Raw genomic sequence first — 144,179 nt, 5'->3', positions numbered from 1 at the left:
AGCTGTGTATTGACGCGCGGCGGCATTAAAACTAATTGAGGTGTAGTTGCACCGTTGACCACCAGGTGTCATCTGTGAGCATCCTTGAGATCAAGTGTTGAATGTGACACAATAGGGCGCGCCGGGAAGAAAACAAAAGGTAATTACGGCAGCTAAATAGGCCCCAATATAGCGTTAAAATAAAATAAAAATGTAGGCTATCATGCAAAAAGTAGCCTGTAATGTTAATTTAATTTCGGACCGTCTGAATATGTTTTATTTATAGAGAGCGAGGCGAACCAACAGCAAGCAGAGAAAGAGAAATGGAGATCTGAGAGTTTCTTCATTGCCCAACCGTGACAGCAGCGAGAAAAAGGGAGCTGGATATATCATTTTTCAAAATGATTTACATGGACTGCGGGCGCTATTAGAAAAGGGTGATGGATTTGTCTTGTCAGCTGACATTTGGACAAATAGGAGAGGGCACAGCTTCCTGGGCATCGTGGCCAGTTTCATTGACGGGACGTTCAAGGGGCACACCGTTCTGTTAGGCTGTGATCACATACAGGGTCCCCATACCGCTGATCGCATTTACCAAAAGTATGAAAGAATTGGAACGTGCAACGACGTGTTTATTCGTGTCATATGCGGGGCAGGTGTTGAAACAGAGATTGTGGCAGCAGTCGGCCCCGCTACACGCGTGAGAGTGGAGGGTGAAGAAGACGAGTCAGGTGCTGGTGGAAAGATAACCAGGCACGGCTTCCACTCATGGCCGGCTTGGCAGGGAAATATTTGTGTATTTGTGCCACCAGTGTACCATCCGAGCGTGTGTTCAGCACAGCAGGGATTGTTGCAATGCCACTCCGAAGCAAATTATTGCCCGAAAAGGTAAAGCTGTTGGTATTCTTGGCCAGAAACCTGTAATGGTAAAACGAAGCAAAAAGGCTAATGGCTAAAGGCCTATAGCCTTTAACCAAGCCCAAAATGTTTAATTTCGAATTCCTTTAAGTTTATAAGATCGTGTGGTGGGCTTGTGTTGTTTAAATCCCTGAAGTTCGTTAATACAAGCTTAATTCATTTAAGATAATTGCATAATTCGTTTTGTATTTATTTTACACAGCAATATCTACTGGTTAATTTTACCAGGCTAATTTATTTTAATTTTTGTGTGTGAAATGATGAAGGTTTTCCCAATGTCCCACTGGGTTGTGTTTTTGCAAATAAAGTGTTGTACGGAAACAAGCTTGTTTCTTTTATTTCTGTTTATTATAGTAACATTTTTATTTGTCTTATATGGCTATTATTAGGAGGGGGGGGTTGATTAAATTTTATGAAGTCGTTGCGGTGCTGTTTGGCTGCCCGGCCTGGCACTGCTGCGAATGCGCATTCACAAACATGTCATGTCACGGAGTCAGGCGCGACATAAACTGCAGGCTAGTAGGCTGCTCAGTTAAAAACAACAATAAATATGCTGGTCGGTTACTTATTTTATTTAGCCTTCTATATTTTAGAAGCATATTTTTATGTTTACATTTTCTCAGTTTCTGGGATAGTCGGACAAGTGAACATGAAGGAAGAGTAGAGACTTATGGAACCCTGACTGAAGACGTTTGTTTATTCATGTAGCCTAATTAAAAACATTTTCAATGATAGCCTGAGGTGTCTGACTGCTGAATGTAGCCTATTAAAGGCCTTTGGCCTAACTGCAAAGTGCAAACTCAGCAAGCAACAATAAATTAAACAAATAGCCTATAGCAGCATTATTGGGCACCTAAGTAAATACATGCACTGTCTGGCATGCCTAGAATGTCTCTAGAACGTGAAATTAAATAACTTGAAAACTAATAAATGAAGAATCACTTGTAAAAAATTTTTTTAATAAAGTGGCTGGCTGCTCGGTTCTGCCCGTTTTCGTTTAGCATTTATTTGCGTCGGGACTTCACTGCATTGAACTGCTCCGCTGCATGTGCAAAGTTGAAGGCCTCCAAACCCTTTCCACAACTTGCGATCTGCATCAGCCTTGTGACTTCTGCAGGGACACTGGAGACTGGAATTGGGGGAGGGGGACGGAAACAAGCTTGTTTCTTTTATTTCTGTTTATTATAGTAACATTTTTATTTGTCTTATATGGCTATTATTAGGAGGGGGGGGGTTGATTAAATTTTATGAAGTCGTTGCGGTGCTGTTTGGCTGCCCGGCCTGGCACTGCTGCGAATGCGCATTCACAAACATGTCATGTCACGGAGTCAGGCGCGACATAAACTGCAGGCTAGTAGGCTGCTCAGTTAAAAACAACAATAAATATGCTGGTCGGTTACTTATTTTATTTAGCCTTCTATATTTTAGAAGCATATTTTTATGTTTACATTTTCTCAGTTTCTGGGATAGTCGGACAAGTGAACATGAAGGAAGAGTAGAGACTTATGGAACCCTGACTGAAGACGTTTGTTTATTCATGTAGCCTAATTAAAAACATTTTCAATGATAGCCTGAGGTGTCTGACTGCTGAATGTAGCCTATTAAAGGCCTTTGGCCTAACTGCAAAGTGCAAACTCAGCAAGCAACAATAAATTAAACAAATAGCCTATAGCAGCATTATTGGGCACCTAAGTAAATACATGCACTGTCTGGCATGCCTAGAATGTCTCTAGAACGTGAAATTAAATAACTTGAAAACTAATAAATGAAGAATCACTTGTAAAAAAATTTTTTAATAAAGTGGCTGGCTGCTCGGTTCTGCCCGTTTTCGTTTAGCATTTATTTGCGTCGGGACTTCACTGCATTGAACTGCTCCGCTGCATGTGCAAAGTTGAAGGCCTCCAAACCCTTTCCACAACTTGCGATCTGCATCAGCCTTGTGACTTCTGCGGGTGGAATGTTTCACCCCTATTAGACCCTACCTGTCTATTGTCTCATGTGGCCAACCTATTGAAATGTAAATAAAGGAACGGGGGCAGTCCCGAGAATAGGCCTACAGTAGCCTATATTACAATAGGCTATATATAAAATCTGTGGCTTTCAAGGCTGGTGTGAAAGAGCCTACATAACCAGAGTAGGCCTATATTGTTTGATAAAAATATGTTTTCAGACAATGGGCACGGCGCGCGCGCGCGCACACATACACACACACACACACACACACACACACACACACACACACACACACACACACACACACTGCTCCCCTACGAGAACCGCAGGCTCTGCGCACGCTGTGCCTGCTGAGCGACATGACGGGCGGCCAGCGTGGCCGAGAACCAGATGACAAATAAATAAAGTAGCTACTCTCACCTCTTGATTAAGGTGTAGGCTATGGGAGTTATTTATTTTATTTATAAAGGATACATGTACAAAGGATACATGTACAAAGGATACTGTTGGCAGAGTACATGAAACATTCCACCCCCCATCGCAAGTGATTTTATTCTGCATGTAGAATATTCAGCAGGAATGCACAAATGTCACACAAAGGAATAATAATAATAATAATGATGACGTGATAAGATCATTCATTTTAGCACCGCGCGCTCCGCTCTCTTCAATGAGGAAATGGAAATCCAGACCTTGTAGAAAAGTGTCGATTTTCGGGGTTAGGGTTGAAAGTAATTCTCTCTCTTTTCAGAGGCACACAATTACTCACATAAGACCATACATTTAATAGTTAATTTAATAGTTAGTTTGTGGATTTGGTTTCCAGGGACTTTAATCATCAAGGGGAGACAAAACACGATTGATTTCGTAGGCTGAGAGCGAGAGCCTCCCTGCTTGCTGCATATACTGTACTGTAGGTAGTTGTGCACTGCCGCCCCCTAGTGTCCCACTTTGATACCACATACTAACGGCAAACAGAATTAACGCCGCGTTGCGGTAAAAGACGCTTATTGATCCGTCTACCACTGTATGTATACAGGTAAGAGCGCGTGTGTGCGCGGGCAACAACAACACAAACAATGAAAACATTTTACACACAACCATACATTCAATGACTGATTAGTCATTGACTGAATGGTTATTTACATAACAAACAAAAAATGCATCAATCAATAAATAAAAAGATAGAGACCAGCTGATATAATAAATCAAAGACCTACCTAGGGTTTAAAAACTGCGACCATACAGGAGACAAAAGAAAAAAAATAAAAGGTTAGGAACCCATTTGGGAGCCAACCAGCCATTTTTTCAAGGCAAGCTTAAAAGAGAACCTGGAATTAAGGGTCTTTATACTCTAAGGGAGTTTGATCCATAAAATAGCTGCTGAGTAAGAAAAGGTACATTTACCCTTTAAAGTTTTAAATTTGGGGGGAACAATGTTGGAGGTGCTTCCTCTTGTGGAGTAGCCATGTACCTCACTGACTTTACAAAAGTAGTCAGAGAGGTAGCGAGGAGCCTCCCGTTTAAAAATCCTGAAAACCATGCATCAAATAAGAATGTTGAAGAAAGTAGCTGAAAAACTAAAAGTAACAGTCAGTAAATAAACACAATATGTGATTTAAGTAGTAACAGCATAATTTTATTACAAAACTATTTTAATAATGTATTGTTTTACAATTTCATTGGGCTACTGGTAATGCAAAGAATAGAAAACTGGAGTAGGCTGAGGCCTGACTATAGGGTGTGTCCAGGGGTGCAATCAATACTCACCATACATTAAGTTACAGCAACCTAAACACACTCATACTGCAAACAGGTGAACCAATCATGTGTCCCGGTGTCTTTAACCACAGTGAAGGGTCCTCACCCGGAATTACTAGCATCCCCGCCTTCCCTGCCTCGCAGATGACTGGCACTCAGCTCCACTAAATCAAAGACAGAAAAAGAACGACAAACAAGATTAAACCAAATAATTAGACAAGTTATAGCAGTAGGTGGAGACCTACAAAAGAGACATTATTGTCATTATAGTCATCCACCTGAATACAAAATACTGTCTATTTCAAAGTGTTTACTCAAGGCCTACTCACCACTGTTAGTAATGAGTCTACGAGTAGCCTATGAAGATATGGACAGGGGTCACCAGCAAGGAAGCTAAAAGTTAAACATTTGAAGACCACAATATAGCTTCTTTCCCAAAGTATCTGCCTACATACCTCCAATCAGGGCACATGAGGAGCAAGAGGGAGAACAAACAGTCATACAACAGCAAAACAGACAGGAGCACCCACAGGGGGTTAGCCATCTGAACAAAACAATGTAGCACTCTAGGACCCAATTTGTCAGCCTGAACAGGGCAAATGGCAGCAGTGAGAGGGAAAACAATGCTCATGGATGTCGTATATACTCAGAGCCTAGGTGATTGGTGAGAGGAGTCAGGCCTGGGGCTGCGTTCGCCAACACTACACCTGTTAGTAGGGAAGCATTCCACACATGTGCAAAGTCAACCATACTTTCTGATCATTTCTAAGTGCTTAAGGATAAGGATGGGATCATGTCTATGTTCCCCGGGTTCTATGTTCCCCGGGTTCTATATTCCCCGTTTTTCACTAACCCTAAACCTAACCTCCCCCAGACCCTAACCCAAAACCTAACCTCTCCCAGGGAACATAGAAAGGGTTCTATGTTCCCCGGTCCCACAAAAACGGGGAACATAGGACCCGGGGAACATAGGACCCCAGGAACATAGGGATGACCCCATAAGGATGTGGAGTGGATGGATGAGGGCTGTATGTGTCCAACTCACAATAAAAAGTCATTTGAATGAAAGACTGATTTGACCAACAAGTCACACACTCGCACCAGGAATTGAACCTGAATCTTCCACCAGGATGGACGTGTTACTATTACACCACAAGAGTTGCACATGCATGCCTTGGAGGTGATCAGTCGGGATTGTGTGCAATTGTGTAATAGACCCTCCTCACGGGTGCCATTTTGCGTCGAAAAGGCAATGTAAACACAGGTGCAAGCAAAACACTAATGAGGGTTTCCAACTTCCATGATTGGAATTTGGAAACCCTCATTAGTGTTTTGCTTGTGTCACAGGGTGATGTATGGGTGTGTGGCAGAAAGGTGGGTGCCATGGTTAACCTGGGGGTGGCACTGTTTGTAGGGGGAGTTTCTCTATTTCGCGGGACTTTCTAAATTATTCTGGGCAAAATGGCTGTGATTAGCGGACGGGGCTCTGTGGTTGGTTCCCTCAATTACCCCCGATTGTTGATTAGGAGATGCAGAGCTGGTGTGCGACACACAGAGTCGGAGAGAGAGCCGTGCTGGACATGGAGGACTGACGTGCCAGAGTCGAGAGGAGGAATGGCGGAGCTGGGGAGCAGTGTTCAGCCCTGCCTGCGGTTTAGGTAAGATTGGTGGGAGCGGCTTCGGCTGGGATGGCCAAGCTACCTCCTCTCCCTCGCGTACCTGAGGTCGCACCGTGGCTGATGCACGGGTGAGAGGGAGAGGGGGTGAAGGCCCCGGAAGTCGCTCCACCATGAACTGTGAGCCGCAGGTGGGGTGAGGGCTCCTCAGTCTCTTTGTGTTTCAGCTGCCATTCCTCCTCCAGACGAACCAAGAGACAGAGAGTCAGTGTGCGGCAGAGTCAGTGTGCGGCAGAATCAGTGTGTCAGCTGTGCCTGGGACGGACGCGAGAACAGACACGAGGAGCCAGAGCTTGTGGCAGCGGGAGAGCCAGAGCCGACCTGAGACCTGAGCGCGAGCCGACCTGAGCCTGGAAGTGTGGGAGTAGCCGGAGGAACGCTGCGACCCTATCTCGCACGAGCTGCGAGGGAGAGAGAACAGGAGCGACAGCGGGAGACACGCCGTGGGAAAGCGGAGGGGTGGAGGTGCGCTTCCCCCCTCCTTCAGTTAAGTCCCGCTCCATTTTTATTGTTTTATCTTTGATTGTGACCAGCTCCGTGCACAGACGACGCGGGTCTGCCCGCAAGCCTAACCCCAGACATTGACAGTAACAAGAACGCTCAGTGGAACTACTATAGCTTACTACGACACGGAACGAGGAGGAGCCCTTAAGGCGTGTCGTGCACATTACGTTCGAGTGATTTACATGCAATAGACGTATTGCATTTGTTTTGCAGTGAATTGGGTTGCAGTGCATTTATCCACTATTTAACTTGGCTCATCCAAAATACCAGTCCTAGTGAGTTATCCTACCATTTCTGAACTGTCATTTATCTGGGGAATTAAGCATTAAGCCCTGCTCTGCTTTATACCCTCATCGTCAGCTGGAGACGTCAGGAGAGGACGGGGAACCGGACGAGAGGGAGACAACACAGTTGCTCGGGATTAACAGAGGCTGGACGTTGTCCCACGGAGACTGGACTCTTTTAAATAGGCACATTTTTCTCTTTTTATATTTTAGTAATAAAACCCATTTGTTCCAATGTTCCATTCTTGTCTGTGTATGCTGTTTGGGCCAGCACCACTCCCCAGTAGAATCCGCTCTTATTCACAGTCACGCACACACCCGTGACACTTGCACCTGTGTTTATTCTGCCTTTTCGACACAAAATGCCCCCCGTGAAAAGGGTCTATTGAGGTGAGTGAGGTGAAGGCAGGGTACCGTTCAGTAGGAGGTGTGGAGGATTGTGGGAGATTGAGTCCTTGGGTAACTTTTCTACAATGACAGATGTAAATATACCTCTGTCTAAATTTAGGAAGGGAGGTGACTGTGCCAGTAGTATTCAACGTGACCTTTCAGTTGCTTCGCCTTAGGCTCCAGGCTCCATAGCCCAACCCACAAAACACTACATCCAGGCTTGTTAGGATCTGTGTGTGTGTAACTCACCTGGTAATGCAGAGCACCACCAAATGCAGATGATGTCCATCGGCAGCGCCCTGACGATGGAGGCGATGAGAACGTAGCGCAGTTTGCCAGAGCCTGGTGCCATCACACTGGAGGACCACTGAAACCCCAGGGACAGCTTTGCCATACACTGTGAAAATGTCCACCTCACGAAACAGACAGTGAGACAGACAGACAAACAGACAGGCTAGTTACACTACTACCATTTCATGATACAACCAGCATGAGCAGATGACTTACAACTTAATGACTTACTTGGTTCTCAAACCGTCATGTCAAGCACCCGGACATAAATTAGACCACAGTCCCCCATTTGATAAGATTTTGTCCCCGGGGCCCCTGGGATTATATGTTTTATTAGAGAAACTGTATGAAACCCATGACCAAAATAGCCATACATTCTGTCATTGTGTTATATGGATGGAATTACTGAAAAAAAAATTAATACTTGCTGCGGACCCCTTGGAACCCCCTCAAGGACCCCTGGGGGTCCCCAGACCCCACTTTGAGAACCACACTGAGTAACATCTTGCCAAAGTGACTTCATATAGCTAGCTAGCTTCTGTAAACATCACAACATAAATATACAATTTTAGCTTATGTCACAGTAAATGACATTGATAGTGATCTCAGAATGTTGGCGTTGGCAAGCTAGTCGCTATATATACAACACCAGACCAGACACAGCTGAGAAGTTACTTATCTTGTGTTAACAATCACCCAATCGTCACCATGGCCATGACGTCATGACGTCATGCACGACGCTACAGCAGTGATTGGTTGTACGCCGCGTTGCATGTAGGGAGATTCCATTTTGTCAAATCCCGCGGATTTGGAAAGAAGTATTCTCTGCTCCCGCTTGGAAGACAAGGCTACAGCAGTAGAGGTAAGGAATTAGCCTAGTGTTCTCTTTTGTTCAGTTCTGTTTAAATAAGGAATAGATAAAGCATATTAATCAAAAACATGTGTCGTTTTTGTACACGATTTCAACCTGCTGTGTTAATTCGCGCGTTAGCGGCTGCATTATCTTATGCTATATGAGGCTATTACTAAGACAGCATCTGGCTTACAGGCTAAGGCCCTGTGTCCACCTAGCTTCTTTTCATCAGCTCCAGCGTCTATTTTCAATTGTTTCCAATGGGGGGAGAGCGTAGTGTTGCAGCGTTAAGCGGTAAAGTCAGCCCCCATGCAGCGTGAGTGTTGTGCTTACTGCTTTTAATAGCGTAGCCTACCTGTGTTGTTAGCTTGCTAGCTGTCAGCTATCAAGCTGAACTAATTTTACTTGCAGACTGCTTCCTTGTATATTGTGCGCTGGGATCAGCGTTCCCCAGCGCACTCCCAGCTTTTAACGTCGGAAAAAGAAGCTAGGTGGACACAGGGCCTAACATGAGCTAACTTGCTTTTGTTTAATGTTGAGTTCGCTAGGCCACGTTCAAGCAAGTCAAGCTTCAATCAGCTGCTAAGCTAACGTTATCGTTGTGAATATTTAGGCTACTTGTGTTTTTCTGCTTTCAAAATCAATGCCTGCTAACGTTACACGCGACGCAGCTACACGTTTCTCTGCCATGTGCCATCACACTGGGCATCAACACTAGCGGGAGACTTTATCCCATGCACACTCCCGCAAATAAGTAATGTTACGAGCAAGCTACATCTTAGACGGAGAGAGAGAACACCCATGATCGCTAACAGCGAGCTATGCTAATAACTAGCTAGCCATGTAAACAGCTAGCCGTGTGATTAGTGAGGACGTCAGTAAAATGGGTAATGAACCACACAGTGGGTAATGCCCCGCTGTGATGAAGAATATAGCGAGATTAACAAGGTTGATACCAAAACACTGTCGCAGGCAGCTGCCATCAGCAGCACTGATGCTAGCTTGATCTCCAAATCCAAAGCCATCGGCTTTGACTGGTGGTTGATGGTTGACTGGCTTCAAACAGTCATGTTAGACTAGCGATAAAAACAATACGCCTTCCAGTCGGATTTTCAAAATAAAATGATTCTGAACACGTGGAAAGCACTCAACATGAATTAAAAGCGTTGTGTTTTTGTAGTTCCATCTTTCTCTGTGTGTGTGTGTGTGTGCGTGTGTGTGTGTGTGCGTGCCTGATGAGGGGGGAGAGATTGACACAGCATGGCGCACGTGAGGCACAAGAGCCCTGCATGTTGTAGTATCAGTGACGCAACAGTTGAGCCTTTTGAGACATGCTTGTGTGATAGGGGTTATAAACATAACTGAAGTGAATCTCTAATTATTATAGGGTTTCAAACATGCGTTTTCATTTAATTGTACTTTACTTTAGGGAAATCTAATAATACTGGACTGGTAGTGTGATGCTCATCATGAATAATCATCCCTTTGATTCCTTCCCAGCTAGGTAACTCCTGTGATCATCCTTGGTAAGATAATTTCCTGAAATAGCCTCGAGCTGTTATCTTAATTGTGCATGTTGCTATTTTATTTTTTATTTTATTTAACCTTTAACCAGGTAAGTCATTAAGAAGTAAGAACAAATTCTTATTTACAACAGCGACGTGGCAGAAGGCACAGCCTTTTGAGGGATGGGGGTAGGGGATAAAATAAATACAAAGTTACTTACAACCAGTGGCGTGCCTGACCAAGTTGGTGCCCTAGGCAAGATTTTTGCTGGTGCCAAGTAGCTTTTTCAGTAGCTAAGCTATTTATAGACCCAAGTAGCTTGTAGCTTCCCGCAAAAGCTACAAGCTACTCGCCAGAGAAAATCCATGAGCAAAGCACGCAGTGGAGATTTCTGCTGGGGTTTGGATTAAACAGGAGGAGACATTGCATGTCAAGTGTGCCTGTGTAGCCAATAAAGCACTTCCAGTTCCATTATGACAGACAACAAGTGCCTATTTGTTTGGTGGAAAGTTGTTCTTTGACATGAAGTTGATTCAATGTGAGAAAAAAAGTAGCTTTGATGTAGCAAGCTGCTTTTGCCATGTTGCTCGTAGCTTAGCTTGCTACATTTCTCTGGGGATAGCTTCAATGTAGTTTAGCTATATTTAATCGAGAGTAACTGATAGCTTAGCTTACTACATTTTCCAAGTAGCTTGCCCATCACTGCCTATTATCATACAAACGTATTTGTAATTTTTTTTTTTTTTTTTTTTTTTTACCCTCTCTGGCGCCCCTAACGGCTCAAGCGCCCCTAGCATTTGCCTAGTTCGCCTAATGGACGGCACGCCACTGCTTACAACAAATGAAAACAAGTTAAAACACAGTTAAAAACATAGCAGACAGACAGAGCTAATAAAACAAAAACAGTCGGAGCAGACAGGCAGGGGATAAGAGCTAGTCCAGGAAGCAGTGCCTGTGTGTGTATATATATGTATGTATATATATACACACATATATACACACAGCCTCTGTCAGTCTGCCACAGTTCCAGCTTCGGCCTCTGCCTGCCGTCTCCAGTTTGATAGTGTCATTGTCCTTCAAGGTACCCAATGTTAAGTCTCATAACTTGTCTGCTTTGGTTCTGGGGTGCTCCCTACCAATTTTGTTTTGGTGACCTTTCATGCTTGACCTTTTTCCGCTGCAGCCACCGCCTCCATCCAGCCTCTGTCAGTCTGCCACAGTTCCAGCTTCGGCCTCTGCCTGCCGTCTCCAGTTTGATAGTGTCATTGTCCTTCAAGGTACCCAATGTTAAGTCTCATAACTTGTCTGCTTTGGTTCCGGGGTGCTCCCTACCAATTTTGTTTTGGTGACCTTTCATGCTTGACCTTTTTTCGCTGCAGCCACCGCCTCCATCCAGCCTCTGTCAGTCTGCCACAGTTCCAGCTTCAGCCTCTGCCTGCCGTCTCCAGTTTGATAGTGTCATTGTCCTTCAAGGTACCCAATGTTAAGTCTCATAACTTGTCTGCTTTGGTTCCGGGGTGCTCCCTACCAATTTTGTTTTGGTGACCTTTCATGCTTGACATTTTTTCGCTGCAGCCACCGCCTCCACTCAGCCTCTGTCAGTCTGCCACAGTTCCAGCTTCAGCCTCTGCCTGCCGTCTCCAGTTTGATAGTGTCATTGTCCTTCAAGGTACCCAATGTTAAGTCTCATAACTTGTCTGCTTTGGTTCTGGGGTGCTCCCTACCAATTTTGTTTTGGTGACCTTTCATGCTTGACCTTTTTCCGCTGCAGCCACCGCCTCCATCCAGCCTCTGTCAGTCTGCCACAGTTCCAGCTTCAGCCTCTGCCTGCCGTCTCCAGTTTGATAGTGTCATTGTCCTTCAAGGTACCCAATGTTAAGTCTCATAACTTGTCTGCTTTGGTTCCGGGGTGCTCCCTACCAATTTTGTTTTGGTGACCTTTCATGCTTGACCTTTTTTCGCTGCAGCCACCGCCTCCATCCAGCCTCTGTCAGTCTGCCACAGTTCCAGCTTCAGCCTCTGCCTGCCGTCTCCAGTTTGATAGTGTCATTGTCCTTCAAGGTACCCAATGTTAAGTCTCATAACTTGTCTGCTTTGGTTCTGGGGTGCTCCCTACCAATTTTGTTTTGGTGACCTTTCATGCTTGACCTTTTTCCGCTGCAGCCACCGCCTCCATCCAGCCTCTGTCAGTCTGCCACAGTTCCAGCTTCAGCCTCTGCCTGCCGTCTCCAGTTTGATAGTGTCATTGTCCTTCAAGGTACCCAATGTTAAGTCTCATAACTTGTCTGCTTTGGTTCTGGGGTGCTCCCTACCAATTTTGTTTTGGTGACCTTTCATGCTTGACCTTTTTTCGCTGCAGCCACCGCCTCCATCCAGCCTCTGTCAGTCTGCCACAGTTCCAGCTTCAGCCTCTGCCTGCCGTCTCCAGTTTGATAGTGTCATTGTCCTTCAAGGTACCCAATGTTAAGTCTCATAACTTGTCTGCTTTGGTTCCGGGGTGCTCCCTACCAATTGTGTTTTGGTGACCTTTCATGCTTGACCTTTTTTCGCTGCAGCCACCGCCTCCATCCAGCCTCTGTCAGTCTGCCACAGTTCCAGCTTCAGCCTCTGCCTGCCGTCTCCAGTTTGATAGTGTCATTGTCCTTCAAGGTACCCAATGTTAAGTCTCATAACTTGTCTGCTTTGGTTCTGGGGTGCTCCCTACCAATTTTGTTTTGGTGACCTTTCATGCTTGACCTTTTTCCGCTGCAGCCACCGCCTCCATCCAGCCTCTGTCAGTCTGCCACAGTTCCAGCTTCAGCCTCTGCCTACAGCCTCTGCCTGCAGTCTCCAGTTTGCCGCAGTCTCAGCCTCTACCTGTACTTCAAGGTATTGTCTTAACCAAATGCAGCACCCTCACCGGTCTTGTGCCCCCTACTCCTTTAACACTCAAGATAATTGTGTTGCAGTGAATTTCCATTGATCGTGAAGATATCGTCACATGAGAATGAATATCACCCAGACTCATGAGTGACTTGAAAAAGAGGAGGAACTTTGCTCACTAGCAAGTCACAGTCCTAATTGATTTCCAGTTTTGTTTATAATTCCCATTTGCCACAAGGGGGAGCCCACACCTTTCCAGGCAATTGTCATCGACATGGCTGAAGCTGTCTCAGCTTGACCGCTGTGTCCTTGAACTAAAAAAGTTAAATCAGAAATCAAAATGATGATGTCGTCAGTGATGTCATCCTTCCTGGTGCCAATAGGGCAGACAAGGCAGCATAGCGGCAGAGCTGCGTATGCGGTGCGCAGTGGGCGAGCTGCAGGGCGGGCGAGGAATCGTTGCTAGTTTACAAAGTGTAGGGTAAAGTTATTCTAGTATGTTTAGTGCTATATTGAGTTTTATTTTAATTGATCATATCGTTCATTTCGAATAATTAGGACGGGATCAACGTGAAATTAAATGTTCATATGGTCCCCACCCCCCCCCCCCCCCCCGTATTTTCCAGATGGACAAGAAGGGTTACAAGAGACGATGGCGAAAAAGAAAACGAGACATTGAACAGCTTCTCCAAGATTCTGACAGTGATGAGAATCTCATGGGGATTGACAGTGACAATGTGTCTGATTCTCCAAATAGTTTCAACAGTGACAACATGCCTGCCACTCCAAATAGCTTCCACAGTGACATGCCTGGGACTCCAAATCGTTTCAACAGTGCCTGGGACTCCAAATAGTTTGTACATTTTGGACTGCAGCACTGAAGTGGACCAAGACTCTACCGATGACCGACTAAATGATGAAGCTGCAGATAATGTGAATCTTGAAGAGGACTTAAAACAATGGGCCATCAAAAATGGAGAGACACACAGATCTTTGAAAGAATTATTGGCCATATTAAGGAAGCAGGGGCATCTGTTGCCTATTGATCCAAGGACACTCCTTTCTACACCACAAAATAAAGCATCTGAGGCTAAATGTGGCGGGCAGTACATGTACTACGCCTTAGAAAAGGGGATCCGCCGCTTTTTAAGTCGCACCGAGAGTAATGTCTTACACCTCAGTGTAAACATTGATGGCCTCCCGCTTTTCAAAAGTAGTGGTATCGAATTCTGGCCAATACTAGCGAAGTTGAACCATTTTGATCCATTTATTGTAGCTATGTTTAGTGGAAAACGTAAGCCTCGTCCCCTTGAGGAGTATCTTCATGATTTTTTGACTGAGTACAAACATCTCAAAGACACTGGGATAATTTATGAAGGCCAGACTTACACAGTCCATATTGAAGCTCTCATCTGTGATGCGCCAGCAAGGGCATATCTCAAATGTATTAAGGGTCATACTGCCTATGAGAGTTGTGAGAGATGTATAATCAGAGGTGCTCGTGTCGAGGAGACAATCGTTTTCAATAAACCGGTATGCACTTCTCGAACAGACGAAGTTTTCAGTAGAGTGGAGTACAGCACCCACCAAAACGGTATCAGCCCCTTCATTGCGTCAGGAATTCCTTGTGTCAGCTCATTCATATTAGATTACATGCATATGGTAAGCTTGGGAGTAGTCCGACGACTGTTAAGATTTTTGACTAGTCGTGGCCCAAGATTTTGTCGTTTATCTGTCAGGCAAAGGCAAGAAATAACCCAAAAACTGACGTCGCTGAGAGGGAAGATGCCAAGTGAATTTGCTCGGCAACCCCGGGGTTTAGATGAAGTGGATAGGTGGAAGGCCACCGAACTACGGCAGTTTTTGTTATACACAGGACCTGTGGTACTAAAAACTGTGTTGTCCCCTGGAAGATACAAACATTTCCTGTCCTTGACTGTGGCCATGTCGATCCTGCTGGAGTCAGATGAGAGGACTCGGAATGGTTATCTCCAATTTGCCAATGAACTACTGAAACATTTTGTCAAGTGCTGTGCTCATCTCTATGGCCAAACCTTTGCTGTGTACAATGTACATGGACTACTCCATCTTCATGAAGATGTCAGGCACTTCAACTGTTCGTTAAATGACATTTCCGCTTTTCCTTTTGAGAACTACCTGCAAAAAATCAAGAAGTATGTGAGGAGTGGGAGAAGCCCCCTGGAACAGGTCACTAGGCGTTTGGCAGAAATGGAACATGCAGAAGTGGACGAGTGCAAAACACAGCCTAAAGTGTTTGTTTCTGTCAAAGAAAGAGACCGTTGTTTTCTCTTGAGAGATGAGAGCTTTGCTTTCATTCGGGCAAAGAATGCAGACGGCACTTTGATGTGTGAAATTCTGCACCAGCGCCACACTTCACCATTATTTGAACAACCATGCAGCTCCAAACTCCTAAATATCGTATGCACAGGTAATGTGCAGGGCCGAATGGAAAGAGGACTACTGCGTGAAAAGGATCTCTTCCGCAAGGTGGCCTGCCTCCCGCAAGAAACTGGTGGTTATGTCCTCATACCCCTTCGCCATGGTGTGGAACACCACTTGTAAAGGTTTAATTTAACTCTAAACTCTCTTCATTAACTAATTACCATCTTAACCTGCACAGTAACATCTTAACCTGCACATTAAACTGCACGGTAACATATTGACCTGCACACTAACATCTTGACCTGCTCAGTAACATGTTAATGATTGCAATGAAAAATATTTCATAATAATGTCATAGGTAATTATTGTAGAAATGTGTTTGTGTGTAGCCTAATTGGTAGAACAAGGTGATATCAATAATGGTCTTGGGTTTGATTCCTAGGGACCGTACAAATAGGGGTGGGTGTCACCACTGATTTCCCAATGCGATTCCCACACACTGTCCCGAATCAATTTACGTTAACATTCGATATTTCAGTTACAATACCAATTTGGCTTGGATATTAGAGATTCTCAAAGAACTGTTCCTGTAAATTGTACAACGAACCCTCTAACCTGGTGTATTGTTAAAAATATATATATTTACACATGGAGACGAAATCTCGTAACAGGGTTAAAACTGCATGCATCCACGGGAAAAAGCATTATATTAAAATATCGATATTGGGATTTATGAATAGAGCAGATTTGATTAAATATCAATTGGATATTCTTTTTCTTTAACGCAGGCTAGCACATGATACAAATCTCCAGCACTACAAACTGCTGTGGATAAATTAAAATGTCAAACCTGAAAGTAACATATACTGTCCTTTCCAGATCATGTATGCCAAGGCTGTGTGGGTGGAGAATGGAAAAGAGACAGAGGGTACAGTTCCCGAAAATTGGATAGACCAAAAGAAGAAAATCGTGCGATGGCCAAATTCAAAGAATGTAAAGGTACTAGAAGCAGCTTTCAAGAAGAAGCAGAACCCCGAGGATGACTGGATGACCTTCCAGTTTATCAAAATAAAAACAAGATCAGGTAGGTTTTGATTAATGAATGGTTTCATTCCTCAGCAAAAAAATAAAAATATGCTGGGTCAAATGGTTTTTACAGTTGAAATATGTTAATTCTAGCTGAGGAAAAAGAATGCGATGACTACAATCAGACCAGCCAAGCCGAGTCCAGCCAAGGAGATGATGACATGGACGAGGTGGTTACGAAGAGGAAAAGAAAACGTAACCTAAAATTGGATGATTATGTTGTTGGTATGTTTTATCAATTAATTTAGGAATCTGAAATTGTATTTATTGGGGAGAAACTGGGCCTGAACATGTTTTATATCACATTTTGAATTGCACTCTTAAAAGATTCTGAGGAGGAGGAGCAGGAGAGCATGGACCCCTTTCCCCCTCCACCATCAAAAGTAAAGCCTCCTTGTGAGTATTGATCACAATTTAATAAATATAGTAATTAATTATTTAATATACACAGGTTGAAAGTAGCTACAGGGTCATTTAAATGTTTCAGGCTCTGAAAATCCTCGCTTATCCATCCCAGTGGAACATGGTGGCCTGGCTAGGGAAATTATCACACCAAGTGAGTATTTGTCACATTAAACCAGTCACCTGTTAGTTTGTGATAGGTGTTAGTGATGTTAAATCTAAGAACATGCTTTGTGTGTTTTTCAGTCTCTACACATGACGGTGATGGCTCCAGGTCCAGAGATGGCTCCAGGTCCAGACATGGCTCCAGGTCCAGAGATGGCTCCAGGCACAAAGATGGCTCCAGGCACAGAGATGGCTCCAGGTCCAGAGATGGCTCCAGGTCCAGAGATGGCTCCAGGCACAAAGATGGCTCTAGGCACAGAGATGGCTCCAGGTCCAGAGATGGCTCCAGATCCAGAGATGGCTCCAGGCACAAAGATGGCTCCAGGCACAGAGATGGCTCCAGGTCCAGAGATGGCTCCAGGTCCAGAGATGGCTCCAGGTCCAGAGATGGCTCCAGGTCCATTGTCAGCCCCAGGTTCAGCGTTGGCTCCAGGCACTCCAGGCCCAGTGTCAGCCCCAGGTTCAGTGATTGCTCCAGTGTCAGTCCCAGGGTCAGGCCCAGCCCCAGCGGTGGCTCCAGGCCCAGTGTCAGTCCCAGGGTCAGGCCCAGCCCCAGCGGTGGCTCCAGGCCCAGTGTCAGTCCCAGGTTCAGCCCCGGGTCCAGCGGTGGCTCCAGGCCCAGTGTCAGTCCCAGGTTCAGCCCCAGCCCCAGCGGTGGCTCCAGGCCCAGTGTCAGTCCCAGGGTCAGGCCCAGCCCCAGCGGTGGCTCCAGGCCCAGTGTCAGTCCCAGGTTCAGCCCCAGGTCCAGCGGTGGCTCCAGGCCCAGTGTCAGTCCCAGGTTCAGCCCCAGCCCCAGCGGTGGCTCCAGGCCCAGTGTCAGTCCCAGGGTCAGGCCCAGTCCCAGCGGTGGCTCCAGGCACAGACTCAGCCCCAGGTCCAGCGGTGACTCCAGGCCCACAGATGGCTCCAGGCACAGTGTCAGCCCCAGGTTCAGCGGTGGCTCCAGGCCCACAGATGGCTCTAGGCACAGTGTCAGCACCAGGTTAAACAGTCCCAGTGTCAACCCCTGGCAAAACAGGGACAGTGGTGGCAGGCAAAACAACAGCTCCAGGGACAGTGGTGGATCCAGGCAAAACAACAGCTCCAGGGGCGGGGACAGTGTCAGGCTGAGGCATGGTGAGTTGTTCAAAGCCTGCTTCAAGTATCCATCAAAACGCTTTGCAATTCAATGATTAGTTCTGACCCACTGTAATTGTGATATTGTCATTTAAGTGAAGTAATGTCTTTAAAAAAAAGTTTATTTTTAAATATTTGTCATGCAGAAATTACATGTTCTAACCGGCTGAGCAAACACATTTTTTGAACGTGGAATCTTTTGGATTAGTTTTTATGACCTCAACCTAAGTGTATGCAAACTTCTGACAACTGCGTCTTGGGGCCCAAATCTGTTCTCTCTCAGAAATGTCACTTGGTAATTTCCTGAACACTTTTGTTTTACATGTACTACAGATGCAGGGTCTCAGAGGGCACCAGCCGGATTCCCAATGCCCGAAGCAAGTAAGTGCTAAAGTGTTTCAAATTGAGCTGTCAAACCATTAATTGTTTCAATTGCTGAATTTAGATAATTAAAGGGATACTGCAATATCTTTCCTTTCACTGTATATGGGGATGTAGTAGTTGTTGATGAATGCAGGTCAAACTGGGGGATGCGTACCCCTTGGGCAGTGGTTCCCAAATGGTGTGCTGTGAGGCAAGGCCAGGTGTGCCGTGGGATTTTGTGACAACCTGCCTAACTAAAAGGGGACTCAACCAGCTATAGACTTATTATGAAACATCTAAAATGATGTCACTAGTTAAGTAAATACATTTGTGAAGTAAATAAAAAACATTTCCAGATTATTTTTCATGATATGAATACAGGTGTGCCTTGGGCACAAAAGGTTTGTGCCCTAGAGTTATGGTTAGGTCAGGTGACCCCTAAAAGACGTGTCACTCCTAGAAGCGAATGCAGTATTCTGCACCGCTTAAGAAAATATATTTGTATTTATTCCAGATATGTCTGTCGGCAGGCCAACTGCGCTAACATTAGCAATTAACGTTGTGCTACTTAGTTAGGCCAGTTTTGGTCTTAGTAAAATACAGAACTTACACTCAGTCGAACATCCTCAATGACTATTACAGAAAGTCATCACTATCAACATTTGTGTTCTTTTTTATTTCAGAATTTCAGAAAAGAGTCTTGGAGAAATTGTTTGACATGCACACGGACATCAAAAACCTTTGCCGAAGTGCGCCTGCCCTTTCAGCCACCCATGTGGAGAGGTTGGACACCATGGAGGACTTCCAGAGAGAGGAGCTACACCTTGAGGACAGCAACACTTTTAATAACCTGGTAGGATTAACAAGAGTCTGAAAGTAATAACAGTAGTGCCCTTGTTCCAAATGTTTTCGGTTAATGGATAAATGCATTGCTCCAGTGCACTCATGGGGAACGAGCGTATATAGGCCTACTGGAGTATAGCATTGAAGAAGGACATTTTTAAAGCCCCCCTAAAGTAAAAAATCAGTTTTTCTTCTTGTTAGATGTTTGAGCTTCACTGTGCAGAATGATGTCTGTGCAGAGTTTGACACTAGAAGGCTGTTTCCACAATCGTCTGCTGAAAGTGGAACGTTTATCAGAGCTAACTGAAAAGGCCCGGGTTTTCCAAAAGTATCTTAGTACTAAGAAGCTTCTTAGACCCCTCCCGTGGAGCCTTAAGAAGGGTCTAAGAAGCTTCTTAGCGCTAAGAAGCTTTTGGGAAACCCAGCCAAGGCCGTTTTCAACAGGCAAGATTCGTGACATCACGAATCCTGGAGCCAATCCCTGTCCAGTATTCAGCAGTTAACACATTTTTAATCGGTCAGGAACCCTTGTCGTCACTTTGTAATGAGTGAGAATGTGTTGAAAAGCATGTGTTGTATGCTGTGATTGGCTAGTTATGTTCTAGAATCTAGATAACCCTGATTGGTTGCTTTGGATTTTTAAATGAAAAAGAGGGAGGGGAAGCCATTTTAAGGATTTTAACAAGATAATTAATAATAAAGAATAATAATTCATTTATTTTATAAAGTGCTTTTCAATTACCCTAAGATGCTGACACAGTATGAGTACATAGAAAACAAGATAACAACAGGCAACAGATACAAGTAACTCACGTTGATTAGGGATATATGGAAACAGAGGGGAAGGAGGGAGTGTGTGGGAGGGACAGTGGCCAGACAGAAGAGAGGGAGGTGTAAAATGTGGGTGGCGAGGTAGGAAGAGGTGGTTAAGGGTAGGGGAGGTTGTAAGCTTGGGATAACAGGTAGGTTTGGAGTCGGGATTTAAAGAGCATGTTGCAGGTTAATGTTGCAGAGAAGAGGGGGGCGTGTAATCGGCCAAAGGGAAGATTAGTGGGGGTGGGGGTGGAGGAGTTGGTGATGGAGGCAGTAGCTATTGATTTGGGAGATTTTGTTAGTGGAGGAAGGCATTGCTGAGATCAGGGGAGCAAAGTGTGGTGTTGTCCGGGGGATTGGATTTCTTTCTTGACAGTAGAGAAGAGGGTGCGGAGGGGTTTTAACTTTTTTGTGGGGAAAAACCATCAGACACAAATTATTATTCAAAGTATTTTATACACATCTTGAAGCATGACTTTAGGGGGTCTTTAATATTCTGAAAATTGTTTTTTAATGGACCTTTTCCAGGTGCTGCAACTTGCCCGAATTGGAGGGAAGGATCTAAAGGACTGTGTCCACAAAGTCCTTGACCGGTATGTTTCATGAACTGTTTTCAATAATCTCTCTCTCATACACACACACACACACACACACACACACACACACACACACACACACACACACACACACAGAGACATCTGCATTCTCTCTCATCAGACATCTGACCACTGTGTTTTAATTGAGTTAAAGCTGCTGTGATATTTTTGGTTAAAATAAGTGTAAAACAGCTCGACATTCTGACAGCTATCACTAATATAAATTATTTGGTCAATGACATGGATCTCTCAGTCCCTCCGCCCCGCAGCAAAACTGATTTTTTTCTGGGAGCCTCCCCACCTTATCCAATCAGGAGACAGAACTCTACAAAGTGGCGGTCCTCTGTGCGTGTTCACAGGCCGAAAGCCAATGCTGTAGGGGGGGACTGCTAACTGCAGTGCTGAAAATGCCACCGGAACTATGCAAAATGAGGAAATCACTTACAGCAGCTTTAAATGTGGAAACGGGTCAGAATTTCATACAGTGTGGCTTGACTTGTCATCTGCTTGCCCGGCCTGAACAATGTCTTTACATAGAGCAGTGATTTGGACTTGCTTGCTTGATTCTCACATTAACTTTAGACTTGCTTGAGACTTAAAGGTTGAAACTTGCTTGTGACTTGCATATGTGTGACTTACTCCCACCTCTGTGTAAATCACATTTATTTTTCTTCAGGCTCTTCAATAATTCCCTCATGGCCAACTTCAATATGAAGGGGAAAGGGAAAAAAGAGAAGATGGGTCTGGAGACCACCAACCATTACAGAGCACTAAAAGGTAAGCCCATATTTCACGTTGCATAGGGGAAGAAAACTGTTACCTTTTTTATGTTATACAGGGGGAGCAATGGTCTCTTTTTCAAGAGTACCCTGTTCACATTCTTACACACATTCACACCTGGAAGCTGACCAGCAACCACAGTCTGATCTGCTGGCCACTGATCAGCTGCACTGGAGCGGTCAGAGTTAAGGGCCTTGCTCAAGGTCACCTCAGTGGTGGTAATGAGGGAGGGGCAAGTGCTGCTTTTCACTTTACCCACTCTTTTGGTATTGAACCTACAACCTTCTTGTCACAAGCTTGCTTCCTACCTTTAGGCCACCACTGCCCACAGAGATGAAAATGAAAACACACTTGATGTAGTTTTTAGGGTTTGTTTTTATTATTTGAACTTCTGCTTTCTTCCAAGTAGATAACAGCGATACCTATTTCAACCCAGAGGCCAGAGCACAAGAGAATTAGACTAAAATTGCACATTCATAATTTTTGTCTTTTTCAACTCTTGCAGCTGCTGTACTGAAATGGAATAAGGATGCAACGGAGGAGGTTATCCGCCAACATGCTGCAGAGCACCTCAAACATGCACCAGCCAGAAAGGGAGGTCATTCATAGGAGGTTTTTGCTTTTTTCTTCTTTTTTTTTTTTTTATAAACTTTAGTTCCAAGGCCAGCAGTAAACAAACTGTAGCATCTTTTCATTTTGTTTTAACAGTAACAGTTTTGTCATAACAGTATTTTACAAATTCCCTAGTTACTGAATGGGCTGCACAAGATGTTTTGTGCAAGTGAAGTGAAGTGAAGTAGCATTGTTCAAAAGCTACCTAAGTACAGTAGTCCACACATCCAGTTAAGGTGGACCGTAAGTAGACTGCAACAAACAGTTCAGTTTGTCAAGTGCATGCAACTATGACATGACTTTATGAAAGTTGTTGGTCTGTCAACTTGACAATGTTGCTGCAATAAAATGGTTGAAGTCAGATGTACAGACTGGAAAATTGTTCTTATATAAACCAGATGTTGACAAAGTTTTCCTTTGGGGACATCATTTGCAGTTGAAAAAGTAGGAAATCGCAATATATCGATATGTATATATGTGTATATCAGAGGAGGTTTTTCCAGTGAGGCATAGGAGGATGGTCCTCCTCTATTAGATTGGGGATTTTATATAAAAAAAAAATATATTAAAAAAATATATTTTTTATTTTTATTTTTATATTTTTCATTTTTCATATTTTTTTTTATAATAAAATATCAATCAAATGTGTTTTTTCTTATGTGCAGACGCTCATTTTTTCATTCATTATATAGCTCCATGCAGAAGAGTCACTCTGGCCCTGGTCCCAGCATGGGGGAGGGGATTAAAAAAACACCCGCCCTGTGAGCTTGATTTATTTGGTAATTTATCTAATGAAAAAATAAGATTGGTTGAAAAAGACTTGCAATTCACAGAAAACAGTGGAGTGATGTGTTTTCCAACGAATCAGATTGAGCTACAGTTACTGTAGGAGGGAGCTCTCCCTTAGCCCGTGAAACCAGGTGAAACCCTAATTGGTTGTTGTTTGATTGATAGATTGCTTGACATTGATTGACATTCTGTATTGTCCAATGCTGAATAGCCTACGTCTGAAAATCTTGTTGAATCCAGAGCTCTGGTTGAATCTAGCTCCGTTGTCAGTAGGAACTAGGAAATGATGACCACGCTGACAACCTGACACATTCATAGATAGATTTACAGACAGTAGTAGCACCTATACTTTCCCCTTTCCCTGTTTTTTATTATCAAACAGTAAGTTAGCTCACAAGCCGTTGCATGAGCGCCCGAACGCGATTTTCTGCAACAAGTTTAGAGACTGCAGCGGGGTACACGGAGGCTCCCGAGGTCGCAAACACTGGGATACTGCTGCAACCTCATCGGCTGCACGGCGCACCGACTACAGACAGCTGTGACAGCATTGGATATGCAAGTACCGGTAAGTCAATTAAATTTGAGTTATCCAGGTCTTCTACTAAATTCAGCGTCCACCAAGCAGCGCTATTATATTGTTTTATGCTGAATAGCCCGCCATTTCCTAATACAATGGCGAAACGCAACGAAACATGCAATTTGCATGTTTAATTGCATGTTGTTCCACCATGTTTCGTTCCGCGCTGCCAAATTCAATGGAATGAAACAAAACTTGTAGCCTATGTTGGACATAGTGAAGTGTTTTTGATTGATTTGTTCATCCATCAAACCTTTTACTGACCGACTAACTGTAGCCTTAATATCTTACTTTATTTTGAGGTGCAAACATTGCTCAGCCAGAAATTATTCCCACTTCAACTCTCTTTCTCCTGGGTGCACCTAACGTTAAAATGCACCAGAGGACATCCATCTTATTTGTCCTCAATCTGCATTGAAAATGTGTGAAAATTCACCTTCTTGCAACAGTTGTAGTCTAAGCTAGTGGTTTTCAAAGTGGGTTACCCAGCAAAAAGGGGGGATTAATCTATTTTCACTATAATTCCATCCATAAGTAACACAATCACAGAATGTACGACTATTTTGGTCATCGGTTTCATATAATGTCTGATAAAACATCTAGCAAAACTCTTGATGGGGGACCCTGGAACAAAATCTTATCTATATGGGGGTGCGTGGTGTAATTTGTGTTACTGTAGTTTAGGGCTCCTTAACATGAGCAAGTTCAATAAACACTGGCCTGGGCTACATCTTCTGCCATAAAAGTTATTGCAGTTGAGGAATCTGTCAAGCCAGCACCCAAGTTTTAGGATTGTGTGATTGAATTAAACTGAAATTAAGTTTGATGTTGCCTGTTACAGTGTAGATGGTAAAGCGGTCTGTAGCCTAATAATTTCTATTGATCTGGTTTCCTTGAAGGAGAGTGCTGCTGCTATTGAGGGGGTGAGGCAGCATCAGGTCGTGGCCGGGGAGCGCATAGACCACTCTGCTCACACAGGACAAGATGGGCTGCACAACATGGCAGCTGCTCAGGTGAGTCAAAGCTCCCAAATTGTTTGCCATCAGAACGAGAGCCCCCGGATCCCATATGTGTGCCATGCATTATTAACCCCAATTATTGATTACATTTTTTTAAAACAAATTATTCTTTCTTTATACGAGTGTGAAGTAATGATGACATCAGCTCTATTTAACAAGGAGTTTATTTCACAGGATTAATAAGGCTTTACATTTATGACATTTTCAAACCAAAACTTTATTATACAGTAAACCACATTGATGTGTGGAAGCACTAGTGTCGTTAAGTGGCCTGTTACAGTGTAGATGGTAAAGCAGTCTGTAGCCTAATCATTTCTATTGATCTTGTTTCTTTGAAGGAGAGGCATGGACGCAGACACAGAGAGTGGGATGGCGAAGAAAACCTTGTGGATTTTGTGTTGTCACAGCCTTTCTACAGTTTGGATCATGCAACAAAGTTGAGGATCAAGACTGCAGGGCGACCAACTCCACAGATAACTATGAAAAAAACAATTGAAGTTTTTTTTAACTTCACAACAAAAACATTCTAAATTGAACCCCAGCTCACTTCCTGTTGCAGTGTTTGCTATCGACAGAAAATAAATGTGTCTGAGCTTAGATTTTGGATATCATAATACCATGATATAACGGCAGAAGTGTTGTCTTTTCCTGGGTTTAAAAGCTGCATTATTACAGTAGTAAAGTGATGTACAATTGTGATGTAATTTTCTGACTGTTCTATTATTTGCTTTTACCCACTTAGTCATTATGTCCACATTACTGATGATTATTGATCAAAAATCTCATTGTGTAAAAAATATTTTCTGAAAGCACCAATATTGTTCTCCCAGGCCTATAGTAAAGACATCAGGCTTAGTGGTGTTAGATTGTCAATCCCGTAGCAGAAAGATCACAGGTTTGATTCTTTCACCAGCTATGTATTCCACTGACTTGTCTTTGACTCAGACACTGAACCCTGACTGCTCACTCACTTTCCGTCAGTCTCTGGATGAGAGTTTGTTTTGTATGTTGTTAAAACTGCAAATAAAATATATATAAAAAAGTGGGGAAGTGGAGTAATCCTAATGCTAATTTAAAATGAGATATTCCTTTAAATCTGTCTTCAAACTGCAAAAGAGAAAAAAAAAACACCCAAATTTTTTTCGGGCGCCGCACTGCCGTCCTCCCCTGTTCCCAAGCTCACCAGCCGCCACTGGTGTATATTAATGTTATTACTATTACTGTTGTCTGTCCTGGATTATGACGTTCAAATAAATGTAAGTGATAATTAAATAGTTTGAGAAATTGTTATTTGTAAGTAAGGCCAACTTTGTATAGATTGTCTTGTATAGCAGTATACATGTGGAGGTCTAAAAGGTGTCGTCTAAAAAGACGTCACGTTACAAGACGTCCAAAAATAACCACATTTGAACTTATTTTTAAACTTTTATAAAGAGGTATTCAGGACGTCAACAACAGACGTTGACAAGGCGTCATAAAAAGACGTCCATTCTGGCTCCTCAGTAGACATATTTTAGACGTCTGACAAAGACGTTCTGAAGACATCCTTTGCACGTATCTTCTGAACGTCTTTAGGACGTCCAACAAAGACGTTCAGAAGACGTTGTTCAGAAGACATCCTCTGGACATCAAACATTGGACGTTAATAAGACGTCGCTCAGAAGACATCCTCTGAACGTCTAATATTAGACGTTCAGAAGAAGTAATTCTGATGACATCCTATGGATGTCAAACTTTGGAGGTTCAGAAGACGTCATGAAAAGACGTCATAAAAACTTCCAGTCTGGCTCCTCGGTGGAGCTCTTTGGGACGTCCAAATATTACGTTCATATGACGTTCTTTGGACGTATTCTTGCTCAGTGGGACAGCAGCTGCATTGGCTCCGACCATGTCAGAGCGGCTTCAGCTCCCTCCTCCCTTTGTGTCAATGCTAACTAGCTAGCAAGCTAACGGCAGAAAGCTACACGCTAGCTCGTTGCTGCGTGATTTCTATTCGCACATAGGTTACGCAATAACCACGCCCTGTGCCTGCCTACGCAGCAGTCAAGCACCGGGATTGGCCAGGAGCAAGTCTTTTGTGAAAAACTGTAAAACCAATTTTTGAGGGGTTAAACTACTTGGAGTCATTATAAATGGAGTCATTATAAATGATGACGTATGGGAAAGTCAATGTAATAATAGTTACATAGTGTTGAAGGGGACTCTTGTTGTATTGTGTGGTTAATTGAAAACTAATTATGTTTGTCTCTGCATAGGAGGGGCTGCATCCTTCAATGGGGGATTCATGTCCCTGCTTCTGACAGGGGAAGGCACCAGGACTGCTGCCTACATACTGTAACTGGACCCATTTGCAGGGGCTTAGCCTACTGTATGTGTTTGGTTTAGTTCAGTTTTGTCTTGTCTTGTCAAGTTTTGAATAGTGATCTGTTTATTAACTCATTGAGTGCCAGCCACTTTTGGAAAACGGATGCTCAGTGCCAGCCCTTTCAGAGCGTTTTCAGTGATATCTCGAGGCCCACAGAATATTGTGTGATATTACGATGTAAACAGCGAAGACGCCCAAAGAATAGAAGAGACTCTCTTCTATCATCAGCAAAAAAAAGTTTATTGATATCATTTTCCGTTCTTTAGTTATCAGCCGGAGAAGATAGGTTGATTTCAGCAAAAACAGACGTTTCAAATTAGAAGCTGAGATAATGAGCCTTTTGTGAAATGAAGCATTTCAAGCACATCACTGACTCTGAAGCTAATATTTTCTGATGTAGTGACACCTCAAAAATAATTTCCTTCAATAAAAGAGCGAAAACAAAGGAATTTTGATGGCAAAATAATATTTTTTAGCTGCAACCAGCAGCGCTGGCCTTCTTGCTGGTCTTGATTTACTGCTGGTGGGCATCAGATATTCTAGCTTGTGTTTTGCCAATCTGTCCATCAAGCCTGCTGTCTGGGTCGGTACGTGTTGTATGGTGCCCTGCGTGCCCCACCCCCCTCAACTGCAAACTCCTCAGTGGGAGTGTCTCTGGTGGCTCTCTGCTGCACGTTTGCTCTGCATGTTTCAAAGTGCGTTACACCCAGCTCTATTTTCACATCGTTCCGCCGTTTTTGTTCGCCGGCTCCCAGCGCTTCCAACTGAGAATGATTTGGCTTTTCAGAAAGACGCTGGTGTCGGGTGCTCCTTTTCTGGCAACTAATCATGTGGATGGGCTATTGCAGCGGAGACGGAGGGGCTCAATTGTGGCAGCAGATTGGCTGCTGTTCACAGGCACAGCTAACGTTACAGCATTTCCGTTTCCCCACACGGCTTCTTCTACTCTTTTTGCTCATCTTTCTCTAATCCGGAGAGCACTGTCGCCACCTAATGGGTCCGTAAAATAGCTTCTACACCTTCAAAATCCCCCATACTTTTAGAGGAGATGCATCAGGCTTTGATCCACGTCCCACCGCCAAAAAACGCATTTGCCGTCTTTAGACGTCATTGGCACTCTACGTTACTATTTGAATTGACGTCGTTCGACGTCATTGGCACTCAATGAGTTAAGGACAATAAAACCTTTTCGAGTCGTTTGTTGGGGAAAGCCATAACAAAACTGCCTAGAGATCCATTGTGGGGGGTGAAAGAGAGGACAAGGCAGGAGAGAGAGAGAGGACAGGGAGAGAGAGGCAGGAGAGAGAAGAGAGAGGACAAGGCAGGAGAGAGAGAGGACAGGGAGAGAGAGGCAGGAGAGAGAGGACAAGGCAGGAGAGAGAGGACAGGGAGAGGCAGGAGAGAGAAGAGAGAGGACAAGGCAGGAGAGAGAGAGGTCAGGGAGAGAGAGGACAAGGCAGGAGAGAGAGAGGACAGGGAGAGAGAGAGGACAAGGCAGGAGAGAGAGAGGACAGGGAGAGAGAGGACAAGGCAGGAGAGAGAGGGCAAGGCAGGAGAGAGAGGACAAGGCAGGAGAGAGAGAGGACAGGGAGAGAGAGGACAAGGCAGGAGAGAGAGAGGACAGGGAGAGAGAGGACAAGGCAGGAGAGAGGACTTCAATGCAGGAGAGAGAAGAGAGAGGACAAGGCAGGCGAGAGAGAGGACAAGGCAGGAGAGAGAGAGGACAAGGCAGGAGAGAGAGGACAAGGCAGGAGAGAGAGGACAATGCAGGAGAGAAAGGACAAGGCAGGAGAGAGAGAGGACAAGACAGGAGAGAGGACTTCAAGGCAGGAGAGAGAAGAGAGAGGACAAGGCAAGAGAGAGGACAAGGCAGGAGAGAGAGAGGACAGGCAGGAGAGAGAAGAGAGAGGACAAGGCAAGAGGGAGAGAGGACAGGCAGGAGAGAGAAGAGAGAGGACAAGGCAAGAGAGAGAGAGGACAGGCAGGAGAGAGAAGAGAGAGGACAAGGCAGGAGAGAGAGAGGACAGGCAGGAGAGAGAGAGGACAGGGAGAGAGAGGACAAAACTCCACCCCACTCCCACTGTCTGACCTCCCCTCCCCCACGTCCTTCCTTCTAACTCCCTCTTGTCTCCCTTCCCGTCCTCCAACAAAATTCCCTCCTCTGCCATCTATCTATGTATCTCCCGGCCTCCTTCCTCTCACCCTGTTCGCACTCAACCACTCTACTACCATCTCTGCAGGGACTGACCGCAGAGGAGAGAGGAGAGCAGGCACAGTCCCTGCAGAGATGGTGAGAGTGGTTCAGTGAGAACACGGTGAAGGAGGGAGGCCGGGAGATGGCAGGGAGGGGTGGAGGGTGAAGGAAGGAGGCCAGGAGATGGAGGATGAGGGGGGGGGGCGGGGGGGGGGGGGGGGGGAGACGACTTCAAATCCCCTGCAGGAATCGAACCTGCACTTCTCCGATGTATGCGGTTGTTAAGGTGACCGCCTTAACCCCTAGACCAGTGGTTCCCAACCTTTTTACACCAAGTACCACCTGAGAAAGTAGTTGGCTCTCCAAGTACCACCATATGACCGACGTTAAAATACAGTCTATTCAGCTATGCACAGTTCACGCAGGAGGCAAATTTATTCCAACCTGCAGCCTATGTGCAACCTGCAGCAGCTGCACTTGTGCTGGGTTGACTGCTGTCTTCACCTCCTTGTGCTTCATCGTTGCTGCTCTCCTCTACTACAGCTCTTTTACGATTCCCTCCCGTTTTGATCCACTTCCTCGTCTTTGTTCACCACTTGTGTAACCATGCGGGGCGGGCAGGTAATTGTGCATGCGCAACAGGTATAGTGTCCGTCAGAAACAAATATTTGTTTCTAAATCTCAAGACAACAAAATAAACCTCAATTTCAATGATCACAAGTTTATTTTCATTCATAGTATTATTTTGATAGATAAACATGTTTTACAATTGATTTTAAAGTTGGGTATATTTCATAATTTAAACATTGGGATTCCAGGGATCAAGTACAACCAGCAGGGGGGGGGGGGCGCAAGTACCACCTACCTTGAGAAACACTGCCAATAATATTAATAATAATTATTATTATTTCACTTTCACATGTTTGAAAACTACTACTAATGACCACCATGGATTTTGCACAATTTTTTTTTTTTTTTTTTTTTTTTTTTCACAGAGCCTTCCAAGTACCACCAGCAGGGGGCGCAAGTACCACCTACGGTACGCGTACCATAGGTTGGGAACCACTGCCCTAGACCATCAGCCTAGGTAACTTACAATGGATCTCTAGGCAGTTTTGTTATGGCTTTCCCAATGAAAGGCTTGAAAAGGTTTTAGTGTCCGTACCGGGATTCAAACCACAAACCTTTGGGTTGGAAGGCATGGTCTTTCACCACTGGACTACAACCCAGCTCAAACACACAGAACATGCAGCAAGTCAAATAGATGTGGTTAAGATGAGGGGTTTCTTAACCACGACCATACCCTAACCCAATTGATATGGTGGAGGTGGTTGTTGTTGGGGATGGGGGGGGGGGGGGGGGGGTAATTATATATTTTTAATATTTTGTTTTCAATTATTAATATTATTATTTTCACATTTACTAATCATTAACCACTCTATTCAGGAATTGACCGACTAATCAGCAACTATCTAATGATTAATTAATATATTCACGAACTGACATGTATTAATCATTAAAGAAACAGTTAACTACTCTGAGTCTGCACTGAGTGCTCATAAGTGTCAAAATAGAAAACCAGATTCAAACATAGGCAGAATGGTTCCAGGTCCATGTTTATCACCAGGCCGTTATTGAAAATAAGAATTTGTTCTTAATTAACTTGCCTGTTTAAATAAAGGTTGATGATGATACCAGAATGTTAGCACAACAATACAAAACTCACAGCAACAAGTAGACCAGTGGTTTATTGATAGTATTCTGTGACATCACCACACAGACATCTTGGTCTGATTGTAATCAATTAACAGGTGATTACAATCTAATTACACACACAGCCAATGAGCTGTGTGTAGTGTAAAGTGCCATATTGGTGGGAAATGCATGTGACATCATGGGAATACTATGAATAGACAAGTCCAAGTGAATCAGTTGTTATTAAGCTTTATATGAGGCGGACGAGTCTGTTGTGGCCTTCACCTTGTCAGTCTCACGTGAGCATGGGCGCCTGGCCAATCCCGGCGCTTGACTGCTGAGTAGGCGGGCACAGGGCGTGGTTGTTGCGTAACCTATGTGCGAATAGAAATCATGCCTCGTTGCTACACGCTGAAAATGGCAAGTTGGATTGTTGGAAACTATTTTCCAAGGGCACCGACGCTAAGCTCCGCCCATCGCAATTCCACAATGGAGACCTGCGCCGCCAGACTCCTCACGGATGCTGACCAGCGAGACTAAGCTGTGTGTAATGGCTCTGGCTCACTGTATATAGGCCTAAAAGTCCCTCTATGATGTTACCAGTATCAAATCTGTGCACATGGTTTACTAATCCATGGATTAGTAAACCATGTGGACAGATTTGTAAATTGTAATAAAACTGTGCACACTAGTTTACCATATTGTTTTTGTACCAGCTGCGACCCCTGGGGGGCTCCACAGTTCTCCTTATTGCACTATGTTTATAGGTTAATAATGCTGCTGTGTTGAATATTCACTCACTCAGCGCAGAAATTGCCAAAGGACTAGTTTGATAGAGAAATAGTGAAATAACTGTTGTGATGGTGCAGTGTGCCCCCCCCCCGTATCTCTCTTTTTTCACCATACATGAGTTTGCATCCCTGAATCAAATCTCCAGCTCTTGTGTGTCTCTCATTCACTCATTATTTTAATGCTGCTGTACTGTTTATATTTTCTAACATATATATTGTTTTACATAGTAATAAATAATAATATAATATAATATGTCATTTTGTTATGCCTTTCGTTCCACCAGTGGAGGTAGTAACAGCGCTGAATCAACGTCTGTCTGAAAAGGTGTGAGCCAACGAGCCAGGAAGCATCTCATTCATAAAAAAAGAAACAAACTCTGAGATTCACATTACTACCAGAAATAAGAATCAGAATCACTTTTATTGCCACAATATGCAAGATCACATAGGAGGAATTTGTCTTAGTGTCAGTATGCAGTGTAGATTACATAGGAGGAATTTGTTTTAGTGTCAGTATGCATTGTAGATTACATAGGAGGAATTTGTCTTAGTGTCATTATGCAGTGTAGATTACATAGGAGGAATTTGTCTTAGTGTCATTATGCAGCATAGATTACATAGGAGGAATTTGTCTTAGTGTCAGTATGCAGTGTAGATTACATAGGAGGAATTTGTCTTAGTGTCATTATGCAGCATAGATTACATAGGAGGAATTTGTCTTAGTGTCAGTATGCAGTGTAGATCACATAGGAGGAATTTGTCTTAGTGTCAGTATGCAGTGTAGATTACATAGGAGGAAGTTGTGTTCGTGTCAGTATGCAGTGTAGATCACATAGGAATTTGTCTTAGTGTCAGTATGCAGTGTAGATTACATAGGAGGAATTTGTCTTAGTGTCAGTATGCAGTGTAGATTACATAGGAGGAATTTGTCTTAGTGTCAGTATGCAGTGTAGATCACATAGGAGGAATTTGTCTTAGTGTCAGTATGCAGTGTAGATTACATAGGAGGAATTTGTCTTAGTGTCAGTATGCAGTGTAGATTACATAGGAGGAATTTGTCTTAGTGTCATTATGCAGTGTAGATTACATAGGAGGAATTTGTCTTAGTGTCATTATGCAGCATAGATTACATAGGAGGAATTTGTCTTAGTGTCAGTATGCAGTGTAGATTACATAGGAGGAAGTTGTCTTAGTGTCAGTATGCAGTGTAGATCACATAGGAGGAATTTGTCTTAGTGTCAGTATGCAGTGTAGATTACATAGGAGGAAGTTGTGTTCGTGTCAGTATGCAGTGTAGATCACATAGGAATTTGCAGCATAGATTACATAGGAGGAATTGTTCTTAGTGTCAGTATGCAGTAGTGCTGCAACTATCGATTATTTTAGTAATCGAGTATTCTACCGAATAATCCATCGATTAATCGAGTAATCGGATAAGAACCCTTTTTTGTGTTTTCAAAGGCTTATCGTAAATATACACCAAAAAATAAGATAAATCTCTTCAAATAAACAACTACATTAGTTTCTTTCTTAGAAAAAACAACATTTTTATTTTTAAATTGCATAGAACTGGCAGTGGCACCATTCATCTTTTCAACCTGACGTTTGAGTTCTTCCAGTGTACAGCAACCGTTAAATAATATGAATGAATGGCTTACTAGCTGGTTTACATCCTTCATTTACCTTACAGCTGCATGACACACACACTCTTTCTCTCTCACACACACTCACTCTCTCTTTCTCTCTCACACACCAACAGGCTAGTGTGATCACACACACACACACACACACACACACACACAAAACGCTGTTAAATTAGCCGCTAACGTTAATGTTAGGTTGAGCTTTATATTTCTCACAGAAAACGGTCCAAACTTCTCAGAGAGAGCAGTCGGTATTCACTAAAGCCTTAATATCTCAGGCTCTGTAGTACATAGAAACATAAAATAAAAAGCATTTGAGAGCTTAACCCTTTGGCTTTTCGTATTATATTTGCTCTAATGTTAATTAAAAAAAAAAAAAAAAAAAAGATTCTAATGCATTTTAAGAAATGTTAATAAAGATTACGGCAAATGTAACCCTTCCAAATAAAAAGCCACAGGTTTAAGCTGTCAAATGCTTTTTATTTCATGTTGATAGCTACTATACAGGCTGAGGAAATACGTTCTGTTGAACCCTTGACAATTACTGCAGCAACGTTAGCGTTAACGCTAACGTTAACGTTAGCGATCTCTGTTTTGCAGTCGTTGTGAAGACAGTGAAAAGCCCCGTTATCTAACAACTACAACGGCAGTGAAACAACTTATCCAGCTAACGCTAGCTAATTAAATAACGTTACCTGATGTTGTAGTCGATGCCTCTCTCAACTACAGCTGAGGAGGTGCTGCTAACGTGCTGCGGTGCGCTGCCTGCTTCATTCACCCTCAGCCTATCTAGTAATACGTTACAGTCTTCAGCATTTAGCTACTGTAAATATATCTTGTGTTTGACCATGCTTCCTCAAGTTTGAGGTGTTTCCCTGGCCAGCTTTGCAATTCACATCACAAATGTTGCAACCAGTGTTGTCTGAATCTATCTTGGGAAAGTGTAGCCACATTTTCGGGTGGTCCCGTTTGTTGATGTTTCAGGTAGAGTGACGGACTGACGTAACGCGCTCTCACGTGTTGCCTTAAGGTTCCGTCGGAATTTCTATTTTACCCACTCTCTTCTATTACTCAGATGCGTGTCGAGGCGAATCATTTTGACCTCGATCATTTTAATTACTCGAGTTATTCGAGGTACTCGAGGAATTGTGACAGCCCTAGTATGCAGCATAGATTACATAGGAGGAATTGTTCTTAGTGTCAGTATGCAGCGTAGATTACATAGGAGGAATTGTTCTTAGTGTCAGTATGCAGTGCAGATTACATAGGAGGAATTTGTCTTAGTGTCAGTATGCAGTGTAGATCACATAGGAGGAATTTGTCTTAGTGTCAGTACGCAGTGTAGATTACATAGGAGGAATTGTTCTAGTGTCAGTATGCAGTGTAGATTACATAGGAGGAATTTGTCTTAGTGTCAGTATGCAGTGTAGATTACATAGGAGGAATTTGTCTTAGTGTCAGTATGCAGTGTAGATTACATAGGAGGAATTTGTCTTAGTGTCATTATGCAGTGTAGATCACATAGGAGGAATTTGTCTTAGTGTCAGTATGCAGCATAGATCACATAGGAGGAATTTGTCTTAGTGTCAGTATGCAGTGTAGATCACATAGGAGGAATTTGTCTTAGTGTCATTATGCAGCATAGATCACATAGGAGGAATTTGGAGGAATTTGTCTTAGGCCATGTCCACACGGAGACGAGTTTATGTGTATCCGCTAAAGTTTTTTGTCGTATAGACATTTCGTCCAGATGGAACCGCGTTCTGGGACTATACGTTCTGGGAGTATACGTTCTGGGAGTATACGCAAATTTTTCAAACCGGGTCCCAGAGTGATTAAATCTGAAGACGCCACCCTTGCATTTCCATGTTTACAACCCATACGCATCTTTCCTGAACCGATGACGCCATAGCCCCACCTCTCTCCACCAGCAACAATAACAATCATGGCAGTAGCGTTCGTGCTACAGCAGCTACTGAGCCTGTTGCGGATCTTGCAGCAAAATATAATGCTCCTCTATTACCACCGTCAGCAACAAGTGGAGGACACGGAGAACAGCGTGTACAACATCCTCAGGGCTCCACAGCTGAGCTGACTCTTCCCATCCACCCCTCCCCTCCCTTCATCGGATATTTCCCAGAAGGCTTAGCGGTGGCTAAGTCTTTACAATAACACAAACAAAATCAGGCTTAACGTGTTAGATATAAATATTATTTATTTTTAATACAACATGCAATTGTAGCGAAAATCATCTAATAGCGTTCATTAAATATTGAATATTTAATGTACAGATCTCTCCTCTCCAGAGGTCACAGGAATTGACCTCTGGCTGCGCCTTGCATCTGGGGGGAGCCAAAAAGGGCCCATGGCGCCAGCCTGTCTGGAAATACCAAAGGAGTGATTTCTAACTGCTGACAGTGTGTTTCGTCAATGTCCGTTCTGTCCGGTTGGCGGAGATTTAGTTCGCAGGTCACATGGACGGGACCCCGGACAGGACTCTTGAAGCAAAACAGTCATGCCCAGGCACTGAGTCTGGAAGCAGACAGTTTAGGAACTTGTGTACTGTACGCGCAACTCATGGAGTGTTTGGTATCAATATTCTCCAAATCGCAACCCCCATTGATCTATATAAATCGTGGGTATGTTTAATAATGCTTTGTAAATGTACAACACTGTCCCATCTTCCTCCTTAAACCAAAGGTCATCGAATGGAAGTGGGGGGTCAAAGGCTATAAACCACTTCACATTCCTTTTTAAGAAGAGCCAGTAGACATTCACTGTCGTGGTCTTTTTGTGTGTGGCCAAAATGGAATTAACAAACCTCACGATTCTATACTTTGTCAAGTTAATTAGTATTACATACTTCTTGAGTAGGAATGTATATGTATAGTGTGTTAATGTGTGTGTGACAATCATTTAATTTGTTACCGTAGATCTAACAGTGTTGACATGTTATCGAATCTAGGGTAACTCTTTTTAATTCACCCAAGATAAGTGATTTAATTAACCCGTGGTTTCATTAGATATGTTTGTGTTACGTACACGTATACAAGATTTGGTAAAGATATGTGTTCCAGAAATAGTTTTGGTTTATTCCTTAAATATAAAGATACACCACACATGTTTGATTTCAAAATAATCAGAATAATGTGTGTGATGTAATTCTGAAAGTATCATGGCCATGAAGTCATTTGATGAGATGTTCTAAGCATGTGATAAGTTTTAAGGGAAAGAGGTAGATGGCTTTCTCGCCGCCAGCCCCTGGATAAACAGTCGTAAATCTTTTGTGGGCCATCCAGTGTAACAAGACCAATGTCTATAATATCTATCTATCTATGTAGTTATCTATTTACCTCTCTCTTTTCCATCTATATTTTGTCTTTATCACACCAAGAGTGATGTCAAGAAATATAAATATGCTTGTAAGAGAAGTACATAGTTTAGTTGAGTTCTAAACCCATACCCTTATCTGAATGCAATGGAAGGCAGGGCCATGCCCCTTTCTCCTGACAGGAGGAGGTAAAAACTGTGGCTGGCTGCGCTCTAACAGACTTGGGCAGACGAAAGAAGAACTTTGGCACAACAACAAGGACTTTTTAGAACAGGCAGAGCCCTCTGCATTCAAGATGTAGTCCTATACTTTTAGGCCTCAAAAGATGCCATGCTTTTGAAGGCCATTGCAGCTTTCACCACACCAAATGGTGATTGTCTCATATAATTCTGCCACCAACAAAGATTATCACGTGGCCCTATTGAGGAATGGACCGCTGCTTGAGAACACTGTACTGAGCAGGCCGTCTTCCCACAAATAGGCACGCTGACTTTTAAGGATGGTTTTTCAGTTCCAGACGCTATAGTTTTCCAAGAGTGGAAACAGATTTCAAGGAAAACCTGGCTCTCATCGAACTAAATATAGTGAGATTAGATACCTTTTGTTGCTTTATTTTTGATAGGTGAAGCTTAAATCATTTTTGATGATCCCTTTTATAATTGCCATTACTAAAGGGCGATCCCCCTTTTTCAACGGGATGAGATCCTCTAACCAAGAGGATCATTAAAAGACAATTGAACCAACAGCCAGCCGGCCTCTGGGACCCCCTCGTCTGCCTGTCCAAGAGCAGACATGCCGCCCGTCGTCGCCATGACAACCCAGGCCGCACCAGGCCAGAGAGAGGAGTCCGCCGGCTTGATCAGCCTCCCCACATCAGGCAAAGTGACCACACGTCTTTCTGCTTATTGTGAGAGTGCTGTGAAGATAGAGTAACTTAGAATACTCACCTATTGAATTAGAATATGTATTTAATTAGGTTAGGTTTAAACTAGGCTTTCTTTGAATACCTTATTTCCTTTCTTTCACTTTCCTCCTACTTCCTCCTTACCTCTCAATCGAACAAGGTGTTATGCATAATACTGTGATTTCACTATTTGGTGGATTAAATAAACGCATTCTGTTTTGAAGTTAAAACTTGTTCTTTGCTTGTTATAATAATATCAGTCGATTAAAGATCTCCCTTCCTTTAGAACTGATTCTGATTCCCTGTGACCTACGGCAGGAGTAATATAGATTACTTATTAAAGTAATATAAATTACTTATTAAAGTAATATAAATTACTGATCAACGTGGTGGTGCTCCGGGGTTTTGATATTAACTTATTGAATCAATAGTGATATCAAAATCCATATTTCTATCTAAATTCCTTACACAATTCTGGAATATTTTAATATTGGACAAAATGAAATGAAATGAAATGTAAACCCTGAGTGTAACCGACATACTCGGGTTGCCCTATGCCCTCGCAAATACAACGTGAATAGGGAAGTGAGAGGTTTGACGACCACACGCTCTCGTGTCCACTCCAACAAGACTTTAGCTTACTTGACGCCACTTTTTCAATAAAAACACATTTATGCCATGAGTTTATATAATGTATATTTATGTTGCATCATTTACCCTGTACTGTGATGTGCAGGAGCGTCACAATACGCTGGGATGTGTTTGCAACATATTGTAGCGTTGATTAGGGCTGGGCGATATGGCCTCTAAAGAATATTGCGATGTTTTTTGGCTATATACACGATATATATCTCGATATTTTTGAAATCTCTCATAAATGCTCAATTTAACCCTTCAGGGTTCATACACATTTTGACCAATGGATTTCCATGACTTTTCCATAAGTTCTTAACCTGTATTTTATGCACACCTGGGGTAAAAAAGAAGTCAAGTCAAGTCAAGTCAAGTTTATTTATATAGCCCTAATTCACAAGCATGTCTCAGAGGGCTTCACAGAAAGTATGTCTAGCTGATTCTAGCTAACACACAGTAACAAGAATATACAGAATAAAGATAACATTTGAACATTTGAAGAAAGCAGGAGAGTGGAGGAGGGAGGGAGAGGGAGGAGGGAGGAGAGGGGGGAGGTGGGGAGAAAATAGGAAATGTGGAGGAGGAGAGAACAGAGGAGGATAGATGAGGGTGCAGGGGAGGGAGAGCCAGGGTAGGGGTAGGGTCTAGGGTTGGGGGAGGGGAGGGAGTAGGATACGGGCCCGGATTAGGGCGAGGGTGGGGAGAAATGGGAAATGTGGAGGAGGAGAGAACAGAGAAGGAGAGGGTGCAGGGGAGGGAGAGCAGGGGGAATGTGAGAGGGAGGAGAGGGCAGAGAGGAGGAGAGAACAGAGAAGGAGAGGTGGGAGGGCGCAGGGGAAGGAGAGCAGTGGGAATGTGAGAGAGGGGAGAGGACAGAGAGGAGGAGAGAACAGAGAAGGAGAGGTGGAAGGGTACAGGGGAGGTAGAGTAGAGGTAGGGTCTAGGGTGGAGGGAGGGAGTAGGATACGGGCCCGGATTAGGGCGAGGGTGGGGAGAAAATGGGAAATGTGGAGGAGGAGAGAACAGAGAAGGAGAGGTGGGAGGGTGCAGGGGAAGGAGAGCAGGGGGAATGTGAGAGAGGGGGGAGGACAGAGAGTAGAGGTGCAGGGGAAGGAGAGCAGGGGAAGGAGAGCAGGGGGAATGTGAGAGAGGGGGGAGGACAGAGAGTAGAGGTAGGGTCTAGGGTGGAGGGAGGGAGTAGGATACGGGCCCGGATTAGGGCGAGGGTGGGGGGAAAATGGGAAATGTGGAGGAGGAGAGAACAGAGAAGGAGAGGTGGGAGGGTGCAGGGGAAGGAGAGCAGGGGGAATGTGAGAGAGGGGGGAGGACAGAGAGGCAGAGAAGGAGAGGTGGGAGGGTGCAGGGGAAGGAGAGCAGGGGGAATGTGAGAGAAGGGAGAGCAGGAAGTGGCAGGGATTCAGGAAAATAGGGGAGAAGAGGAGAAGGAGCAGAGGGGGGGAGAATGAGGAGAGAGCAGGAGAAGGGAGGGGGGGCGGTGGGATGTGGGGGAGGAAAGAGCATGGAAAGAGAGGAGAACAAGAAGGGGGAAGAAGGGAAGAAGCGGGGGAAGGGGGAAAGAGAGGGGGGGGGGAGAAGATCAGACAACTGACTACTCTAAGCATTAACCAGAGCTAACTGGGACATAGTATCTAGCTAATCTACAGCCTAATCTGGCCTATCCTACCCTGCTCTAGTCTGATTTTAGCCTGAACACTAACAGGTCAGCCTTAGGCTGTAGCTAATCTATCGCCTACCTAAGCTGTTCTAAACCAACCGGCAGCCCTCGACCAGTGATGAAGAGCACCGATGCCCCCCGACCCGGCCCCCGCCCACATATGGCGTGGGAGGGAAGGCCAGGCCGGGACACAGCGGCACCCCCTCACCCCCAGTGAACGCAAGAAAACCTTTCCACCATATGGATCGCCGCATGGATTGCCCCAGTGACTTGGCTGAGGAGGAACCTTGTGAGGTCGTTGTGCTAGGGGCCAATTGCTGCGGCCCGGGCGGACCCAGCCCCCACGCGACCCGCCCCCCCAGCCCCCAGCCACCAGCATAGTGACTGAGAGCGTGAGAGCAGGCCACGCGGGGGACGGGCCCACCCAGGCCACAGCAGCGGACCCCCATCTGGGGACTCCCCTCCGAGACAGGCCGAGAGATGCCGGGCTAAACCATGCACAGAGTTTCCGATAATGAAACTCTGTGAATGGTTTATTATGGAAATAAAATGTACAAGAGAACAGAAAATTGAAAATGTAAAAAAGAGTCCAACAGAAGGGATATAAAAATGTAATTTTTAAATTATCCTAAGATCAGGGAAGGGAGTTGAAAATCTAAAAAGTAGAGTCCAAAAAGAAATAGAAAATGCAGTCTTTAAGTGTTCGTAGGTTTAGAGAATACTAGTTAATTAGCTAGGTGACAAAAAGGGGTAACAAGATTGGGAGTTCCATGAGGATGATCTGAGGAATCCATGAGTCCGCGTTGGTGACATGGATTAAGAGGGGAGGGGAGGATAGGAGTCGGAGGTGATGATTAAGAGGAGGGGAGGATAGGAGTTGGAGGTGATGATGAGGCGGCGGGGGGGGGGGGCTGGGGGGGCGCCCCCCCCTTCCCTTAGGCAAGCAGGTGACCAGGATGATGAGGATAGGGGTCGGTGATGGTGATGAGCCCGGGGTGTCAGACAGTAGAAGGAGTAGTGGGTAGATGGCCTAGAGTGACGACAGGTGGCTAGGGCGATGACGGCCGGACCTAGGGCTGCAGCGGTGGGGTGTACGTCAGGCCAATGAAGGACACCTGAGGGGGAGAGAGAGAAGAGAGCGGGGGAATCTGCGCAGAGGTGGAACTAACTCTATAGACAGCAATAAAATTAGGTCAAATCAAAATTTATTAGGATTATTTAGGATGACTAATATTATACTGCTAATTCAGGTCTAGGTAGTCTAGGTCTAAGTTTATACTGATACTGCTGGCTTGAGATAGCCCGCTCAGCAGTTCAGGACTAAGTTTATTCACCAGCTATTTGATTTTATATCTGAGCTACTGGGTCGGCTGATGCCATATTATTAAATTAGGTCAAGTCTAAGTTTATACTGATACTGCTGGCTTGAGATAGCCCGCTCAGCAGTTCAGGACTAAGTTTATTCATCAGCTATTTGATATTATATCCGAGCTACTGGGCGATAATATGGCTGATGCCATATTATTAAATTAGGTCAAGTCTAAGTTTATATTGATACTGCTGGCTTGTGATAGCCCGCTCAGCAGTTCAGGACTAAGTTTATTCACCAGCTATTTGAATTTATATCTGAGCTATTGGATCGGCTGATGCCATATTATTAAATTAAATTAGGTCAAGTCTAAGTTTATACTGATACTGAATAAGTGTCGATGAATATCATCAAATAATACTGATAAGAAGAAGAAAGAAAGGGCAGATAGTGAGCAAAGATGATTTAATATTCCATAGCTCTGACCTAAGCAAATCTGACATCACTATTGTGATATAATATGATTGTTTTAGTAAAGTGTATCACTCAATAGTCAATACAAAAAATAATGGCTTATATATAACCGAAAGCCTAGCTGCTTAGTCTGCAGATAAAACATAAAAAATTTAATTTAGACTTCTATTGGCATGACGGCAACATAAGCTGTGAATTTTGCATTGGGGCCAGTTCTATAGTGAGGCATGGAAAGCCTCACTATACGCCATCATATCTGTGTCGTTTCACTTTTGACTGAAAAATGATGCCTCTAGTTCTAGTCTAGATTAAAGAAAATACACGTATGTGATGTTCACTTGCGCATTCGTTTTCCTTAATAGATCATGACTGCCCCGCAGCTAGCTAGCTACGTTAGCTTGCATGTAACGTTAGCGTTAGTTCCTTTTGGAGACACAAACCCTGGACGTTTCATTTTGAGTAGGCTAATGCATGAGGTTCTCTATGGTTTACGCCAGCTCTGGGAGTATGAAATGCTTTAAATGCGGGGGTTTTGGTCACAAGAAGCTTGTGGAGCGCTGCCCTGCAACTAGGTAGCCTAACCAGCTAGGTAACGTTAGCCCCGTTAGTCATCATCACAACAGCTAACGTTAACACCAAAACAAATCCGCTGCCTCCTCCCCATGTTTGGTTTAGCGTAACGCCAGCTCAGACTTTCCCCTAATCTCAGAAACCTTGCGGGACATGTATTGCAAATTGCAATAGTGGTTGTTTTGTTATAATTTGAAACTGTCAACAGCCACACTGCGGGCGGCCATGTTTCGCCAGTCTATGGTGCGGACGCGTGATTTCGAATCGCACATAGGTTAAGGACGGGTGTGTCTGACGCGGTTTGACGCGTTTGACGTATCCATGTGATTCCCCCTCCCTTTTGAGTGTGACATGAGCTCTCCCTTGAGAGGGAGAGCTGACAAGAGGAAACGTGAAGCGAGTCATGCCGGCGGCTTAAGTTATAAACAATGCGTGACAATACTCGAATGTTCGCGATATAGTCATTTCTACATCTCACGTGGCACAAGCCGCGATACATCGAGTATATTCGATATATCGCCCAACACAACACGCAAGAGGCTTCTCACTTTTACCGCTCTTTATTTAACTAACCACAACAAAACAGTAACTCAGCACTTTACAGCCGACTTCCCCCTCAACAACAGCAGAGCAAACCCACCACCACAAGACAAACAGGAAGTCCCACTTTAGAGTGCAGCCGTCGCTACACTGCCCCCATCAGTCCCACTTTGAGAGTGCAGCCCGTCGCTACAATATGTCTAAAGATCATGGAAGTGGATGATATCAGGAACGTCACCGATAGTTAACATTCTATATTGTAGGCTATAGGGAGACCATCAGCGCTGCTGAACAGCTCTGCATTTGCCTGTATAGGTTTAATCATTTTATTCATCGACATGGCAAACCTCCCCGCAAAGCCAAGGGTTTAAGCTGCTCGCTACAGTGAGATACACATTATAGACTGTGCACCCCTAGCGGTTGAATGCCATTATTGACGAGATTGTCTTATTCTCTGTTTTTGGTGTACTTTGTGGCAGCGTTACAGCGCTACTTACCGGCCTGGCATATACACTACAGCGGCTTCAGTGGTATTCAGTGGTTTCATGTGGATACACACATTTCTTGAAACGTTTCCGTGTTTATGGTAAACTTTTCTTAGACAAAATTTTTTTTTGCTTCCGTCTCCGTGTGGACATGGCCTTAGTGTCAGTGTGGTGGCTTCTTAACAAACATTAGTTAAATTAGCCACTTGCCTTTGACGAGGTTGTGGGTTCTGACTCGCATCCAAACAATTAGGTACAGAGGTCCTTGTTAAAGTTGCTTCAAATCATATTTATTAGCTGTCCAGGCGTGCAGCAAAACATTCATAAATGTACTATTTCCAAACAAAAAATGATCACAAAGAACTTGCTATTTTGCGGTCAAAAAACTGTACCGCTCCCCGTCTCACCATCAGCACACCTGTCTGTCCAACACACCTGCAATCACTTCACATATTGGCTTAGCTGTCTGCAATACATTTGAAAGGACAGCAGGGGGAGATCCTTTTATGGCTCCCCAATTCATTGGCCATTAGAGCCAATAGTAAATAAACCAAATCAGACATTAGACTTTAGACAAATAATTCAAACCCAATAGAACAATGAATCATAATCATCAAACAAGAATAATATAATAATTTGAATAATTAAATAGAGAAATTGGAAACTGGCTCTAACAGTCAGTATGCAGTGTAGATCACATAGGAGGAATTTGTCTTAGTGTCAGTATGCAGCGTAGTCTCTCTCCCTCTTTCTCTCTCTCTCTTCATCTCTCTCTCCCTCTTTCTCTCCCTCTCTCTCTCTCTCTCCCTCTCTTTCTAGCTCTCTTTTTTGTGTGATCAAATCTTTTCTTTTATTATCACTTGTCTTGAAACAGGTAACAATGAAAAAACAGTCAATAGACAACAATGTATAACATTCTGTTCATTAAGTAAAAGAAAACATTGAAGGTCACAAAAGGAAGGAAAAACAACCACAACGAAAAAAAGACAAACAAACAAACCCTCAAATTAAACTGAGATTAAAACAAAACCGCCCCCCCCCCTATAAGGCAATCATTCTCAAAGGCCTTTGAGATTCAAAGCAAGTGTTTTCCAACTAACCCTGGCTGTAGATTGTTGTAAGTTCACTATATCTAAATACATTATTGACTGGTTTGCACCATGTACCCAGGCTGTAAGTTCACTATATCTAAATACATTATTGACTGGTTTGCATCATGTACCCAGGCTGTAAGTTCACTATATCTAAATACATTATTGACTGGTTTGCACCATGTACCCAGGCTGTAAGTTCACTATATCTAAATACATTATTGACTGGTTTGCACCATGTACCCAGGCTGTAAGTTCACTATATCTAAATACATTATTGACTGGTTTGCACCATGTACCCAGGCTGTAAGTTCACTATATCTAAATACATGATTGACTGGTTTGCACCATGTACCCAGGCTGTAAGTTCACTATATCTAAATACATTATTGACTGGTTTGCACCATGTACCCAGGCTGTAAGTTCACTATATCTATTAGAAGCCAGGCTCTGCAGCTCAGACAGTGAGGAGCTTTCCATCACGTAGCAATCACTTTCTTCACAGCTGTAAACCAGGCTAATCTCTTTCTATCTCTCTTTCTCTCTCTCCCTCTTTCTATCTATCTTTCACTCTCTCTCTCTCCCCTCTTTCTATCTCTCTTTCTCTCTCTCCCTCTTTCTATCTTTCACTCTCTCTCTCCCCTCTTTCTCTCTTTCACTCTCTCTCCCTCTTTCTATCTCTTTCACTCTCTCTCTCCCCTCTTTCTATCTGTCTCTCACTCTCTCTCCCCTCTTTCTCTCTTTCACTCTCTCTCCCTCTCTCTCTCTCCCCTCCAAGCCTCAGGGAGAGGCTCTCTATTGGTGTCAGCTGAGACTGGGGGCAGGGAGGAGGAGAGGGGGAGAGTCTGGGGATGTTTGGGGAGTTGGAGGGGAGGGTCCACCTGTAGGCGGCAGTAACCAAGGTCAGGAACATCAGGGCTCTCCAGGAGGTCAGGGAGCATCAGTGGCAGGAGATGCTGGGTGAGCAGAGCATGGCAGGCTTTAGATGGAGGCTGCTTTATAAGAGGTCAGGGGACCTACAGTGGAGGATCCTGCATGGGGCCCATAGCAACGAACACACGGGTGACTAAGATGGACTTGAGTGTGGGGGTGGGATGTCCTTTTTGTCATCTGCCTGAATCTGGGTTGTGACATCATGTTGTTTGGATGTATGGCTATGTGCTGGGTTGTGACATCATGTTGGATGGATGTATGGCTATGTGCTGGGTTGTGACATCATGTTGTTTGGATGTATGGCTATGTGCTGGGTTGTGACATCATGTTGGATGGATGTATGGCTATGTGCTGGGTTGTGACATCATGTTGTTTGGATGTATGGCTATGTGCTGGGTTGTGACATCAGGTTGGATGGATGTATGGCTATGTGCTGGGTTGTGACATCATGTTGTTTGGATGTATGGCTATGTGCTGTGTTGTGACATCATGTTGTTTGGATGTATGGCTATGTGCTGGGTTGTGACATCATGTTGGATGGATGTATGGCTATGTGCTGGGTTGTGACATCATGTTGGATGGATGTATGGCTCTGTGCTGGGTTGTGACATCATGTTGGATGGATGTATGGCTATGTGCTGGGTTGTGACATCATGTTGGATGGATGTATGGCTATGTGCTGGGTTGTGACATCATGTTTGTATGACTGTGCGGGGTGGAAAGTGATGTTGTTAAAAAGGGTCTAAGACTGCAATAGTTGCGTGCCTCCTATGTGACGTGCGGAGGGATATAAGAAAAAGTAGTCCCGCTTGCAGATAGTGTGGGGAGTTGCGAGTTCAAGTTTGTTTGAAGTTCAGTCGAGACCGGATAATTGAATAGCTGAAAGTACCGCAGCTTATCGTGTGTTTGGCAACTTATTGTGGGAATTGTGCGTCTATGACTACAGTGAGTATTTTCCTGTGTTTATTATCGTTGAATGTTTAGTTTGATAGATAATTTGCAAGAGAGTGTCGCCAGTCGGCACTCTTTGAAGTGGTAATTAACACATTGAGTGCCACAGCGCTTCAGTAAAATTGTCTGCAGCCTGTGCCAGATTCACTTCCATTCAGTTGAAAACAGCTATAGAATTTTTTCTATTATGGCTATATTGACGGGGCTGGACTTTAATGAAACATTGAACACTCCTGCTTCTTCCAAAGAATTTTTTTTGTTTCTAGACAGTTCCATTATGAAATGGCAGCCTCTGAAAAAAGTGCACTTTCAAGGTTTTCTGTCGTTTTTTTTTACTTTCCAAGATATAGTCACTTTTATGAATACCTTTTGCACTCTAATTTCGAGCACATTCACTGACTGTGGCTGGTGTTTTCTGATGTGGTGGCGTAGTGTGGTTTCTGTGCAGCCCCTCTCCCCCCCCCCCCCCCCCCTCTCCACCTCTGAGCTGCGGGCTCCTCCCACACGCACAGAGTTTGTTTTCTCGACTCCGTTTTTGCCCCGGACAGATCCCAGCGCGCATCAAGGAAATGATGCGCGCTGGCAAACGCGACTGAACGAAAAGGCTTGGCCGTTCGGCTTCAGATGCTGGCTTTCTGGCAGGAAATCGTGTGGAGATAGATAGAAGCATAAGAGCTCAGTTGTGAGCGTGGATGCAGCCGAGCCCACTCTCCGCTGCAGACAGAGCAATCTGTACCGGCTCTGGCTGAAGCATGCATCGGTTTCCTCTTTGATCACGGCTTTCTCCGCTTTCTCCTGCACAAAGTAAAGGATCTGAGGTGGGTGGCGCAGCTTCCGTGACGATGTTTAAGGTGGCGCCGTGTGATCCCTTGAAGGGATTCATGCTCACTGGCTAGGTACGACCTTAAACAGCAGAATTATGGAATAATATGAATTATGATTTTAGGACGTCCACAGACGTCCTTGGCACTCCTCGTTACTTTTTTTTACGACGTGCACAGACGTCCTTGGCACTCAATGTGTTAAGACAGCATGAATGTCGGTGTAATATAAGACGCTTGGGGGGACGGGCAATCGCCCTACAGTAATTGTCTGTTGAGAGTGGTGCATTTAGATAAATAGGCAATTCAGTGTGCATTGATGATGTGTGGCGTTTCTATCATTTGGGGAGAGTTACTTATTTTATTTCCAGTATGTATGCGCTAGCAATGATGCGCCCAATTATGATCACGTGACTACACGTGCAAATGCATGCTTTCACCCCGTGGGCAGTAATCTGACAGCATGCCGGTGAATGGAAGGTGACTTGGGGATATTAATATGTTACCCCTACAGTGATGGCAATGGATCTGTGTTTATGTTATTTTGGGGTTAAAGCTGGGATATTAAAGGGCATGTATGTCATATTTGATATTTATATAATATGCCACTTTACTGTTATGGTTAATGTTATCATAAGATATTACTATGTCAGTGTATTGTGGTAATGTTGATAGGCCTACTAATGTATTAGTATAATACAGTACTTATTATTTTATAGCCTACTTATTTCTATATTTGTATTCTGTTTATTTACAGAAACCACGTTTTCCACGTCCATAGAAGTGTCATTAACACCGGTATAAATAGAGGAATAAAGGATAATTCAACCTCAGCAAAGACTTTTATTGAGACCCCTCTTCCACACCCACACCAGAGTTCTGATCGGACTCTCCACAGCTATTCGGCCTATCCTACCACCACAGAGGTTTTACTATTTTTCAGATGTCATGTGCAGTGTATTGTGGCCCTCTTTCCCTCTCTCTCTCTCTGTCTTCCTCTCTATCTCTCCCCTTCTTTCTATCTCTCTTTCACTCTGTCCCTCTTTCTCTCTCTCCCCTCTTTCTATCTCCCCTCTTTCTATCTCTCTCTCCCTCTTTCTCTCTCTCCCCTCTTTCTATCTCTCCCATCTTGTATCTCTCTTTCACTCTCTCGCTCCCCCTCTTTGCCTTTGTTTCTCTCTCTCCCTCTTGTTCTATCTCTTTCTCTCTCCCTCCTTCTCTCTCTCTCTTTCACTCTCTCTCTCTTTCTTTCACTCTCTCTCTTTCTCTCTCTCTTGGATTCATCTTCAATCTCTCCTTTTAGAAGCACATGGAAAAGATCACAGCTGTGTTGTAAAGAGGACCTGTCACTCTGAGGACATTTTACATCTCACACTTTGTACTTTTACTGCAGTAGATGTTCACACCAGCTCTACTTAACTCTTTCCCTGCCAGAGGATTATTTTGAAGTTGCAGCCACCAGAATCTTGACCCATCTTTCAAAAAACAATAATATTTTTGTTCTAAAATGTAAACAGTGAATATATCAAAAGAAAGAACAGAGTGTCTGTTTATATAGCCCATACACACAAACGTACACACACACACACACACACACACACACACACACACACACACACACACACACACACACACACACACACACACACACACACACACACACACACACACACACACACACACACACACACACACACACACAGTTGTATTGGAGGATAAAGGAGAGCTGAGATGCATTTTCAAAGTGAACATTTACAAAGTGTAGATTAAGAAGCCGCTGAAGGTGTTGAAGTTCCTTGAATCATCGTAGATCGTGTGCCATGAATCGAGTTTCATGTAGACTGTGTCTCCAGGCTGCAGCTGCAGGACCAGAGCGTTGGAGAAGGAGGTGACACGGTCGTTGCTGTCAGTGGGGCTCTCATGGTTAACCATCAGCTGCTCGTTGTTCCTGTAAAGCATCACTACTGTCCATTTATTGCTGTCCTCGTTGTAGGCGGTGAATATAGTAGACTCCTCTCACCGGTGCTGTGAAGATGCCTGCAGCACAAACAATCAAAAAGAAAAGTCTCCATAAAGTCAACTCCACTCTGTCGTGTCTGTGTGTGTGTGTGTGTGTGTGTGTGTGTGTCTGCGTGTGTGCGTGCGTGCTTGTCTGTGTGTGTGTACTGTATGTGTGCGGGTCTGTCGCTTGTGTGTGTCTCTGCGTGTGTGTGTGTGTGTGTGTGTGTGTGTGTGTGTGGGGGGGGGGTCTGTTTAGTGTGTGTGTGTGTGTGTGTGTGTGTGTGTGTATGTGTGCGTGCAGGTCTGTCACTTGTGTGTGTCTCTGTGTGTGTGTGTGTGTGTGGGGGGGGGTCTGTTTAGTGTGTGTGTGTGTGTGTGTGTGTGTGTGTGTGTGTGTGTGTGTGTGTTGGGTCACTACCTGTACTTGAGCTGTAGTGTCCAGAGTTGGTGAGGATGTTCTTGTAGATCAGCGTTCTGGCGTTGCTGTAGGGTCCCATTGTGCCTCGAATACCCAGAAAGGCAGAGAACGCCACCTGCTGTCTGGTTCTGTCTGTGTGTGTGTGTGTGTGTGTGTGTGTGTGTGTGTGTGTGTGCGCGTGTGAGTGTGTGTGTGTCAGGAAAAAACAATTAGAAATGAAACAGTAATCGTTTTGTTGTTTTGTGTTTTGTTTTGTTTTGAGTACAGATTAGAGGCCTATTATACCACGAATGGAGATCCAGGATCTGTCTTTTGATCTGGTTTGGCTTAACCAGATCAAAACAATCGAGCTATTCTGTAGCACGACGCCAGTTAGCAGCTGGGTCTGTTAATTCAGGATTTTTTTTATCAGCTCTGAGCTCGTGCACCTGAAAATGCTCGTGAACAGGAGCTCGTGCCCACGATAGAGGCGTGGTTTGTAACAACTAGCCAATCACAATGCAATATGGATAGCTCCGGATTTTACAGCGTCAGACACGCCTATTTCCTCATTCATTGAAAAGCCACATCAAAGTGTATTAATTAACGGAGCTTTACTGCATGTCACAATCAAAGTCTGCGTTGATATGAGTCTGTTACTGAAGGACTGTCTAAAGTTACCGCTTTATTCACATCAGTCATTTCATTTCTGCTGCCGTTTCTGCCTAGTGTCTATATACAGCACATTAATATAGGTCTGCTCAATAAAACCCAATGTGTTTTTTGCAAGTAGAAGTCTAAATTTCTAAAATCCGTAGGCCTATTTAGATCATAGATTTAACGTTAGAAATATAGGCTCTGAATCAACACAGTGTGGGCGTAGTTTTCATTGAATTAAAAAATAGCCTATAAAAATAGCAGCACACAGAGCACCTTAGTGCGCTTTGGAGACGTTTATGATTCCTCTTTACGCCTCCTACCTGGCCATTTGCCATCCCTCACAGTCACACCTGACACCTCAGTGCTCCACTACAATCCTCCCTCCTGGACACCTGGTATTATTTGCTGAAGCTGTAGCGGGTCTTTGTTAGTACTTGCTGAAGCCGACTGTACTGGGTCTGTGTTAGTACTGGCTGATGACCCAGCATCTCCTTTACTGACAAACCTAAGCGTAGAACCTGCAAATCATAGAACACTATTATTATATTGATCAGTTGCATCTGACCCTGTTCAAACTCTTCTCCCCCAGATTTCCTGTTATACATGTTCAAATATAAAAGACTTAAATATAGCTTGGCTGCAATACTAATCAATTATTTATCAATGTCAATCCATTGCTTTCCATCATGCAGTAGGCTATCTATCTATCTGTCTGTATGTCTGTCTGTCTGTCTGTCTGTCTGTCTGTCTGTCTGTCTATCTATCTATCTATCTATCTATCTATCTATCTATCTATCTATCTATCTATCATCTATCTATCTGTCTGTCTGTCTGTCTGTCTGTCTGTCTATCTATCTATCATCTATCTATCTGTCTGTCTGTCTGTCTGTCTGTCTATCTATCTATCATAGATATCTATCTATCATAGATAGATAGATAGATAGATAGATAGATAGATAATACATATATCTATCTATCTATCTGTCTGTCTGTCTGTCTGTCTGTCTGTCTGTCTGTCTGTCTATCTGTCTGTCTGTCTGTCTGTCTGTCTGTTTCTCTGTCTGTCTGTCTATCTATCTATCTATCTATCTGTCTGTCTGTCTATCATCTATCTATCTATCTATCTATCTATCTATCTATCTATCTATCTATCTATCTGTCTGTCTGTCTGTCTGTCTGTCTGTCTGTCTGTCTGTCTGTCTGTCTGTCTGTCCATCCAGCCATCCATCAGGCATGCAATGATCCAGTCTTATTTTTTTCTCCCTGGTCTCCACAAATTGCTAAATGCTAGTGTCATTTTGTGCCCTGCACGCATGACGCGGTTATTTATAGCAGTCTAAACATGTGCAGCTACTTGGTGTGTGCAGCTATTTACTTACTACTCTCCCAGACCCTAAGGCTGGGTTCACACCGGCGACCCAAGCCTTGCCTATGCCTTGCCTTTACCCACGCTTTTAAATAGGCGTCCATTTTAGTCAACGAGGCTGTGTACACCGGGCGCCTGAGTGTGAACCCTGCGTGTACCCACGCCTTGCCTGTGCCTTGCCCATTTTATCGTTTAGGCGTGAGTTCTATTTTCAAGCCGACAAGGCGCGTGCAGGCAGGCTTCTTCTGTCAAGCCATGAAAGAAAAACGCGACAATATCCGTGGGAAATGGCAAAGTCAACTGAATTTCAAAATAAAATGGAGTTACAACAGTGTTGAGCAGAGAGAGAGAGAGAGAGAGAGATTGATGGGTGGCTATCACGTGGGGCTTTCTAAGCAAATAAATCTTCATGAGAGAGAATAGCGACCGAAGAAGCAAGATGGACAATGTTGTTGTGCCAGCACATATTCTTGCAAGATCACCTTTCTAAAATGTCCGACTATAGTCAGACCTGGTTATACATATCCAGCATCAATAGAACATTAAATATATCCAATTTATTTTACCTATGATAATTCGGGACCACACATGAAAAAATACAGTCGGGAGAGAGGAGAGGCGCTTGTAACTCGGCTAGCGTGCAAAGGCGTGCGGTGTGATCGCAAAAGCGTGTAATAGGTTCATGCCCAGCTCAAGGTCTGCAGGCGTAGGCGTGGGTTGAGGCAAGGCAAGGCGTAGGTTCTCTGTGTGAACTAAGCGTAACCCTGGCCTGAACCTAACCTCTCCCACCCCCCATGCCTAAACCTAACCTCCCCCAGACCCTAACCCTAAACCTAACCTCTCCCACCCCCCATGCGTAAACCTAACCTCCCCCAGACCCTAAACCTAACCTCTCCCACCCCTCACGCCTAAACCTAACCTCCCCCCAGACCCTAATGGGGGAGCAGTTGACTAATGGGGGAGCAGTTAGGCTAATGGGGGAGCAGTTGCCATAAGCATCAAAGATGACTTCCATTGGTTTACATTGAGTTTAGTCGGAAAGCCCAAGTCGTTTCATGGGTCGCTCAAGGGTACCATAGTAACAAGCGACGCACAAGGGACGTGACAAAGCGTCAATATGCTACGTGCTCGGTGTGAGAATGTCTTGATCTTTCGCAATGGCGAAACCTTTTTTGGAGATAAAAAAGGCTGCCTCTCCGAAAGCATAGAAGTCAATGATCGGAATGCCGACACTTCAGAATGGCGAGAGGACCCCGCTAAAGCCAACAGTGCAGCTACTTAGGTTAGCTAAAGCCAACACTGACAGACAGACTAGAGAGATAAGCTGCGTTTAACATTAGGCTACATTGCAGAAGTCAACAACAAACCATTGACAGTGCAACAGTGGTGACGGAGTGAACAGGTTTCACCTCCCTGACCGCTGTTTGTCACAGTTCACTTTTACGTTTTTTTCACCTTCTTTTTTCATTGCCAGAGAGATAAATCCACTTCATCTTTCAGTCAGTCAGTCAGTCAGCAGACTTGACTTGTAGCTACTGTTTACACATTGATGCACACTAAACACTTTGTAGCTACTGTTTACACATTGATGCACACTAAACACTTTGTAGCTACTGTTTACACATTGACACACACTAAACACTTTGGGGGAGGTGGAGGGAGGCTAGGGCGGCTGAAAGAGTGTTGAAGGTAAGAGGTAAGAGTTGACACATTTACTTTTGACAGCGCCACTTTTGTCCAATGGGAAAACAGCACAGAACCGTGGCAGCCAATCAGAAGTGTCTCCTCCAGGCCAAAATGGCAGTATTGCTGTGCACTGGTGTTGCAATGGATTGATTAGTTGTCACTTCTGATCAATGCAAGTTCCTTTGCTCAATTATTATTATTATTTTGCGGGGCCTTTACAGTGTTGGAGGCCAGCTGTGTAGTGAGCGTATAGGGCGGACCGGCACTGTCCGGTGCACTTTGGAGACGTATAGGATTAAATGGGTCTTGGCGGTCGCAAAAGACTCTTCTCTCCTTTTCCAGGAAGCTCATTGGTTCTTGGGCGGTGCCTTTTAAGGTTTAATCTTATCCCTGCAACTTAACCTGCTCTGGACCAGGTTAACTCTGAAGCATAAGTTGCTATGGAAATATATCTCGGTAAGAAGTTAACTAGCGTCGTAGCACGGCAAACCCAGGGTTAAACCTGAAGTTACCTCGCTAAGCCACTAATCTTGCTTCGTGGTATAGGCCTCAGGTGTTTTGTTGAGCTCAAATGAAAGTCTTTTTGAAAGGAAATGATTCAAGCTAATTGTGAATTGTTGTGTCAGCAGCCACCTGCAGGTTGGTTCCAGAAATTACATCTGTCATTTGAAAAACTAACATGACATCTGCTCTGACAAAATCACTGAGAGCACAAAATGAAAGTAATTCTGATCCTTTCTGAAGATGAACAGGTGACAACTTGGTGATGAAGATGAGCAGGTGACAGCTTGGTGATGAAGATGAGCAGGTGACAGCTTGGTGATCAAATAGCAGCACTCTTACTGACTCCAACAACTGTTTTTTAGCTGTCAAAGGATATATTTACTGTCAAAATACAAAAGTAGACTAATTTTCCACTTTTTTTTTCCCAGATTTTTTTATTCCATTTTTATCCCCCTTGGTGCTAATTTACTTTTATTTATCCTGGTTTCTACTCCACCCTCTGTCGATCTGGAGAGAGCCGAAACTGGCTCCATGCTTCCTCCGAGACATGGGCAGTTAGCCAGCCGCTTCTTTTCACCTGACAGGGGAAGCTTCACTGGTAGGACATAGCACGTGGGAGGTTCACGCTATTCCAACCGGTTCCCCTCCCTCCAAACAGGCGCCCTTAACGACCAGAGAAGGAACCACATTAGCAACCAGGATATTGCATGTTTTTTGGTGAAGGGGGTTCCTATATGAAGGAAACCCCCGGGAGGCACGGGGAGAACATGCAAACTCCACACAGAAAGGCCCTTTTGACGACCCCACCCGGGCGGTGGGCACTCGAGGACATGCGGACGGGCACGCATTCCTTCAGCGTTCACAGTGTCCCAGGTGAGAATCGAACCCAGGACCTTCGAGTTGTGAGGCGACAGCGCTTACCACTGCACCACCGTACCCCCCACTCATTTTCCTTTTTAATACAGGCCTCACTTTATTCCATTCAATATTTGAATATTCCTTCATCAAGCCACTAATTTGTATTTATTATATATTTTAATATTTCTATAAATATTTGCCAAGTCGAGTCAGTCTTTAAATATGTAGCACATTTCATGCACAAGCAGCTCAGTGTGCTTCACAGAAAATAGGCTGTAACCTCTTGCATGGCACCGTAACCCCGGCGTTACGTTTCAGATTTTTTGCTGTTCATCTGTCATTTATGTGATTAATTAGGTAGTTAATTCTGAACAATGCTGTTCAGGCTACATACCAAATTAACCGGCTGAATCTTGCGCATCGCACCATGTCTTCCTTTTTCTGATCAGATCAACACAGCAGAAGTTATAGCTGTCTTTGTACAAAGACAAAGACAACATTTCAGATTATTTGGCTTTTTCAAATGGCTTTTTCAAATGGCTTTTTGGAAATCCGCCTAGGTATCTCCCTACAAAAACCACTGCCAAATACTCATGTTTTGGTATTTTTTCATCTTCTTTGAGTTGGGATGTGGTAAGGCCTGTGGCTATGTCTCCATTGGGTTTCTAGCCATAAATACAACAACCACAGGTAACTGTTTACACTCTGAAAGTGTTTTTTATTCTAGGCGAGAATCAACCACTGTGTTTGAGCTGGTGTTACTCAGGGTCAGTAACACATAGTCATCCTGACACTTGGAACAGAAACTTCAAAGTCTTACCTTTCAGAAAAGGTCAGGCAGTTGACTGTAACCCTAGCGGTTCAGCCACAGTAAGCATTTTAGTTTGGGTATGTCGTTTTCACCATTTTCTTCAGAAATAGGTGGCTTTAGAAGAGGCTGTATTTAGAGATGCTGCGATCGAGATTTTTCAATTCCGATCCGATTCCGATATTTTAGCCTCAAAACCGATCCGATTCTGATCAAATTTCGATACCCGATTCGATACCGATTTCGATCCGATACCGATACAGCACATATTTAAGCCTCTCTATGCTGTCTGATAGCTAGCAGGCAACAAACATTTTTAGGGTTAGGTATGTATGTGTGTGCTTTGGTAATATAGTATGTAAACGATTTAGTTCATCTAATTAATTTGATGTAAAACTAAAACATAACAATCAAATACACACTTATTTTGTAATGGGTGAACACTGGACACAAATAATTATTGTTTCCTCACACATACACCCCCACTCTGTCTCACACAGGACACACACACAGCCCTGTCCCTGTCTCTCTCTCTCTCTCGCTCTCACACACACACACACACACACACACACACAGCCCTGTCCCTGTTTCTGTCTCACACACACACACAAAGTTTGTGCATACATTTCCACTGCCAGATTGGAGGAGTCCTTTGTCATTTTCTTATCTTACTTCTCTTCAGTGCAATACGTTTTGATAACGACCTGCTGTACAGCGCCGTTCGCTCACTCAACTACGTGTCATTAACGTTAGTTTAGAGGAGAAAGATAGCTGGTGTTAGCTAGCTAATTAGCCATGTTAGCTGCCTCAGTGGGTAACGTTAGCCTATAGAGTATTTATCTGACGTTTATGTTAGCTACTCCTCAAACCTGCGGGTGGAAATGGTTTATGCGATGCGATGTATGTTGAAGCAAGACAATGTTTTAATGTACCTTGAATTGGACAAATTACGACGGGTCGTGCTCACGCAGATCTAAGCCCTGGCCATTCTAGGCTCAACGCGAGACTCATCAGTCATTCGGTTGAGTCTCGCAAAGTTACACACAAAGTTTGTGCATACATTTCCACTGCCAGATTGGAGGAGTCTTTCGTCATTATCTAATGTTACTTCTCTTCAGTGCAATACGTTTTGATAACGACCTGCTGTTCAGCGCCATTCGTTCAGTCAACTAACGTGTCATTAACGTTAGTTAGGGGAGAAAGATAGCTGGTGTTAGCTAGCTAATTAGCCATGTTAGCTGCCTCAGTAGGGAACGTTAGCCTATAGAGAGTATTTATCTGACGTTTATGTTAGCTACTCCTCAAACCTGCGGGTGGAAATGGTTTATGCGATGCGATGTATGTTGAAGCAAGACAACGTTTTGGCCCTGGCCATCCTAGGCTCAACGCGGCCTGAGTGTGCTGCATGCTGGATAGAAATCCTGGAGCGGAGTCATGGAATGGAGTGCTTATATCGGAGCCTTGGATTGGTCATTTTCGCTGGAATCCGATCCGATCCGATCCATGTTTTTTGGCTGATATCGCGCCGATATCCGATCACATGATCGGATCGCAGCATCTCTAGCTGTATTAAAACAATTAGTAATAAGTAATACTAAAGAACACACAACACAAGATAAATAAATAAACATAAACAAATCAATAAACAAACAAACAAACAAACAAACAAACGAAAATAAATACATGATAAGGGCAATAAAATATGTCTGAAGAAAACAATGCTGAAGGAACAGAAGATGGACGACACAGTACAATAACACAAGAGTGCAACATGGCTCTCAACCTAACATCCCTCCCTTGCTCCCCCTCCTCCCTTTTCCTGCTCTCTTCCCTTTCCCCCTTGCCCTGCTCCTTCCCCACCTCCTCCCCTTCCCTGCTCTCTCCTCCCCCACATTTCCCAATCCCTCCACACCTCCTCCCTTTTCCTGCTCTCTCCTCTCTCATATTCCCCCTGCTTTCCCTCCCCACCTCCTCCCTTTCCTGATCTCTCCTCCCCCACATTCCCCCCGCTCTCCCTCCCTCACTCCCCCCACCTCCTCCCTTTCCCTGCTCTCCCCTCCCCCACATTCCCATGTTCCCTCCCCACCTCCTCCCTTTCCCTGCTCTCCCCTCCCCCACATTCCCATGTTCCCTCCCTATCTCCTCCCTTCCCTGTTCTCTCCTCCCCCACATTCCACCCCCCTTTTCTCCCCTTTTCTCCCCATTCTCTATCATATGATTGTTCAATCTTGTTATTATTACTACTGTAAGTGCTACTGTTGTGTCAGCTAGATTTAGCTAGACATATTTTCTGTGAAGTCCTCTGAGACTGACATGCTTGTGAATTAGGGCTATACAAATAAACTTGACTTGACTTGACTTGACTTAACATCCCAGATCAGTACATGATCTGATGATATGATTATATCGCCTCTTCTAATGCTTCTATAGACAAGTTTCCTGGGCACTTCCGGTTTGCTTCCGGATTCAGCCTCGATATGTCTGTCTCTTCCGGTCTTTGTGAATACAGAGAAGCACAATGTACTAGCGTAGTAGCCATAGCGACCGCCGAAAAAATGCAAACTTGGGATTGTCATGGAAAATTATTGATCAAATGTCTATTGATTGATTAATTATTAATTATGGCAATTCTATGATGTATTTTGTGAACTGTGTTCTTCACCACATTGCAGAAGATTGCTGTACAGAATTTTCCTGTGAGAACCTGTGTCTTGTTTTGGGAAGTGTCTGTGGGAATAGACAATTGTTATGTATTCTAGTGAACATCAGATTAGCTACATGGCTGAATGGAAAGTACTGCCCTCCACGATGGGGGGCTGGCATTGGTTTTCAGTATATGATGAGATGTAACAATGACTCGTGGCTCTTGCATTGACAAATGTAGTCAAGAGGAGACCTCCGTGCACGGAGATAATTGTGGAATAAAACCTCCTAAGAACATTAAAAACGGATATCTCATTATTGATGAATCAGCAGGGCATTGCAGCAAATTTTGCCACCACACTTGGGGGCTCGTCTATGGGATCTCACGTGTGGGATGCGGACCTCTGGCATGTCGACTGGTGATAACCTCCTGTCAGAGTTGGACCTGAAACCTTGCTTAATTCTAAGAGAGCAGGGGTCGACATGCGGAGGAATGTAGCCCAGCGCTGTGATCTGCGGAACCTGGTGAGGCAAATACACACTGAATGCAATGTTGATTGATCAATTTTATGTCAAATTGAGTAGCTGTCAAATTTAGAGTAATGTTATACAATTGGTTCTAAAAAAATAGACAATTGTAACTACTGTTGAAAGCTGCAGGTCTGGGGGATTGTGTAGTGGAGAACGGATGTAACTTCTGCCTGGGCAATCTTTTGCCTTTGAGGGGAGTGCGGGGTCCTGGGGATGCTCGCGTGAGATAATATTAGATAAAACTCACTATCGCCGTTTGGATTGAAATAAACAAATCTTTATTCATTACAAACGAGCAACTCATTTATTGGTGCATCAACAAGGCATTTCATTTGAATTGTCCACAACAACTTGGGGGCTCTGCCCGGGATTGTAATTTGGCTCTAGACAGAGCACAAGCAGCACCGCTCCCTTGGGGTGGGAAAGGAGAATGCAGTCCGGTCGTGCCGGTGGGCATCTCTCCCTCCTCTTTGGGGAGGGGTGTGTGCTCTGTCTAAGGTGGTTGAACCGACCGTGATTTTTAGGACAGTTTTAGATGTGTCAGACACACACAGCCGTAGCAAAAGAGATGCTATGACAGGATCAGTCCCAGAATTTGTGCCATGGGAACATAGAATATGGAACGGATGGCAGAAATTTGGTCAAAGTATTGTCCCTAGTATAGGCCTGGGAATTGTGATCAACCAATCTTACTGCTTGATGGCGTTAAGCGTCCACCCCGGCTATGTGAAGGGTAAAGCAGTATTGTTTTCAAAGGCAAACTTCTCAACTCCCTTGAAGTTGCCTCCTGGCCACTCAATCATTAGCGATTTAGAGGGACCTTTGTGCACCCCACGTGATGATGGGTTGGGGGTAATTAATCAAATTGTGTGTTAACTGAATATAAACATATTCTAAACTACCAAGTAGGGCTTAATTTGAATCTAACCTGCAACAAGTTAAAGGTTTCAGTCTTCGATTGGACAAACAGGGGCCCATTTACCAAACGTGATATAAGTGTGGAACAATAAAAAGGCCATCTCGCCTCTGACACACTTTGCTTATGCTATGAAATCCTGGGTAAATAATCATGCTTGATTTGATATTTAGCATCGCCAAGAGTTTGATTTGAGCAAGCGATACATTGTAATACAAGTAAAAGTGAAATTTGAGTTCCATGGTTTTACTTAGCCATAAACCGAAATGCAGTTAAGTGAGGATTTATTAATTGTAATTGTGAACACAGAGGGAAATTTTGATCTATGCAGAAAGGCATAACAGCCTATCATTTGATGTTTCACAGGTTGTTTTCTTATTGTTAATTGTACAGCAGTATATTCATTTTATCGTGATAAAAGTTTGTTAGCAAAGTAATGATTCATTTTAGTAAGGAAGGACTAATGACAACATTTTGCTAAAAGTTTGAACAGGAAGATGTTGGATGTAACACCACTTACTGAAATTGATGAAGTCGTTTTTATTAATCATTTTCTTCTAACAAGTTAAGGATGATAGTTATTTTAGTTTTCTTTGACTGTGTTTGAAATTTTAGTTTCTTATCAATAATTTATTTTTAATATTGATAATAATGATTTATTCTTATCAAAAGTGTGGAATTGTCATGGAAAATTATTGATCAAATGTCTATTGATTGATTAATTATTAATTATGGCAATTCTATGATGTATTTTGTGAACTGTGTTCTTCACCACATTGCAGAAGATTGCTGTACAGAATTTTCCTGTGAGAACCTGTGTCTTGTTTTGGGAAGTGTCTGTGGGAATAGACAATTGTTATGTATTCTAGTGAACATCAGATTAGCTACATGGCTGAATGGAAAGTACTGCCCTCCACGAGGGGGGGCGGGCATTGGTTTTCAGTATATGATGAGATGTAACAATGACTCGTGGCTCTTGCATTGACAAATGTAGTCAAGAGGAGACCTCCGTGCACGGAGATAATTGTGGAATAAAACCTCCTAAGAACATTTAAAACGGATATCTCATTATTGATGAATCAGCAGGGCATTGCAGCAAATTTTGCCACCACAGGATCATTCTCCGAGTCTCCTGTCTAACGAAAGAGTGTCTATCCCACACCCGTTGACAGTGGACACATGGGAAGATAATATGTGTAAATGGCCGAACGTAACTACAGGCAGGATTATAGCGTATTTTGAGGAATCAATGGCGGTGGACGGCAACGCGATGAACAATCTCAAAAGCTCTGAAACGTACCAATATCTCCACAGCAACAATTATACATGTATTATTAATACAAATTTAACGTTACTCTAGATTAGAGACTAGTGAGCAGATTACTAAAATATACTGTAGTGGAGGTAAGCCACATTTTTAAAATAAGGTTGATAGTTTACTCAGATCATCTATCAATCAATGAGGGGAAATGAGCTGGGTAAACTACTCACATTGGATAGTTTACCCACCTCATTTACCAACCATTACACCCCTGACTGTAACGTTAGTTAAATATGCTGGCTGCAGTTTATTATGTTGGTATTTCTAATATAGTTAATCACTTAGCTAGCGTTTTAGTCCAAGTGACGGATAAGGGAAGCATACAGACTGATCAGTGATATCACGTTAGCGTTGCTCATAAACTATTAGCATAGTACTGCATTGAGAAGCTGCTGAACTTTCACAACTGACGTCACGTCTTAACACCGAATTGCTGGCTAAGTTAATATTATATAAATTAATGCAAATCATAGTAAAGTGCCACTGAAAATCATTCCAAAAAGTTAACAGCGAGCGATGTTGTGGTGTTTGGATTTTGACAGAAAGCAGGAACTACATGAGCAACGTGAACCACGTGATACTTTTCCAAGCCTGCTATTGGATGATAACTACAAAACGTCATGCATGTCGGACCCAAACATAGCTGTCCGCTCTCTTTACCGGAGAAAATGCAAGTTGACAGAGTTAGCGATCACAAAATATGATCAGAAAATACGAGTGGCAACAGTTTTATTTATTTTCATTTGTTGAGACATGTCTCAGTTGTTAATAATCATCTGTAGGGATCGTTTAAGTGCACGAAATCTCCGGTTGGCCCACCATCTAGAAGGAATACAGTCGAGTGCTTTGGTAGTGGGCTGATGCTCAAAACACTGTCGATCCAATGGGTCGATGTCTATGTTCCCCGGGTTCTATGTTCCCCGCTCCTGATAAAAAGGGTTATATGTTCCCCGCTCCTGCTAAAAAGGGTTCTATGTTCCCCGCTCCCGAAAAAGGGTCCTATGTTCCCCGGGTCCTATGTTCCCTGCTCCCGAAAAAGGGTCCTATGTTCCCTGGGTCCTATCTTCCCTGCTCCTGAAAAAGGGTCCTATGTTCCCGGGTCCTATGTTCCCCGCTCCCGAAAAAGGGTCCTATGTTTCCCGGGTCCTATGTTCCCCGCTCGTATGCGTAAAGTCGGCGAGTGCAAACTGCAGGGCCATAACGGCATTATACATTGAGAACGACAAATCCCCCCCAATATTTAAGCCTGATAAAATGTGTCCCCCCCCCCCAATAAATTGATGTAAAAAAATATAACAGATTTACTGCGCGATACAAGGGAGAGCAGAGCAAGGAACTAACCATTCTACTAACATGGAAATTGATGTAATGGGTATATATACCACTCCCATAACATGTGTGTATCACTTAGGCTTAGGGTGTCGAGTCATAGTCTATTTTTAATTAATCTTTATTGAAAATTTCAAAACTGCATGTTTAAATAAGAATAGGTGAATTATTATTTCCACCCACCACTCATTTAATTTGGTTAATTAGTTACTTTCACATGGACAAATGCATTTGCATATTTCTCCCAGGATGCAGCGTGTTCCTTCCAAACTTTTTACATGAAAGTAACTAATTAACCAAATTAAATGAGTGGTGGGTGGAAATAATAATTCCCATATTCTTATTTAAACATGCAGGTTTGAAACATTCAATAAAGACAAATTAAAATATAGACTATGACTCCACACCCTAAGTGATACACACATGTTATGGGAGTGGTATATATACCCATTACATCAATTTCCGTGTTCGTAGAATGGTTAGTTCCTTGCTGTGCTCTCCCCTAGGAGCGCTGGCTCCGCAGTAATGCCACGAACAGTAAATGGCTGAGTTTACCAACAAAGAAGCTTCTTAAGGAGTTAAGAAGCTTCTTAAGGAGTTAAGAAGGCTCCAAAGAGGTGTTTCCCAAACGCCTTCTTAACACATTGAGTGCCATGGACGAGATATCTCGTCTTACATAATCCAACCGTTGAGTGCCAAAGACGAGATATCTCGTCTTACATAAACATTTTTTTTTTTTGACGGTGGGACATCAATCAACCCCTTTTACGTCTTCTATATCAATATTGGAGGAAGAGAATGTGTATAATCTATTTTACGGACCACTAAGTGGCGACAGTTCTCTCCAGACAGAGAGAAAGCCAGTCCGCGGGAGAAAGCCATTCTAATTTTCAAGGAAATAGCTGGGCGAAAACTCTTTCGATTTCACACACACACACACACACACACACACACACACACACACACACACACACACGCGCGCGCACACACACACACACACACTCGAGTACCTTTGCGCATAAATAAGACCAGAATCGCAAAAGCTTCTTCAAAGCTCTCAGCCGACACCTCAAGAAACGAACGAGCCCGTTTCCAGACTCGCCCGAGAGCCGCCAGCACCACCAGCCCAGAGGAGCAGCAGCAGCAGCAAAAGCAGCAGCAGCAGAGCGGAATAGGCTGCCTCAAGATTGGAAGAAGGGGATCGCGAAGGAATTTCTCTCCCGTGTCTAACCCCCCCCCCCCCTCGCCTCTCCTCTCCTCTTCCCCGCTCCTGCGATTCCCTTCTATTTTTTGGGGATCTGTGAGGCAACAGAAACTCGCCTGTGACAAAACACTGCAAAGCCACACCTACGGAGGGAGGAGTTTGGAGACACACACACACACACACACACACACACACACACACACACAGACACACACACACACACACACACACAAAACAGTATACAGACTTGCCCAAGGGCACCCATAATCACAGGCACGTGAGGTGGTTCTAAAAATCCATTTATCTCAAAACTATCTGAAAATCTCTGAAACCATGCTGTACTCAACGGCTAATATCTACATAACTACTAACTCTACAAACTAACTCTTTTAGACAGAGAAAGCACACATTCTATTAGTTCTTTTTAGATGATTGGTGTTCACGAAGTCTTAACAGAAAATAATCCTCGGCTCTTGTAAAATGAGCCAGAATCCTCAAAAAAAAACCTGGCACAACTTACCTACAGCATTGAAAAAACGGCTGGCACTCAATGTGTTAACAGCCTTCTTAACACATCGCTAAAGAAGGCTCTTAACACGTTCACTGCCAATGGCGAGTTGACTCGTCAAAAAAAATCCAACGGTTGACTGCCAATGACGAGTTGAGACGTCAAAAAAATGAATTTTTTTTTTTTGACCGTGGGATGTGCATCTAACCCTTTTACATCTCTTATATAAATATTGGAGCCACCGAACGTGTACAACCCATTCCACCGACCCACTAAGTGGCGACAGTGCTCTCCTGACTAGAGGAAGGCAAGCAAAAAGCAGTGTGAGGAAGCCATTCTCATGAAAATGGATTGCGCTGATTGCTGGCGGTGCGGGATTGCAAATTTGCATAATAGATTACGGGTGGAACACACTTTGAAACACGCAGCATAAATATGACCAGAATCGCAAAAGCTCTCAACCGAAACTCCAAGAAACGAGCGAGCCGATCCAGACTTGCCCAGCGGCCGCCAGCAGACAGGCACAGTAGCAGCAAAGCAGTGAGCCTGGTGACGCGAGGTTACAGCAGCAACAGAAACGAGCTTGTGACACGCCCGCTGCAGCCAAGAAGAACAAACACGGAGGGAGGAGTTTGAAGGAGAGGGGTGTTTCCTGCTGTTATGGAGGAAATGACTGTTCAAAACTATTGTTTAGATGTCTGACGTCTTACTGATGCCAAAAATGAATGGTTAAAGTGACTGTTCTATCGAATTTCACAAAAAGCCGTTTATCTCAGAATAAATTTTCAGACGCTGAAACCATGCTGTATTCAACTGCTAATGCTTACATAACTACTAACTCTACAAACTAACTCTTTTAGACAGAGAAAGCACACATTCTATTAGTTCTTTTGAGATATTGTGTGTTCACAAAATCCTAACAGAAACGAATCCTCGGCTCTTGAAAGATGAGCCAGAATCCTCAAAAAAAAACCTTGGCAGAAGCTAACTACAGTATTGAAAAACGGCTGGCAGTGAATGTGTTAAGAAGCAGCTTAACTGGAGCTGTCCACCATCTCGATGTGAAAGGTCCTCTGCGGCCCACTAGATGGCACTCTGAGCCCACCAGTAGGCCACGACCCAGTGGTTGACAAACACTGTTGTAGAATAACGTAATCGTGGTCATGTTAAACAAGAACTTCTTCTATTAAACATTATTTATATGGACTGCAGTTCAAATTGCTTTATATACACAGCATACAACAAAATTGCGAGAAACACTACAGAATTTAAGTGACCTTGGGTTCTGTGAAAGGTGCTATATAAATCCACAACATTCTTATTATAAAAGGAATATAGCCTATGGTAAAACATTTAAAACACAAGTAACCATACATACAAGGGAGATTTTCAAGTGTTCCCCAATTTTAAACACTAAAGGGTGCATGAAAGAAAGGAAAAAGGGAAAAACACAAGAGGAACAGTGGACACAAGTATCTCCTTTTGCCAGACGCGGCTGGATCTGCCAGTGTTTCGTCATTAAGAAGGTGTTAAGAATGCCCCAGACCCTTCTTACAAAACCTTCTTAACGAAAGATCATCTTAGCGCTAAGAAGCTTTTGGGAAACGCATCCTTCTTAACGGGAGATAATTTTAGGCTAAGAAGCAATCGGGAAACCCGTTGGCTTCGTTGGCTTCTTACGGGAGCCTTAAGAAGGGTCAAAGAAGCTTTTTAGCGCTAAGAAGCTTTTTGGAAACGCATGCCTTCGTAACGAAAGATCATCTTAGGCTAAGAAGCAATTGGGAAGCTTTTGGGAAACCCAGCCTGCGTTTCCCAAAAGCTTCTTAGCGCTAAGAAGCTTCTTTAACCCTTCTTAAGGCCCCCTTAAGAAGCAAACGCGTTTCCAAATTGCTTCTTAGCCTAAGATGATCTTTCGTTACGAAGGCATGCGTTTCCCAAAAGCTTCTTAGCGCTAAGAAGCTCATTTCCCACTGGTGGGCTCAGAGTGCCATCTAGTGGGCCGCAGAGGACCTCTCACATCGAGATGGTGGACAGCTCCAGTTAAGATGCTTCTTAAGAGCCTTCTTAACGGTACGGTGGCGCAGTCGGTAGCGCTGTCGCCTCACAGCTAGAAGGTCCTGAGTTCGATTCCCGCCTGGGATGCTGTGGGCGCTGGGGTTGTGTCCCCCCCATATCTTCAGTGCCTACTGCCCAGGTGGGTTATCTCGTCGAAAGGGCCTTTCTGTGTGGAGTTTGCATGTTCTCCCCGTGCTCCCCCAGGCGGTTCCTCCGTATATAACCCCCCACTAAAAAACATGCAGAAGATCGTCATCCGACCAGTGACGACAACACCCGAAGTTGGTCCCCGGGCTTCTTAACTCTTAAGAAGCTTCTTTGTTGGGAAACGCAGCCCTTCTCTGTTTTCTTATTTTTTACATCAATTTATTGGGGGGGACACACATTTGATCAGGCTTAAATATTGGGGGGGATTTGTCGTTCTCAATGTATAATGCCGTTATGGCGCTGCGGTTTGCACTCGCCAACTTTACGCATACGAGCAGGGAACATAGGACCCGGGGAACATAGGACCCTTTTTAGCAGGAGCGGGGAACATAGGACGCGGGGAACATATAACTCTTTTTAGCAGGAGCGGGGAACATAGGACGCGGGGAACATATAACCCTTTTTAGCAGGAGCGGAGAACATAGGACGCGGGGAACATATGTATAACCCTTTTTAGCAGGAGCCGGGAACATAGGACGCGGGGAACATATAACCCTTTTTAGCAGGAGCGGGGAACATAGGACGCGGGGAACATATAACCCTTTTTAGCAGGAGCGGGGAACATAGGCATGACCCCGATCCAACCACTCGTTCAGGCGTTTCTGTGTATTGTGACAGCCACGCACTGCACAATGTGTTCCAGAATAACCCATTGTTAATAACGTCTGCTAACGTTAGTGTAGCTGATGTTAGCGATCGTTGTAAAAAAGTTTGGATATTTCGGCTGCTGCCTTCTGATGTGCTCGCTGCTGTGGACGCAATGTGGACATATAAGGCTGCTATGGCGCCGCCCTAGGCCAGCGCAGGGAAACTTGTCTATACACATCAGCTGACCAAAAACAGGCAAGATGCATAGCAAACTCTGCGCTAAAAACCCTGATTGAGTTACATATTCCGAATGCGCTGTATACATGACCAAAGAATCCTCCTAAAACCTGAATAATACTGGAATAACCCACATTGTCTTAATCAGAAAATGCTAAATTCGGAAAATGGCCAAATTCTGAAAATGCAGCTGGAATATGCTGTTTACATGACCCTTATCAAATTCAGAATATTGTTATTTTCCGAATAATAGTGGAATATTGTGTGGATGTAAACGTAGTCAGTGTGAGCAGCTCTCACTTAAACCAATGTGTGATTTAATGCAGAGGTGTAGTGCTATCTAGAGAAGTGGGGGAACGCACCTATATGGGGAGCACCTGCACACGCACAGGTCCCAACAAAGCCCCCCCCCCCCCCCCGCACACACGCTAACGTTCACGCAGCCTATTCATTAATTAATCGTTCGGGGCGGGCAATCGCTTATATCAACGAATTAAACGAGCAAACTCACGGATTCCTCAAGTGCTGCAAACCACTGTCACTGACACACGACTAACTTGTGTCCTCTATAAACACTGCAGAAGCCCGTGACATTTGCAGCTCTGAAACTAAAATACGTATATGGGCACAGCAGATCAGAGTCAGTTATCAACACAAACAGCTAAACCATCTCTCAACCAGCGATCACAGAAGTTGCACAAGGCAACTGGCATCTGGCGATGCAAATTGCAATGGGGTGATTAACGCTAACTTTTGATTCAACCGCGTTGAAAAGAAACACGCTTTTAACATTGTTTCTTCATGCTTGTAAACGTACCTTTTTAGCAGCTGGTCCGAAAAATGAAAGGATGTTTGGCTGCCTTTTTGGTGGAAAAATATATATTTTGATGCTGAAAAGCCAGTATGTTTCAGTATAGCTTTTATTAAACTGAAGGCTCGTTTGAGATGAGCAAATTCTGCGCAGATTGGACCAGCGCCTTGCTTGCCCCGTTGCATGATGGTTAGAAAGTTGTCCGACTTGCTCCGTCCTGCCCGACTGCGTGAGTCACGTGACTCTCGCGAGAGCGAGGCGGGCGCAGATTTGGAGCGAGGCGCCGCAGTTGCTCCCCACCAACTGCGCCAGCTGCTCCTGGCAGTGCCTAAAACCAGGCGTAAACTCAGAGGGGATCGCGCTTTCTCTGCAGTGGCTCCGAAACTGTGGAATGCCCTACCGCTGCAGATTAGGCAGGCCTCCTCACTGTCCCACTTTAAAGGCCTCCTCAAAACGCACTTTTACTCCTTGGCCTTCGCTGCCATGTAGGATGCTGATTTTATGACCCATGAGTTGCTTTTATATTTTGTCTTTGTTTTTGTTTTGTTTTTTTATGCATTTTATTGACTTTGCTTTTATATATTTTACGCAATGTCTTTTATTATGTTTTATTCATTTTATTCATTTTATTCATTTTATTCATTTTATTCATTTTATTCATTTTATTCATTTTATTCATTTTAGTATTTTTGATTCATTTTATTTCATTTTACTCATTTTATTCTTTTTATTCTTTTTATTCATTTTATCATTTTATTGATTTGATCTGATTTAATTGATTTATTGTTTTTAGCTGATTGCTCTTCAGTACCCTGTACAGCACTTTGGTCCTCCTCTGGTTGTTTTAAAGCGCTTTATAAATAAAGTTGGATTGGATTGGATTGGATTGGATGACAGAGGATGACGAGAAACGCATCAAGCTGAGCGCCCATTGGTTCAACACAGGTGCATCACAAACCCACAGTGAAGTGTAGAAACTTCAATTTTACATCTATCTACATCATATTCCAAGCTGTCACTCCATATTTTACATAAATACCACCTGGAATGCCTACATTAAAATATAAATAAGGAATCTGAAGATCTGTGTTATTTGAGCAGTGAGTGTGGGTGGCGCTAATGCATGTTTTAATTTGTTTACAAACCGCTGTTAAACCAAACTGTAGAAGAAGAAAAGCAGCAGCGAGTGTGCCGTCGGGGGTGTTCGACTTGTTGACGCCTCGCCTGACTGTGCTCGCCTGCTCTCGTCTGCTTTCCAGGCGAGGCGACAGTCATCTCAAACGAGCCTTGAGGTTTCCCCCGCGCTGTAGCTAGTTAAGGTGGAATGTTTCCTTTTCCTTCAAGCCACGAGTTGATGCTGTGTGAATCATTTAGCCCACCTTAAATATAGTTAAGGTGGAATGTTTCCTTCTTTCTTCAAGCCGCGAGTTGATGCTGTGTGAATAATTCAGCCCACCTTAAATATAGGATGAATGACAACGTTGTCAAGTTTCACTCGTTTTATTGGCTCGACTATAACAGACTGTTTCTGACTTTTCACTTGAAGTCTTCTTACAGAAACCTTTTCCCATGTGATGATGAGGAACAAATAAACTATCTGCCATCAATGTCTTTGTCAGATTTAGATTCAAGATTCACTTTAATAACTTAATTTAGAAGATCTACATTAAGTCTCATACTGTATTTTCAAACGAGCATCAAAAACCTTCTCTACCTGTCTGCAGTTCCTCCACCTGCCTCTGGGTGTCGTTCACTCCACCTCTGAGGGACAACACTGCAGAGTCTTGAGCTGGAAGACAGAGACAAATCATTGTATTGAGTTGACTTATCGAGTAGCCTAATACACACTATAGAAATATTATACGAATATTATAGAAATATAATCATGGTTATCTGTCTCTCTCCCTGCTTTTGTGTGTCTGTGTGTGTGTGTGTGTGTGTGTGTGTGTGTGTGTGTGAGAGAGTGTGTGTGAGTGTGTGTGTGTGTGTGTGTGTGTGTGTGTGTGTGTGTGTTGATAGATTTCTCTCCCCAATCTCTATTTTTTGATCAAACATTTCCTCCATAGGCCCAGTTTGGACTCAACAGAAGGTGGATACTTCAGCATGGCGGCCCTGCATGCTGATATGAAAATATGCAATTACAGAGATGATCTTGTCATTTGTTAATTCAAATATATCTTTAATTATGTTTAAATGTTCTGTTCTAGGTCATAGGAGGAGCGGCTGAGTTTGTGTAATGATGAACTTTCTTCATTTCCATTAGGAGACGTGCTGGCCTTGGGGATTAACCAGTAGAGGGTTTAGTGGAAATTGAACAATGTTTTGTGTGTGACAAGCTGTTGTTTTAAGCCTTGTTTAAGGAAGGTCTGGAGAACATTACACAGGGTCTCGGATGGCCGGGTGGATAAGCTGCACAAGGACGGTCATTTAGGATATGGTCGGGGCAGAGGTCACGGAGATCGGCTGACAAAAGGACATTCTTTTAATGTCTCTGCTCAGTCACTTAGTCACTTTGGGATAGGGACTGGAAAACAACACAGAGTTTATGGCTTTCTCTAAGACAAATGGCTGCAGAGCATCAACAGAGGAGGTGGGAGACACATTCCACAAAGCCCCCAGAGGAGGGGTTTCTGTGAGAAGCATCACAGTGTTGTATGTATATTGATGCATATGGTGCATATATATCTTACTGATTGACTGACTGGTTTTGATATCTGATATGAAATAAAGTTTAAGAGCATACATTAGATGCGCTGATTTTTCCACAGAGAAGAGAAGACATGCTCAAGTACACAGCACCAATGAGAGGAGTCTGATGGCTGATGTTGTGTGTTGATCAACTTCAATTTGTCCCACTTGATACACAAGGAGAGTGCTATCATATTTAGATAAATAATAGCCTATTATATTATTGTAATTATAGAATGGGAAATAAAGGTATAGTCGAATTAGTTAATAAGTGGTAATTGATAAGAGTTTCTCATCCGGGTTAATCAGGGTGAGTTTTTCTCTGTTTTGATTGAAGAATACGCTCTCACTCTGGTTACACCCTTTGGGTGGTTACAGACCGAGAGACAGTAAGTCTGAACTGTAAGATGTTTTAAATCCAGTTCAGACTGGGATTAACCCATGATTTAGCTGAATTTGATCTTATCCAGAATATAGTTTAAGTTTATCAAGTCTAACAATAACCTTACATAATGTTCTAAAACTAGGACTTTAATAGGTAAATAGCTAAATTAGCTGACCCAAATTATAAGAATCAAAATAGGAATTTAAAGTAAATATATTGACAGTTGCTTTGGTAGATAGGAACCAATAGATAACTATTTCAAGGGAGGGTTAGTATGTGACCTCCAGTGGAAGCCAGGTCACAGGATGTGGACAGAGAGGAGGAGAAAAACACGCCTGTCAAGTAGGTGACGACCAATACCAGCACAGCAGTGAAGGATGACACTAGATGGAGGAGGAACCATACCGGAAGACAAACGCCCCCAAGGAAATGTACTTTAAAAGCACAGGCAAAAGAAAAGGGGGGGGTCGGTTTGCAGGGGTCTTCTTTTGACCTGCTACATATTTTGCTGTGAGGGAGAGACCACTGGAAAATCCACCTCAGAGATCTCTGAATGGGTAATATAAATACTTGATCTGTCTTTGTACTGAATATGCTAAATCCTCTATATAAAATAATGTTCTAAATATCAGAATTGCTTGTTGTATTGATTTTTCATATATCTGGAATAATTGGACACTGGAAAGGTATTAACATATGTCACACCTTCTGATGAGAGTGGGCTGTTTTTAATTAGGTTGAACGAGGTACAGAGAAATCCTTTCCATCAAATGGTGACCCTCGACGCGATTCCAGAGAAAAAAGTAAGCATTCTGATCAAGCATTTTCAGGAGAACAGTGGGTAACAAATCCCGGGAAAAATATCAATAAAGGGTTTACGGATTACCTTTTTCATAAAAATATCTGCATTGGCTATTCTAAATTATTGTTACACTAACTGAATTCCAAAAATGCTGTAATTTATCAATCAAATTTAGGAACCTGTACAAAGCTGGTCAGACACGTGTTTTGATATTTTGGAAAGACCTGTGGGCGAGATTGTACGTCAAAAACATCTGCCCAAGGCCGCTAGCATATGTGAGGGGATAAAAGTAACTTTCTCAAGATCATATTGCTGATTGAGTGCATGTGAGGAATAACAGTAATTTTCCAAAATCATAGCAAAGATATGTATTTATACAGAACCGGCGAGTTCTGGAGAATTCCGCTTTGTAAAGAGGGCATTAATGCTCAGGTTTTTGCATTTTATTGTAATATATCTTGAAGGTTTTGGTATAATATGAATTGTGAAAAAATCAGCTAACTAAGATCATAAAAGATTATTTAAAATGGGGAAGAAATAACACTGAATTGTCTAATAATAGTAATAATATCCATATTTTGAGTTGAATTTTAGATTCTTCCAATTTATGTTGCTATGTAAATTAGACACAAAGGTTTATGCTATAAATTCAAACAACAAGGTGAATTTAATGCAAGATTAGGTCACGTTGGGTTAGTATTCCTTTGTATTTTTGTGTTATACTGCTTTATGATCCATAACTTTGCTGTAAGTTTGAGAAGAAGAGAATGAATGTAAATGATTTTTAAATTCACTGTGCAGGGACGCCTGTCACAGTGGAACGGTAATATGTAAGAGTATAGTATATAAATAGAATCAACCATATTTTGACGCTTATGAAAAAACTGTTTGTGGAAAAATACACCACAAGTTGATGCGCGCAGCTTCTAACCAAGGGTCCGGGTGCAGGCAAATGGCCACGGCTGTGATGGTGCTGGCACTTTTACTGTCTGAGTGGGCTCTGGAATGTGGCAGGAGAAGTCTGTGAGGAAACGCCGCCCCGTCTGGCAGGCGGAGAATTGTAGATAGCCTAATATTGTTAAGAAATGGCAAATTTGGTCATGGAATGTGACCTCCAAATTATTCAATTTATTGGAGAACAATTCGAGTATTAAGCGACGTTTGGCTATTTCACTGAGCATTAGGCTTGCCGTTACCAAATAGCCTATTAGATTATTGATTATATTTGGCTGCATGCGCGGGAACACTGAGGTAATGTTATTTTAAAATAAGAGCCTTTGGCAAGCAAATTCTGAGGAATCGATATTTGATCAAACTGCGTGAATAACATGTTTTTTGGCCAAAACGTGGGATCTTTTCCCTCGGTCTGGCCTACGCCCTGCACCCTAAATTTGCGGCTAGGCCGTCCTGCAACACGGGCGTCAGTAGGCCGTCGTGAAGTCAGCTCACACTTACAGTAAAACGACCATGGAGCCGGGATTAATATTGCATGAAATAAGTCACGCTATGCACAAAAGCGAGTCTGAAAATCAACACCGCAGTATTGTAGTAATTATAGTAAACGATTGACTGTTAAATCAAAACAGACATCGACAACCTTTATTTAGTTTTTGTCTGCCTGTTAGTCTGTCTGTCTGTCTGTTTGTTTGTCTTTTATCTGTTGGTCGCAAGCAAAGCAAACTTCGCATCTCGATGGGCAGTGTGTGCCCTCAGTCTGGATTTGAGTGTGTGTGTGTTTGCTCATGTGTGGCGCTTCCATGTAGACAGATGATCAGGATCGCATCACACTTTTCGTATTTTTCTGAGTTTTGCCTCTCCTCCGTCCGTCTATGTGTTAACTCTGTAAAGCAGTAGCAGGCAGAATCGATTCACTTGTAGATTGGCTGAGCAGCATCACGTGTGATGAGATACAGTGTATGCATTGGTCTGTGAGCTTCCTGACAGATAAACCTGTAGTACCGTAAAGGCTAGAAAAGCCTGTGCCGGTTAGAATGAAGACGCTCCGTGAAAATGTAACTATTTAATGATTTGTTGGTTATAGGGCTCGGTCCGGATGGAACGGCGTCTAGGTCTGGATGTGGACCGCTTGGAAAAACGCTGTGTTTGTTGTTCTTGGGAAGGGGGTTTGAGGCGCTGTGTTGTTTGAGGTGAATGTGTGTGTCTGTATGCCTGTGCTGATAGGAGAATGGAGAGTGTGTTTGTGTGTATGCGCGAAAGGGGAGAGCATGAGGGGGTGTGTGTGTGTGTTTGTGTGTGAGCCATGTTAGAGAAAGAAGCGGAGTTTCCGGCTGTTTCCAGCGGAGGGAGAGGATTGCTGACGCGGCGAAACTCAGAGAGAAACGCCGCTGGCGGGTCCGGCTCGGGGGGGCTAAGCAGCTGTACATCAGGTAGAGGTGGTTTTCTTTCAGGGCTGGTACAGTACGGGCCAAGGAGGGTCTGACAGCGAGCAGAGCACCAGACGCGGCTTGTACCGGGCGGTGGCGAGCCAGCAGCTACCGGAATGGCCAGAAGGGTGTCGCGCGTTACTTTTGTCTGTTAAAATGAAGTTGGTAATGTACATTTTGATGCAAGGGGGAACAAACCCTTTCAGAGGAACTTGTAACACCAAACTGTCTGTTTTGCTGCAGCTCGCAGTGCTGTTTTGTCCAGGACCTTGCTGGATCTGTTGAGAGGTAAAGGGGGGCTGCTCGAGTGGTGTAGGCTCCTTGAGCAAGGCATTACATCAGGGCAGCGCTGCTGTAAGTGGCTGATTATGTAGGCTATAAGTTCCATGTTTGAGTTGATTTGAGTGTGATAATTTGAGATAGATAGGATTTTATGATACTGCATGAGTGATGGGTGGATGCCGGGTGTGAAATTTGATAGAAACGGATGTCATTGTTGATGATGCTGATAGTATGGGGCGTGAACGTTCATTGTTTCTATGGAGAATGAAAGCATTGATTATAATATTTAGATTGGCGAAATGGTGCTGTGTTTTGTCGGTGTGGTTGTGATATGTGAAATGATGTCTGTTCAGTTTTGGAACATTCTTGATGACATCATTTGTGGTAGGGGTAGCCTACTGGAGTTTCAGTGAGGATTGATTGGCGGGGAGGGTTCATTAATGATTATTCGTTTGAGGTGTCAATTGATCTGATGATTATTGATAGTTGTGTGATTAATTTAGACCAAGGGGGGGTCCCCATACATTGTGGAATGCATGGTGAATGAATGCGGAGAATATAGAATGGACCCAGATGGAAGGTTAAATCTCAGCAAAAAACACACTGACTCAGATATAATAAATTATGAAAAATAAAATAGATTGGACTGGGAAATTACAGCAGTGGGGAACACTGAATACTGTACATTATATAGTAATACGTACTGAATAGAAAGTTTGCAGTGACACATAAAAGAACAATAGTTATATGATGAGTTTGTTTAGTTGACAACTTTGCATAAATGAAGGGTTTGTTGATTAACTTGAAAATTCTCTCTGTCATCACTATAGAAGAACTAGCTCAGACCCAGGTAAGATACACTATCATTTTTCCGTTTGAGAAAAGCTACACATAGTTAAATTTATACTTAAAGTACGCTGGAGAGGTTTTTAAAAGTATTTATAAATAAGTCAATGCCCTCTGAGGACAGACAGTCTTGAGTTTGCGTTTGAAGTATTGTGAACAATGTTGGCCCTCACTGTTTTACCTAGTGGGGTTATGCCATCCCCAAAATTACTCAAGTGAACTGCCAGGGGTCTAGCCCGCCCCTCCCCCACTCACAGCACCTTCTGGGGTTACCCTCCGCCCCATTGTTTATTGCCACAAGTCTACAAGGTCAATACATTGTCACTCTGTAAGCTATGAATGTTCACTCAGGAGTCATCTTGTTTATGAGGATTCATTGCAATCAAATTATAAAAGTAAACAATTGGATATGTACTCACAGAGTATCTCAAACATTATCTGCCATACAAGCGACTTGTTGTACTAATAAGAATACAAGAAATTATTTTGTTTAAAATACAGGCACATTGTGAAATCTGATGTTTACAGGTACAGTGGTACGTCACCAGAGGACCACACACTGGGACAATTCCAATATCGAAGATGTGGGTTTCATTTTTGCATAGTGGGATCTAAGCAAATCATCATGCACTCATCTGGTTACAAATGGAATCAAGGGGGTATGGGTGCAAATTGGGACAAGGGGGCAACCAAAATATGACGAATTTGGAAATGATTAGATGCACTAATGGGGTTAAGTTGTGTTTGTGCTGAGGTTTAATGTTGTCTAAGTGGGTTCCAGGAAAAATATGGGAACAGTTATGCTACTGAATGAACTGAATGTTGTTGTTAGGGGGGTTTCAACTGGGGGTTATGTTAGATTCAATAAGGAGCAAAGATGAAGAGCCAAGTTGAAGAATATGTTTAAGATAACTCAAATCACAGTGCTATAATATGCTATGTTTCAGGAGAAGTAATTGGACCGTCCGGTGCCGCATTGGGACGAAATAATGGAGTAAAAAGTTCACACCTATAGAATAGGTGTGAAAGGGGGATTGATAGATTTCTCTCCCCAATCTCTATTTTTTGATCAAACATTTCCTCCATAGGCCCAGTTTGGACTCAACAGAAGGTGGATACTTCAGCATGGCGGCCCTGCATGCTGATATGAAAATATGCAATTACAGAGATGATCTTGTCATTTGTTAATTCAAATATATCTTTAATTATGTTTAAATGTTCTGTTCTAGGTCATAGGAGGAGCGGCTGAGTTTGTGTAATGATGAACTTTCTTCATTTCCATTAGGAGACGTGCTGGCCTTGGGGATTAACCAGTAGAGGGTTTAGTGGAAATTGAACAATGTTTTGTGTGTGACAAGCTGTTGTTTTAAGCCTTGTTTAAGGAAGGTCTGGAGAACATTACACAGGGTCTCGGATGGCCGGGTGGATAAGCTGCACAAGGACGGTCATTTAGGATATGGTCGGGGCAGAGGTCACGGAGATCGGCTGACAAAAGGACATTCTTTTAATGTCTCTGCTCAGTCACTTAGTCACTTTGGGATAGGGACTGGAAAACAACACAGAGTTTATGGCTTTCTCTAAGACAAATGGCTGCAGAGCATCAACAGAGGAGGTGGGAGACACATTCCACAAAGCCCCCAGAGGAGGGGTTTCTGTGAGAAGCATCACAGTGTTGTATGTATATTGATGCATATGGTGCATATATATCTTACTGATTGACTGACTGGTTTTGATATCTGATATGAAATAAAGTTTAAGAGCATACATTAGATGCGCTGATTTTTCCACAGAGAAGAGAAGACATGCTCAAGTACACAGCACCAATGAGAGGAGTCTGATGGCTGATGTTGTGTGTTGATCAACTTCAATTTGTCCCACTTGATACACAAGGAGAGTGCTATCATATTTAGATAAATAATAGCCTATTATATTATTGTAATTATAGAATGGGAAATAAAGGTATAGTCGAATTAGTTAATAAGTGGTAATTGATAAGAGTTTCTCATCCGGGTTAATCAGGGTGAGTTTTTCTCTGTTTTGATTGAAGAATACGCTCTCACTCTGGTTACACCCTTTGGGTGGTTACAGACCGAGAGACAGTAAGTCTGAACTGTAAGATGTTTTAAATCCAGTTCAGACTGGGATTAACCCATGATTTAGCTGAATTTGATCTTATCCAGAATATAGTTTAAGTTTATCAAGTCTAACAATAACCTTACATAATGTTCTAAAACTAGGACTTTAATAGGTAAATAGCTAAATTAGCTGACCCAAATTATAAGAATCAAAATAGGAATTTAAAGTAAATATATTGACAGTTGCTTTGGTAGATAGGAACCAATAGATAACTATTTCAAGGGAGGGTTAGTATGTGACCTCCAGTGGAAGCCAGGTCACAGGATGTGGACAGAGAGGAGGAGAAAAACACGCCTGTCAAGTAGGTGACGACCAATACCAGCACAGCAGTGAAGGATGACACTAGATGGAGGAGGAACCATACCGGAAGACAAACGCCCCCAAGGAAATGTACTTTAAAAGCACAGGCAAAAGAAAAGGGGGGGGTCGGTTTGCAGGGGTCTTCTTTTGACCTGCTACATATTTTGCTGTGAGGGAGAGACCACTGGAAAATCCACCTCAGAGATCTCTGAATGGGTAATATAAATACTTGATCTGTCTTTGTACTGAATATGCTAAATCCTCTATATAAAATAATGTTCTAAATATCAGAATTGCTTGTTGTATTGATTTTTCATATATCTGGAATAATTGGACACTGGAAAGGTATTAACATATGTCACACCTTCTGATGAGAGTGGGCTGTTTTTAATTAGGTTGAACGAGGTACAGAGAAATCCTTTCCATCAGTGTGTGTGTGTATGTGTATGTGTGTGTGAGAGAGTGTGTGAGTGTGTGTGTGACGTGTGTGTGTGCCTGCCCTGATCATTTATCTCGCTCTGATTAGACACAGAGTGTAAACGTTTAAGTTTAGCTCATTGGAAGGTCAGTTATTTATCTGTAGGCTTCAAATCCTCTTGTTTCACTCAATGGTCTTTGTGCCCTGGCATGTGGCCTTGTGCCCGCGGGGGAAAACATAAAAAAGGAAAAAAGCGACACAGAGAGCCAAATGGCCTTGCCCCTAAAATGAGGAAATTACTAGCATAGGCCAGGGTGGTTTTTAGGACTTGGAAAGATAAGGGACTGAGCGCAGAACATCAGGGACTGAGCCCAGAACATCAGAACACCAGGGACTGAGCCCAGAACATCAGAACATCAGGGACTGAGCGCAGAGCATCAGGGACTGAGCCCAGAACATCAGGGGCTGAGCCCAGAACATCAGAACATCAGGGGCTGAGCCCAGAACATCAGAACATCAGGGACTGAGCCCAGAACATCAGAACATCAGGGACTGAGCCCAGAACATGAGGGACTGAGCCCAGAACATGAGGGACTGAGCCCAGAACATCAGGGACTGAGCCCAGAACATCAGAACATCAGGGACTGAGCGCAGAGCATCAGGGACTGAGCTCAGAACATCAGGGGCTGAGCCCAGAACATCAGAACATCAGGGACTGAGTCCAGAACATCAGAACATCAGGGACTGAGCCCAGAACATGAGGGACTGAGCCCGAAACATCAGGGACTGAGCCCAGAACATCAGAACATCAGGGACTGAGCGCAGAGCATCAGGGACTGAGCCCAGAACATCAGGGGCTGAGCCCAGAACATCAGAACATCAGGGGCTGAGCCCAGAACATCAGAACATCAGGGACTGAGCCCAGAACATCAGAACATCAGGGACTGAGCCCAGAACATCAGGGACTGAGCCCAGAACATCAGAACATCAGGGGCTGAGCCCAGAATATCAGGGGCTGAGCCCAGAACATCAGAATATCAGGGACTGAGCCCAGAAAAAAAATGTCTTGCCTGCTTTAGCTCGTGCACATGTTGAAATATATTTTTTGTCTCTTAAAGTCTTTTTACTGTAACACCTCTCCTCTGGTCTGGTCTGCTATTTTTTGTGCAATATTTTATTTTTCAATTTTCAGAAGATGAAAAACAAGCCAACAAACAAACCAACAAAAAACGAATAAAAACAAACTCAGACACCCATCCCATGCAAGGACTCCATGAGAAATCAGCTGGGCAAGTTACTCGTTGCTTAAACCTCGTCAAGTAGGCCAGAAACGGGTCCCAGATAATTGAAAACTTCCTAAGTGAGTTTCTCCTCAGGGACCTGATTCTCTCCATATGCACAACCGAGACCATGTCTGTCAGCTTGCCACAGCTGAAAACAGGGTGGAGAGGGAGACTTCCACTCCTTCAAAATGAGTCTCTTGGCGACAGTCGTCCCCTGCGTCAGAGACTGCTGCTCTTCTGCTATGATTGATTGATTGATTGATTGATTCAAGTGTCATGCCCTCCCTGGTGCCCAGCCCTCATGGGTTTACAATTCACACGTAAAATACAACAATAAAACATGGCAACAATGGTACAATGAAGGGGTTACATTAAACAACTGGTCTGTGAGCGCCCACCCCTTCTTTACGAGGTAGTCAAAATCAAACGACCAATCTGGTTTAGCTATAACTGAGCTAGCCAATTACAGCACACCAACAAGCAGGGCTGGAAAGAGTACACAAAACAACCTACTCAAGTAGAAGTGATGAAATGTTACTTAAAGCCCCATTCAGCAACTTTTCCAAGTTTTGATTTTGGAGAAACAGCGCCCTCTGGGTGCCATAGTATCGGTTCAAAGTAAACAAAACACAGTGCCAGACAGCTCTATGTACATGTTGTGACATCGGGTACTCACCACGTGATGAAATAATAATCCATAGTTACGTGAAACGTCATTTTCGTAGCAAACCCGCACCGAGTTATTTCCTTGTTTTCGTTTTTCACCAAACTGCTTAGTCCCAGGAGAAGTCTTTCAAATACCGCCATCTGCTTGCTACCCAGGCACTTATATGTACTTAACCTAACTAACTTAACCTAACTAACTATCCGGTGTGCACAACATTGTCAGACTAAACTCCGGCTGACACCCCAAAAACCTACAATCCACTACAGAAAAATGTATATTGTTTGTTTATTAACTGGCCCCTGGCCTCCTATCATTTCACGAAAGTGGCCCCTGGGCAAAGCAAGTTGAGTATCCCTGCTTTAGAGGGTGGTGTGTGACCATAGAGGTGACATTCTCCCTGTTACAAGTCACTCTACCATCTTCAATGACTAAAAAGCTGTTATATTAAGGTGAAAAAGTTACTGATTGGGGCTTTAAGTATTATAAGTAAAATCACTGGTTTAAAAAATCTACTTCAGTCAAAGTAAAGCTCATTTAAAATGCACTCAGAGTAAAAGTTGCTTTTACATTTTTGTGGGCGTGCGGGATTATATCATTTCAAACTAGGTAATTATTATTTCTCACTTTCTACAAGTTCATCCTCAACTTCAACCAACCCATTTAGATTTAGGTCTGCAGAAGTGTTTTCTAACTCATCCGTCTCCATCTCCTTTGTGATTATAAGCGCCAACATATTCTTGTTGCTGTCTGACCGTCTGTCTGCCTGTCTGTCTGTCTGTCTGTCTGTCTGTCTGTCTGTCTGTCTGTCTGTCTGTGTCTGCCTGTCTGTCTGCCTGTCTGTCTGTCTGTCTGTCTGTCTGTCTATCTGTCTGCCTGTCTCTCTGTCTGTCTGTCTGTCTGTCTGCCTGCCTGCCTGTCTGTCTGCCTGTCTGTCTCTCTGTCTGTCTGCCTGTCTGCCTGTCTGTCTGTCTGTCTGTCTGTCTGTCTGCCTGTCTCTCTGTCTGTCTGCCTGTCTGTCTGCCTGTCTGTCTGTCTGTCTGTCTGCCTGTCTGTCTGTCTGCCTGTCTGTCTGTCTGTCTGTCTGTCTGTCTGCCTGTCTCTCTGGATAGATAGATAATCTATCTATCTAGCATCTATCTATCATAGATAGATAGATGTCTGTCTGTCTGTCTGTCTGTCTGTCTGTCTGTCTGTCCATCCAGCCATCCATCAGGCATGCAATGATCCAGTCTTATTTTTTTCTCCCTGGTCTCCACAAGTTGTACAATGTACAATTTGATTCAAGGGGGTAAAAACTAGGGATGCACCGATCGATCGGCACGTGACCGGAAATGGCCGATTTTCACGTGATTGGCCTCGATCGGTGATCTGCGCCGGTCACTCTAAATAGCCGATTCTGTGAGCCGATTTTCACATGACGTGCGCGCACCCCAAAGCACCGAGACAGGCTCCCAGCCACCACACCACACATGCCAGCATACCTTCCTTGTTGTGGAATTTTTTCACCATCAGTGAAGTAGACAAAGCTCGCAGTTTGTCACACATGCTAGTCGAAAATAAGCCGTGGAGACAGAGCGGCCGAGTCCCGCTCGGCTGGAGTCGAGTCTGAGCGGCTCGCTTCACCTCACTGGCCCCTCTCTCTCTGCTCTCTCTTCCCGGGAAGCAGTGCTGCAGCAAACCGCCACCGCGCACAGCCGGCTTAATGGCGAGGTGAACGCGAGCATTGTGTCCAGTATAACCATTCCGGACATAATAATAAAAATAAAAACGGACTCACAAGTATGCAAGGTTTTCTGTGCGTGACGATCTTTTTTCGGATGGCAGATAAAAAAAAACGCATACGAAAGTTCGGACTGTGTGTAAACTCCGCCTGATATTCAGACTGAAGATCGTTACTGTAACTCATAAACTCATTTCCCCTCTACTCAAGAGGACTGGTCTGGAGCCAGGCTATAAACTCCTTGTCCATGGATCATTTTGATGTTCTGTTGCACCTGTTTTCTTTTGGAAAAGTAAATGCATGATAGCTGTGGGATATAGGCTATTGGATTTAATTTAATTTTTGTGTTCATTGTATTTGCACACAAAAAAGCTCTGTCCAGTAGCCTAACCTGGAACACTTTTATTTTGAGATGTGTTTGAGTGAGATGGTCCTACTTCATGCAAATGATAAGAATTGTTCTATGAATCTTAATTTTCAAACAAAGTTACAAAAACGTTTGTGTAAGCTGTCAATTGTTGTTCTTAGAGAGAAAATCGGAATCGGCAAAAATCGGTATCGGCAAGTCAGACTATTCAAAAATCGGAAATCGGAATCGGCCAAGAAAATGGCAATCGGTGCATCTCTAGTAAAAACCCTTTCAGAATACAACACAAACTGTCTATTTTGCTGCAACTCGACAGTGCTGCTTAATCCAGAACCTTACTTCCTGGAACTCTTGAGAGTAAAAAACTGCTCCATTGGAGTGAATGGAGATGTCGGAACTCTTCTATTATATGGCTCTGGGTTAGCTAAAGCAACACTGACAGACAGACTAAACATGTGCAGCTACTTAGGTTAGCTAAAGCCAACACTGACAGACAGACTAGAGAGATAAGCTGCGTTTAACATTAGGCTACAGTGCAGAAGTCAACACCAAACCATTGACAGTGCAACAGTGGTGACGGAGTGAACAGGTTTCGCCTCCCTGACCGCTGTTTGTCACAGTTCACTTTTACGTTTTTTTCACCTTCTTCTTTTATTGCCAGAGGGATAAATCCACTTCATCTTTCAGTCAGTCAGTCAGTCAGTCAGTCAGCAGACTTAACGTGTAGCTACTGTTTACACATTGATGCACACTAAACACTTTGTAGCTACTGTTTACACATTGACACACACTAAACACTTTGGAAGAGGTGGAGGGAGGCTAGGGCGGCTGAAAGAGTGTTGAAGGTAAGAGGTAAGAGTTGACACATTTACTTTTGACAGCGCCGCTGTTGGCCAATCACAACAGCACACGAACCGTGGCAGCCAATCAGAGGTGTCTCCTCCAGGCCAAAATGGCAGTATTGCTGTGCACTGGTGTTGCAATGGATTGATTAGTTGTCACTTCTGATCAATGCAAGTTCCTTTGCTCAATTATTGTTATTATTTTGCGGGGCCTTTACAGTGTTGGAGGCCTTAAGCAAGCTGTGTAGTGAGCGTATAGGGCGGACCGGCACTGTCCGGTGCACTTTGGAGACGTATAGGATTAAATGGGTCTTGGCGGTCGCAAAAGACTCTTCTCTCCTTTTCCAGGAAGCTCATTGGTTCTTGGGTGGTGCCTTTTAAGGTTTAATCTTATCCTTGCAACTTAACCTGCTCTGGACCAGGTTAACTCTGAAGCATAAGTTGCTATGGAAATATATGTCGGTAAGAAGTTAACTAGCGTCGTAGCACGGCAAACCCAGGGTTAAACCTGAAGTTACCTCGCTAAGCCACTAATCTTGCTTCGTGGTATAGGCCTCAGGTGTTTTGTTGAAACATTGACAGATGAGTTTGAGGTCAAATTAAAGTCTTTTTGAAAGGAAATGATTCAAGCTAATTGTGAATTGTTGTGTCAGCAGCCACGTGCAGGTTGGTTCAAGAAATTACATCTGTCATTTGAAAAACAAACATGACATCTGCTCTGACAAAATCACTGAGAGCACAAAATGAAAGTAATTCTGATCCTTTCTGAAGATGTGACAGCTTGGTGATGAAGATGAACAGGTGACAGCTTGGTGATGAAGATGAACAGTTGACAGCTTGGTGATATACCGTAATTTTCGGACTATAAGCCGCGGCTTTTTTCCCATTTTTCGACCCTTAAATAACGGTGCGGCTAATCTATGGATTTTTACAGCTAACGGCCACTAGGGGACCTCCTAAATCTATGGATTTTGGTACGAGAGACAGAACGAGAGCAAGACAGACAGACATTACGAGAGCGAGACCCTGATTGGATGATGTTGCAAAAAATGTGCCTCGCGACCTGATTGGAGCACTGTGCCACTACGCTCTCTCAGCCACTACTGTAAAACACCCTCCCTCCTCCCACCCTCCCTCGCTCCGGGGGGAAAATGGCGGCGATTGAGCCAGAAAGACAGTCTGAATGAAATTGAATGTAACGTTCCCAATTCTATGTATTACATTCTAAAAAATTAACGGCAACATTTTGGAAGGCTAAGCCACACAACTAGCTCGTTGTAATCTAACATCATGCTTCAAAAGATGGAGAACTGGCTGTGTTACGACGATGAGGGTAAGGACTCAAAACGGTCTCAGCTGATAAGACACAGAGATCTCTGTTACAGGCATTAAAACACCTGCGGCTTATAGTCCAGTGCGGCTTATATATGTACACATCATTCAATTTAGCTGCTGCGGCTTATATTCAGGTGCACCTTATAGTCCGAAAATTACGGTACATATTTGCCAAGTCGAGTCAGTTTTTAAATATGTAGCACATTTCATGCACAAGCAGCTCAGTGTGCTTCACAGAAAATATTCTGAATTAAAACAATAGTAATACATAATACAAAACAACACAAAATACAAGATAAATAAATAAACATAAAAAATAAATAAATAATAAGGGCAATAAAATATATCTGAAGAAAACAATGCTAAAGAAAAAGAAGATGTCGAATAACACAAGAGTGCAACATGGCTCTTAACCAGAGGAGGTTTTTCCAGTGAGGCATAGGAGGATGGTCCTCCTCTATTAGATTGGGGATTTTATATTAAAAAAAATATATAAAAAAAAATATATATATATTTTTATTTTTATATTTTTCATTTTTCATATTTTTTTTAATAATAAAATATCAATCAAATGTGTTTTTTCTTATGTGCAGACGCTCATTTTTTCATTCATTATAGCTCCCCATGCAGACGAGTCACTCTGGCCCTGGTCCCGGCATGGAGGAGGAGATTAAAAAAACATTCGCCCTGTGGGCGTTTATTTATTTGGTAATTTATCTAATGAAAAATATGATTGGTTGAAAAACACTTGCAATTCACGGAGAACCGTGAGAGTGATGTGTTTTCCAACCAATCAGATTGAGCTGGAAGTGCTTACTTCCAGCTCAATCTGATTGGTTGGAAAACACATCACGCCCTTTGAAACCAGGTGAAATCTAATTGGTTGTTCCACTGCCTGATCTGTGGTCTCTCACGCTGAATCAAGTACTAGGAAGTGAAATCCACTGCCTGACCTGACAGGAAGGATTTATGACTTTTACTGAGACAGTTAGCAGCATATCATATTTCCCTCTTATTTTTATTTACTTTTTTATCAATCAGTAAGTGTTCACAAGCCAGACAGTCGTTGATATTGGATTACCACCAAAACGAGTTTCGAGTTGCGGGGAGAATTGAGCTGCGCGATACGGCTTTTTGCAATGTCAGAAAACTGGAATATTTGCAACGTCTCGACTGCAGCGTTTCCCCTACAGACAGCACGGATATTCAAGTAAGTCAATTGATTTCAAGTTATCCGAACCTTCTATTAAATTCGGCGTGGAAATGGTTCACCGAGCAGCGCTATTTTTGTCGTATTGAAGTTTCATCCTGTAATTTCTTATACTAAAACCCGCGAACCTTAAATTCACATATTTTTTAACTGAATTTGGCCTGAAAATCGATAGCTGACAGCGCGCTCAATTTTAAAGCTTGAGTGGTGATCTTTATATCATATGAAAGTAGAAGAAATAAGGAATCGATTGGGATGAAGCATGTCAACCTAGGATGTCAGGAAGGGGGGGGGGGTAAATAACGCTCCAAAGTTGATAACTAAACGAGTAGTGCAGCACTGTGCACAGGAAGACACACTCTCGTTCCAGATGTAATTAAGTGTAATTTAACGCTATTTGACAACAGTTTCGGCCATAGACTTTGTCAAGTATCATACAAACAGTGCAAGACAGCCATTATAAAGACAGGTTAGCTGATTGAATGGACAACACCTGTCTTGTGAAAGCACACCTGAGTGTGAGACATCATAGGATGAGTCATGCAATAATAGGCTACATTTTCGGTACTGGTGCAGATTAATCAAAACATTGATGTCACAGGTAGGCTGTATACCATAATATATCATGAATCTATGTGAATAAATAGATTTATATAAATAGTAATCACAGCCTAATGCATAGAGATAAATCCTGAAACCTTCTCGCAACAGTTCTAGCCTAAGCCAGTGGTTTTCAAAGTGGGCTATTTTCACTATAATTCCATGCCATCCATAAGTAACACAATCTAAGATAGTGTAGAAGTGAGTAACTAGGCTAATTATAACCATAACAGCACAAATAATTGACAAAAATCTCGAAATAAATATACAGTATTTACTCTGAGAAATGAAATAATGAGAAAAGGAACAATTATTGATGGTTAAAACTGAATAATGACATCACAACAGTCTAATCCTAATGCTAATTTAAAATGAGATTTGGGCGTTTTGGGCAAAAACTGCTTGTGGGTGAGAGTATCAGCAGCAGAGCAGATGTCATATTTTCCCTGGGACCGCCTCAGGTGCCAGGTGCTCTTCCGTCCTGTAGTCCTCTCACTGGGTGCTAATGCAATGCTCCTCACTGGGTGGAAAGCTAAGAGGCTTGACAGCAGGGGCGGTTCTAGGCCGTTTTTGGGTGGGCTTTAGCCCACCCAAAAATAGTCTCAGCCCACCCAAAAAAATAGAGGCAAAAAAAAAGTTTTTTTTTTTTTTTTTCTTCTTCTCCTCTCCAAATCCATGGTGGTCATTAGTAGCAGTTTCTGACTACACTCAATGCCCTGTGTGCGTGTTTCCCCCCCCCCTCTATGTTCTTAGGGTGGGCTGAGACAAAAATTTAGGGGGGTTCAGCCCACCCGAAAAGTTTCTAGAACCGCGGCTGCGTAGGCGCTCCCTCCTCCATCTATCTGCCTAATCCCACATCACTTCACACAGGTCACACACACAGTAGGCTACAGCAGTGAAGTGGTCCTCCACAGTCCACACAATCGTTCTCCCCACTCATGATCAATGAAACTGAGGTGAGCATTGAGCAGTCAGAGTCGTTAGTAGTTACTTAACACATTGACTGCCAGCCTTTTTTCAATGCTGTAGGTAAGTTCTGCCAGGTTTTTTTTTGAGGATTCTAGGCTCATTTTACAAGAGCCGAGGATTCTTTTCTGTTAGGACTTCGTGAACACCAATCATCTAAAAATAACTAATAGAATGTGTGCTTTCTCTGTCTAAAAGAGTTAGTTTGTAGAGTTAGTAGTTATGTAAGCATTAGCAATTGAATACAGCATGGTTTCAGCGTCAGAAAAAATATTCAGAGATAAACAGCTTTTTGTGAAATTCGATAGAACAGTCACTTTAACCATTCATTTTTGGCATCAGTAAGACCTAAACAATAGTTTTGAACAGTAATTTCCTCCATAACAGCAGGAAACTCCCCTCTGCTCAACTCCTCCCTCCGTGGGCGTTCTTCTTGGCTGCAGCGCCGTGTCACAAGCACTTTCCTACCTGTGCAAATGCACTTTCTCATACTCTCGACCTCTCAAATAAATTTCTGAATAGAAATTAAATTACTCTAAATTAGAGCGAAAAAGAAACAAAAAAGAATGGGTTGAAAATCCCATTCTAAAAGCCTTTTATGGCTGTTTCCAATTTGGTGCTATTTTGCAAGGCAAAATGGCCTGCTGCACCACAAGCTTGTCACGAGTCTCACTGCCCCGCTGCCGCTGTGCCTGCCTGTGCCTGGCTCCCCGAGGAAGCCCGGCTGGACTCGCCCGCCTCCCGGAGCCCTGGCCGAGAGCTCCGATGAAGCCCCTGCGACTCTGGTCATATTTACGCTGCGTGCCTCAAAGTGTGCTCCATCCGCAATCCACCATGCAAGTTTGCAATCCCGCACTGCCAGCAATCAGCGCGAAAACGACAGCGTTTTCGCCCCATCCATTTTCATGATAATGGCTTCCATGCTGCTGTCTTGGCTTGCTTGGCTCTCAATAGTCTGAGCACCGTCTCCACTCAGTGGGTCGGCGGAATGGATTGCACACGCCCGGCGGCTCTAACACTATAATAGGAGATGCAAAAGGGCCAGATCAACGATCCACCGTCAAAAAAAAAAAATCGATTTTTTTTGGACGTGTTAACACGTCCTTGGCAGTGAACAGCTGGATTCTGAAAACGTGTTAACACGTTGTTGGCAGTGAACGTGTTAATTAGCGCATATTGATATGCAAATTAGCACGTAACGTTGTTTCGTAGGCTAAACAAAATAACTTGTTGCTGTGCCTGCCAGACAAACAGGTGGACTGGAGGAAGGTAGGTAGGCTACCATGGCACCAGCCAGCCATGTCATGCTAGCTCGCAGTAAAGCGGGTGTAAATGGATGCGATGTTTTTTGAGAAACATATGGCATAAGTGACAAACATTTTCAAATGGGTCCCTTGTTATCTGAATGAAATTAAGCCCTTCAGAATTGCAAGTGGCTGCTTTACACAGCCTGTCTGATGTGATGATGATGATAGCTTAACATGCATGCATGGCATCACTTATGTCTTGCTGTGATGTTAGTTCAGTATCTCAATAAAAGTTCTTACAGGCTTGTTATTTCCCTCTAAGGGAGTGCAAGGCAGATATTTAAACAGCCTTGTTTGTGTACAGTACCAGTGGCATGGTAGTAATAAAAAGGGATTAAGGACCAGGACCCCTGGTGGTCAGTAAGATGGGCTGGTTGAGCCAATGTTAAAATGATCTTTATTTATTATTTATTTTTGCTTTAAAACTATTTTTTAATTTTCTGCTTAAAGTTCATGAAAAAAAGTGGCATTCTTTTTTTTCCCCACAATAATTTCATAATACCATTTGTAATGCCACCGTTGTAGTGCTGTTGTTCAAAATTAAAGTACATTTTCTCAGATTTATTGGTGTCTTTCTAGTCACACAATTTAATAGTCAGTGTTTCCCATACACTGATCTATTTGTGGTGGTACACCCTACATAGATTTTGACACCCACAAATACTGCCACATATTAATTTCAACTAGTTGACTGCAAACTCCTGCTTTAGTGCTTACAGTATATTATTATCTTGTTGGAATATTATTCCAGCTAGGAATAAGTTCCCTTTTGATTTAATTTTACTTCTGTTTTGCCTACAAAGCAAAATGTTACTTTACTTGAAACTCCCCTGAAGTGATTTTGGTATTATTTATGCAAGCATAATTCTACCATAGTAACCTGTATGCAAAATATATATAGTATATATAGGGAAACAATTATTTTTTCATTGCTGTAAAACCACAGAACGGTAAAGAAGATATTGATGTGTGTAGTTCTTCATAGATCTAGTCTCTTCATTTTGATCTCAAAGTGTGCCAGTTTGATCCATTTTTACTTGAAACTGTACAAAATTTTCTCACGGGGGGGCATGCCCCCGGACCCCCCTAGGGGTTCAGTGGTCCATGACCTTTGGGTGGGCTGAGCCCACCCAAAGCTCTGATGCTAAAACCGCCCCTGCTTGACAGCATGGGAAACATGGCAAATACACACACACACATGCGCGCGCGCGCACACGTGAAAAAAAAAGCCCAAATTTTCGGTCGCCGCACTAGCTTCCTCCCCTGTTTCCAAGCTCACCGGCCACCACTGCTCTTAACCTACATCCTTCCAGAAGATAACCTCACACCTCCAACAGCAAAATGCTGTGAAACAGTGTGAGCAGCTCTACCTGTCTGCAGTTCCTCCAACTGCCTCTGGGTGTCGTTCACTCCACCTCTGAGGGACGACACTGCAGAGTCTTGAGCTGGAAGACAGAGACAAATCATTGTATTGAGTTGACATATCGAGTAGCCTACTACACACAATAGAAATATTATACGAATATTATAGAAATATAATCATGGTTATCCGTCTCTCTCCTTGCTTTTGTGTGTGTGTGTGTGTGTGTGTGTGTGTGTGTTAAATATGATCTATGACATATTTAGACATATATGTTTTACTCCTTATAAAATGATATAAAATGATCATAACTGCATGTTATGAAAATGAAATAAAATACAATACTCAGATTCAATGGACATGACGCCTCTGATCTTAGTTATTTAGTTGTTCCCAGCATCAAAGCCCATTTATTTCAGAAAATCACTTCACAGAGAATACCTTTTATACTGATGATCATTATACAATTAAAATATTGGTTTCCATGAAAAAATAGCCTATCCATGCCTATCATGAATCTAACCTCAGCCATAACCTACTGTAGCTCTTGCACTGCCAACCTCGCCATGGCTGGAAGCAGGGGCTGGCCTGGCCTGGGGATGGGTTATTTTTCTAACGTTAAAGATTGGATAGATTTTCTCCTTTACATTATTGCTTCACCATGATGACATGACTGACTGACTGCATCAGCCAGTCAGTCAGTCAGTCAGTCAGTCAGCCAGTCAGTCAGTCAGCCAGTCAGCCAGCCAGTCAGTCAGCCAGTCAGTCAGTCAGCCAGTCAGTCAGTCAGCCAGTCAGTCAGTCAGCCAGTCAGTCAGTCAGTCAGCCAGTCAGTCAGTCAGTCAGCCAGCCAGCCAGTCAGTCAGTCAGCCAGTCAGCCAGCCAGTCAGTCAGCCAGCCAGTCAGTCAGTCAGTCAGTCAGTCAGTTGTTTTCCCACCTTTGTTCTCCGTCTCCAGATCTTCCACCTTCTTCTTCTGCAGCTGCAGGTCGGCCTTGGAGGCGCTCAGATCGACGTTCTGCTTCTTCACCTCCCTCTCTGTGTCGTTCACTCTGCCTATGAGGGACGTCACTGCAGAGTCTTGAGCTGGAAGCACAGAGACAAATCACAACAAACGTTTAACTTATTTCCCGCCATTATTATGATGTCAATCCCTGTCAGGCAATTTGATCATAGGATGATCTTACTGGCTGTTTGAACGAGACGTGCAAGCTTAGGCCTGGTTTACACAACAACAATCTCTGCATAAAACAGGAAACTGTCATTGCATTCTTGCCTTTGATTTCACATTTAAAGACAGCGTTTGTGATAACGATTTGCATGCAGACTGAAGCTGCAAAAAAACTCAGAGCCGTGTCAAGTGAGCCAGAATAAAACTGAAACTTCTGGTTACAGCCTTCACAATAATGGCAATTAAATAAGCGAATAGCCTTATTGATACATGTTGCAAAGTTGTTTTTGTGTGTTTCCAAATACACAGAACACAGAAAACTAAAAGTTAATCTTAACCCGTAGTGAATTGATGGTACTTGTTTTTTTTTACTTACCCAGTTGTATATTGCTGCTTTTATTTTGAAGGTAAAAAGGCTTAGCTTCCTGTATTCTGTCTATTTCTAATGGGATTGATTTAGCTTTATAGGATTAAACTTTAAATTAATTTTCCACACGATAGTGACACAGAAGTCACAAATGGTGATAAACTGCTCCAGATTTGTCCATTACAGAATAAAAACCCACTAAAGCGCCATAAAAAATACCTGTTTTATTAGGTAGCCTAATAAACTAAAAAGAAAACTACTTTCTACCACGTTCTACTCTAATCCATCCAAATGGCTTAGCTGTCATGGATTGTGTTGCATAGTTGCTTTCTGTGAAAAAATGTGATATTGTAAGTCGCTTTGGACAAAGCCGTCTCAAAGCCGTCTCTACTTTCTGAGACGGCTGAGGTCCTTCAACGTCTGCCGGACCATGCTGAGGATGTTCTATGAGTCGGTAGTGGCTAGTGCCTTCCTTTATGCTATTGTGTGCTGGGGCAGCAGTCTGAAGGCAGCGGATGCCAACAGACTAAACAAACTGATCCGTAAGGCCAGGGACATTGTGGGGCTGGATCTGGGCTCTCTGACTGCGGTGTCAGAGAAGAGAACGTTGTCCAGGCTACGCTCCATCATGAGCAATGACTCGCACCCACTCCACGGCGTGCTAGTCAAACACAGGAGTACATTCAGTGAGAGACTGATTCCACCTAGATGCAACACGAAGAGGCACAGGAAATCATTCCTGCCTGTGGCCATTGGTCTATTTAATGCCTCTCTTAAAAGAGCACCTCGGAGACGCTCAGTCTCCCTGAGACTGAGCCAGCCGATACGCTAACTGAAAAAAGAAAAGAAAAAAAAGTGCCTGGCTGAGCCACGTGTAACGTGTAACGTATAGGGCAAGCCAAATAATATAAGTTCAGTGTGCAATAAAGACAATTGGCACGTAAGGTATACTTACTCTACGTATTTTGCTTACTTAGACGTATTCCACTTATTTTGCTCCTATCGCATTTAATACTGTTTATTCCATGCTATGTTGTGTTCCTATTCTTCTTATTCTGCTTATTTTACTATCGCTATGTATATTTTACTATGTATATACTATGTATATTTTACTACTGTTTATTTTATTTTATTTTATGCTATGTGTGTTATGTGAGCGAGCTACTGTAACTTGTCCTAATTTCCCCTGTAGAGATTTGTGATGTTGGGATTACTATGACAGGCCCTTGGTACTGTTTTGACATGCTAACTCGTTAAAACGCTGGTTATGGTCCTTTAAGGCTAAAGTCAATCTGAGCACACCATAATTCATAAAAGAGATGAAATATGGAGTTATGTTAGGCTTGTTTTATTTGCTTATAACAACGATATAACTCGGGCTACATTTTCGTAATGCATTTATGCTGCATAATGCTTATCACATTTGGGCAGAAAAATAGCATTGGCTTTTAACATTATGATATTATATTAGTCATGCTTAAATGTGTAATGGAGTGAATACTGCTCTTCTCCTTAAGAGAGGGCATAAGACTGAGTCCTGATGTTTCAGGTATGTGTAAACTTTCTGAAGAGTAAACAAGTGAAGTGTTGGCTGTTATATCAGGCCTTTTTGCCGTAATAACCCAGTATGATAAATTGATGTTTTCCCTATGGTTAATTAGGCCTATTCCAATACTTTTATTCATGTTATAATCTGCTTCAGTTATTGCTGTGTTTTGCTTATAAAATTAGGCTAAAAAATAGCATTGGCTTTTTATATAATGACATTCGAATATCATGCTGTATTGGTTTATGTTTGCTCCAAACACTGTAGGCCAAAAAGACTGAGGTGGGCCTATTACTGTCCAACTGGTAAAGTGTATTTCAAGTCAATAATGGCAATAGAACTGTTTTGCTGTCACATATCTTACAAAGCCTTGGAGCCACTGGAGAAAAAGCTTAGGTTTCGAGGGGAAGAGGTTACTTTCGGTTACTTTCGTTTACATCGTTGGTGAATGCAAGTGATGCTGTGAGAATGAGATCATGCTTTCTGCTTGGGCGCTTTGCTGGGGTGTCTCCGTCTATTGTCTCCCCTCCAGGTATAAAGCCAAGGGAGGGGGAAGAGTGAGATGGGAGAGCGCCTATGCAGAGCGGCCTAGCACACAATTTAAGAGTATATGCCTGCTTGGTACTGTTTTTTGAGAAACTACACTGTCTTTCCATGTAAAGGGTTAATTCTTTGTTCAAAGTAGATAAGGGAGGGGCTCATAAACAGAGCAGACCGCGAAGGCCATTCTATGTGTCTGGAAGAGAGCAAGGAGCGGGAGGAGAGTGATACCGAGCACCTGCGTGGGACGGCCCACACCTTTTTAAAGAAAATGTATCTTTGCTTTGCGCTGTTAATGAGAGGGCCAATTGAATTCCCCAGCTGCATGAAGATTAATGTTGCGGCCTGTCAGATAACAGGGGGAGGGATGGGTATAAATTAAGGACAAGGCCATATTATCTATGTACACCGAGGTCCCTGGAGGGGCTGAGTGACCTTAAGAACCCTCAGAAAGGTGGGGTGATAATTTCAGAACCAGCCATTTGATAAACGGAGTCACATGGAGCTGGGAGGGGGGTCACTAACTAGCAAAGCCCTAACCAGTTCTCTAGCAGGCAAAGAGCCAGAACTGGACACCTGCCCCAGCCGTCACATGACCAAAGTGAGATCATGAGAGGCAGGTCTCAGGGGTGGGGAGGCCTCTAGCATATTGGGAGGGGGTTAATCTTGTATAAATATCGGAGAGCCCCACAGAGAGACTCAACTTTTTACAACACTCTTTTGGAAGAACTGCTTTTGAATCTACACCTTGGAAAACAGCTTTTTCATATTTTAGGACTTTTTGTCTTGAACGAAAACTTTGTTTTATATCTTGTAAACGCTTGTAAACTTTTATTTTTTTAACTTAAATAAATAATTTTTTAAATCTATCCACCCTCCTGTTTCTCCATCTCCATCCATTTTTTGAGGTTTTCCAGCTTCCAGCTGTCCTTCTTCAAAAAGGGAGAGTAAGTACCACAGCTTAAATACCTGGCCCCTTTGGGGCTAAGGGGTGCAATAGGTTACCCCCTCCCTTGAGTTGTGTTGAATGAAATGAGTGTGAACAGTTTCAGTGGAAAAGTGAACGTAGCACTTATCCACCCGATTTAAGGTAGAACATTTCTCTAAAGCTTCTGATTGCATCATCTGCACGTAAGCAGGAGGAAGTGCCCTGTGTGACGGAACCGGCTGGTGACAGACTTTTTGAGTCTGACACGCTGGGAGTAGTTATCATTGGGGTTTGGTTTTGAGTTGAATCCTGATGAACAGAGCTCTGGTCTAAAACACTGGTGATTGCTAATCAAAGAATATTTGTTGTATGAATCAGCGGGTATGAAAAATAAGAGTAATTAACCCCTACTATCTATGAATATAAATTTATCGATAGAAAGATTATCTGTACTCTGAACTCCTGGACTTCCATAGGCTAGTAAAGTGAAAAACCACGTCTGACCGATTCGAGCTAGATTAGCGAAGCAGGAGTATAAATATAAAGGTTCATAAGGTCAGAACCTAGAGGGACATAATATATGGTGGCTAAAGGGAACTCTCTTATACCGGAAGAGGGTTTTTCTCCCCAAGCATCAAAAGTGCTTGAGGCGATAATATTTGAGTATCGCTCAGACTATATTATTGAGTTAATGTAGTTTTGATATTTAAAATATTCCATAAGCGACCTGAAAGGTCAGCTCTAGGGGTTTTCCGCTACACCCCCCAGGGATCATTAAAGTCTTTCTGATTCTGATCTGATCTGATCTGATTCTGAAAAGCGTCTGCTAAATGACGTAATGTAATGTAATGTGATAAACAAAAAATATGCAATTTTAGTCAATAAATACAATGGTAGCCTTGGATAACACATTGCTCTGGTATTGGTCTTGATTTGGACTGGTAGTTTTACGGTCTCGACTCGACCTCGACCAAAGTGGCCTTGACTACAGCCCTGATGTGCGGCTCCCCGGGGTGTCCCACCTTTGTTCTCCATCTCCAGGTCCTCCACCTTCTTCTTCTGCAGCTGCAGCTCGGCCTTGGAGGCGCTCAGATCATCGTTCTGCTTCTTCACCTCCCTCTCTGTGTCGTTCACTCTGCCTATGAGGGACGTCACTGCAGAGTCTTGAGCTGGAAGCACAGAGACAAATCACAACAAACGTTTAACTTATTTCCCGCAATTAACGTCATATGACGTCAATCTGTGTTTTCACCGCCATGCGCGCTTGGCCACCTCATTAAGTGCTACTTACAGATACTTACAGATTAGTAATCTGCTTCGTGAACACTCACATCATGTACATTTCTGCCGTCAGACATGCCCCCAGACCTCCAGACATCGAGCTCCAGAAGCCTCCACCCCCTGGGACCCGGCATGTCCACTCTCTGAGTGCAGGGTGAATCTTTCACTCACTCTGCTGCACAAGAAGGCTTTTTTCTCTGCTTTCTAGGGACAGACGGGGGTTTTCGGTGAAAACGACCTACATTCAAGCGTCGATAACTAAAGAAAGGCAGAAACAAACTATTTGTTTCTATGAAAGTAGAGGCTCTCTTCTTTCTTTTGAGATATTCAGTGTTTACATAGTCATAGTGCAGGGTCCCGGAAGATCAGTGAAAATGGTCAGAAACCCTGGCAGGGAATGAGTTAATGGATTTGTTTTGCTGTTGCCATCTCCTACACAAGTCTGCAAATGTCTGGAGATGTCTGGAATAAGAATTGCATATTTTCCAGGTCTCAACGTTTGGAAGTTCCACAATTATGGGAAAATATTGTTCTAATCTTCTGATGTACATGCAGCTGCACCTTTTCTTTTCTTTAAACGTTTGTCATCTGTCTCTCTCTTTTGTCAATGAAGAATAAGCGTCATCATCCATGATGTGGCAGTTAGATAGTAGAGACAAGAGGACAAATGCTGTCAACTGTATTGAAAACCAAACTCTCCAAATCAATCAGGGACCAACAGACAAGAAGAAGAAAAAAAGTATTTGTTTTGTAATTATAAGAAACAGAGAAAAGCAGAACATCTTAACATTTGTGAGGCTGGAAACAGGAAATCTTTGGTATTTTTACTTGAAGAATCGTGCCTAAAACTGGCGATATCCCCTATTTAGGCTTGCGCACCTTAAGGCAGGGAAGATACCCGTTGCGCATTTGTCCAGGTGTTATGCCGAGTTTTGCACCCCCGCCCGGCAACATCCCCACCTCACGGGACCATATTGTAATGATTTATACAGAAATGTAACTGTTTAAAAGTGATATAATTGTCTTGGTAGACATGACATCCCCGATTTCTAAGTTAAAACAGCCCCGAAATATGTTGGGGATGCAATTCTCGGCGGGGATGCGGAAATGTTCACGGCACGTGTCGCAGGCGCAAATTAGAGCCGTGCCAAAATCATCTGCGCCCAAAATGCCTGCGCAAACGGGATTTGGGCGGTCTTAACTACCAGAATTATTCACAGGTGTGGCCAGGCAATGCTGGGCATTACGTCAATCAAAACCAATCACATTCCTCGCAATCGCTGTTTGCGCGAGACATCCAATATGCTGTAATTCTCTCCATGCGTAATAGAGTGGACTCACTCCTGCCGAGGACAAAGAGAGATGGAGAGAGCTTATTGACAGATCATCTGTGGTGCCAACGACCCTCCGGGTTATGGGATAGGTGAAGGTGAATAGCCTATGTCCTTTGTCCAACAGGTTTTCTCAATTAATTTCCCTATTTACGATGTGATAAAAGTTTCTCAGGGAGTTATAGTTGATTGCCTCACTGAATTATCTGCTAATACCCAATTTTAGCAGCAGAATTTGATGTGCTGGCGTGGCAAGGCTGTGCGTAATGACATCCAAAAGGAATTAATTACTTTGCACTGCTCTGCGCAGCACAGAGATTATGGTGCACTACAGCACAGCGAGGTATTTAGCCTAAGAGGTCCTTTTCAAAGCTCTTAGCCCAAAGTAATTGCGCGCTGCTGACGATAGGATAATGCCATCTATCCCCACATTTTAGCGCTGAAACGCCTGCTTTGGCATGTGGCACACCTATGCCCAGTACAATTATAACAGGCATGCGCTTGTGCCCGCCCCCAATTTGCATTGCGCATGGCGTTAAACGAGCGCAAATGCTAAATTACCGCTTTTGCGAAGATAGGGCCTCAACTCATCCAATTTAAGGTCACTCATCTTCTTCATTATTCCAAGTCCAGGTTGCACAATATCTACCCTTCTGTCTCACCACTATGTGATAGGTGTCAGGTGTCAGAGGGTACACTATCCCATGCTTTTTGGTTTTGGGCTTCACTATCTGGATTCTGGGCCAAAATATTTGATTGGTACTCTAAAGCAGAGGTTCTCAAATGTTTTTCAGCCAAGGACCCCTTACAAGATAGAAAATATACCGGGGACCCCCTCATTCTGATTTTGGGCTAAGCGTAATTATTTCCACGGTAACGTGCTTGACTTTTTTTTTTGGATTACATTTACATTACGTCATTTGGGGGCGTTACTGTAATCACATTACTTTTGTCGGTAACGAGTAGTGTAAGGCACTACTGTACCTAAGTGCAGTAATCACATAACAGTTACTAATCAAACGCTTACCTCGTTACATGCGTGAGAAAAGATCTCCATTTTAATAGCAGATGCTGTGTCCCATCAGACAGGTCATTTAACTGCACAGCAGATTCAATCATGGTGCCAATATTTCAACTTTGTATTAGCATGCAGAACAGCACTATTAGTCGACACATAGCTTATCAGATAACTAACATCATGCATATAGAACAATAAATCATTTTAACCTCCAAAACACATTGACAAACAAACAATTGACACAAAAACACAGTACCCCCAGGGCATGCTGGGAACTCCGCCCACTTTCCTCTTCCACGGGTTAAATTTCCCAGAAGGCTTTGCATAACTTTTTACACTCTGTTTTCCAATTAAATCAGGCGAAAGAGTGTTAGATATAAATAATATGTATTTTAACACAACATGCAATTCTGGAATATCTGAATATTGGACAAAATTAAATGAAATTAAATGTAAACCTAAACCATAAGAGAAACACATGCAGCGATGGGGTCTGTAAATACCCCTTGTAAATACAACGTGTTCTAGGGAAGTGGGCGCAGTGCGGTATGTTCCGTAATAGTCTGCCAATAGTCTGCCAGCAATCTGCCAAAAAGCGCCGTCTTGTCTTCTACAACAAGTTTTTGTTGCGCGGAAGGACAAGAATGTGACACTGCAAACGTTCCCCTGGACAGAAGCAGCTAGCTACGGTAGCCTACGACATAAACCTCTCAAAGCATCTGCAGTGGAAACATGCTAACACAAAGCTGGTTGCAGACCCAAGCTGAGTCGCCTGCCTCGACCCAAAGCAAGCAGCAAAAGCTTTCTTTTCACCAGGTAACATCAAAATCAGAGATGGACAGGCTTGTTGCCTCCTCGTACATGGTAGAGGAAATGTTGCCAGTTTCAACAGTAGAATGAAATCGCCATTTTTCAGAAACATATTGAGCAAAATACAGATGGCAGGGAACGTACAGCCACCATCAGACAGGAAAAGTTTTGCAACCTACCTTATTACGATAGAGATTTGTGCTAATATATGGGCATATATGTAAGGATTAATGTTGTATTGTTAACTGGCAAATTACGTGACAATGCATCTCAGGCGATGTTACGGAGTAACGCAAAAGTAATGTAACGAGTAGTGTAACGAATTACTTTCTCCAGGGAGTAATCAAGTAAAGTAAGGCATTACTTTTTTTGAAAGTAATGTGTAATGTGTAATATATTACTTTTTTAAGTAACGGACCCCAACTCTGTTTAGCAGACGCTTTTGTTTTGTCCAAAGCGACTTACAATATCACAATTTGTCAACAGTACAGAAAACCACTATGCAACACAATCAATGACAGCCAATATATTTTGAAAGACTAGCACCATGTAGGAAGTAGTTTGAGAAGGAATGAGTAACATGTAGCATTTTTTTTTTTTTTTTTTTTTTAACACATTCACTGCCAGACGTTTTTTTTTTTACTGTAGTTAGCTTCTGCCAGAGGGGTTTTTTGAGGATTCTGGCTCATCTTTCAAGACCCGAGGATTCTTTTCTGCTAAGATTTTGTGAACACACAATATCTCAGAAGAACTAATAGAATGTGTGCTTTCTCTGTCTAAAAGAGTTAGTTTGTAGAGTTAGTAGTTATGTAAGCATTAGCAGTTGAATACAGCATGGTTTCAGCGTCAGAAAAATTATTCAGAGATAAACGGCTTTTTGTGAAATTCGATAGAACAGTCACTTTAACCATTCATTTTTGGCATCAGTAAGACGTCAGACATCTAAACAATAGTTTTGAACAGTAATTTCCTCCATAACAGCAGGAAACCCCCCTCTGCTTCCAACTCCTCCCTCCGTGGGCGTTCTTCTTGGCTGCAGCGGCCGTCACAAGCTTGTCACCAGTCTCACTGCTTTGCTGCTGCTGCTGCCTGTCTGCGCGGCCGCTGTTTAAGGAAGTCTGGATGGACTCGCTCGCTTCTTGGAGTTTTGGTTGAGAGCTTTGATGAAGCTTTTGCGATTCTGGTCATATTTATGCTGCGTGTTTCAAAGTGTGTTCCACCTGTAATCTATTATGCAAATTTGCAATCCCGCATCGCCAGCAATCAGCGCGAAAACGAAAGCGTTTTCCCCCATCCATTTTCATGAGAATGGCTGCTTTTTGCTTGCCTTCCTCTAGTCAGGAGAGCACTGTCGCCACTTAGTGGGTCGGTGGAATGGGTTGTAAACGTTCGGTGGCTCCAATAATTATATAAGAGATGTAAAAGGGTTAGATGCACATCCCACGGTCAAAAAAAAAAAAATCATTTTTTTGACGTACGTCAGTGGCAGTCAACCGTTGGATTTTTTTTGACGGATTAATACGTCATTGGCAGTGAACGTGTTAACCTGAAAACTTTTCGCGGACCCCCTGGCAAAGTGCCACGGACCCCTGGGGGTCCGCGGACCCCCATTTGAGAACCACTGCTCTAAAGCCTATAAAATAACCCTTCAACCGGAGGTGGAACTCGCCATCTTCGGCTGCTCAGAATCCTTTCTACTCCTCCCTACAGCTGTACAACAGTCTCTGACGCAGGGGACGACTATCTCCAAGAGACTCATTCTGTTATATTTTTTTTTCCCAGATTTTTTATCCCATTTTTATCCCCCTTAGTGCTAATTTACTTTTATTTATCCTGGTTGCTACTCCACCCTCTGCCGATCTGGGGAGAGCCGAAACTAGCTCCATGCTTCCTCCGAGACATGGGCAGTTAGCCAGCCGCTTCTTTTCACCTGACAGGGGAAGCTTCACTGGTAGGACATAGCACGTGGGAGGTTCACGCTATTCCAACCGGTTCCCCTCCCTCCGAACAGGCGCCCTTAACGACCAGAGGAGCTGGAACCACATTAGCAACCAGGATATTGCATGTTTTGGTGAAGGGGGTTCCTATATGAAGGAAAACCCCCGGGAGGCACGGGGAGAACATGCAAACTCCACACAGAAAGGCCCTTTTGACGACCCCACCCGTGCGGTGGGCACTCGAGGACATGCGGACGGGCACGCATTCCTTCAGCGTCACAGCTTCCCAGGTGAGAATCGAACCCAGGACCTTCAAGCTGTGAGGCGACAGCGCTTACCACTGTAGCACCGTACCCCCCAAGAGACTCATTCTGAAGGAGTGGAAGTCCCCCTCTCCACCTTCTTTTCAGCTGTGGCTGACGGACATGGTCTTGGTTATACATATGGAGAGACTCCGGTTCCTGAGGACCAATTCATTTAGGAAATTTACAATTATCTGGGATCCATTTCTAGCCTACTTACAGTAGATGAGGTTAAGAGCGAAAAGTAACTTGCTCAGCTGACTTCTCATGGACCCCTTGCACGGGATTCCACGCACATTTCTTACAAGCACATAGGCACTTGACGCGGCTGGTAGCGCCATGTTGTAACATTAATGTTGATATATGTATGTTTTTTAGTTTTTTTGTCTGAGCCTGTTTTCGTTTTCTATGTTCTGAAAAAATACAAAATAAAATACAAAATCGCCCAATAGTTTCATCAAATATGACACAAAATACGTAAGGGATAATCAACTCCTAGGTGTGCATTAAACCATTTTAATGCACAACGTGGAGGTGAAAACAACATGAAACGACTTGGGCTTTCCGACTAAACTCAATGCAAACCCATAGAAGTCATCTTTGACGCTTATGGCAACTGCTCCCCCATTAGCCTAACTGCTCCCCCATTAGCGTCTGGGGGGAGGTTAGGTTTAGGCGTGGGGGGTGGGAGAGGTTAGGTTTAGGGTCTGGGGGAGGTTAGGTTTAGGCATGGGGGTGGGAGTGGTTAGGGTTAGGGTCTGGGGGAGGTTAGGTTTAGGCATGGGGGGTGGGAGAGGTTAGGTTTAGGGTTAGGGTCTGGGAGAGGTTAGCTCCTCCAGACCCTAATGGGGGAGCAGTTGACTAATGGGGGAGCAGTTAGGCTAATGGGGGAGCAGTTAGGCTAATGGGGGAGCAGTTGCCATAAGCGTCAAAGATTACTTCCATGGGTTTGCATTGAGTTTAGACGGAAAGCCCAAGTCGTTTCATGTGTCGCTCAAGGGTACCATGTTAGTAACAAGCGACGCACAAGGGACGGGACAAAGCGTCAATATGCTACGCGCTCGGAGTGAGAACGGGTTGAACATAAATATACATTATGTAAAGTCATGGCATAAATGTGTTTTTATTGAAAAACTACATGTCAAGTAAGCTAAGTCTTGTTGGAGCGGACATCACAGTACAACCGTGTTACAGTTGTCACTCGGCTATACCACGTATTTGCGACGGATATATATACGACCCTGGATTACATGTATGTTTCACATAGGGTTGTGTTTTGATTTTTATGTTTTATTTTGTCCAATATTGAAATGTTCTAGAATTGCATGTTGTGTTAACATAAATATTATTTCTATCTACCACTTAGCCTACTTAGGCTGATTTGGTTGCTTTCTCTTGTCAAAATGTATTAGCCTCAATGCATGCTGGGAGAGAAGCATGTGTGTCTTGTGCAGTGTTGGGGGTAACTCATTACAAAAGTAACATATTACATGTAATATATTACTTTTAGCAGTAACTCAGTAATATAACTTATTACTAGGGGTGTCACAATATATCGTCCCACGAAATTTCGCGATAGTAAAACGTCACGATATGTATCGTTGAGATGAAATCTCATATCGTGGATTTTTTTTTTTTTTTTTTTTTTTTTTTTTTTTTTCAAAAGTAGACAAAGAAACGTCTTTGTTTGTTGAAGTTCAATGTGTGGAAAGTGGTTCAGTTGAACAAGTCTCTGAAGAGACACATGATAAGTTATACAGGAGAGAAACCATTCAATTGAGTTTCTGGCAAAACTGTTTACTTGACAGGAAAAACTGAAGATGCATAAAAAATAGACTAAGAAAAGTCTTGTTGTTTGAGTTTGAAGAAAAACTGAAGATGCATAATGAGAATTTATACTGCTGAGAAACCTTTTAGTTCAAAGTAAATCTAAGTGATGGTGTAACTCATTCTATTTCAAGATAAGCCTTATCTCCAATCTCATGTTTTTTCTAGTTGTTATTGTAATAACAATTTCCCACAACAGCATGTTTTGTATTTGTGCATTTCAAATAAAATACTACTTTTCCAGTCATATATTGTCATTATTCAAGTTTAAAAAAATATTGTTAAAATCGTATCGTATCGTATCGTTATCGTGAACCCAGTATCGTGATACGTATCGTATCGTGAACTGAGTGTATCGTGACACCCCTACTTATTACTTATAGGATTTAAGTAATATTATACCAGTTACTTTGTCAAGTAACTCAAGTTACAAATTGAGTTACATTTGATTAAATCAAAGGACATATTTAAAAAAGATACAATAATTTCCTAATCAAACGATGTGTTTTTATGCAAATAACCACTATAGATGACAATAACAAAGGAAAATAATAACATTTAGAATTTTGGATTGTTTACACTGACTTCAAGGCGGTTGAAATTATTTTTTGGGATGGTTCCGCGGCGGCGATGCCATTCTGCTGCTGCTGTTGTTTTGGTAAAAGTAATGCAAAGGTAGTGTAATAAGTAACGAGTTACTCTACACAGAAAGTAATATTGTAAAGTAACTTATTACTTTCAAATGAAAGTAACTAGTAATATGCAGTATATTACATTTTGAAAGTAACTTGCCCAACACTGGTCTTGTGTGGCATTGGGTAGGGGAGCCGGCGCAGTGAATAAGGCCTGGTTTTGAGAAGCACTAATGCCAGTTGGGAAGATCGCTTTAGGCTGGTATTTAAGGCCGAAACGCCAATTCTGGCCTATTCTGGCACTGCGCCACACGCCTCTTCAGCGTCAAGTGTATTTCGAGGCGTAAAAACATGATGCTATCTTCTAGAGTCAGGGGTACGCAGGCGCAAAGTGTGTTTTTTTGCGTTTAACGCCAGTTTAGCGCACCTTTGTTCTCCGTCTCCAGATCTTCCACCTTCTTCTTCTGCAGCTGCAGCTCGGCCTTGGAGGCGCTCAGATCATCGTTCTGCTTCTTCACCTCCCTCTCTGTGTCGTTCACTCTGCCTATGAGGGACGTCACTGCAGAGTCTTGAGCTGGAAGCACAGAGACAAATCACAACAAACGTTTAACTCAGTGGTGACCAATTTGGGACCCGCGGGCTCTTTTTCTTTTGGCCCGCCACGGATTTGGGGGTAATTTTTTTTTTTTTTGCAGGCCAGGCCACCGGGCAGTTGCCCGACGTGCCTGATTATGCAGTCTGCGCCTGAATGGAGATGTCAGGACTCTTCTATCTACGATTAACGTTAACTCATTGAGTGCCAATGACGACTTTAGTCGTCAATTCATTTAGTGACGTAGAATGCCATTGACGAGTCGTCAATTGCGTTTTTTGACGGGGGGATGTCGATCTAAGCCTCTTACATCGCGTCTTACAATATGGGAGCTATTGAATGTGTCTAACCTATTTTACAGAACCCTTAGGTGGCGACAGTGCTCTCCAGATTACAGAAATGTCAGGAATACAGCCTGAAAAAGCCGTGATCAAAGCGAAACCGCTCATGCTGCAGCCCAGAGCCATGTAGATTGCTCTGGCTGCTGCTTGACGGTGCCTGCCAACAGCAATCAATCCGCGCACACAACTGAGCTCCTCTGCCTCTGTCTGTCTGTCTGCATATAGTTTCTCCACACGATTACCCACCAGAAAGGCAGCACCCGACCCCGAAGGGCCAAACCTTTACCTGCAGTCCCGTTTGGCATTTCCTTGTCGCGCTGTGAGCCGCTGTGAGCCGCACCGCCCGCAAAAATGGAGGCTCCGAAAATAGACTGGGTGCGTGTGGGGAGGAGTTTGCAGCTCAGGGGAAGAGAGGGGGGTGGGGCACGCAGACTCCACAGAACTACACCAGGTCACTACATCAGAAAATATTAGCTAGAGTCAGTGAATGTGCTTGAAATGCTGCATTTCAGATGATTTCACAAAAGGCTGAATATCTCAGCTTCTAGATAGAAATGCATGTTTTTGCTGTTTTTCTTCTCCGGCTGATAACTAAAGAATGGAAAATGGTATCAATAATTTTTTTTTGCTGATGATACAATAGAGTCTCCTTGTTCTTTTTGCGTGTTCGGTGTTTACATAGTAATATCACACAATATTCTGTGGGCCTCGAGAAATCACTGAAAACGCTCTGAAACTCTGGCACTGGGAGCGTCCGTTCTCCAAAAGTGGCTGGCACTCAATGAGTTAATTTTGTGCAGCTGGTATTCTCTCTCCCCGACTCTATCACACGGGTGTGAGGCATTGCTATCTGAGGATTGATTGCTCATGATTGGTTGGCTGAATCACCTGGTTGGGGGGTGAGCTCTGATATTTGATCCCTCCCCAGTCACTGGCTTTACACCAGCTCAGCAAGATGGACAGATCATCATCACGGCAGTGGCACACTGACAAAAGAAAGTTTAGGACGGAGTGGCAAGACGAGTATTTTTTTACCGAAGTAAATTCAACAGCGGTTTGTCTCATTTGCAGACAGAGAGTGGCTATTTTGAAAGAGTACAATATACGTCGCCACTACGAAACTGATTTTCAAAGTACCTTGAGGATTTTTCAAGTTGTGAATTAAGTCAAATTTCTCTCTTGATTACAAAGGTGGAAAATACAACTGTTTTTAACTGGGTGTTTACTGATTAAATGTTTAAGCTCCCCACAAATGCAGATGTTTTTTTAAATATATATAACCAATTGCAAATTATTACAATTACCAAACAGATAAAAAGTAAATTATTATATTGAAATGTTATTTTAGATTTAGAATGTTAATTTTCTATAAAACACAATACATTTTAATGTAATTCCACAATGTTTATTTTTGGCCCTCGGCCCTCCACCCAGATTGAGTTTTGGCCCTTCATGGGAAATAATTTGGGCACCAACTCATTCCCCGCCATTAACGTCATATGATGTCAGGCAATTTGATCATAGGATGATCTTACTGGCTGTTTGAACGAGACGTGTAAGCTTACAGTAGGCCATGTTTACACAACAACGGTCTCTGCATAAAACAGGAAACTGTCGTTGCATTCTTGCCTTTGATTTCACATTTAAAGCTCAGTGTGCTTCACAGAAAATATTCTGAATTAAAACAATAGTAATACATAATACAAAACAACACAAAATAAGATGTCGTATAACACAAGAGTCCAACACGGCTCTTAAGCTACATCCTTCCAGAAGATAACCTCACACCTCCAACAGCAAAATGCTGTGAAACAGTGTGAGCAGCTCTACCTGTCTGCAGTTCCTCCACCTGCCTCTGGGTGTCGTTCACTCCACCTCTGAGGGACGACACTGCAGAGTCTTGAGCTGGAAGACAGAGACAAATCATTGTATTGAGTTGACATATCGAGTAACCTACTACACACTATAGAAATATTATACGAATATTATAGAAATATAATCATGGTTATCTGTCTCTCTCCTTGCTTTTGTGTGTGTGTGTGTGTGTGTGTGTGTGTTAAATATGATCTATGACATATTTAGACATATATGTTTTACTCCTTATAAAATGATATAAAATGATCATAACTGCATGTTATGAAAATGAAATAAAATACAATACTCAGATTCAATGGGCATGACGCCTCTGATCTTAGTTATTTAGTTGTTCCCAGCATCAAAGCCCATTTATTTCAGAAAATCACTTCACAGAGAATACCTTTTATACTGATGATCATTATACAATTAAAATATTGGTTTCCATGAAAAAATAGCCTATCCATGCCTATCATGAATCTAACCTCAGCCATAACCTACTGTAGCTCTTGCACTGCCAACCTCGCCATGGCTGGAAGCAGGGGCTGGGCTGGCCTGGGGATGGGTTCTTTTTCTAACGTTAAAGATTGGATAGATGTTCTCCTTTACATTATTGCTTCACCATGATGACATGACTGACTGACTGCGTCAGCCAGTCAGTCACAGTCAGTCAGTCAGCCAGTCAGTCAGCCAGTCAGTCAGTCAGCCAGTCAGTCAGTCAGCCAGTCAGTCAGTCAGCCAGTCAGCCAGTCAGTCAGTCAGCCAGTCAGCCAGTCAGTCAGTCAGCCAGTCAGCCAGTCAGTCAGTCAGCCAGTCAGTCAGCCAGCCAGCCGGTCAGCCAGCCAGTCAGCCAGCCAGTCAGCCGGCCAGTCAGTCAGCCAGCCAGTCAGTCAGTCAGTCAGTCAGTCAGTCAGCCAGTCAGTCAGTCAGTCAGTCAGTTGTTTTCCCACCTTTGTTCTCCGTCTCCAGATCTTCCACCTTCTTCTTCTGCAGCTGCAGGTCGGCCTTGGAGGCGCTCAGATCGTCGTTCTGCTTCTTCACCTCCCTCTCTGTGTCGTTCACTCTGCCTATGAGGGACAGCACTGCAGAGTCTTGAGCTGGAAGCACAGAGACAAATCACAACAAACGTTTAACTCATTTCCCACCATTAACGTCATATGATGTCAATATGTGTTTTCACCGCCATGCGATAGATGGTGCTCTTGGCCACCTCATTAAGTGCTACTTCACTCCTAAAGTTGCCCAGAAGCCAGGGTTATTGTCCCACAAAACCAGCAAGCAGAGAAAAGCAACAATCTCTCTTCAGGAAAAAAGCTCCATAACACATAAACATTTCTTTGACTGGTTTTTGAACTTGTCTTGGTTTGTATCTCTTTTTTATTCTTGATTGTTGTATATTCATGTTTTCTCATGTGTATTATTGTAAAATGGGAAACCGATAGCGTCATTCCCTTTTCTGTTTGCCTTCCAGCCGAGACCTCACGACCACAATGGAAATAAGTTTAACGACTTTATTGTCATATCCTGATGAATTATTTTATACTGTATGCTTGTTGGTGTATTTCATTTTTTAATTTGACAAAGAAATTCAATCAATCAATCAACATTTCCAGCCTGGTGCCTCAAAGTGGTAGCCTGACTCCACAAATTCACAATCCACCTCAGTCTGGACCTGGCCTCAGATAGGCGTTCAAACCGGCCGCCACCCAGGCGCACCAATCAGCGTGAGCTACGGGCGGGCTTTAGGCGAGACCGGGTGTGACGCCACCGAGAGGCGCCTCTGCGTTTGTAGTTCTTTCACTATTCAACATGGCGGCGGCTACCGAGGCTAGCTCCAGTGAGCTAGTCAAACATTCTATTCAAAACAATAAGCTAACATAAACGTTAAACACTTGATCTTACAGTGAGTACGAAACTGTAACTGTATTGCTGTAAAGTTATCAACTATGAACGTTAGACAAGACATTGTTGTAGAATTTGGGGAGATAGCCTTCAGACCGTTGCTAGGCTGGGAGAACATAGCAGCCATCAGCTAGCTGTAAGGCTGCTATGTCATGAAGGGAAGTCGATCTGATTGGTTGGCGTTGGCAAGCCCAGACGGTGACAGACAGACGGTCCATCCAATCACCTGCCTAGTAGCTTGAAAAAAGTGACCGCCCTCTTCAGCAATTTAGCTTGGCCGAATCCAGATGGATGTTGGTTGTGAAACAAATGTGAATGAACTTACATCCATCTGGCAGCGTCAGGTTATCAAAGTGGTGCAACGAGCTATTTCCCCCGGGTTCAACGCGCTGTCACAAGGACTTGTGACAGTCACTCAAAGCTGAAGGTTTTTTTTCACCAGACGCTGGTAAACGCACACAAATCACTTCTCCTGTCAGATAGATTAGTAATCCGTTTTGTGAACCCTCACATCATGTACATTTCTGCCGTCAGACATGCCCCCAGACCTCCAGGTGAATCTTTCACTCAATCTGCTGCACAAGAAGGCATTTTTCTCAGCTCTCTAGGGACAGACGGACGTTTTCGGTGAAAACGACCGACATTCAAGTGTCAATAATGCCTCCCCCACACCTAAAGATAATGCCTCCCCCACACCTAAAGATTTTCAAAATCTTGAAGATTATAAAAATCTTGAGAGTCCACACACCTCACGACAGAGATCACAGATTTTTTAACATTTCAATCTTGGAACGCACACACAATCGCTACCGTTCAGACGCAACCCCACACACTTGACGATTACGCTGAAGATTGTCACCTCGGAGGACTTGGGATCTCGCAGAAACTCGCGTGATTAAACGTGACTTCAGAGCAAAACACGCTACCTTTCTCAAAGACGGGGTCCCAGATTTGTTTGGTTGTTGCCGCCTCCTACACAGGTCTGCAAATGATGTCTGGAATAAGAATTGCATATTTTGTAGGTCTCAATGTTTGGAAGTTCCACAATTGTGGACCATCCTAACATCTTCTTCTGCAATAGAAATGTTGTTTTCTCCAAGCCCTCTCCTTTTTTATTGCAGTACCTCCCGAACAGACGTAAAATTGTAGCAGAAACTATATTAAAAGTAGATTTAAAAGTAGATTTGGACTGGTAGTTTTGTGGTCTCGGTCTCGACTCGAACTTCACCAAGGCATTTTGACTACAGCCCTGATGTGCGGTTCCCCCAGGGTGTCCCACCTTTGTTCTCCGTCTCCAGATCTTCCACCTTCTTCTTCTGCAGCTGCAGCTCGGCCTTGGAGGCGCTCAGATCGTCGTTCTGCTTCTTCACCTCCCTCTCTGTGTCGTTCACTCTGCCTATGAGGGACGTCACTGCAGAGTCTTGAGCTGGAAGCACAGAGACAAAACCACAACAAACGTTTAACTCATTCCCCGCCATTAACGTCATATGACGTCAGGCAATTTGATCATAGGATGATCTTACTGGCTGTTTGAACGAGAGGTGTAAGCTTACAGTAGGCCATGTTTACACAACAACGGTCTCTGCATAAAACAGGAAACTGTCATTGCATTCTTGCCTTTGATTTCACATTTAAACACAGCGTTTGTGATAACGATTTGCGTGCAGACTGAAGCTGCAAAAAACTCAGCAGCGTCAAGTGAGCCAGAATAAAACTGAAACTTCTGGTTACAGCCTTCACAATAATGGCAATTAAATGAACTAATAGCCTTATTGCAAAGTTGTTTTTGTGTGATCCCAAATACACAGAACACAGAAAACAGACAACTAAAAGTTAATCTTAACCCGTAGTGAATTGACGGTCCTGTTTTTTTACTTACCCAGTTATATATTGCTGCTTTTATTTTGAAGGTAAAAAGGCCTAGCTTCCTGTATTCTGTCTATTTCTAACGTGATTGATTAGCTTTATAGGATTAAACTTTAAATTCATTTTTCACACGATAGTGACACAGAAGTCACAAATGATGATAAACTGCTCCAGCTTTGTCCATCACAGAATAAAACCCAGTAAAGCCCCATAAAAAAGACCAAAATAAACCAAAAATATGCTATTTTAGTCAAATACAATGGTAGCCTTGGATAACACATTGCTCTGGTATTGGTCTTGATTTGGACTGGTAGTTTTGCGGTCTCGACTCGAACTCAACCAAGGCAATCTTGACTACAGCCCTGATATGCGGCTCCCCGGGGTGTCCCACCTTTGTTCTCCATCTCCAGATTCTCCACCTTCTTCTTCTGCAGCTGCAGTTCGGCCTTGGAGGCGCTCAGATCAGCTCTGAGAGCTCCTGCGTCATCGTTCTGCTTCTTCACCTCCCTCTCTGTGTCGTTCACTCTGCCTATGAGGGACATCACTGCAGAGTCTTGAGCTGGAAGCACAGAGACAAAACCACAACAAACGTTTAACTCATTTCCCACCATTAATGTCATATGATGTCAATATGTGTTTTCACCGCCATGCGATAGATGGCGCTCTTGGCCATTAAGTGCTACTTCACTCCTAAAGTTGCCCAGAAGCCAGGGTTATTGTCCCACAAAACCAGCAAGCAGAGAAAAGCAACAATCTCTCTTCAGGAAAAACCTCCATAAAACATAAACATTTCTTTGACTGGTTTTTGAACTTGTCTTGGTTTGTATCTCTTTTTTATTCATGATTGTTGTATATTCATGTTTTCTCATGTGTATTATTGTAAAATGGGATACCGATAGCGTCATTCCCTTTTCTGTTTGCCTTCCAGCCGAGACCTCACGACCACAATGGAAATAAGTTTAACGACTTTATTGTCATATCCTGATGAATTATTTTATACTGTATGCTTGTTGGTGTATTTTATTTTTTAATTTGACAAAGAAATTCAATCAATCAATCAACATTTCCAGCCTGGTGCCTCAAAGTGGTGCAACGAGCTATTTCCCCCGGGTTCAACGCGCTGTCACAAGGACTTGTGACAGTCACTCAAAGCTGAAGGTTTTTTTTCACCAGACGCTGGTAAACGCACACAAATCACTTCTCCTGTCAGCTAGATTAGTAATCCGTTTTGTGAACCCTCACATCATGTACATTTCTGCCGTCAGACATGCCCCCAGACCTCCAGGTGAATCTTTCACTCAATCTGCTGCACAAGAAGGCATGTTTTTCAGCTCTCTAGGGACAGACGGACATTTTCGGTGAAAACGACCTACATTCAAGTGTCGATAATGCCTCCCCCACACCTAAAGATTTTCAAAATCTTGAAGATTATAAAAATCTTGAGAGTCCACACACCTCACGACAGAGATCACAGATTTTTTAACATTTCAATCTTGGAACGCACACACAATCGCTACCGTTCAGACGCAACCCCACACACTTGACGATTACGCTGAAGATTGTCACCTCGGAGGACTTGGGATCTCACAGAAACTCACGTGATTAAACGTGACTTCAGAGCAAAACACGCTACCTTTCTCAAAGACGGGGTCCCAGATTTGTTTGGTTGTTGCCGCCTCCTACACAGGTCTGCAAATGATGTCTAAGAATTGCATATTTTCTAGGTCTCAATGTTTGGAAGTTCCACAATTGTGGACCATCCTAACAGCTTCTTCTGCAATGGAAATGTTGTTTTCTCCAAGCCCTCTCCTTTTTTATTGCAGTAGCTCCCGAACAGACGTAAAATTGTAGCAGAAACTATATTAAAAGTAGATTAAAAGTAGATTTGGACTGGTAGTTTTGTGGTCTCGGTCTCGACTCGAACTTCACCAAGGCATTTTGACTACAGCCCTGATTTTATTATTATTATAACCTTTATTTAACCAGGTAAAACAAATTGAGATACGAAATCTCTTTTACAATTGCGACCTGGCCAAGAAGGCAGCAAGTTACAGATCAGATCATACACACATTTACATACAAGATACAAAAACTAATTAAAACAGAGCACAGACTACACCTACACTGCATCAGAAGTAATAGTAAAAAGCATACGAAATAAAATCGTATATTACGATTTACATCCTAAAATCATAGTCATAAAATGATGATAAAAGAGGCATAAAGTGCAGAGGCATATTGTGCACAGAGGAGTTTAAATATTGCTACGAGAGGCATAAAGTGCATAAAGAGACAAAGTGCACAGTAGAAGTTTAAATGTTGCCACAGGAGCAGCTCGAGACAAGAACCTCTGACAACTTGTGTTTAAAACTGGACAACGAAATCAAAGAAACCAACTTAAAACGTGTCTGCAGGTCGTTCCAGGACCAGGGACCAAAATAAGATAAGCTTCTTTTACCAACCTCAGTCCGTACAGGAGGCACTTTAAAGCGCAACCAGTTGGATCTGAGATTATACGAGGTAGTTATGGACACAAATTTAGAGCATAAGTAAGAGGGTAACTTACCCAGAATGGTCTTATACATGAGAATATACCAATGCTGCATCCTACGCATAGTCAGGGAGGACCATCCGACTAGATTGTACAAGATACAGTGATGGGTCCTGTAGCCTGAGGTGGAAATATATCTCAAAGCAGCATGAAAAAGTGGATGAAGTTTGGCCAGGGTAGTAGGACACGCGAATCTATAGATAGTGTCGCCATAGTCTAACTGAGACATGAACAGGCTTGCCACCAGGCGTTTACGAGAAGGCATAGAAAAACACGATTTCAATCTATACAAGGAGCCCAAGGTGAATTTGAGCTTCCTGGACAGAATTGCAATATGGTGTTTAAAATTTAGGTCCTTATCCAGCCAAAAGCCTAAGTATTTATAAGTATCCACATACTCAATGGCTGTCCCTTCAAGTGTGTGGATAGCAAGCGGAGGAGCCACAGTGCTGCTATGTGCAAATAACATTGTCTTAGTTTTGCTGATGTGCGGCTGATGTGCGGCTCCCCGGGGTGTCCCACCTTTGTTCTCTCTCTCCAGATCTTCCACCTTCTTCTTCTGCAGCTGCAGCTCGGCCTTGGAGGCGCTCAGATCGTCGTTCTGCTTCTTCACCTCCTTCTCTGTGTCGTTCACTCTGCCTATGAGGGACGTCACTGCAGAGTCTTGAGCTGAAGCACAGAGACAAAACCACAACAAACGTTTAACTCATTCCCCGCCATTAACGTCATATGATGTCATGTCAGGCAATTGATCATAGGATGATCTTACTGGCTGTTTGAACGAGACGTGTAAGCTTACAGTAGGCCATGTTTACACAACAACGGTCTCTGCATAAAACAGGAAACTGTCATTGCATTCTTGCCTTTGATTTCGCGTTTATACACAGCGTTTGTGATAATGATTTGCGTGCAGACTGAAGTTTCAAAAAACTCAGCAGCGTCAAGTGAGCCAGAATAAAACTGAAACTTCTGGTTACAGCCTTCACAATAATGGTAATTAAATAAACTAATAGCCTTATTGATGCATGTTGCAAAGTTGTTTTTGTGTGTGATCCCAGATACGCAGAACACATAGAAAACAAACAACTAAAAGTTAATCTTAACCTGTAGTGAATCGCCAGTCCTGTTTCTCTTTTACTTACCCAGTTATATATTGCTGCTTTTATTTTTAAGATAAAAAGGCCTAGCTTCCTGTATTCTGTCTACTTCTAATGGATATATTTAGCTTTATAGGATTAAACTTTAAATGAATTTTCGACACGATAGAGACACAGAAGTCACAAATAGTGATAAACTACTCCAGATTTGTCCATTACATAATAAAGCCCCATAAAAAATACCTGTTTTCTATATTAGGTAATAAACTAAAAAAAATACTTTCTACAAAGTGCTACTCTAATCCATCAAAATGTCTTAGCTGTCATGGATTGTGTTGCAGATTTGCTTTCTGTACTGTGACAAAATGTGATATTGTAAGTCACTTTGGACAAAAGCGTCTGCTAAATGACGTAATGTAATGTAATAAACAGAAAAATTGATATTTTAGTCAATAAATACAATGGTAGCCTTGGATAACACATTGCTCTGGTATTGGTGTTCATTTGGACTGGTAATTTTGTGGTCTCGACTCGACCTCGACCAAAGTGGCCTTGACTACAGCCCTGATGTGCGGCTCCCCGGGGTCTCCCACCTTTGTTCTCCGTCTCCAGATCCTCCACCTTCTTCTTCTGCAGCTGCAGCTCGGCCTTGGAGGCGCTCAGATCAGCGTTCTGCTTCTTCACCTCCCTCTCTGTGTCGCTCACTCTGCCTATGAGGGACGTCACTGCAGAGTCTTGAGCTGGAAGCACAGAGACAAAACCACAACAAACGTTTAACTCATTCCCCGCCATTAACGTCATATGATGTCAGGCAATTTGATCATAGGATGATCTTACTGGCTGTTTGAACGAGACGTGTAAGCTTACATGTTTACACAACAACGGTCTCTGCATAAAACAGGAAACTGTCATTGCATTCTTGCCTTTGATTTTGCGTTTATAGACAGCGTTTGTGATAACGATTTGCGTACAGACTGAAGTTTCAAAAAACTCAGTAGCGTCAAGTGAGCCAGAATAAAACTGAAACTTCTGGTTCCAGCCTTCACAATAATGGCAATTAAATTAACTAATAGCCTACCTTATTGATGCATGTTGCAAAGTTGTTTTTGTGTGTGATCAAATAGACAGAACAAATAGAAAGCAGACAACTAAAAGTGCATCTTAACCCGTAGTGAATCGACGGTCCTGTTTTTTTTACTTACCCAGTTATCGCTGCTTTTATTTTTAAGGTAAAAAGGCCTAGCTTCCTGTATTCTGTCTATTTCTAATGTGATTGATTTAGCTTTATAGGATTACACTTTAAATAAATTTTTTACATGATAGTGAGTGACACACAAGTCGCAAATGGTGATAAAGTGCTCCAGCTTTGCCCATCACAGAATAAAAACCCAGTAACGCCCCATAAAAAAAAGTGGTCTCGGTCTCGACTCGAACTTGACCAATGCAGTTTTGACTACAGCCCTGATGTGCGGCTCCCCGGGGTGTCCCACCTTTGTTCTCCAGATCCTCCACCTTCTTCTTCTGCAGCTGCAGTTCGGCCTTAGAGGCGCTCAGATCTGCTCTGAGAGCTCCTGTGTCATTGTTCTGCTTCTTCACCTCCCTCTCTGTGTCGCTCACTCTGCCTATGAGGGACGTCACTGCAGAGTCTTGAGCTGGAAACACAGAGACAAAATCACAAACGTTTAACTCATTCCCCGCCATTAACGTCATATGATGTCAATCCCTGTCAGGCAATTTGATTATGGGATGATCTTCCTGGCTGTTTGAACGAGACGTGCAAGCTTAGGCCATCTTTACACAACAACAATCTCTGCATAAAATGAGAAACTGTCATTGCATTCTTGCCTTTGATTTCGCGTTTGTGGTAATGATTTGCGTGCCGATTAAAGTTTCAAAAAACTCAGAACAGTGTCAAGTGAGCCAGAATAAAACTGAAACTTCTGGGCACAGCCTTCACAATAATGGCAATTAAATAAACTAATACCTTAACCCCCCCGGGTTAAGATGAACTAAAAGTTCATCTTAACCCGTAGTGAATCGACGGTCCTGTTTCTTTTTTTACTTACCCAGTTATATATTGCTGCTTTTATTTTGGAGGTAAAAAGACCTAGCTGTCTATTTCTAACGTAATTGATTTAGCTTTATAGGATTAAACTTTAAATAAATTTTTCACACGATAGTGACACAGAAGTCACAAATGATGATAAACTGTTCCAGCTTTGTCCATCACAGAATAAAAACCCAGTAAAACCCCATAAAAAAGACTTGTTTTCTATATTAGGTAATAAACCAAAAATATGCTATTTTAGTAAAATACAATGGTAGCCTTGGATAATACATTGCTCTGGTATTGGTCTTGATTTGGACTGGTAATTTTGCGGTCTCGGTCTCGACTCAAACTCGACCATGACTACAGCCCTAAAGTGCGGCTCCCCGGGGTGTCCCACCTTTGTTCTCCGTCTCCAGATCCTCCACCTTCTTCTTCTGCAGCTGCAGGTCGGCCTTGGAGGCGCTCAGATCGTCGTTCTGCTTCTTCACCTCCCTCTCTGTGTCGTTCACTCTGCCTATGAGGGACGTCACTGCAGAGTCTTGAGCTGGAAGCACAGAGACAAAATCACAACAAACATATAACTCATGTCCCGCAATTAACGTCATATGACGTCAATCCGTGTTTTCACCGCCATGCGATAGATGGCGCTCTTGGCCACCTCATTAAGTCCTACTTCACTCCTAAAGTTGCCCAGAAGCCAGGGTTATTGTCCCACAAAACCAGCAAGCAGAGAAAAGCAACAATCTCCGTTCAGGAAGAAAGCTCCATAAAACATAAACCTTTCTATGACTGGTTTTTGAACTTGTCTTGGTTGTATCTCTTTTTGGCCGGTGTGTGCGCATGCGCCACGGCGGCCTGTCATCTCCACTCGTCCATACAATTTGCGTGCCCGACCTGGGGGACCGCTTCCATTCCGAAACACCACCGTTCCGACACCCCCCCACTCAGAAACCCCCCATTCCGAAACCCCTCCACTCCGAAATTGAAATTTATTTAACCCCCCCACTCCGAAATTGATTTTCAAGTCCATATTTCTCCGAGTTTCCTGCATTCATGCAGCTTGAAATAAACGTTTCAACTCATTGATTTTTTTTATTATATGTCACTGTCTTCATATAATTTCGCTATAGCAGTAAACACGAGCCTGCTGCATTCAGATAGATACAGGAATGTGAATGTTGGATACATCCTAAAATTAGCTGTGGATCACAGACATGTTTGCACTCTGTGTTGTTCAGAATCGCGCGAGCCGCTGCTCAGGGACTGGGCACAGCTGTCCCGCTTGCTTTCTCCCCCACTCCGCAAAGAAATAGGCTACACCTTGACAACACACACTCTAGTTAAGCACGTATCGGGCCCGGAGCAGTGTTTTTATTTTTATTTTTTGGCACACAGACTTTCCACTCTGCTGGTCTAAATACCAGGTGTGGTCTTGCGCATTTCTGGCTTGCAGTTTTCTGCAGGTGCACAGAGATATCTCTCTACAATCACTAAACATTGTTCATTTATGTTGTCTTGCCACACAGTTTGTTAAGTTTGTCAAATGCGTAATCCGAGAGCTTAAGGATCTGTTCCACAGCAGCATATTCAACTGATTATTTATAGGCTATCTCCTGACACGCCGACAGGATCTAATCATAAATGATGTTTTCTACACATCTAAAGGTGAGCTGTTACACACGCCCACATTCATACCGTGAAAAGTGTTTGGAAAAAATTAATTGTAACTTTGAGTCAAATGCTCACAGTTGAATAACGTTCATTGAGTCATATATTAGCAAGATGAGGACATTCTTATTTGTGAATGCCAGTCGGGTTGAACTGATTTTGTTTTATGAAAATCTGATGAAATTTAGCTTCCCCATTCCCTATGGTCTAGCGCCGCCTATGCATATTTTCAATAAAAAACAATGAGGTGCAGTTTGATGCAGGAAACTCGGAGAAATATGGACTTGAAAATCAATTTCGGAGTGGGGGGGTTTCGAAATGGAGGGGATGTCCCCATTCGGAATAGCGGTGCCTTTAACAAAATGGGAAAACCCCTCCATTACGAAGAATGGAGGTCGATCTTCGGAGTGGGGGGGTTTCGAAAAGGCAGGGTGTAACCCCCGACCTGGGGACCGACCTGGGGTCCATCCTGGTCTGGTCGTCCCACTGGTCACCACTGTACGGCGCTGTACTCCGCATTCAAGTTGTTGCCACGGTAAGTGTGTCCACTGAGTGTGTCCATGAGCTTCTTTTCCACAGCTCCAGCTTCTTCAGTTTTCCAGTTGTTTGCAATGACGACAGAGCGTGTATAGAGAAAGTTGGGAGCGTTAGAGAAAGTTGTGCCAAGGCAGCGCTGGCATCCCACAGCTGAGCTAACGTTGTTTTCAATCTGCTTAATTCATTGCATATTGTGGGCAGACCAGCGTGTTAACTTGTTAGCTGGTAGCTATCAAGCTAGCTCCAGCTGCTGAGCTAACGTTGTTTTCAATCTGCTTAATTGCATATTGCGGGCGGACCAGCGTTCTTCCAGCATTTACTTTCTGTCTGCTCCTTGTGCCCGGCTAGCAGGGTAAGTCCAACGTGCCAGAAACCCACAAAATATACAATGATGCTGATGATGCTGATAAGAATAAAATTATATTAGGGATATATGATTCAGTTTCAGTTGTTCTAGCCTCATAGTCTCGTAGCCTATATGGGCGACTGAAGTTTATTTATCCACCTTTCTTTAGATAACAGCACGATATGAGAAAACTGCCTCAGAAATGGGAGTTTACGGAAGTTCTACCAAGAGACGGAACTAGTTATGTCATCACAATCAATTATCCAATAACAGCCTGCCATTCGTCCAAGCGGTCTGTTTAAAAGGAGTGCCCCTCCTACCTGTCTATTGCTCTTGTCTCCTATGCATTGCAGCGTCAAAGCATGTCAGACTCTCCAGCTCCTGGTTCAGATGTCCCACCGTCGTCGCTCCGCCGCAGCTCAAGGCTCTCCTCTCCTGTCGACTTCTCCGCTTGGTCTGATTTCCAAGTCAGATCAGCTCTGATCGATCTGGGCATACGTGAGTCGGTCTAGAGCTTGATCCCCCTCAAACTTGTTGTCATTCAGTCGCTGTTTTCCTCATTCACAAATGTAGCAAGCCCTAATCGTGGGTAGCTATTGCTAACGCTAATGTTTTCATCGCGCTGCAGAGAAGCGCTCATTCATGTTGGGTGTGTAATCCTAGAGCAATCTGTCCCTGCCAACAGTGGCCGCTTCCCTCCCGTGTCCAATCGGGTCCCGTGTCCGATCGGGGATTATCAAATATGCCCGTGTCCAATCGGGTCCCGTGTCCAATCGGGTATTATCAAACATGCATGTAGTCCCTGGTTTCAGTCAACATTGCTGCTGCACTCATTGCAGGCCGGGTGCCAATCCCTGAGCAACTCTGTCCTGTGGCCTGCGGCCGCTTCCCTCTCCCGTGTCCAATCGGGCCCCGTGTCCAATCGGGTATTATCAAACATGCATTTAGTCCCTGGTTTCAGTCAACGTTGCGGCAATGTTGCTGCACTCATTTCAGGCCGGGTGCCAATCCCTGAGCAACTCTGTCCCTGTTGCCTGCGGCCGCATCCCTCTCCCGTGTCCAATCGGGTTTTAACAACATGCCTCTCTAGTCCCAGTTTCCAGTCAACCTTTTCTTTTTCATAGCATGTTTCCTCTCTTACGCATCCAATCCATCGATCCAATCCCAGTCATTTAGATAAAGTATAACCCTTGTAAACTTTTTCCGGCCTATGTTGAGTAGCGCGCTAGCTACCTGGCTAGCCACCGGCCTTCCATGCTATACTGCGCATGCGCGTGGCTGGTTTAGTGTTGCCAAAGATGTGCATTGCAAGATGCAAGACTATTAGGTCAGTCCGTCTCCCGTTGCATGCTTTCAGGCAAAATGGCGATAATCGTCTGTTCTGCTGTTGCCTGTCCTTCAGGCCAAAAATGGCTTCTTGCTCAATTTAATTCAATGCTCTTTCTATCTGTCACAGCTGCATGTGGTTCTGGCTTCAGCATGTGCTTGAACTAATTAATTATATTTGTAATAAATATTAGATCCAATATGCTTAGTGTTAGAGATAATAATAAAATAGATAATTGTTTTATTTAATGTTATATAAAAAAAAATAATGTAAAATTAAATTAAAAATAAAAATAAAATAATCATAGAGTAACATCCGTTGTTTACTTTATTTAACATCCAGCAGGTCATATACTTAAAGCAGCTACGAGCAACTTTTTCGATTATGTTATTAAACAGTCTAAATTTAATATCAATGCATCACATCTTACCTCTAATAGTAGACGAGACCAATGCAGAGTAGTCTCGCTTGAACCCCAACTGAATCGGCCAGTGTTAGTCTGTCTGTGGCCAGGGCAGATCAGGAAGTGAAATGAAACGGTTTGCAGCAGCCACTTCGGCCATAACCACAAAATAACTTCCAAAAAACCTGTTAGAATATAACGAGAGATGTTCGCGAGAGTATGCATGGCATTCACATTGTTTATGCTATGTTGCTAGGCAGCGCAAACGGGGTAGGCAGGCAGCTGCGTTTCACTTCCGGGTTTCACTTCCGCGTTTCACTTCCGGGTTTATCCGGTCCGGCGGTGCGGAGAGAGAGAGAGAGAGCCCCCTGTTGACGCGAGTTTAGACAGACACAGACTTAATAATCATCTAAGGGAGCAATCTCTGATTCACACGGCTTTGGTCTCAGCTACTATTATAGGTAAGATGTGATGCATCAATATATACTGACAATTGACAATTATACTGTTTAATAACAATCGAAAAAGTTGCACGTAGCTGCTTTAAATCCTAACTTCTTTCTGTTCTTAACACCAGATCTCAGTCTAAATCAAACAGACCTCGTCAATCTACTGACGGCTACCATGGATCAGGCTCCAGCGGTAACCCCCGAACCTGCCGGCAAAGGAAAGGGCAAACGCAGGAAGGCGAAACCTGTTCCTGCCCAAAACCCCCCTATGATTTATTTCAATCAAGGCCAAGTCGTCTGCCCACCAGGAGTGGTCGGAGACCCGTCAGGGCAGTATCATGGCATCCCAGTACAGCTACCCAGCCCATCTCCCTTCGGCCAAACCCCCTTCACCCTCTCCTCCTCCCTGCCCATTCCCCCACCACTCCCAACCCCCCTACCTTTTCCCCAGGCTACTCCTGCATCAGCACCCTCTGCCCCCTCAACATCTGCAGAGGGAAGCGCTGCCCCTAACGCTGCCGTCGTCATCCCCGACCCTGCAGCTATGTCAATCCTCTTGTCCGCTGTCTCCTCCCTAGCCAACTCAGTGGGGGCCATCAATACCCGCCTCAGTCTCATCGAAGGTGGAGGGTCCGCCGGCCCCAGCTCACAGCCCGCCCCTCCACTTCCAGCTCTTCCAGCCCAAGGCCAGCGGGGCCAAGCCTTCTCTTTAGCTACAGCAAACCCTGCTACCCCCTCTGGTAAGCCATTCATTTCTCCCATTGCCACAATTTCCCCCAAAAATAAATCCGATATTCTCCTGGGCAGGGATATTAATCTGGCATCCCTCCTCCTCCCCTCTCCTGAGTCCGTCAGCCGCACAATCTGCGAGGGTGACGTGGCGGTTTCCATCAGGGCATCTGATCCTCGTCTGCACAGGCCCCTTAACATCTGCGAGTTCGTTACGGCTTTCAATGTGTTTAGGGACACAATCTGTGAAATTTATCCTGCCCGTAGGCAAGAGCTCGATTCATACATTGCCCTGATCTGCGAGCTGAAGCGCCGGTATGCTGGGAACATTTTCTATGAATATCACCGTGAGTTTTCAGCAAAAGCCGCCCTCTTCATCTCCCGCTACAACTCCCTGCTCGACTGGTCGTGTATCGACACTGAGCTGCTCATCCTTCATGTCGGTGGCCATCGCGCAGTGTCCTGCTACTCCTGCCAGGCAGTCGGCCACACAGCCGACATGTGCCCCAGCATGACATTCCCATCTAACGCACCTGCTGCCCCGCCCCCCTCCTTCACATCTCAGGGGTTCCCCATGCCATCCTCGAGCTCGGGGGTTGGAGAAAAACCTTTCTCTTATGATGCCAGAGGAAGAGAGGTCCTCTTTCACAATAACATTCCAATCTGTAAGAATTATAATGAACATTCGTGCAGTTTCGCTAAATGTACATTTTCACATGTTTGTGGCTTCTGCAAGGACCCCCACCCCAAATCCGCGTGCCCTCGCCTCATGCGCCCAGCTGGCAGAGGGGCCCAGCAGAGGAAATTCCCTCTCCTTTCCAAGCCTTTTTGAGGAAACATCGCTCCACCCCTATTCACCTGCCGTTGTGAAGCCCTCTCTGACCATCCCAGTTCGTAGTTTATCTCTAAACGGCTTGTCACAGGGTTTCCGGGTGGGCGTCCTTTCCGAGCTCACTGGCTCTCAAGTAGCTACTGAATTTCAATCCGCATTGAAAGAGCGGTCACTGTAACCGCATTATTGGAGGAGATCAATAAAAGAGGTTAGAGCCCGACCCTGTCACTGCATTGCTTGAGAAGGTCAACAAATAATCACTTGAGTTATTCACTGATGTGGCTCCATCAGTGGTTTTTGGGGGGTATTTTAGAGGTGAATGGTTGCAGAAAAGTGGCACCACGAGTTTCCTACTTCCTCCCAGTAGGGAATCGATCTTCCTCTACGAGATTCACTCTGGTATTGCAAATGTATACGAAACTACAGTCTCGATCATAAACAAAAGGTGCTGCTCCCAGTCCACCATGGCTTTAATGTGCAGTGCAGTATCACCCGGCTTTCTGTTATGCATAACTTGTCAGGTCAGCAGAGCTCATTCCCCGGTCACAGCACAGTGGCTTCAGCAGAGCATATCCCTGGTCACAACACAGTAGATTCAGCAGAGCATATCCCTGGTCACAGCACAGTAGATTCAGCAGAGCATATCCCTGGTCACAGCACAGTGGCTTCAGCAGAGCATATCCCTGGTCACAACACAGTAGATTCAGCAGAGCTCCTCCCCAGTCACAGCACAGTGGCTTCAGCAGAGCATATCCCTGGTCACAGCACAGTGGCTTCAGCAAAGCATATCCCTGGTCACAGCACAGTGGCTTCAGCAGAGCTCCCTGGTCACAGCACAGTGGCTTCAGCAGAGCATATCCCTGGTCACAGCACAGTGGCTTCAGCAGAGCATATCCCTGGTCACAGCACAGTGGCTTCAGCAGAGCTCCTCCCCGGTCACAGCACAGTGGCTTCAGCAGAGCATATCCCTGGTCACAGCACAGTGGCTTCAGCAAAGCATATCCCTGGTCACAGCACAGTGGCTTCAGCAAAGCATATTCCCGGTCACAGCACAGTGGCTTCAGCAAAGCATATCCCCGGTCACAGCACAGTGGCTTCAGCAGAGCATCACCTTGCCTCATCCAAACAGTACACGAGAGTCGCCATAGTTCCTGCCTCAATTCAGAGCTTTTCCAGGGCGAATCCAGTTTTCCAGTTCCATGTCACTCATCACATTTTCTGTTGCCAGTGCTCCCCTCGTCTGTCTCTGTCGTCATAGTGTTTGTCTGTTGAATCTAGCAAACTGCAACCCCCTTCATCCTAGGCTAGCTTCACCCACTGTTTTGACCCTTCTTTCCCCAGTCAATGCTCTAACCCTTCGGTTTGCCTACTTCTCAAAGGTTCAAAGGCTCACCTACTCTTCCATCACCTTAGAGATCCTGCTCCTCTCGGTCTCGTTTCCTCTAACCATGTACCCCCTTTTCCCAGGTCTTCCTCAAACACCTGGTTCTCTCACTTGCCCTCCCTGCTGAAACACTGTGGCCTTCCTCCCCACTGTTACACTTCTTACTCCCTAAGAATAGGAGCAGCAACCATATCCATCATGCAGGGGTACTGGGATCCCCAAACTCCTGGGAAGGTCCTCTGGCGCTCATGCCTCTTACGTGAGGCCCGATCCTACCTCCGGGCTCAAGGCCCAGAAATCCATGACTCTTTAAAAGGTAAAATTCATATCATTTTGTCATGTCATATTTCGTTTGCAATTATTGGCGATCTAATCCATGGCTTTTTAAAAGGTAAAATCCATCGTTAAACTTCATTTGCAATTACTGGTGGTCTGGTGGTGGCCTGTTCACTCCATGCATTGTACCTTAATCTCACTCTCATTTCAGTCTACTAAAGTAGCCTGTGTCCACTTAACTATCAGGCTCACTTCAGCACCGCCCTGGTAAGTCCATAATTACATTTCTTTAAGTCTTGTCAATTACATTTTTGGGGGAGGGTTCCGACGCCCCTGCCAATCCATGGCAGGTCCGCCGTCACGTGGCTGATCATCCGTCACATGGCCGATTCCCGGTCACGTGGCTGATCCCCCTTTTGGCCAAGGAGCTCTCCGCCAAAGACAATGTTACATTCAATAAATATTGTTAAATCTTGGTTGGTGTTGTGTGTAGTCTCTTAAGGTAGAAATTAGTTTATCCACTTTTTGGACCAGTGACGACTACAGCACTGCTCCACAGAAAATAAAGAGCTGCATGACGTTTATAATTGACGAACGGTAGGTTCATTTAACACAAGACAAGTAGCCTAATGTTAAACTTCATTTTTTTAGGCTACATTTTCCCCTCCAGATAACATCCATTCTGCAATCATATGAGAAACATGATGGCCCCTATCGTTGCATCGGCGCTGTTTCTAGGCCGAGCGCCTGGCGCAGCGCAAATCAGTGAGCGTGGACCAGCGCACTTGATATCTTGGTCTTCGCGCTAGACGCAGCCTCAACCATTACAACCACGCCTTTTAAGTGTAAAATTATGCACCGTCAGTTCATTGGATAAGTGCAATAAACGAATCGCATGCTTGCCTTTTAAGCTCCATTCCAGTGGTCCAACAAAACCAGACGAAAGCCAAGCGCTCTGCCCCCCCCCCTCCCTTCATCCAGTCTGTCTGTCTCCATATTATAGGATATTATTCCATATTATTATGCTTCTCAAACCAATCTAACTGCAGTTTAAATACTGCAAGCATGTAAATACGCTACACTATAGCAAGATCAAAGTGAAAAGAATCTTCTAAATGCATCAGCTAGAAAAATATAGCCTATCCCTATATGATGAGATTAATTTTATATTGGTGAAAGTTTGTCCAGAAAGATATCGTTTTCTCTCCCCTGCTGCAGGTAGAATGATGCACATAAATATACCCTACATTATGTAAAGTCATTGCATAAATGTGTTTTTATTGTAAAACTAAATGTGAAGTAGGGCCAAGTTATTGGAGCGGACATCACAGTATAGACAAGTTTCCTGGCCGTTCCTAGCGCTGCGCCATAGCAGCCTTTCGTGTCACCGGCTTCCGGTTAAGTCCACAGCAGCGAGCACATCAGAAGGCAGCAGCCGAAATATCCAAACTTTTTTTTACAACGATCGATAACATCAGCTACACCAACGTTAGCAGACGTTATTAACAATGGTTAATACTGGAACACATTGTGCAGTGCATGGCTGTCACAATACACAGAAACGCTTGAACGAGTGGTTGGATCGACAATGTTTTGAGCATCAGCCCGCTACCAAACGGCTTTGTCCCTGCACTCGACTGTATTCCTTCTACCGAAAACCAGCTGAGGATTCGGATTCATGGATGTGGCTGAAGGCTTTAAATCTGAAGAAGCCGCCGAAATACGTTAATGTTTGTTCTCACCACTTTGTTGACAAAAAGCCAACCAAAGAGAATCCTTTCCCTGAACTGTGGCTAGGACTCCTCAGAAAAAGAGACGCAGACTGGAGCGAGGCACTGCTGCTGAATTGCCGGGTAAGCTAGCTCGCTGGGTAGTTATCATGTTAGCAACGATATAGCTGATCATCCATGTTATTATTATTTGGCTACGTTTTGTGTGTTTACTTTGTAGCATTGCCTGGTGTAACGCTAGTTAGCTAGCTAGCACTGCAGAGGCTAGCACTGCAGTGTTGAGCTAATGTTGTGGGCTTGGATCAGCCTCCCCGACGTTCCAGTATTTACCTGTCTGAAAAGTAATGCTTAATGAATAAATATGCTTAGTGTATATACAGCCAAGTTCCATCCATTCAGATTAACAAATCATCAATTTGCAGGGAAACCCCTGGTGTTCTCCAGAGCCCACGTTGTTAGTACAAATTACAGGCTAATGTTAGCTTGCCAGGCTGTTGCTAGAAACACTACAAAGTCGTGCCGTCCACCGCCATTGATTTCTCAAAATACGCTATAATCCTGCCTGTAGTTACGTTCGGCCATTTACACATATTATCTTCCCATGTGTCCACTGTCAACGGGTGTGGGATAGACCCTCTTTCGTTAGATAGGAGACTCTGAGAATGATCCCAAGTTTGCATTTTTTCGGCGGTCGCTATGGCTACTACGCTAGTACAGTACGTTACGCTCCTCGGACTGTATTCACAAAACACCGGAAAAGACAAACACTACGGCAGCCGAGTCGGGAAGCAAACCGGAAGTACCCAGGAAACTTGTCTATAGCACATGACAGAAGCGCGTTCCGCTGTCACTTATCTAAATCACGTTAAATCCACAAAGGGTATATATAGGCTCAAGAGGACATATATGTTTCACGGTTACATGCTGCCACTCCGACGTGCTGCCACTCCGACGTTCTGCCACTCCGAAATATCGGCACTCAGAAAGGGGGTCTATATTCCCCGTTTTTCACTAACCTCTCCCAGCCCCCACGCCAAACCTAACCTCCCCCCATGCCTAAACCTAACCTCCCCCAGACCCTAACCCAAAACCTAACCTCTCCCACCCCCACGCCTAAACCTAAGGTCGGCATTGCGGCTTCTAAGGTGAACGACCGCCAGTCCGAATAATGGAAGTTAACGTTCGGAGTGGCAGCATGTCGGAAAGGCAGAGGAACCCCATGTTTCACATAGGGTGGTGTTTCATTTCGATGTTTTATTTGGTCCAATATTGAAATGTTCTACAATTGCAGGTTGTCTTACCATTACACATTATTTTAGATCTACCTTTTATATCTATTTCGGCTCATTTGGTTGCTATTTAGTAGCGAAATGGAGGACCCAATTGCATGCTGGGACATTCACAGGCAGTAAACTTACAACTGCTATTTCCTATGGGAAGCTGGGTGCTGCTATGTGTTGTGTCTGTCTGAGCGAGGGAGTCAGAGAGAGAGAGAGAGAGAGAAGGGTGACAGAGAAGAGGCAGAAGAGCACTGGCGCACTGAATAGGCCTGGTTTCAGAGAGAGACAGAGAAGGGTGACAGGGGAGAGGCAGAAGAGCACTCCTTGACACTGGCGCACTGAATAGGCCTGCTTTTCAAAGGCGCAAAGCGCTAAATGTAGGCCAGGTCGGAAGATATCAGTAGGCCGGTATTTAGCGCCGACACGCCCACTTTGGCCCATTCTGGGACTGCGCCACGCCCATTCGGCCTAAAGCGCATTTGGCAGCGTAAAGCCATATTGATATCGTCCCAAAACAGGCGCAAGGCACGTTTTTTTGCGTTTAAGGCCCGTTTTAGCGCCGAAGGCCTGTGGGAGAATAGGGGCCGATATGTGCATGCTTTACCACACCGGCCATATGCTAGGTTTCGACCTAGCCTTGTTTTATTCTTGATTGTTCTATATTCATGTTTTCTCATATTGTAAAATGGGATACAGATAGCGTCATTCCGTTTTCTGTTTGCCTTCCAGCCAAGCCCTCACGACCACAATGGAAATAAGTTTAACGACTTCATTGTCATATCCTGATTCATTATTATTCATTATTATACTGTATGCTTGTTGGTGTATTTTATTTTTTAATTTGTCAAAGAAATTCAATCAATCAATCAACATTTCCAGCCTGGTGCCTCAAAGTGGTGCAACGAGCTCTTTTCCCCAGGCTCAATGCGTTGTCACACGGACCCGCTACAGTCACTCAAAGCTGAAGGATTCTTTTCACTAGACGCTGGTAAACACACACAAATCACTTCTCCTGTCAGGTAGATTAGTAATCTGCTTTGTGAACCCTCACATCATGTACATTTCTGCCGTCAGACATGCCCCCAGACCTCCAGACATCGAGCTCCAGCAGCCGCCGCCCCCTGGGAACGACGAGAGAGAGAGTAAAAGACACCTAACCCAGCAACCCTTTGATCCGAGAGCCCAGAGATCCGTTCAATCATGTAGGCACGCCCCTCCTGCTTTCCTCTCGCAAGACACGTTTCATCACACAAGCTTCACCTCGCTCTTCTTAACAGCAGCTTAACTGTCAGTGGGCAACAATGGCCGTAGTCGACTCAGTGTTATATATTTGGGTTCCTTGCAAGGAAATATGACGCGTGAGAACACATAGTGAACTGTCCACGGCCAAGGAGGGGCAGATTACGCATGCTCTGGCGCCTTGGAGGTGCTTAATGAATGAGTAGCTATAGACTGGAAGGGTGATGTCTGACTTTTATGATGCAATTTGTTGTTAACTGTATTGTATTAATTGAAGCTCAACCCGTGTCTACTAAACTTTTCTTCTTGGTCATGATTATGAGTTTTGGCACACTGAATGACAAATTGCGAGCACTCCCGAGATAGTCGGGAGGGGGGAATCTTCGCCACAATGGGGCAAATTCTCGTCATGTCTGGGGCAGGCATAACTAAAGAAAGGCAGATGAAAGTAGAGGCTCTCTTCTTTCCTTTGAGATATTCAGTGTTTACATAGTCATAGAAGAACATATACGCAGGGTCCCGGAAGATCAGTGAAAATGGTCAGAAACCCTGGCAGGGAATGAGTTAATGGATCTGTTTTGCTGTTGCCGCCTCCTACACAGGTCTGCAAATGATGTCTGGAATAAGAATTGCATATTTTCCAGGTCTCAACGTTTGGAAGTTCTACAATTGTGGACCATCCTATCAGCTTCTTCTGCAATGGAAATTTTGTTTTCTCCAAGCCCTCTCCTTTTTTATTGCGGTACCTCCCGGACAGACGTAAAATTGTAGCAGAAACTTTATTAAAAGTAACGTATACGACCGGCCTAATGATACAGTCAATGAATGGTCCTAACGTTACACAACTGTTGCTATTCCCGAGCACAAGTACACAGGGCTTTCATGAGAGGAGCTGTCAGTGACGGCTTTAGACTGGCTGTCACAGCTGTCAATCAGCCTTTTTTATATCACCAAATAACTACTTAAAAACACACTGATCAGAACAAATTAGCACTTGGACATACATTAGCATGATAGGAACTACCTAAAATGATAGAAACCACCTTTGGTGGAAAAAATATTTGATTGTTTAGTTTGGGTCATTTCCCATCCACTAACATGGCAGAGGCGGGACTTGTGAGCTATACGGGGACCGACCACCGGGGCGGTGATCTGAGATGCTTTGGCCTCACTGTAGAGAGCTCATATCCTGTCCATTCATATACAGTCAATGGTTGCAGCTTGTGAGCTTAATCACGCCTCAGTACTGTCACACACCACTACAGACAGGGTCGGCACGAGTCCGACACCTCACTAGTCCGACACCTCACAAGTCCGACACCTCACTAGTCCGACACCCCACTAGTCCGACACCCCACTAGTCCGACACCTCACTAGTCTGACACCTCACTAATCCGACACCCCACTAGTCCGACACCTCACAAGTCTGACACCTCACGAATCCGACACCTCACGAGTCTGAAAAATGACGCATTGGACAGACATCTCATTAGTCCGATAGCTTGTTAACCCGACAACGGAAATCTCACTAATCCGACCGCTAGTTGATTTTGGTTGTTCGTATGGAGAGACTCAGGTTGCTGAGGACGAACTCACTTAGGAAGTTCATGGCTATTTGGGACCCGTTCCTGGCCTGCTTTGACAAGATTAGAACTGACGAATAACTGGCCCAGCTGATTTCTCATGGACTCCTTGCACGGGATTTTATGTACAGCATTTCTTACAAGCATTTAAGCACCTTATGCGGCTGGTAGCACCATATTGTAAGCCATTAGAAGAAGAAGAAGTAGGGAGAAGAGGACAGAAGAAGGGTGAGTTAAGGGGAAAAGGTAGTTTCTCCAGTCTCTACCCTGGAAATCGAGCGCGTGAGATTTCTATTAACATACAAAAACAACAAAATAATGTACGGGTTTTGAGATAAACTATGTTATAATAGTTTCTCAAGCCAGTTAATGCAGTAGTTTTTCAGTAGCAGTACTGCACACAGTACTAGGTGTAAGTAAGTACTCCCGCACATCACACATCACACATCATCCCCGCGTCCCACCTGCGTTTTTCCTCTCCAGATCATCCAACTTCTTCTTCTGCAGCTCATTGTTGGAGGCGTTCAGCTGGGATCTGAGAGCTGCTACCTCCTTCCTCTGCTCCTCCTCCTCCCTCTCGTTGTCGCTCACTCTGTCTCTGAGGGACGACACTGCAGCGTCTTGAGCTGGAAGCACAGAGACAAATCACAACAAAGCTGTTATGTATTTGTTTTTAAGCGGTGCAGCCACTTCTATAAGGGACTATGTGTGTCCGCCCTTGTGTCTGTGCTTCCATCCGATATGGCACAGACTGTATGTCACACGGACGCACGTGCGCACGCACACACCCACACACACACGCATGCCCACACACACACACACACACACAAACAGACACACGCATGCACACGCACACACGCACGCACGCATGCACACACACACACACACACACACACACACACACACACGGATGCATGGACGCACGCACACACACATCGACAGAGTTCCTACAAAGCTCTGGAAATGACTGGGAAAAGAATAGGGAATTTTCAAGGTCTTAACATTAAGAAATTACACAATTATGGATCAAGGGAGAGCATTCGCAAAAGCTGTGACCAGTTATGTGATGTCAGTCAGATTGTGACATCTTCCATTCCATTGTGATGTCATCACTCTATTGGGAGGTGTACCCCCATCGCCCCTCTTTTAGCCAATTGGCATGAAGAGAAACACACATTGAGACAGTTCAACCTCCATGCCAAGTTTTGGCCTCAAACGATCTCTGATTATGTCACCACTTCATCAGATACTTGCTAACAATGTCACTTATATTGTGACATCACTGCTCTGGTGAACATTTTGTGGAACAACCAACCAACAGTGGCATAGAGCTGTTGGCCCATCATTCGCACTGAGTTAGGACATCATTAGTTACTTGGTTACCTCACTAATGATGTAATTGATAGGACTTTTGACATCATCAATGGCATCAAACCATCTCTGATGATCTCTGATAGTTGTTGCTAATGATGTCACTTCTATTGTGACATCACCGCTATCTGGCTGCAGCTATTGCAAATTCGCACTTGTTACTTGATAAACAGTTAATCTATTATTACAATTATAATTAATTAATTAATCACTGAATAGCTAGCAGGCTGTGGCGTCCCACCTGCGTTCTTCCTCTCCAGATCCTCCAACTTCTTCTTCTGCAGCACAGCGTTGGAGGCACTCAGCTTGGCTCTGAGAGCTGCTGCCTCCTTCCTCAGCTCCTCCACCTGCTTCTCGGTGTCGGTCACTCTGCTTCTGAGGCATGACACTTCAGAGTGTTTTTCTGGAAGCACAGAGACAAATCACAACAAAGATATAAAAGCCTGTATGTTAGCCCATATTTGGCTAATTTCGCTGCAGTGGTGGTGCTGGGCAATTAGTGCATTTAGAGGCGTGTCCAAGTCATTGTGCTATTCTTTGCAGTGTGTATCCTCCCGTTCGCTGAGCGAAAAGGTGAAATGGGCTGGATTTAGAGGTATCATAATTAGGAAAAGGTGTTATAATGCATATTTACAGTTCAACGTTCAATGTGTCCCAAATCCACAACAGTGAAATAAGGGTCCCAGTTTTGTATAATTACCTCCGCAAGCAGAGTTGGTCAGGTTACGTTTTCACCCCTGTTTGTCTGTGTCTTTATATTGATATCTAAAAAAATTATGAACGGATTTACACAAAACTTTGAAAATTAACTTTCCATGCCCACTGGCCAGAAGGGCCAATTTTGTCAATCACAAAACATAGCCTACAGCCTGCAGTAAATAGCGCTACACAGTTCAAAGTAAATAATGCTAAACAAGGAGCAACATTTTTCGACTGCCGCCATGGTGTTTAAACAGACGAATTAGCTTTAAGGTGACTTACTTCTAGAATTGAATGAAATTGTATTCACTTACTAACTGCTCCGTGGAGTATATAGCCTAACGTTATGCTTGCAGAGTTAAAGAGTGGCACCTGGTAATCCATAAATTGTATTTTATTGTACCTTTGTAGATCATCAAGAAACTTGAAATGAATAAGGTTAGAGGTGTTTAATAGAGCTTGAAATGAATAAGGTTAGATTTGTTTAATAGAGTCTGAAATGAATAAGGTTAGATGTGTTTAATAGAGATTGAAATGAATAAGGTTAGATGTGTTTAATAGAGTCTGAAATGAATAAGGTTAGATGTGTTTAAAGGCCCAATCCGTCAATACTCACTATTACTGATGCCGGTGGCCGTTAGTGTAACTGCAGGCAGCGTGTGAACGAGCTGACGCGCGGGCACCATACTCGCACGCGCACAAGCAGTTGCCTGGCAACAGCAGAGCTGTTCGTTGCTTTGTAACGTTAACTCATAAAAGTCACTTGAAAACGGCAACCTGGACAATTTATCGGTCAGATCAGCCTCGAGATGCCCAGGAAGGATTCTGGATGAATTAGGGGACGTTATTGTGGCATGTTTGGTCGTGTTTTGGCTTGCGTTAGCTGCGGGCAAGTCGATACTCATGTTAGCACAAGCCAGGAAATAGCCTGCTCCCCCTGTATGTACGGTACCGTGTAATGCCTGGAGTTGACCAAACTGAACAATCAAACAATGTTTCATAAGCATAACAGTAACGTTAGGCATATTTAGGACTGTTAAATTCATTATCCACACAAGACGGTAACGTTATTAGTGGGGCTGGTGGTAATTTCTATAAATGTAAATTAATATTAGTTAGCCGCGATCAGCATCAAGCTAACGTTACTAGTATGTGCAGTCCCACTGCAGTCGGAGCCTGCTGGCTGCGGGAAGTGGATACTCATGTTAGCACATGTTAGGCTAATTACGGGGTACCACACTGTACTTACAGGGTAACTACGGGTTTTAAGGAGTGTAGTTATAGTATAACAACGGGGTTTAAGGAGTGTAGTTAGAGTATAACAACGGGGTTTAAGGAGTGTAGTTATAGTATAACAACAGGATTTAAGGAGTGTAGTTAGAGTATAACAACAGGGTTTAAGGAGTGTAGTTAGAGTATAACAACAGGGTTTAAGGAGTGTAGTTAGAGTATAACAACGGGGTTTAAGGAGTGTAGTTATAGTATAACAACGGGGTTTAAGGAGTGTAGTTAGAGTATAAGAACAGGGTTTAAGGAGTGTAGTTAGAGTATAACAACGGGGTTTAAGGAGTGTAGTTATAGTATAACAACAGGGTTTAAGGAGTGTAGTTAGAGTATAACAACAGGGTTTAAGGAGTGTAGTTATAGTATAACAACGGGGTTTAAGGAGTGTAGAGTATAACAACGGGGTTTAAGGAGTGTAGTTAGAGTATAACAACGGGGTTTAAGGAGTGTAGTTATAGTATAACAACGGGGTTTAAGGAGTGTAGTTAGAGTATAACAACGGGGTTTAAGGAGTGTAGTTAGAGTATTACAACGGGGTTTAAGGAGTGTAGTTATAGTATAAGAACGGGGTTTAAGGAGTGTAGTTAGAGTATAACAACGGGGTTTAAGGAGTGTAGTTATACTCTAACTACACTCCTTAAACCCCGTTGTTATACTCTAAACCCCGTTGTTATACTATAACTACACTCCTTAAACCCCGTTGTTATACTCTAACTACACTCCTTAAACCCTGTTGTTATACTATAACTACACTCCTTAAACCCCGTTGTTATATTCTAACTACACTCCTTAAACCCCGTTGTTATACTCTAACTACACTCCTTAAACCCCGTTGTTATACTCTAACTACACTCCTTAAACCCCGTTGTTATACTCTAACTACACTCCTTAAACCCCGTTGTTATACTCTAACTACACTCCTTAAACCCCGTTGTTATACTCTAACTACACTCCTTAAACCCCGTTGTTATACTATAACTACACTCCTTAAACCCTGTAGTTACCCTGTAAGTACAGTGTGGTACCCCGTAATTAGCCTATAAGTACAAACATTTGTCCCCTGCTTCATAATACAGCCCGCGACCCCCTAGTTAGACTATAAGTACAGATCTTGTTACCCTCTATTTAAAGTATTTTTTCACTCCTTAAACCCCGTAGTTAGACTATAACTACACTCCTTAAAACCCGTTGTTATACTATAACTACACTCCTTAAACCCCGTAGTTAGACTATAACTACACTCCTTAAACCCCGTTGTTATACCATAACTACACTCCTTAAACCCCGTAGTTAGACTATAAGTACAGATCTTGTTACCCTCTAGTTAAAGTATTAATTAACTCCTTAAACCCCGTAGTTAGACTATAACTACAGCCCTAAACCCCGTTGTTATACTATAACTACATGCTTATTTGCGGGCTGTATTCTAAAGCGTTACCCAATAATGTTCCATGACCATAAGCATAACGGTAGTAACGTTAGGGTTGCATTACTTCACACAAGACGGTAATGTTAGCAGAGTTTCTGACCAGGTGGTCAGATACTTGTACTACGGAGTGACAGTAAAAATCTTGAATCTTGAAAATCCATTTGCAAGCAGCTAACGTTATCTGGTCAAAACCACATTACAGTAGCTACAAGCAGCAAGTTTCCTTCATGAACCGAAAACACAGTCCTGACTCTAGTTTCCCCCCGATGTCGGTCACATTGCTGCTGTCTGGCCAGACAGGCTTCCTTAGATAAATATTTATTTATTTAGTCTGGACTTTTTCTGGAGTCTGTGTTATTGTTTCCTTTAGCTATCAGCTAGCGACGAGCGTAACGTTAAAAGCTACTTCAGCCATTTCCTGTTAGCGTCTACAAGAGACAAGCTCGTGACGTGAACGCGCGAGACGTCACATCCTCTAGCTGTGGCGGGAGATGCTATCCACTTCGAAACTGCGGTTTTCATGTATCTTCTGAACGGCTGGTCGGAGAGAAACGCCCCTGGTCGCTATTTTTAAGTTACGTCAAGGCGCATTCACTCAGTGCCAATAATAAACACTTTGTGCACATTTATTTCTCGCCAGAACCAACGGAATGGGCCTTTAATAGAGCTTGAAAGGAATCAGGTTAGATGTGTTTATTAGAGCTTGAAATGAATAAGGTTGGATGTGTTTATTAGAGCTTGAAAGGAATCAGGTTAGATGTGTTTAATAGAGTCTGAAATGAATCAGGTTAGATGCGTTTATTAGAGCTTGAAATGAATAAGGTTGGATGTGTTTATTAGAGCTTGACATGAATAAGGCTAGATGTGTTTAATAGAGTCTGAAATTAATAAGGTTAGATGTGTTTAATAGAGTCTGACATGAATAAGGTTAGATGTGTTTAATAGAGTCTGAAATTAATAAGGTTAGATGTGTTTAATAGAGCTTGAAATTAGTAAGGTTAGATGTGTTTAATAGAGCTTGACATGAATAAGGTTAGCTATGTTTAATAGAGCTTGAAATGAATAAGGTTAGATGTGTTTAATAGAGCTTGAAATTAATAAGGTTAGATGTGTTTAATAGAGTCTGAAATTAATAAGGTTAGATGTGTTTAATAGAGTCTGAAATTAATCAGGTTAGATGTGTTTAATAGAGTCTGAAATGAATAAGGTTAGATTTGTTTAATAGGGTCTGAAATGAATAAGGTTAGATGTGTTTAATAGAGCTTGAAATGAATAAGGTTAGATGTGTTTAATAGAGCTTGAAATGAATAAGGTTAGATGTGTTTAATAGAGCTTGAAATGAATAAGGTTAGATGTGTTTAATAGAGTCTGAAATGAATAAGGCTAGATGTGTTTAATAGAGCTTGAAATGAATAAGGTTAGATTTGTTTAATAGAGCTTGAAATAAATGAATAAGGTTAGATGTGTTTAATAGAGTCTGAAATTAATAAGGTTAGATGTGTTTAATAGAGCTTGAAATGAAGAAGGTTAGATGTGTTTATTAGAGCTTGAAATAAATGAATAAGGTTAGATGAGTTTTCACTTTCCCCACCCAGGTTTATCCTGCCGGTCTGGGGATAGTCACAAGCTTGCTCGCTTCTCTAACTGTTGGGCCACCACTGCCACGTTGATGTCACAATATCAAGTGTGACATCATCAGGGATGTCACATACACTGATCATGGCATGGACGTGACCAAAATGAATAGCTTCAGCACTAGTCAATTTGACACGAAACACAACAAAATAAAGTCCCGATTTTGGGGGAAACATTATAATAAAGTTTCTCAAGCCAGGTACTGCAGTATTTTTCAGTAGTGGTACTCCACACAGTACTAGCTGTGGTTCCTCAGGGCATCCCACCTGTGTTCTCCCTCTCCAGATACTCCACCTTCTTCTTCTGCGTGCTCAGCTCAGCTTTGAGAGCTGCTGCCTCCTTCCTCTGCTCCTCCACCTCCCTCTCGGTGTCGCTCACTCTGTCTCTGAGGGACGACACTGCAGAGTCTTGAGCTGGAAGCACAGAGACAAATCACAACAATCATTTGTGTGTGTGTGTGTGTGTGTGTGTGTGTGTGTGTGTGTGTGTGTGTGTGTGTGTGTTGTCTTCTTCCAGTGTGGCTGAAAACATGCTGCCACATGAAGGAACCAGCAAACCTCAATTTCATAGCGTACATGTTAATTAACATCTTCATCAACCATTTACTAATATTAGTTAGTACCTTAATTAACATGTAAACCCTTAATAAATGTTAACAAGAGACAAGCAAGTTGCAAGCCTCAAGCCTCCTCCAGCCTAGCAAACTGCACTGCATAATTCAACCCTTGGGCCATCTGTAAATACTCCAACTCTCAGCAAAGAACATTGAATTCTGTCTGGGTTTTCGTGCCTGCTCTTTGGGGTTTCTTTCTGGGCCACGACAAGACCAAAATAAATAAATGAATACCTTTTTTTTATGATATGAAAGAGATGTATTAAATCTTAACATTTGTGAAGCTGGAACTTGATATTTGTACTTGATAAATGACTAAAACGGTTAATCGATTTTCACCATTATAATTCATCAATCAATCAATTGCAGACTAGTTTCAGCACTAGTAAATATAACACAAAACACATCAAAATAATGTACCCGTTTTGGGATAAACTATCGGTACTCCACAGAGTACTAGGTGTAAGTACTAGCTGTGATGTGCAGTTCCCTGGGCGTCCCACCTGCGTTCTCCCTCTCCAGATCCTCTGCCTTCTCCTTCTGCAGCTGCAGCTTGGCTCCAAGACATGCTGCCCTCTCCTCTGCCTCTGTCACTCTGTGGTCCAACACTGAACACAACAAGAAGCTTTCTTCAAATACAAATTAACATCAATGTAATTATTGCCGAACAGAAGCATTTGTATAAAATACTGTATGTAAAAGAAGGTATAGCTAATTCGATCAAATGTCATCTAGGAAGGGGGGGGGGAGGATACAGCATAGTATCGCAATATTCTGTGTGGCAATATTATATCGATACACACAGCCAAGTATCACAATATTTTATTATATAAATTGTCAGGTGCATCATGCATGCAACATTTATGACAGGTTTTTATGACTATTAAATAAACATAAAAAATGATTGAAGTGAGATAAAACAAAGTTTTATTTTACTTAATTGTATTTCTTTTATGCTGCTATCTTGGCCAGGCTTCCCTTGAAAAAGAGGTCTTTGTATCTCAATGGGACTGACCTGGTTAAATAAAGGTTAAATAAAAACATTTATTTTATTTATTTATCATTTGCAGTAAAAAAAAAAGGGTAATAAATAAATATAATTAATATATCCCAATATAAGAGGGAGCAAGTGGACTTTGTCTGTCTGTTTACATTTTTGTCTCACTGATGATGTCATAGGACAGATGTCATAGGCGTTGTGACATCATCAGTGATGTCATAGGCAATGTGACATCATCAGTGATGTCACATTGTGACTTCATCAGTGACAGTGATGTGATCAGTGATGCGAAGTTGAGCAATTGTGCGCTGCGCATGCCAATAGAGCAGGCAAGGCTACATAGCAGCCAAGCGGTTGAGGCCGTGCGGGGAGCCCGCAGCGGGCGAGCCTACGGTTTGATAGAGCCTACGGTTCTATCATGACTTAAAGCCCTCCTCTGGTCTATTTTGTAATTTTTAAGATATTTGTTATATTATATTATATCAATAACACTCAGAGCGACTCGCTTTTTGTCGATGATGTCATCACAGAGCCAGCTGTTACTTGGATTCTCCGGGAAATTCTAGACAATTTTCTTACTTTTTCAAGTCACATGACTGTCCGTTTTTAGATATTGGTAATTTTTAACTATATATTTTCACTGGATGAATGATTTTAGTCATCGGAGGTCTGGATCTTATTCGTTAACGTTAGTTATGTTAGAGAAAGAGAGTAAACAGCTCGCCTTGCGGACATCCTGTATCCACTGAACTCATTTGGAAAGAAATGGTGAGTTTTATCTGCTTGGCATCATGCCAGTACCGTGTGTGCTGGGGTTGGTAGAAAAATGCAAAATCATTCCGCCTTGGGAATAGTGGGCGGAGCCCCGTATAGCCCAGGCAGAGGGAGGCGCCTCTTCAGTATGACAAGCTCTCCTCTCAAACCGCCTGTCTGGTGAGGTATCGCCTCACCTTGTCCATAAACCGGGGTTATATTCATAACCTTATGTTTTATCACACAAGGATGGGGGATACCTCACTATATAATCTCTCCCGTAGTGTGAGACAGGCTTATCTCTCCCGTAGTGTCAGACAGGCTTATCTCTCCCGTAGTGTCAGACAGGCTTATCTCTCCCGTAGTGTCAGACAGGCTTATCTCTCCCATAGTGTCAGACAGGCTTATCTCTCCCGTAGTGTCAGACAGGCTTATCTCTCTCGTAGTGTGAGACAGGCTTATCTCTCTCATAGTGTCAGACAGGCTTATCTCTCCCGTAGTGTCAGACAGGCTTATCTCTCCCATAGTGTCAGACAGGCTTATCTCTCCCGTAGTGTCAGACAGGCTTATCGCCAAACCCCAGAGGAGGTCACACATTCCTCATTGGGGTCCCTCTCATGCTATGTGTATGGGGCTGAGACATCCAGTCTGAGAGCCAGCTCACTGCCCTGCAGATGTCCTGGGGAGAAACTCCTCTAAAGAGCCAGCTCACCACCCTGCAGATGTCCTGGGGAGAAACTCCTCTAAAGAGGGCCCACGACAAAGACATCCCATGAGTAGAGTGCCCACGCACAGAGCCCATGGGGAGGCTGTGTGCCCTGCCTCGTATGTCCCAAGATGATAGCCTCCACACAACCCAATGTCAGAGGCGTTGCTTGGAAATGGGCTTATACCCAAGTAAGGATTGGCCCAGGAGACGAACAGCATGTTCCCCCTAGTTGTGTCCATATAGGTGCACAGGGCACGGACAGGGCATAAACTCTGACCCTGCTGTTCCCCAGGAGGAGCAGCAAAGGCTTCTAGAGTGATAGGCGAACAAGCATCTGTAACGGTGTTGTGTAGGTGGTACTTGCAGCAACCCATGTTAAGGGCTTGTCCAGGGGTGGATTCGAACTGCCGACCCTCGGCTGGGGAGTCCGACATGTTAACCGCAACGCCAAGAGAGCTAGCTCCCTTGGTGGAGCAGATTAACATGCCCTTATACCTGGGGAGTGAGTTTAACCAATCTACTCGCTACCACTCGGGACTCACGAGGAATCCGCGCTGATTCAACTCGGTTACACTCACCCCCTTAAACTCACTCCACACCCACTGGACATCCGGGTCACGGCACCAATGTAACGGCGTTGTGTAGGTGGTACTTGCAGCAACCCATGTTAAGGGCTTGTCCAGGGGTGTATTCGAACTGCCGACCCTCGGCTGGGGAGTCCGACATGTTAACCGCAACGCCAAGAGAGCTAGCTACCTTGGTGGAGCTGATTAACATGCCTTTATACCTGTGGAGTGAGTTTAACCAATCTACTCGCTACCACTCAGGACTCACGAGGAATCCGCGCTGATTCAACTCGGTTACACATCCATATCCTTATGCATGAAGGCCGGGTTAGGAACCATAGTCACCTTCCCATCATCCCCTGGGGCAAAGTGAGTGCACGAGGGGTGGACAGACAGCGTGTGTAGATCACTGACTCTCTTAGCCGAGGCCAATGCCAATAACAATGCTGTCTTGAGAGACAGGTGCTTCGGGCTCGCCTCCTGCAATGCTTCAAAGGGGGGGGCCTTTCAGCCCCCGTAGAACCGCAGCCAAATGCCACGAAGGTACCAGGGTCATGGAAACGGTGAGGCTCCTGCGTGGGCCCCTTCATAAAGGCATGAACCAGATTACTCCGGCTGATGGCTTTACCTCCAAGACCGAAATGGCCAGCTGATAAGGCTGCCAGGTAGACCTTTATTGTGGAAAAGGTTCTGCAGTCATCAAATAAGTTCTGGAGAAAAGTCACAACGACTTTCTCAGAACAAGGATAAGGGTCGTAACCCGATTCTCGGCACCAATCTTGGAACAGCTTCCACCTTTGACCATAAAAGGTTCTGGTAGCCCTGCGGTTCCGGATAGTGGCAAGCACTGGTGTAGCGCCGAGTGGAAAATATGGAATGCGCTGACCACGCCCACTAAATAGCGCTCGGCCTGGCGTTAAACGCTATTTTAAGGCCAGGGGGAAGATAGGGCCCATGCTCTCCAAGGCACAGTCAAGGATCCATTACCTCAGTGTTGCCAAAAGAGCTGGTCTTCCATGTGATGTCTTAAAACAAATCGACCTGACCTTCATTCGCCCAATCCTCGAGTATGCCAGCCCAGTCTGTGGTGGGTTGACAAAATGCCTCTCTGAGGAGCTGGAGAACGTACAGAAAAGATGCTGCAGGATCATTGGAATTCCGTCTTCTTCTCTTCCATCTTTGAGTGAAAGGCGTGATGAGGCCACACCTGCATACCCTCACCAACATACTGAAGGATAGCTCCTCCCCCTGCATGGTTTCCTCCATCCAGCCTCAACTTCCACTTACTCTCTCCGCCGGCGCAGAGAATACGTTGTGCTCACAAGACAAAAGACATGAACTCTCTTTTCTTCCTCGCACCCCTAAACTGTTTTATAAATGATTTTATCTTATTTCGTTTATTTAAATTGCCCTTCAGGCTTTATGTTGCTAAATTCATAGCTATTATCTATGATGATTAATCACTGTAAAGTCAAATAGTCAAATTTTAATAAATGAAACTATGAATAAAGTCAATCAATCAAAGTCAGTCAAAGTCAAAGTCAAAGTCAATTTTATTGTCAATCACTACCATATGTACAAGACATACAGAGCATCGAAATTCCATATCTCACGCTCCACGGTGCACTCAATATACAGATAGGAGACAACACATGACATAAAATACGAAGATAAAATAGATAAAAAAACATACAATAAAATACTAAAATACTACCGTAGGGGTCATAATAAGGTCACTGTAATCACCGTAATAAAAGTCAGATAGTGCAAATAGTGATGGCAGAAAAGTGCAATAAAATGAACAAAGCGACATAGTAGTTTTGCATAAAGTGACTGGTGCTGAGTGAGGATAAAGGTTCAAGTCCAGACTGGGGGCAGAGGGAAGAGAGGGGAGTTGTACAGTGAAAAGTTAACAGTCCAGACTGGGGGCAGAGGGAAGAGAGGGGAGAGAGTTTAACAGCCTGACAGCCTGGTGGACAAAGCTGTTAGCTAGTCTGGTGGTGCGGGCAATCAGAATGAGCATGTGCCCGTGGTCCCTCACTCTGGTTAGTGGGGGGAATTAGAGACAGCGGTGGGAAAGCCTAAAGCAGCTCCTGCGGCCAGGGGCGGACTGACACACACACACACACAAACACACACACACACACACACACACACACACACACACACACACACACACACAGGGGCGGACTGGACCATAATTCAGGCCGGGCATTAGATACCATGCAGGCCAGGCCAACACACGCAGACACACATGCTGGCCACCGAAGGCCGCGGCCGAAAAATGTGGGCAGTTTGAAGCAAGATTTGGTGAATATAATGCTAACGTGATGTGACCTATTTGTTCACTAATAGAATTCAACATTGCCTAGATAACTGCAAGTATAATATGAAGACGTAAAAACAAAAACATGCCAATGTACAAAAGCTTCACAGCAAACTTAATTTAAGGAAGAGTGCAGTGTCCTGTCTTGTCTTGTCTGAGGTTAAATGCAAATACAAAAATAATAAAATCAAACTGCTTCATCTCCACTTTAACTCATTCTCTGCCAGGGTCATTTCGGTCTGTGTGCTCCCAGTGCCAGGATTTTGAGCATATTTCCTGATCTTCCAGGACCCACAGAATATTCTGTGCTAGGAATAAAATTACACAACATATCTCACAATAAAGCAGAGACTCTCTTCTTACCCCTTGTAAAACTCGACCATGTTTCCTTGTTTAGTTACAAGCAGTGGAAGTTAGCTTGTTTTCACTGAAAATGCCCTCCTTTGTAACAGAAATAGGAGAAAAAGAGGTTTTTAGTGAACGACACCGTTTCAAGCAGAACTCTCTTTTGAGCCTTTTATTTTTTGCCTCAGTGACACATCAGACATATACAGTATTTGTTTTCCCAAATAAATAAATAAAAAATAAAAAATAAGAGAATGTATTTTACAGTTGCCATGTGGATTTTTAGCTTAGCTTGATAAAAGCATAAACAAATGGAACGAACCCTTATGTGGTCACACCTACTTACCTGCTGTCACGTTACCTCTCATAACTAACGTTAGCACAGAAGATCACACAATAGCTACGTTAGTGCTGTAAACTTTGAAATGTTTATGTCACACATGTTTCGCCTTGGTTGCTGGGGACGGGTGTGTGACGCGGTTTCACGCGTTTGACGTATCCATGTGATTCCCTCTCCCTTGAGTGTGACAGAGCTGGCAAGAGGAAACGTGAAGCGAGTCATGCCGGCGGCATAAGTTATAAACAATGCGTGACAATTATACTCGAATGTTGTGTGTGTGATCATTTCATCTCAAACGCGATACAAAAAATAGGCTACTTTTTACCATCGTCATCGCTCCAAGTGGCACCCATTTCTCCTCCTCCGAACGCTGTGAAGGGGAGCCTTCGTAGCAACAACAAAAACGCCAGCGTCTTCCTCGCCATCGTCGCCATCCGAGAACTCTCGGACTCTGTTTCGACCACAGGCACCACCCATAAATACTAAACTAGCGGCTTCCTTTTATCAGTTTGACTTGAAACAATGTCACAGGCTGGGAAAGTGTCTGATGTAATGTAAACAGCCAAAACATGAAAGTACGTCCGAGTACGTCTTTGGCACAGAACGCCATTGTTAAAAGTACGTCCGGGTACGTCTTTGGCAGAGAATGAGTTAAACTGTATTGTGCAGTCCTACTGATAATCTCATAAAGCACATTAATGTGAAAGCAATACGCATATAGCCTACATGTTTCACTTCATGCTGTGAAATTGTAGCCTAGCTGAAGGTTCCTGATTCTGATAAGTTCAACACCACCTCCAGCTCTGCAGTGCACCTGCTGCAGTGCTAGTGCTGCTTATGCCTCCTTCTCCACTTTTGTGAAGAAAACCCCAAAAGCAATCCAACCCATACTTTCAGTTTATTCACTAGTTTACATTTGACCAATGTTTTTTTTTTATATAGCCTAATATAAATAAATAAATAAATACAAATTAAGGCCTAAACATGGTCGTCCATCAGAGCCTCGCCCCGCCCTCCCCGTGTGACGGCGGGTGGAGCGCCATCCTACGGGGAGGGGCCGCCGTCGGCTGACGGGGGCTGCTCGAAAATGTGACTTCACGGCGACGATACGCGCGTGACGACAGCTGCAGGAGAGTTGTGATTGGCCGTTGCCTTGGCTCTTCGTCGTAAAGTCGCCTTTCAAAGCATGATGTTAGATTATAACGAACTAGTTGTGTGGCTTAGCCTTCCCAAATGTTGAGGGTCGTTTTTTAGAATTTAATACATAGAATTGGGAACGTTACATTCAATTTCATTCAGACTGCCTGGCACACAATCTCCGCCATTTTCACACGGAGCTTCCACAGGAGGGAGGGAGGGAGGGCGTAGTGGCGTCCGAGCATGTAGGGCTCGCTGGCGCCGCCAGACGGCGAGACGGCTCCAATTCGAGGCGGACGGACGACCATGTTTAGGCCTTTAGTGTTAATAATTTAATTTCTCTCGAATATTCTAGAGGCAATAGATAATTGTCTACCACTGATATTGTAGTTTAGGCCAAGACACAACATAGGCAGGGCCGATTTTACACTTCATGGGCCCCTGGGCTATTCATCTCTGCAGGGCCCCCCACTCAAGTGGAAGGGGGGGCTTCGGCGGCGCCCGTTGGGCGCCACCGGAAAAAAATTTGAGTGTTTTTTTTTAACCTTTATTAGCCGTATTTAAAGGAATATCTCATTTTAAATCAACATTAGGATTATACTGTTGTGATGTCATTATTCAGTATCTTCTCCTTTTCTCACTAACTTTCATGTCACCACCTGCTCTCCTGTCAGCATTCTAACTTACAAACACAAACTGTAGGTTTAGCCATCATGTTCTTTCATAAACAGCCTGATTGGAAAGAAAACATTGCCACTGAGATGTCACAACAA

This window comes from Poromitra crassiceps, assembly GCF_964638095.1.
Source record: "Poromitra crassiceps genome assembly, chromosome: 21".
Lineage (NCBI taxonomy): Eukaryota > Metazoa > Chordata > Actinopteri > Beryciformes > Melamphaidae > Poromitra > Poromitra crassiceps.
This window is presented reverse-complemented; position numbering follows the sequence as displayed.